General features: G+C 38.6%; 2 long non-coding RNA genes across 5 annotated transcripts; one reads left to right on the forward strand and one right to left on the reverse strand.

The window, feature by feature from the left end:
* Positions 1 to 39,322: 39,322 nt before the first annotated feature.
* On the reverse strand, positions 39,323 to 55,255 carry LOC140528688 (uncharacterized). 3 transcript variants are annotated; one of them, XR_011975264.1, is made up of 5 exons: positions 54,725 to 55,254; positions 54,502 to 54,581; positions 53,332 to 53,405; positions 48,906 to 50,569; positions 39,323 to 39,664 (listed from the first exon to the last, which is right to left on the reverse strand). It is a non-coding gene; the product is annotated as an uncharacterized lncRNA (long non-coding RNA). The 3 variants fall into 3 exon arrangements; XR_011975266.1 differs by lacking the exon at positions 53,332 to 53,405 and having other exon boundaries at positions 48,906 to 50,584; positions 54,725 to 55,255; XR_011975265.1 differs by lacking the exon at positions 53,332 to 53,405 and having other exon boundaries at positions 54,725 to 55,253.
* A 6,253-nt stretch (positions 55,256 to 61,508) lies between these two features.
* LOC140528689 (uncharacterized) lies at positions 61,509 to 109,871 on the forward strand. 2 transcript variants are annotated; one of them, XR_011975268.1, is made up of 4 exons: positions 61,509 to 62,175; positions 66,465 to 66,637; positions 69,900 to 69,998; positions 109,722 to 109,871. It is a non-coding gene; the product is annotated as an uncharacterized lncRNA (long non-coding RNA). The 2 variants fall into 2 exon arrangements; XR_011975267.1 differs by having other exon boundaries at positions 61,511 to 62,290.
* Positions 109,872 to 144,179: the final 34,308 nt, after the last annotated feature.

A 144,179-nucleotide genomic window follows, 5' to 3' on the forward strand; every position in this document is an offset into this window, starting at 1 on the left:
CATTGATTCACATTTTTATAGTTTCTCAAAAGTAGAAAGAGAAATAAATGGACTCAGATTGTTCTCTAGATAAATTAGTTTAGCTATGGTTGAGGAATGCTATGACTGGTAAGGGAGGTAGAACCATTGACCACTTCATCTTCTCATTATTCCTTTTCTGAAGCTAAGCTTAAAATGAAAATTGATCCATGCCCACTGAGTTGCAGAAAGAAATGCTTGGGGAGAGCTGTACTTGTGTATGGGGGAAAGCGAGTAATGAGTCCCTTCTTCATCAGTTTAATACCTTCAACACACCACTGCTAGGAGCATTAGGGAAGGATTTTAGTGGAGTTATACTATATTACATTCATTTAAAGTAGGCCCTTTATTAATGCAAAGGGAACTTCTTATTCGATTCTAGTCATCTCTAAGGGTTTGTCCATTCTTTTGTCATACTAGAACAAGCTTGTGATTAGCATATATTTTTTTGCTGGTGAAAACAGCATGGAACATACCCCACCCCAATCACTGTTTTAAGCTGGGGAAGACACAAGTAGGGAAGACCCTGGGAAACATGGAAGTAACTGCTTTGGAGGCTGCTGGAGCGGGGTGGTAGGCAACTGTAAGGGTTAGGGTATGTCTGAGTTTAGGCTATATCTCACTTGAGAAGAGACCGTTTGAAATAGGAAAATAATTATCTGAGGCTTTCTTTTTCCAACTAATTATTCTCTCTAATTAGATGCTTGAAATCAGGAAGTCCGGAGTTCAAGGCCACCTTTTGTAGATGCTGGCTGTGTAGTAACCTTGTGCAAATCACTTAGACTATTGGTATTCTAAGCATCTCTCAACGATTGTAAGTTGTTGAGCATGAGTTGATGTGATCACTGAGAGTTACACACCAAGAACTTCCTATACAGATGGAATTCCAGGTCTTGTGTCAACAACAACCACCACCAGATGATAAGCTAATTTGTTTCTAAATTTGACACCTCCCTGGGGGCAAAGCCTCAGCTTCCATACCTTAGTTAAAGTTTTACACTAGAAGTGTGGCATATAAAAGGAGAACAAGACTTCAAATCAGAAGGCCTGGGTTTGGGTTATGACCTTGCCATGTATCTGTAAGTCCTTGAGTAAATCACTTCAATTTTTTGAGTATCAATTCCTATAGCTAAAAAAATAAGAGGGTTAGATTATAAGTTCCTTGAGTGCAGGGATTGTCTTCTGACTTTTTTTTCTATCCCAAGTGCTTAGCACAGTTCCTGGCACACAATAGATGCTTAATAAATATTTACTGATCGGTCGTTCTACAAGACCTTTAAGATAGCTCCATCTCTGGCATTCTCTGATTTTCTGGCTTATCTGTTTTTGCCTGAATTAATGCCTTTGACCAGTGGCATCTCAGGAGAATTCCCACATGAAGATAGGAATCTGCAAGGCACACTCCAAACTAAGTACAAATACAAAATGTTCCAAGTGTCAGTGTCAGGTCTTATTACATTTCGTTTCATTCTGTTCTGGAAAGAAAGTGCCCTGCAAGTTTTTATTAACAGATGTGCTATTTGATTAGTTGTTTGGCAGATACTGATCTGATATCTCACAATACAGGTTGAATTTCATTATGACAGGCAACAAACAGTGGAAAATTATAGTGTATCAAGCTTCAGCTGTTTTTAAGCAATCCTTGAACTGCAGAATTTCATCTTCAGTGAAGATTTTGGACAGTTCTTAGGAGTTTCTCATAATGAACAACTAACTGATATTTAACTTTAAAATACCTGAAACCATTCAACATTTTTTTCCCCTAGAAGCACATGGAAATAAAATAAGAAAGCCAAATGAAATGTACAGACATGCTTTCCCCAATAACATAACAATAAGAACTCAATTTGAGATTAAATTTTATCTCTTTATGTACATTTCCAGAATACAGGAAATCCCATGCATATATAAGGGACTCAGTGATGTACTCCTATACATACATACACACATATACACACACATATATTTAGAAAACAACAATCATATGTGGACCTTTTCTTACTTTTGTGGAATGGAAAACAGTATGTAATAATTCTTCAATAGAGATATGATCTCTTTGATCGCTGGAAGATATTGCTTCTGTTGGTACAGATCTGATCAATATAACTGACTTGTAATATCAAAGAACTAATCAGCAATGGATAAGATCTATACACACACCAAGGTGCAGCTAATGGATCCCTGAATGGGGTTTGGACAGAGGTCAGAGAGCAGATTGGGATGATGGTAGCTTGGTATGTGGTGAGGCAGTGTGGTATGGTGAATAGAGTGATGGATTTGGAATCAGAAAGACCTGGATTTAAAGTCTGCTTCAGACGTTTATTACCTATATGGTCCTAGTGGTTGTTGTTTAATTTTCAGTTGTGTCTCACTCTTTTTGGGGTTTTCCTGACAAAGATACTGAAGTGATTTGTAATTTTCATTTCCAATTCATTTTTACAGATGAGGAAATTGAGGCAAACAGGGTTAAGTGACTTGCCCAGGGTCACACAACTAGTGTCTGTGGCCTAATTAGAACTCAGGTAGGTCTTCCTGACTTCAGGCCCAGTGCTCTATCCACTGTGCCACCTAGCTGTCTGTATGATCCTAGACAAGTTGCTTAGCCTCGCTGACCTGTTACCTCATCCATTAAATAATAGGGTGCAACCCAGTTATCTCTAATGTCCTTAACCAGCTCTAAATCTAGCATCCTATGATATTATGAAGAAAAGAAAAGTGAATGAGTTTGCTCATAGGGATATTTTGGGGAATACCAGGTGGAAAACCCCATACAAAAGGTATTTTATTCACCTCGGCATTTCCTTCTGTTGAACTATCTCTGAATTCTTCCCTCTGTGTTCCATGTCATTTTTTTCTTCCAGAGACTTTCCTCTTGCACCATCTAGTGGTCAAAGAGGAGAGCACTTAAAATCCTGAACAAAGAGAAAAAGTTGTTTGTAACGATTGAGGGGCATAGAAAATAAAAATTATGATGATGGTGGTGGTGGTGGTGGTGGGGATGACAGCGAGTTGTTGAGGGTAATGATGGTGCATAAAGTTGTTCAGTTCACTCACAATGCTGTTGAGAGATGAAATAAGTATTCTTATGGACATGATGGCAAAATCTGGGCAGGTAGGTGGATTTGTAACTGTGTGAGCAAGCACACCTGAAGTGCTGCTAATAATGATCAACTCTAAGCTAAAATCTCACCTTCTACAGGAAGTCTTTCTTGGTCCCACTTAATTTGAGTGCCTTCCTTCTCTTGATTATTTCCAGCCTATCCTGTATAAAGCTTATTGTACACTGTTGTTTGCTGTCTCCTCCATTAGACTGTAAGTGCCTTGAGAGCAGGAATTGTCTTTTGTCTTTCTTTGTATCTGCAGCACTTAGCATAGTGTCTGGCATATAGTAGATACTTAAGAAACGTTTATTGACCAATTTATGATTATGAGAGACATCATGGCATGTATTGTGGATAAAGAACTGCCTTTACATCTAGGAAGACCTGTGTTCAAATTCTGCCCTTTGACACTTATTGGCTGAGTGACTTAACAAGTCACTTACCCCTTATGGAATTCCCTAAGACCAGGTTTCAGAGAACGTATCAAGTTATATTGGAACTGGGAGTTTTTTCCACCTAGGAATTCCCTACACCAGTGAAATCAGAGGCAAAATCTCTACTCACTAACAATAGCTAACATTTATAGGTAACTTAAAGGTGTGCAAGATGCATGTCTCATTTTATCCCCACAGTAGACCAGTGAGTTAGTGGCTATTATTATTGCTTCCTAAATGATGAAACAAGAGTCTGAGAGGGTCTTGCCCGGGGTCATACACTTAGTGCCAGAGGCAAGATTTGAACTGTGATCTTACCAGCTTTATCTTCTTTGCTGCTGAGCTGCTTAGATTTCTATCTAGATATTATCTAGATGGTGTTGACTTGGAGTATCGCAGGGCTCAGCATTTGGATCTGTCCTCTTCAACATTTTAAAAAGTGACTTGATTGAAAACATGTGTCATTTATCAGAATTGCAAATGATACATGTTTAAGAGGGAAAGCTAATATACTGGATAATAGAATCAAAATTTAAAATGATTTTGACAGCGTAAAATACAGGCTCTAGTCTCAAACACAGATATTTTACAGGGATAAATATTAAATCCTATACTAAGGAGAAAAAAAACAACTCAAAAAGTAAGTACGGGATAGGGGAATCATGGTTCAGCGATAGGTCAGTCCTGTGAAAAATATTTAAGCGTTTTGATCGACTGCAAGTTCATATGAGGCAACATTATGGTATGGCTGCCAAAAATGCTAATGCAATCTGAGGTTGCATTAATGGCAAGATGATGTGCAGAACCAGGAATGCAGAGTGCCAAGGTATTTGTTAAGCCACATTTGGAGTATTGTATTCATTTCTGGAGGGAACATTTTAAGAGGGATATTGACAATATGCAGTGTGACCTAGTGAGGAGAATGGAAACCTTGTGATATGAAGAATTATTGGAGGAACTGGGATAGTTTAGCCTGGAAAAGTGAAAACTTAGGGGAGGGACATGATAATTTTATTAAAATATTTAAAGGGATACCCTATGGAAAAGACATTAAGTTTTTTTTTTGGAGGGGGTACTTGATCCCTGTTCTACCATGCTCTCTCCTTACCCCTATCTTATTCCTGTTTTGGAATGCCCCAGTACATCTCCAAGAAATTAGCTCTGAAATGAACCATTATCACCAGTTGTCTCTGCCCTTGGACATTGTATTCCAAAATATGTTTTTATCAAATTGCGATTTCTCTCTAAGAAGAAGGAGGGACACATGGGAGTCTGGAATCCGTTGGTGCCATTCTAATGAATTTTCCTTGAGAAAAGAACAAGGTGGAGCACACATTCCTTTGGGTATCTGGTTAATTTCAGTCAGGCCAACCTTTCCTAAACCAGATTCAATGGAATCCTGGTGATCAGTGTAATGAAAAGGCATCCCAGGAGAAAAACCTAAATATGTATTTCCTCTTCCCTTTGGGTTATTTATAATGTTAATTGTCCTGAGATCAAGATATTTCATGATTCATAGCCACATAGCATCCCTGGGATAGTATAGATATTAAAAAAATAGAGTTCTTAAAGAACATAATAGCTTGGAGATGCTTCACAGCACTAGATGGTGTCCCAAATGTGATCCAGCCTGATCCATGCTTCTCACTCAATTTTGGATCATCTGCTGTGCCCATTAAAGATTAGTTTTTCTACCATTAGTCTGTAGGTATTGTTTCTATTGCTATGGATTTCACTGAGGTTACTGCGTAATGTTCTGGAGCTTTATGTATATAGTGTGGTACCGTAACTTAGCGCAGGGAACAGGAACATTTATTGAACTTCACCACTGATAGGGAAGCCTTTTATTTGGACACTATGTAGGACTTCTCCTATGACATTGGTAAAAAGATTTGGTAAACATATGTCTTCTTGTTTTACACATAGCTCATGTAATGTCAATACTCAGTGGATGGTTGAAAAGGTTATGTCTGTAATTTAATGGATTGTAGATCTAAATCTGGAATAGTCATTTCGGTTCAACTCCTTCATTTTGTCAATAAGGGAACTGGGCCTAATGGAGATTAATTAACTTGCTCAAGGTCACGAAGGAAGAAAGGGTAAGAAGTAGAATTTGAATCCAGGTCCTTTGACTCCACTATCTCCAGTAGTGGCTTCTGTTATACAATCTTCTATAATTTTTAGTTGACATGGAAATACATTTTCCCCCAAGAATAGAGTTGCTCAACTGTGGTATGAAGTCCTGAGTTCCCCATCACACTGGACATATTCAAGTAGAAGATAACTGGCCATCTATCCCAGAAGGTGTAGAAAGACCCTTACTTAACTATAAGATTGGACCTCTAATATTCCTCTAATCACTCACTGTTTCAGGAGGTCGAAGCTGCAGTGCTTTCTTATCCCACCAAGACTTTCATATGCCAGCAGAGACCTGGTTCTTCAAACTAATCAGGAATGAAGATACCATCTTCTTCAAAGAAAAGCTCCTAGACTTCATTTTGTCCTGCAAAATCAAATCCTTTAAATCAGTCAAAAAGCATTTATTAAGTGCCTACTAGGTGCCAGGCACCATACGTTGGAGATAAAAAGAAAGGTACAAAAAAATAATCCTAGCTCTCAAAGAGCTCACAATCTATTGGCTTTAACTAATTGGCTAACTAAATACAAACATAGCTAACTGACTAACTAAATAGTATAGTAAAATCTTAATTCCTTTAAGACTCAGCAGAAAAACCATCACTGATGGCTTATTGTGGAAGATCTTTTTATGAAAACCTTTCTGTTTCTTCCTCAAATTTTAAGTAATGCACACGTAGTTTATTCTTATAAAGATTTTATTGAGATGGTAAAGCAGGCATATAGATCAATAGCTATTGATAATCTTAATTGCTGTGATCTTCTACTTTGTTTGGAAATCTCACCCTGTCAAGAAAATCAGTTTCTAAGTGCTTTAAAGCTATGAAGATTCTAGCATGTGTTTCTTTTGTTTGAGCTCAACAAGGATGCAAATTCTTGTACTATCATGACCACTGAGAATAACTCATGCTAAAAATACTTGCAGGTTCCATGCTGCCTTTCTTTGCTTGTTTAATCAGCCAGTGCTCTTAGAGTGAAATGATGTCTCTGGGTCTCCAGTTCATGTCTACTTACTTTCACTTTCTCTTCCTTTGCTTTTGTAGTTTTGTGAGGTGATACTGCTTGCCACTGATTATTTTTCTTCATAATATTTTGCATATGCGCTTGTACTTTTAACTGTTATCAGTTAGACTTGGCTGTCCTGTACTTTCCCATGCTAAGGAGAGTAATTGTTAGCTGTCTGATGTTGTTTCAAGGCTCTGTCAATTTTCTTGTTGAGTCAACTATTTTGCATGGGTTAAACATCTTTTACATAATTAATTTCTCATTGTAATGACGCCTAGCATGTGCCCTTCCTTGCAGGCATTATGGCTGTGAAATATCGCATAGGCTGATCACCTTTTCAGTGATTGTCAACTTCAGTTCTTAAGAGGCTAATTAATATTCCATGACTTGAAGACATACGACCCCACCAGAAGAATATTAGTGCTAAAAAGATGGGTCTTTGCTTCAGGCAAAAAGTTACCTCTTTTTCTCCATTCCTTCTCTCGTTCAACCTTTGTTCAATTAACTTAAGTATATCTAATTCTTTCTCTCTTTTTCTTTTCTCATTTTTATCTATCCTTTTCTCCCTCTTCCTCTTCTTCCTTCTTTTTTTTTCCCATATAGAAGTAAAAAGTGACTACAAGAGAAACATCCTCCATTTAAGTCCCCTTCCAATGCATTGTAGTATGGAGATGACCCTGCCAGTGAAAGATAATTTCTCTTAATTCTGACTATTTCACTCTTCATCAGTTCATCTAATTCTTCTTATACTTTTCATAATTGTTCATATACACTGCTTCTTATGGTGCAAGGAGATCCTAGAATTAATGCAACACGATTTTTTTGGACCTTTCCCAGTTAATGGACTTCTATTTTAATTCAATCGTGATTGATCATTGGGCTGATTGGAATTCATAGGTCTTTCAAGAATCACTTGTATATTACAATATTGATTTTGTGTTATAAGTCGTTCTCCTTGTTCTTGCTCACTTCACTTTGCATCAGTTCATTTAAGTCTTCCTAAGTTCCTCAGGGAATATCTTTTTCTTAATTTCCTATTGCACAATACAATTCCATTATTTTTAGTATACTATGTTATGTTTAGCCATTCTTCACTTGATGGGTACCCTTCTTGGTTTCCAATTCTTTGCCATTACAAAAAAATAGCTGTTATAATTTTTTTTGTATACACAGTCTTTTCTTTGATCTTTTTGCAGTATAAGCCTAATAGAGTTTTTGGTGAGTCAAAGGGCATCCATAGTTTAGTAACTTTTGGGGCGTAGTTTCAAATTACTTTCCCAAATGGTAAACTTTATATTCTAAGACAGTATTGACATTGGCTATCATTTTTTTTGCTACTTGGCAAGAAAATAAAATATTTGCTGGTTGAAGCCTTTTCTAGGATCTTTTTGATCTCACCGTGGTACTTGATTTACAATTGCTGAACTTCTAAAGGAAAAGGTGTTGAATTCATTACTACCTACATTAAAAAAAACAAAACGCTAACAAACCATCAACAGCTTGTTTAGAGAGCTTTGGGAAGCCAGATTTTCTAATTTTCATTCTTTCTTCTCATTTAGAGTTGACTTTTCTCTTTTTAATAGGTTGGTGTAATTATACACAGAGACAGCTGATTCAGAAATGATTCCCACATTTTTACTAGTCATTTTTATCTGTTCAGATAAAATCAATTTCAATTTTTGTGATGTTATGTACTTCTAGCCATGCCCCAGCATCCCTTGATTCCTTCTTGAAGAGAACATTTGTGATATGCATGCATATAAATAAATAAATATGTAATACATATATGCATATATTTATATATGTATAAATTTACATGTAAATATATTTGTAGGCATACATATACACATATATGTATATATTTATGTGTATGTATTTGATCTCAGTTATATTTTGCCCAGTAACCATGTTTTCTGCATAATATTTTTTCTAACCTTGCCTTTTCCCACCATTACATCAAGGAAACTGAATATTAAGGCCTCGGTTGATTTAATCCACAGGGTATTATCTTCCTTGTAGAATTTCTTTATCTCCTCACACTCTCCAAAAGATGTTGAGACATAAGATGCAATTATTTTAATCTTTGTTGTTGTTGAGTTTTTTCAGTCATGTCCAACTCTTCATGATCCCATTTGGGATTTTCTTGGCAAAGATACTAGAATACTTTACCATTTTCTTCTTCAGCTCATCTTACTGATGAGGAAATTGAGGCAAAGAGGGGTATATGACTTTCCCAGGGTCACAAAGTTAATAAGTGTTTGAGGCCAGATTTTGACCTTAGGTCCTCCTGACTCTAGGGTCAGTACCCTATACCATCTGTCTGCTCTATTTTCATATTTACATTTTTGCAAATTCTTATCATGAGCAATGCCACTGAGATGACCAGATTCCACTGAAATGATGCTTCTCGTTGCCCTTTGGCAAATGATAAATCTACCAACTCCTTTCCTTTTCTGTGGAGAAGCTTAGAGCCATCTTTTTATGGAGCAGCAGTTTCTTTCATTTTATGACTTCATTTATAGGTGAGAATATCAATAATGTTGAGATTCAATTGCTCTAATAAATAGTAAGTTTAATTGTTGGTCACTGGGCAAGGATCTCATATTTAGATAAGCTAATAGCTGAATTAGCTAAGCTAATGTTTATAGATAATCTATAAACTGATTTTTAGTACTTGCAGAGTTTTTATTTTTTAAATTTTTGCCATTATCACTACAAATATAGAAAGAGGCCACGTAGGACTCAAGGCTATTTTATGTTTGCTTTTGTTTCATGAATTTCCATGGTCAAAGAATGAATCTCCAAGAATCCACTAATTAATATTGATTCATAGATGCTTTTTGACTTGATTTCATTACCACTCTGTCAGGAAGTGCGTCACATGCTTCATCATCAGTCCTCTGGAATCATGGTTGATCACGGCATTGACTAGAATTCTTTGGTCTTTCAAAGTTGTCTTTACAATGTTGTTGCTATTGTAGAGATTATTGTCCTTTTTCTCCTTACTTCACTCCATATTAATTCATATAAATCTTTCCAGCTTTTTATCTTTCATCCTTTCTTGCAACACAATAGCATTCTATCACATTTATATGCCATATTTTGTTATTTTCTCAATTGATGGGTGTTCCTCTAGTTTTCTTTGCCACTACAAAAGTTGTTCTAAATATCTCTGTACATATGGTTCCTTTTCCTTTTTCTTTGATCTCTTGGGGGATAGGTCTAGTGGTATTATTGCTGGGTCAAAGGGCTTACCTAGTTTTGTAAGAGGGCTTAGTTCTAAATTGCTTTCCAGAATGACTAGACCAAGTCACAGCACCACCAATAATGTGTTAATATACCATTTTCTCACAGTCCCTCTGGCATTTGCCATTTTCTATTTTTTTTTGGGACAACCACAATAATTTGAGATAGTACCCAAGAGATATTTTAGCTTTCATTTTTCTAAAATATGAGTAACATTTCACATGGCTATTGATAGCTTAGATTTATCTCCATTGGAAAACTGCCATGTCATATCATTTAACCATTTATAGATTGGGAAATGGTTCTCGGACAAATTTTTAACCATTCCTAATGTGTCTTGGAAAAGAGACTTTTATCAGAGAAACTTGCTGCAAAGATTTTATTTTCCCATTTACCTACTTCTGATTTTAGCTGCATTGGATTTGTTTGTGCATGAACTTTTTAATATTATATAATCAAAAATTTTCATTTAGCCTAGTGCTATCTTCTGTATTCTTTGTTTTGGTCATAGACTATTCCCTTAATCATAAAGCTGAAAGATAATTTCTTTTTTGTTCTTTTAATTTGTTTATGATGTCACCCTTTATGGCTTAGTCATGGATCCATTTGGAGTTTATCTTGGTATGTGTTGTAAGATTGTGGTCTGTACTTAATTTCTGTTAGACTGTTCCCAAGTTTTCCCAGCAGTTTTTGTAAGTTCTTACTCTTAGTGGTTGGGATTTTTAGGTTTAGTAAACATTAGCCTCAGTTTACTTCTGTATATTGTATCTTGAATTTGTTCCACTGATTATGATATTCCTATTTCTGAAGTAGTACCAACTTATTTTAATTATTACTGCTTTGTGGTATAGTTTGATATCTACTACTGCTAGGCCCCTTTACTTCTTCACCCCTTCATTATTTCCCTTGGAATTCTTTACCTTTTCATTTTTCCAGATAGATTTTGTTATTATTTTTCTACCTCTATAAAACAATCCTTAGGCAGTTTGATTGGTATGGCATTGAATAAGCAAATTAAACATTGTCATTTTTATTATATCGGCTTAGTTTACCTGTATGAAATTAATATTTCTTCAGTTATTTAAGTTTATTTTACAAGTGAACTAAGGAGGAACAGGCAGTTCTCGAGCCAGTTCACACCAGCTTGGAGAACAGATTGTTTAATTTTCAATGTTAGCATTTTTTACCTAAGACATTGGCAAACACTGGAAATTGTGACTTGATTTATTGTTTTGTTGCTTGTCTTGGCTTAAGAAAGTGATGGATAAAATGTTAATAATTCAGATTAAGCTTAAAGGTGAATTGTGCATACATCTGCCCCTCCCCCAACCCCACCCCCACTCCCACCATCTTGAGGCATGGCTACTTTTCTGCATTACAAAATGGTAGCCCAAACAAACTGATGATGACATAGTGCCCATGGCTACTGAACTCAGCATACCTTGCCTTCTCCTGCCTTTCTGTTATTTCCCTGTAATTTGATTCCTGATTCCAAATTTAGTTTAAGGTCATCTCATGAGTAGTTTTTTGCCTCTTAAATAGCTTTCTGTTGGACAAACAGACACTTCTCTCATCTTCCTAAGGCTACCTCCATCCTCTTTAAAGCATTGGTTAGTACCTGGCTGTTTTGACCTTTGATCTGACTTATTTTGATCCTGTATTGACGAATCATATTTGTTTGCTCTCCTGATGTTGCTAACAAATTTCTACCTCTAATGCACATACCCTAAGGCTGAACCTATAATAGAAGCCAGTTAGGTTCCCTATCTAGAAGGCTCTTCTTTCTAGCTCCTCATTTAGTACGTGGGCAGCTAGGTGGTGCAATAGATAGAGCACCAGTGCAGGAGTCAGGAGGACCTGAGTTCAGATCTCACCTCAGACATTTGACACTCACTAGCTATGTGACCTTGGGCAAGTCACTTAACCCCAATTCCCTCATCCTGGGTCATCTCCAGTCATCTTGAGGAGTATCAGGTCACTGAATTCAGATGGCTCTGGAGGAGAAGTGAGACTGGTGACCTGCATAGCCCTTCCTCACTCAAAACAAAGTCAAGTGCCAGTCATGTCATCATTTCTCTGATGGTGTGGTCTTCTTCAGCAACGAAGGACAAACACAACAACAATAACATTTAGTACATGAAAGACTGTGAAGCTAGAACCCAAAAGTAGTGACTCCACAGTTATAATATCATTACTGAGAGAAATCTTTCTTACAGAAATCTTTATGTAGATCTTTTTCAGTTTTTTGGGGGGGAGGAGATTGTTTTTTGTTTTTCTTTTCACAGTTTACTCTTTAAATTCCCTTGGGACAGTTTGGCTTCATTTTTTTTTTTTTTTTGCCAAGTATTTTGTAAACATGTTTTTCAATTGAATAAACTATGCTGCCAAAAAGCAACAATTACTTAATTTCACACAAGACAATTTAGGACCAAAGCGTTTAATATTGTTTAGATGACACAATGAGTTTGAGATCTCCCTGAGCATTCATGTAATGATGAGGTTAGAGGTATTAGAATTGGTGGATCTAGCCTACGAAAGGAGAGAGAAAGAGGGAGAGGGAGGGGGAGAGGGAGAGGCAGAGGGGGAGAGGGGGAGAGAGGGAGGGAATGAAGAGAGAACTGAAAAGTAGAGGAGAGTGGATTTCACCCTATTTTCCTCTAAAGTGGAAATATAAGGGTTGTGGCTTAGAAGTAGCAAGCAAATATGGCTTGCTGAGCAAGAAGACTTTGAATCAGTATTTCTTATCTTTGACTTCTTTCTCTCTCTGTCTCTATCATCTCTGTCTCTGTCTGTCTCTGCCTCTCTGTCTCTGTCTCTGTATCTCTCTCTGTCTATCTCATCCAGAGAGGAGAGCTTACGCAGTGGACAAAGTAAGCCTTGAACACTGTCACTAGAGTAATCTTATTAAAATAATTCTATGTTTATTCTGCTTCATTGTTCAAAATTCTTCAATGCCTTCTTATTACTTACAGAATAAAGTTTCAAACTCTTTAACTCACATGGAAAACTCTCCATGATCTTCCTTCCCTGTCTTATTTCCCATTCTCCTTCTACATAAATCCTACACTCCAGTCAAGCTAATTTTTCTAGCATCTCAAAAACACAACTTGCACTCTTCCATGTATATAGTTGTGCTCACGATGTACCACCCACCTATTTAAATTTTACTTACCATTCAAACTTTATCTTAATTCCCATCTTCTAGCTAAAGATCCTCTTTTTAGCTCTTGAGCTTGAAGTATTCTTCCTCCTTTTTGAATTCATAGCAATTATTGCTTCTGTGTGTATATCTGTCTATGTTGTTGTTCAGTCTTTTCAGTCGTATCTGACACTTCATGACCCTGTTTGGGATTTTCTTGTGAAAGATACTGAAGTGATTTGCTATTTCTTTCTTTAGCGGACCCAGTAGATCCATTTTGTTAGGCAATCACAGGTTAAGTGACTTTCCCAGAGTCATACAGCTAGGATGTGTCTGAAGTTGGATTGGAACTCAGGTCTTCCTAACTCCAAGAAAAGAACTCCATCCAATGGGCCACCAGCTGCCTCCATTTGTAAAAAAAAAAATAATACACACATAAAACACATATGAACACATGCACACATGCATATATAATAGGCACATATACATATATAACATATACCTACATACACATATAATAAATACCTACATGCACACATATGATATACACATATACATATACACAAGTATACACACACGCACACATACATGTAGTTAAATAATTTAATCATGTGTGGTTTTGTGGAATTCTTTCTCAGTAATTTGAACTATTTTCTTAATCATCAATTATTATTTAATTTTTACATATGGGTTTTATTTATTATTAATTTATTATTTTATTTATATTCATTAATTTATTATTAATAAAACCCAATATATGTGGGTTTTATTTCTTCAATAACAATGCAAGGCTTATAGAGACTGGAAAGGACCTCATATCATCTAATTTCTCTGCCCCTCCCCATCATCATTTTACAAATAAGGAAACTGAGGCCAAATAACTTGCTCAAAAGCAACACAGTTATTCAAAGTTGGAGCAGGATTTGAAGAGTCTCTGACTCTAGGGCTGGAGGTCTTTCCACAGTATTAGCTGCTCCTTGAGATCTAAGGGCTGCTTTGGTTTCCAATTTTTGTGATCCAAAGGTGTCTGCCTCCCCCTCCCCTTCCTTCTCTTCTCCAAAGGAAGGTAAACTTAGATGGCCAAAAGATGCCCAGTTGACTTGGGTTTTACCTGTTTCCCTTTGGTGTCGTCTCCTCTCCTCTTCTCCCCTGCCCTCCCCTGCCTTCCCCTCCCCTCTTTCCTGTCCTGTCCCTTGTCCTATCCTCTCCCAAAACCTTAAACCTGCTGCACTCTGAAACTGGGACTCCACTGGGGCCCTGCCTCAGGGCTCCTCTGGACCCTCCTAACTTGACAGTGATTATCAATAGTAACTGCTGCTGCTGCTGCCCACCCAGCCTGATGTCTTTCTTTTTCTTGACCTCATTAAAGGGGCCATGCCCTACCTACCTCTTAAACAGGCCTATTCAATGAATAGGCATCGCCCCACCCTAAGTGAGTGCCTGCAAAGACCTTGGCCTAAAGACCCCAAAGTCTCCCAGTGCATCCTGGGTCATCTCCAGTCATCCTAATGAATATCTGCTCACTGGATTCAGGTGGCTCTGGAAGAGAAGTGAAGTTGGTGACCTTGCACAGCCCTCCCTCCTTCAAAACAAAGTCAAGTGCAAGTCGTGTCATCATTTCTCTGATGGCATGGTCTTCTTCGGTAATGAAGGATGAACACAATCCAAAGGTGTTCAATAAAAATCTTTATTTAATTAAAAGATAGAAGCATAGACAAAAGGAGGGAAAAATGAGAAAAGGGAATAAGAAAGAATTAGAAGCTTATTAGGGGATCAAAGTTTGTTTCTGGCAAACCTTTGGAGGAATATGAATTCTTAGAAGGTTGGCCCTTGAAGTGATTTTAGGGTTATTCTATTCCCACCCCCCTCATTTTACACATGAGAAAAATGAGGCCTACAGAGGGCAATTGAATTATTCTAGACCAGGGGTGGAGAACCTGTAGTCTTGAGGCTACATGTGGCCTTCTAGGTCCCTGGGTACAGTTTTTTGACTGAGTCCAAGTTTTACAGAACAAATCCTTCTATTAAGGGGATTTGTTCTGTGAAGTTTAGATTCAGTCAAAGGGATGCACTTGAGGACCTAGAGGGCCACATATGGCCTTGAGGCTGCAGGTTCCTCATCTCTGCCCTAGATTCTGCAGCTAGTTTTTGGTAGAACCTAGATCTTTTGACTGCTAAGTTAGTTTTCTGAGACTCAAGGCCAAAAGGGACACGAAGATTTGGAAACACTTCCTTTTGTATTTGTAAGCATCTGGGGGTTTGGCATTGCTTGGATGTATCTGAGGAAGGAAACATCTGATGATTGAATTAATCAAATCCTTTTAGGATGACTGAACATTTCACCTATAAATTTATGAACCCTCTCTCCCTGTTTAGGAGTTTCTTAAAGAATTTTGTGGTTCTTTGGCTATGATTGGGACTGGATATTCTTGGATAGTTAGGCTCAGTGCTTCCCAATTTAGAAGCTACCTTGGTTAGAAGAAAATCCTTCTTAATATTTTGGGTATGCCTTTTTTCTCCTCAGGAAGTCAGCTGCAATCTGATTCCATGTCAGGAGAGGGCAATCGAAGACCACATCCCTGTGGCAAGTCTAGGACTAACAGTCTTGTTTTTTCCTTCCTTTCCCAAGGGAGGAAACGAACCTGTGGATAAGGATGGAGCTCTCTTTTCTCTCTCTTCTTTCCTCTCTTCCCTCACCATTTTTATGTATTTTTTAAAAAAATCAATAATTAATTAAATTATTTAGTATTAAATTAAATCATTTAGTAATGATGAAAGAAAGAAACTGGTTTCCAGCATGTCTACTTTCAAGAGATCTTTCAAGGAATATTTCCTTCTTCATTATACAAATGATGGAATTATTCTTGGTGATGATCAATCTCCTACTGCTGCTCCTGGATATCAATGAACTTTGGGGCATTCTGCCTTTTTACTACCTACCCATCATTCTGTGTGTTCACTGTAGTGAACTTAGGTTTGTGGAAAACATTTTTTAGGAAGGTGAATATCCTTCCTGCCTCATATATAGTAGAATGAATCCCTAAATGAATGAATGAGTGAATGAATGGACAAATGCAAAAGCATTTATTAAGTCCTTACCATGTGCAAAGCACTGGGGATGAAACAGAGAAAAACAAAACAGTTTCCTTTCAAGGGGCTCCCATTCTAACAGGGGAGACAATATAAAGTAACAGAAATGAGTTTTCAATTATTTTCTGGTTTTGAATTATCCACACTGCTGCTCCCTTCTATAATGGCATAGTCAAGAGTTGTTTAGATATTACTAAACCTTCTTTCTAAGTGATAGATACCTTTAGAATTAATTCAATTTGTCTAGAAGAAGGTATAGTAGAAAACTGGATTTGGAGTAGGATATATAATGTGTCCTGATTACTTTTTTTTTAATCTTAGTAAGCCACCTACCGTCTCTCTGGTACTTGGTTTTCTCATCTGTAAATGAGCAGAAGGACTTGCTCTATATAACTATATAGCTTTAATGTCCCCAATAATTTCATATCTGTGATTTTCAAACAATCATCAAACTACTGAAGTTGCAAAACTGAACAACATAAGGAAACTGATTGAAAGTTGTCAGGAACTAAATGAAGTGCCTTCATTTGGGAAAAGGTGACAGCTTTAGAAATGGCTTCTCCACCTGCCACCTTTCAGATACTCTAGCCCCTTAGATCAGTGAACATCTGTCCAAGGAACTCAGTGATTACAGAATGTTTTAGCAAATCCCTGTGTTGTACAGTACCCATGCATTGGTAGATGTACTCTAGGACAGTGGTCTTCAAACTTTTTGATCATATATGCTTGGTTGTTGTTTCAGAGTTGTTTTCAGTCACAACCAACTCTCTGTGACCCCATTTGGGGTTTCTTCTCAGAGATATTAGAGTGATTTACCATTTCTTTCTCCAGCTTATTTTACAGATGAAGAAACTGAGGCAGACAGGGTTAAGTGACTTGTTCAAGGTCGCACAGCTTACTAGCTTAGGGTGCCACTTAGCTGCCCCAATGATTTTTGTTGTTACGTTGATTAGTTGTGTCCAACTCTTCATGACCCCATTTTGGATTTTCTTGGCAAAGATAATAATTTGCCATTTTCTTCTGCAGTTCATTTTACAGATGAGGAACAGAGGTAAGCAGAATTAAGTGACTTCTCCAGGTGTTTGAGGCTGGATTTGAATTCAGGTCCTCCTAACACCACCTAGCTGCCATCATACATCTTTATCTATTGTAAAAAAGAAAAGATCACATTTCTAATATGCATGTATTTATCTATTAATAAATTATGGACATGTAAAATTATGGTAACAATCATGTACATTACAATGCTTATAATATAAAAAGTAGAAATAAAAAAGATGAGATAAATATGAAAATATATTATTTTGTACTAGAGTCAATAGGGAGTCAACAAATAAGTTTGTTGAGCAAAGGAGTCAGACCTACACTTAAGGAAAGTCATGTTGGTAGGTGAGATAGATTGGAGTGGGGAGAGACTTGTGGCTAGGAGACCAATTAAGAGGTAATTGTAACAGTCTAGGAGAGAGGTGATGAAGGCTTGAACTAGGATGGTGGAGTCTTTGTGACTAAGAAGAAGGGAAAGACTTCAGAGAACTAGAGATAGAACTGACAAGATATGGCAACTGATTGGACATGTGGATGTGGGATGAGGGAGTGAGGGGTTGATGATAGCAATTTTGGTGTCTTTGACATTAACAGGGAAGCTTGGAAGAGAGATAGGCTTTGGAGGGAAAGATGATGTAATTATACCTGTGATTTAGACTATGGTCCAATCATGTTTGCTGATCTTATCTGTCTCACTCAAAAGGAAAAAGGGGAAGGCACGTTTCTTACTGATCTCTACCCCCAGGAATCAAGTCTGCTCACCAAAGTGCACCTGTGTAGCCACAAGGTGCTCTGGCTGTGGGAGGTAGAGACAGATTTTCCCAGTGTCAGGTGCTGTGGATAACTGTTTAGGTCTGCCCTAAAGGGCCAACAATGAGTACAGAAGTTGGGGAGGGCATATGAATGTGCATGGCAGAGAGTGTGGGAGTAGTGAGAGAAATAAGAGTAAGTTGTGTTGGAGATAATCCCCAGGATTGACTATAGCTGTGAACACAGGATGGGAGCTATCATCCCAATCTCTGACTGGCTGATCATATAGTCTTTGGAGTCAGGATGTGGCTCTTCTAGTGTGACTCCATGCCCTCTGTTCTTGGGACTCATGCCCTCATTTTGAAGTTTACTGCAATGGGGGATACCATTTTGTGAAATATTAGTAATTTGATGAATGCATAGTTTCCTTAGCACAAATACTATCTCCACCAATGTCTTGTTATTTTGCCTCTCAGCTTTAGCTTTTTCATCTGTAAAGTGAGGTGGTTGGAGCAGCTGACCTCCATGGTTCTTATCTGTTTAAAATATATTGCCTTGAGGCTAGATAATTTCCAGAGTTCCTTTCATATCTAAGTTTATGACCCTATGACCATCCTGTTAGCTGATGTTTCCCATAAGTCTTTCATAGAGGACATAAAAAAGAGTTAGAAAGCTATCTTTTTGTTCTTTATGATACTTCTAGCCCATGTAGGCTGTGATGTTCTTTTATTATCTCCATAGTACCAATATGTCATTCAGGCTGCCCATCTATTTTCTATCATTTTATCTACAGATAGGTCCTGATTAGTGCAAATAGTGAATATCCGAAGGAGGTTGTAAATATTCAAATTTACATTATCAAAGCTATAATTATGTAAAATATGGCCATTGGTTCCAGCCTAATGGAAATATGTACTGTGAATGTGGAGAATGCAGGGGATTTATTACTCACATAACTGGGACCTAGGAAAACTAGGTGGCACAGTGGATAGACTGCTGGACCTGGAGTTAGAAAGAATCTGGCCACAGACATTTACTATCTCTGTGAGCCTGGAGAAGTCACTTAACCCTGTTTACCTCAGTTTCATTTGTAAAATGAACTAGAGAGGGAATGGCAAACCACTTCAGGATCTTTGCCAAGAAAACCCAAATGGGGTCAAAAAGATTTGGATGTGACTGAAATGACTAAACAGTAATAATTTATGTGACTGACCCAGCTGCTTTTCTGACATTCTTGACCATGCTTTTCATCACACTTTTCAGTGCATATCTCATTATTAGTAACGCCAAACACAACCTCCTTGGACATTTGGTCTAAGTCTAAACTAGACAAAACTAGACAAAAGGATGGTGAAGGCTGGAAAAGAATGGCTCTAATAAGCCTCATGCTTGAAACCAGTTCCTCCTCTTGGCTTGCCATAAAAGAAGATGGGTCAGAACCAATTGCCACAGGTCACCTTGTGTTGAGAAGGGGCTTGGCCATATACTAGTTAGAAAATTTGGAGCCATAGCAGGAGACAGGGCTTATTGAACTACTAAGCATAAGAAAGGAGAGGACTATGCATAAGACTTGAGATGAGTATGACCTCCAACATGCCACTCAGTCATGGATTCAGCGATGGGGCCAACTCCTTATTGAGGATCATGAAAAGAGAAGAAAGAGACCAACTGAGACTCAAATCCAAAACAGACCATCTAAAGACAGAGAGAGAAACCAGGGTTTGGGGAAGAAGGTAGGACTTCTTGCCAGCTACCCCATCTGTACTGACAGTGGTAGTAGTAATAGCTTCCAATCTCAAGAGGGGACAATCAAATTATGCCTATGCGACCCTTGAACATGAAGTAGTATTAGAGAGGCTGACCAGAACACAAACTCTCTGTCCAAAAACTGAGGCAGATAATGAGTAAACAGAAGACATCAAGCACAGTGAAGAAATATGGGGTAAGGGGGGACCAAGAGATAAACTAGAAGAGAGTAACTCCATAGCAATTATAAGGACAGCTTAAGAGAAAAAAAAAGTGGCTTGGCTACAGGGATGATGAGAGTGCCTAAAAGAAATCAAATGAGCTAAAAAAGTGAAATATAAGTGATTAGATCTCTAACTGAAAAAAAAATTGAGAATGAATAGCTTAGAACAGAAGGTGGGGAGCCTTTCCCAAGTAGTAAATGCACTCAAAAATGAAATAGAGCAAATACAGCTCAGTGACTTTATAAGAAAACAACTATTAGAACAAAGTCAAAACATTGAAAGAAAAAGAAAATATATAAGAGCAACTTTGAGCAAATAAGTAATTTTGACCATTATAAATATGAATATACTATCTTTATCCAAAGAAAGAACTGAGAAATAGAAGCATATATAGAATGATCTTATGTACATACATACACACACACATATATACACATATAGATGTAGCCATCTCTGGGGGGCAGGGAAGAGGAAAAAAAGGAAAAACAAAGAAATTTACCTATTATACGTTTAAAAGGAATAGTAAGTCACACAAAATAGATATGTAGTTTCATGTACAATCATATTTTTTATTATACTTTTATGGAAATGCTTGTTTTATTCCATAAATTAAAAATGAAATAAATAGAAATGAGAAAAGACAAAATATGAGATATCTACTTTAAAAAAACAAAACGAGACAAAACCTGACCTTGAATATAAGCAGAAAGAATTTCAGAATCACTGAGTTTCAGAATCACATGTGACAGTTGTTGTGTTAAGCACTTGTAACAAATATTATCTCATTTGATCCTCTGAGAGGTAGATTCTTTTATTATCTCCATTTTATAATTGAGAAAACTAAGACAGGGAGAGGTTTAGGTGACTTGTCCATGTTCTTACAGCTACTAAGTGTCTTCGTAAGCACTTGAATCAAGGACTTCCCAATTCTAAGCCCATCACTCTCTCCACTGCACCACTAGCTGCCTCAAATACAGTCAGAGTAGAAACTGCCTATTGTGAAAAAGACTAGACCTGAAAAACCAAAATCTTTTCTGGACCATCAGCAACCTATTTTTTAAAAAAAATTATGCATAATTTGAATCCAATTTTCCATCCCTTCTCCCTGCCCTGACTAGTTTGCACATGTAGACATAAGCTTATTAGAATTGAATTAGTTCAATTAGAATTGAATTAGTCAAGCACAATCTTGATTGAGAAGTTGACCAGTCTGAGATTTAGCTTCAAAGAATACTCTGAAAGAAAGCCCCTATGGGAACATGGTGTTTAATCAAACATGGAGCACTGTGCTGAAAGCTGAGACCTTCTGTGATCCCCAGATGAGCAAAGAGAGACACAGGAGGAAAGTCCAGTTTGAAAGAAACAAATCTCAGAAAATCCCACAAGGATCTCTCTAAACTTCATTGAATACTGGCAAAAGGTCATTTGGCTGAGTTGAGCATAAAGAAATTAGGAACATACAATTTAGCTTTTCCTGGGATTACCTCAAAGTGCAAAGAACAGTGGGAAAGAAGAGAGTGGTCCAACAAGTTCATCTCACGTTTCCAGACACTGAAAAGATGTTTGGACTGCTCAGAGAACTCTGAGGGTGGAGATGTTTGGCAGCACTCTCTCCTCTTTCTGCCATTTTTAAGGCCTTCACAAGTCCTGGGCTCCTCTTTTGGCCATTGATGGAAGCCTCTGATAAAAGTCAGATACTTTTTATGCAATTCAATTGGGATGGATCCACAGGAGATCATGATTCTAATGAATGCACATTGCTTGGAGAGGCAGAAAAGAATTTGGAAAAGTGAAAAAGAACTGGCTTAGACTTTGAACTCTACATTTGGGAAGTTTTCAGGAGAAAAAAAGTGAAAGATTTGTTTTATAAAAAGCAAGTCCAATAATAGCTTTTAAAAATTAGATCTTGGGGATACGGAAATGTCTGTGGTGATGATAATGATGATGATAACAATAATCAAGTTAAAATATAATGAAATGTTTTATAAACTTCCCAGTTCAATATATATATAAGCTATTATTACTAGGTGACCATGAGTAATAGTAGCTTGCGTTTACATGGCACTTTAAGGCTTACAAATAGGATCATAGGATTTGGAACTGGAAGGGACCTAAGAGATCATGCAAGCTAACAATTCATTCCTTCTGAATAAACACCCATGCTCAACTACAATTTCCCTTAAACATGGAATGCCTAAGTAGATATGATCATTTGAGAAATGGAATGTAACCCTAACAATTAGCTAAGGACACACAATAGTCCGGAATGGAGACCAATTCCTAAACAAACAGCACAATAGCAAGATAAAGTCTAAGGCAAGGAGATAACATTCCTAAGGATGTTTGCTGCCATGTGAAAAGTACTATTTCTCTGACCCATCAGGAATAGATAACTCAGAGGAGCCAGGGATGGGTGGGGATGAGGGCATACCATAACATCCTGGGTACATGGGATACTAGGATGGGGATTATATAATATCTGGGCTGGAAAGGATCTTAGAGATCAACCCCTATAATGCTTTCATTTGACACAGGAGTAAACAGAGGCCTGGAGAGGGTATATAACTTGCCCAAGGTTACCTAGATGACATAGTAAATGACAGATCTGTGAGCCAAATTTGTTAGGTTCAGTCATTTTTCAGTCATATCTGATTCTTTGTGACCCCATTTGGGGTTTTCTTGGCAAAGATAGTGGTGTGATTTGCCATTTCCTTCTCCAGCTCATTTTGCAGATGAGGGAATTGAGGCACACAGGGTTAAGTAATTCACCCAGGGTCATACAGGTAGTAAATGTCTGAGGTCAGATATGAATGCATACCTTCCTGACTCCAAGCCCGGTGCTCTATCCACTGTGCCACCTAACTGCCCAATGAAATTCTACATTATTAAGAGAGGTACATTTGTCTTCTAGTTTTCTTCTAGTTTGCAGCCAATAAATGACTTTTTGTGCATTCCAATGAATATTCTAATTGTGGCTATTGATGTAAGGTATATTGAGGGGTAAGGTGGAGATGTGTGTATTTTTCACCACTGTGGTCCAATGAATGTAAGCTGGCAGGACATGAGGTCTTGAATTCTATTTCTACTATTAATTTTTGTGTTACCTTGGGCAAGTCACAACCTCCCTGGGCCTCACTGTTCTTACCTATAGAATAAGGAGCACTGAATCTACCTTGTTTTTACACTTTATGGAAAGATGAGAGAGGGTCCTCGAGATATGGTCTTTCATTCATTCTGGGTGAATCCATTTTTCACTTCTAACATGTTTCTAGTTCCCAAGTATTAAATACCTCATACATGAATACCTTTGATTGTGCTTTGCAGGACTTGCTATAGCACAGAAAAATATGCATTCTCTGACTTTCCTAAAACAGGCTCCTGAATTTACCCCTGAATGTATGAATGACGTTAGCTAGTTCTCCTCCCATCCTCCTATAGTCCATGTTACCATAAAGACTTCCCACCTCCCATACCCAATTCTTTCCTCCTTTCCTCTTTACATTGTTCCATACTAGGAACTTAGTCACGTCCATAGTCTTTCAACACGTTCTCAGCCTTCTGTTTCCTGGTGTTGCTATCGCCTGTTTTGTATTGATCGTAATCATTGTTTGAATTCAATTCAATTCAACTTCATTTCAACTTAACACATATTTATTAAACACCTATGTATACTTCATCATGCCTAGTTACAAAGATGAAAAATGACCTTGTCTAGGTCTTAGAACCATATTGTTTAATGAGGAATGGGGGAATAAGATAAATACACAGATAATCACAATGCAAGTCAATATAAGGGCATGAGAAAAGGTCAGAGACTGGTATGAATGATTAGAGAGGAGAAAGATCATTTATATCTAAATGGGGGAGGGATGGGGGTCAAAGAAGGCTTCTAAGTGTAAGTAGAAACTAGACTGAGCCTTGATCTCATTATTGGTGTCAGAGAGTAAAATTTGGTTCCTAGCAGTTCTAAGAATTTCCAGGATTTCCATTCATTCATTCATTCATTCATTCATTCATTCATTCCTTCAATTCATTCATCCTAAGTACTCCCCATTTCAGATTGTAGATTGGTTTATTTTGAAGAATGGTAAAATGAGGCTGGGGTAATAAATAACTCCAAGATAAAAATCTGTTGTTTCAATAGATGAAAAAGTAATGTCATCTCTTTCTGGAGGGCTCTGTTAAAGAGAGTCGGTGCGGGATAAAAATAAAATAAAATGAAACAAACAAATAAACAAACAAACCAATACTGGATTAGGAGAAAGGAGTTCTAGTCCCAGATCTGCCAATAATTATCTGGGTGATCTTGGGCAAGTCAGTCTCTGGGTCTCAGTTTATTGATTTATAAAGTGAGGTAACAGAATTGGACTGCTAATGTCTCTTCCAGATAAAAATCTGTATTCGTCCTAGGTCACATTTTTACTCTTCTCTCTTGGTTGTATCTCCATCAATGACTCTTCTTTCCTTAATGATTCACTGTTTCAGTTTTGAGACTTTATCGTTATTTTTCTAAACTTCAGAGCCAGCATACTTGAGAAAAGGTGATGAATTGTGCAGATCAGAGATTCTTAAACTGTTTAAAAATTTTTGATTGTGTTTTAATATAATTGGTTTACTTTGTAATCTTATATACTTTATTTTTAAGCATTTAAAAATTACTTTACACTTTCAGACTCTGAACCACTCCTGATATATTAGATCAGGATAGATATATACACACTACAGAAGGGTCACTGTGACTGCCTCAAGGAGGCAGGAGCCAAGGGAGAGAAAAGGTAGGATACCTAGATGCTGCTTAAAAAAAAGGCTTGTTTTCTTTTCCCCTTTTCCTTCTTATTCAAATTGTTTCTTTTCTTTTTTCCTTCTCCTCCTCCTCCTCCTTCTCTCCAAATAGAACAGATGAGTAATAAGCCATAAGGATAGTGAAATGGGGCTTGGGTCAGGGGATGAAAGCCCTAGAGGATCTTAAGGCTTCAGGATTTGAGCAGCCTGGCCTAGTGGAAAAAGTTCAGGATATAGAATGAGAAGACCCAAGTTCATGTTTCTGCCTGTAACAGTAACAATATAATACTAGAACCACTTACTTCATAGGTGTCCTGTAGATCAAATTGCATAATGTATGCACAACACTGTTACTATAGAGTGCTATATATCTGTATACAGAGTATCCCCAAAGGCTTGTGCTTTAATCACTTAGACCAACTCCAAGCCTTGGGGGATGCCCTGCACAGATTCAGTGGAAGTGTAGCACTACTGCTAGTAATAGCAAATAGAATGCTGGACTTGGAGTCAGAAAGACCTGAGTTTAAATACTGCCTCAGACACTTAATAGTAATGTGACCATAGGCAATCATCTCCTCTTTCTGGGTCTCATGCTTTATTATCTGTGAAATGGGGATAATACTAGCACCTATATCCTAGGATTGTTATGTTTCATATAACAAAATATGTATAAAGTGCTTTGCAAACTCTAAAGTGCTCAATCAATGTTAATTCCCCTTATTAGTAAGTTATTGTAATAATTACAGTGATAGACAATGAAGAACCATGATATTCTCTTGAGTACAAGAATCTTCCACTCTATAAGATCAGTGGTTTTTCTAGCCTTTGTTATCTCTGTTCATGGCACCAAGGGAGCTGTAGGAGAGTTGTCCTTTATGATGTTATCCACTCTGAACCAATTATTCGGGCTCTCTAGCCCAAATCACACTGGTCTGGAAGGTGAAATTTCCAGAAGGGAGTGATTACCTCCCTTCTGATGGAAAAGGCATGAAATAAAGGATAACTCCAAGAGTGCATCATGTTTGCATACTTGGGAAACAGGAGAATAGTTTGGAATAAGGTTTGGATTAAGGTTAACTGTCCATGCAAGAAAGATCCACTAAGCAGGTGTGATAGGTGATGTGAGCCAGATGTATAGTTGTTGTTAGTGGTGGTGCTGGTGCTACTGCTGTTGTGGAATCAACAATATTCTACACCTGGCTCATTTCTTTCCTTTGAATGAATCCAGTTCAATCTCATTCCATTGGATTCAAGGTATGACCTTGGCCTCTGCCACTTCAGAGAACCATTCTCAGATGGGGTCGTAGCCTCAGCACAAATGGCAGGAGACTTCTTCCTCAGAAGTTCCTAGTCTCAGAAGCTTCTCTGCTTTGGGGCTGAATAGAAAAAAAGGAAAAAATAAGTAATAATAATAACAATAATGCTTTAAGGTTTCCAAAGCACTTTACATAGATTATCTCATTTGGTTCTCATAATCCTCACTCACAGGATTCTGTGAGACTAGTGCTGTTACTACCCTCATTTTACATATGAGGAAACTGAGGTTAAAAGAGGTTCAGTGACTTGCTTTGGGTCACACATCTAGAGTCTAAGTCTCTGAATCAATACTCAAACTCAGGGCTCCCCAACTCTAAATACAACAATGGCAGCAGGAAGTTTTGTATCCCCATGACCTTCCTAATTTGTTTCCCCCAGCTAGTTTCTTGGATGCATTAGAAGTGCTTGTTATGCAGGAATAGGGATAGCTCTTTGAGAGTTGAGGATTCATTTATTCGATAGTTAAAATTCATTTATTCAACAGTTAAGTCATTCAAGAAATATTTATTGAATTGTGTATCAGCACTGTTTTAAGGACTTCAGGTTCATTCCAAGGGTAAAGCAGTAAATGATTCCTCAAATAATAGCTGCAGCTACAATATAAAATTAAGAAATACTTTGTACATGTGACAGAATGACAAAAATAGTTGATTTGTTTCTCCGTCTAGAGGTTCTTACGCTGGGGTAGAGACCCCTTAGAAGTCCATGATTAGATTTCAGGGGATCTGTGACTTTAGTTCATGTTGTAATTTTAATATAATTGTTTTCCTTTGGAATCCTGTATATTTTATGTATTGAATTTTTAAAATTATATTTTATATTTTTATATATTATGTAACTAATTATGTAACTATTGCTATTTAAAATATTATTTTCCCCAATTACATGTAAAAACAATTTTTAATATTTACTTTTGAGTTCCAAATTTTCTTCTTCCCTCTCTTGCCTCTCTATTTTATGTATTTAATAACATTTTTTTTTTCTGAGAACGCGTTCGCAGGCTTCACCAGACTGCCATAGGGATTCATGACACAAGGTTAAGAATTCCTGATCTAGTGCCTTTACAAGTCACCATTCATAGCTTTATGTTTGAATGGAGCAGACGGTGATACATGAATGATCAGCTGGTATTGGCTTGAAATGGTATGGATCTCTAGATCACAGATGGGAGCTACCTGTGAATTTTTCTTAGGTCACATGTTTATGACTCTGACCTTTGATGTAGGTTTCAAGGGAACTTTAGAAGGAATCCATCTTCTGCAAACTCTTTTTGTGTCCTTGTGGAAAAAAATTCTCAAGGACAACCGAGTCCGATCTAGGTTAGTACTATTTTTTCCTCCCAAATTTTGTTGCATCTGTCCCTTGTTAGAGTTCATGGGAAGTATAAAGAAGGTCTCTTAATTACCTAGCTCCACTCTTATCTTACTTATAATGGCTAGGTTCTGAAGGACTCGTTCTGAGAGAAATCTCCATGGTCAGGGAAGGAAAGATAATCCACATGTAGTTTAGTAAATTTTTTCCCTTCATTAAAAGAAAATGCTTCTTTTTAGTATAACTACTGCTAATACAAATAGTGTGAGGTCATTTTATATTTTACCTTTGTTAGCGTTGTTCACTTGTTTCAGTTGTGCCCAACTCTTTGGGACTACATTTGAGGTTTTCTTAGCAAAGATAATGGAGTGGTTTGCCATTTCCTTTTCCAGATATATTGCTTTGCCATTTACAATCATCTTTTATGAATACTTAAGATCCGAGGATACAAATATGAATGGCAACATTGTTCTTGCCCTCAAGAAGCTTCCAATTTAACTGAGTTTGCCTTGGTGGGCTCTCCTTCCCACAGGGCAGGCTAGAATTTAGATCTTAATCGTTACTTGTGAAATGCTCCCATTTTACAGATGAGGAAACTGAAACTTAGAGAAGTTAAATGACCCAGGATTTCACATGTAGAGTGAGTGGCAGGATTCAATATAAGCCCTCTTACTCTAAATCCAAAACTCTTCCCAGTATTTAGGGGTATTTAAGCTGGGGTCCAAGAACTTATTTTTAAAAAATGGTAACTATTTCAATATAATTGGCTTCTTTTGTAATCTTTACATTTAAAAACACTTTTTTTCTGAGATGGGGTTCCACAGGTTTTACCAGACTGCCAACACAAACAAGATTAAGAACCCTACATTGTACCAGGTTGGCTTTGTTTTACATCAGGGTTTAAGAGAAAAAAATAATACCCTATTAGTCTGACCATTGAAGTTTAACCCACTAATTCAGAATGATTGACTGGAAAAGCCTTTTTTTGATTGGTTGTATAGCTGGGGGAAATTTCAAAGGCCTGAGTCAACCTCAGCCTTGTCTCTTTCTCTATGTTCTCTTTGGCCATGTTTGTGACAGATCTTTAGAAATACTTGGCTGATGGCATATGGGGAGAGGTTCTGGTTCTTTCCTACCGAAGTCTGCATGTGGCCCTGTAAATACAAGCCTGAGTACTTCTTCTGCTTTAGTATTTGTTTTGTTTAGGTAAAGAGAGAATGGAGACTCTGGGTCCCAGTGAATGGGTTTTGCAGCCAATTCAATATCAATACCCTAAGGAACAAGGAATGACATTTAGGAATAACCTTCAGGCTTCTACCCAGGGTAGCTGAAACAAGGAGGACTTAGGCAGTAGTCATGATGCATCTAGATCTGAACTTGGTAGGCTAATGTCATATAGGACTTCTGCTAAGAGTTAACCTATTCTCTTCAGTGACTGAGGTGAGACGGGGAAGAATGTATCCCCTAAAATGTTGGGAGGGATGTTTATTCCTTCTTAAAATAACTTTGAAGTGAATATCCCTTTGTAAAAACTAATCGATGTTAAATAATTAAAAAGAAATAGGTCTCTAGTTATTGACACTTGCAGTAGAAAAGAGAGCCCTCCTCCTTACTCCTCAGATACCATAGAACCCTGAGGGACAGATACAGTTGTGGAGAGTAAGCCAGAGATGCTTCTGTCAAGATTTATGATTTTATTTGATTAGGGATCACTCTAGTGAGTAAGCTGTTATCAATGAAGGTATAGATCTGTATCTAAAAGTCTTTAAGAGAACTACCTGGGCCACAGAGAGTCTAAGTAATTAAAGGGAAGAAGTGTAGGGTGATGGATTGGACCTTGGATTCTAGAAGGCCTGAATTCAAGACTTGCCTTGGGCATACTGGCTATGTGATATTGGGCAAATTTAACCTCTCAGTCCTCCAAGTAACCCTCTAATGCTTTACAAACGTTATTTCATTTGGGCTTCATGATAGCTCTATGAGTAAAACTACAATGATTAGCTAGATGCAGTGGATTAAGTGCTAGGTTTGTAACAGAAAGACCTGAGTTCAAATGTTACCTTGGATACTGACTAGCTGTGTAACTTGGTTAATCTCAGATTCAGTTTCCTCATCTGCAACATAAGAAGGTTGGCCTGGAAGGCCTCTAAAGGTTTCTTCTAATTGTAAATTTATGGTTCCACTTTACAGATAAGAAAACCTGGGCTCTGAGAATTTGAGTAACAGCTATAACCACACAGCTAGTAAATTTCAGAGACAGGAGATAAATCCAAGTCTTTATAACAAGCAGGGTCCTGTGTCCTACCCCGCAACTCCCCTATTGCCTCTTAATGAAGGAAGGGGAAGGAAAAGAGAAGGAAGGCCAAAAGAAAAGATTTCTTGGATGGGAGATTATTCCCACAAAATAACAGCCTGCTGTGATAACGGTGAAGTAATAAAAACACATAAAGCTCAGGTTTCCCTGGAAGCTGAGAGACAAACAGCATTGACAATGCCTGGAACATTTATGTCAGAGTATGAGTCCCTCCCTGACTCCTGGTGTGTGTGTGTGTGTGTGTGTGTGTGTGTGTGTGTGTGTGTGTGTGTGTGTGTGTGTGTGTGTGTGTGTGTGGCTCAGAGGAATGAGGGAAGGATGCCATTGCTTAGGGGACACTACAGAATCCATGGCAAGAACTCAAAGCTTTGGAGGCAGAAGGGCCTCCTCCCTACACTTTAATTGCCCCAATCCCAAACCTCCTTGCCCCCTTCCCAGCAGGGACGATTTGGTTCTCAGCTCAGGCAGTTACTTTCCCTGAAACCCAACAACCCCAGGCCTTCTGGTACTCATCCTTTGGGCTGGAAAATATGCCTTCGTAAAACCTGAACTAAATAGATTGTGGTCTGGTGCTAAGAGGCTAGAGGTAAGCTGAAAATTCCATTTCAAAAGCCCTGTTCTGGACAGGTTCCATTTGATATCCTTCCTGTAAAAGACTCCGTGATTTGGTTTTGAATCAAATGATTATTCCTCATTCACCACTCCAACAGATTGGCTCAGCTTCGCACCAGACAGAATCCTAGAGCTTTCTACAGTTTGTAAAGCAACCTAGTGTGAGTTCTTGCATCATCAAAAGGCTAACTGAATTCCTGAAATCTGGCAAGAAAATCTCTGTCTTCTTTGCACTTGAGAAGAATGTGCTTGGGTGGGGGTGGGAAGGCTGTGTTTGAAGGGAGAGAGAGCAAAGGCACAGCAAAAGTGTTTGTGTGGGGGTGGGGGTGGAAGTTAGGACTAGAGATTGAAATGAGTTCCAGGCCAATAGCTCTGGACCTGGAGTCAGGATGACCTGAGTTCAAATCTTGTCTCAGACACTGACTAGTTGTGTGACCCTAAGTCACTTGACCTCTGACTCAGTTTCCTCATCTGTAAAAAGAGGATACTAAGCACCTATTTCTCTGACTCAAGTTCAAATTCCACCTCAGACACTTACTACTTATGTGACTTTGATCAAGTCACTTAACGTCTCTCAGGCTCAGTTTTCTCATCATAAAATGGGATAATAATAACACCTTCCTCTGAGACCTGAGTTTGAATCTACCTCAGACACTTACAACTTAATGATTCTGTGCAATTGTTGTCTGCCTCAGCTTCCTCATCTGTAAAATGGGGATAATAATACTACCTTCCAGGTTGTTTGTGAGGATAAGATGAGGTGATATTTTCAAAGCACTTTATGAACCTTAAATGATTACGTAAATGCTATTATTATTATTATCATTACTAAATAAGTCTGTAATAACCAAATATTCCTCCCACAAATGAATGCTGCTGTGGGGTCATCTGGGTGGGTTTTTTTGCCCTCTAGTTTTTACCCCTCTCTGTGCACTCCTGGATACTTTGTACCTTTTGAATTGAAGGCAGCCCCAAAATGAAATGTCATCCAGAGAACTTTTGCAGTAATTAAATGCACTTGTCCGTTATCAATACTGAAGCAACATTTGTTCTGGGATCCCTTTAAAGCCCAGCAATCACTGCCAGTGTTACTTCATGTTCAAATCTTCTGCTGAATATACAGAACATAAATGCAGATTCTACCCCAGAATCATCTTGGGGAAAAAGTAGAAAAAGTGTACGGCCTGGAATCAATATATGAGAGTGCTGCCCCACTGTCCTCAACCCCAACTCATGCAACTAACAAGATTCTCTCAGCCCAGATACCTTTGTGAAGTGAGAATTGTGTATATGACTGAATTATAAAAACAATCAAAGGTCAGTGAGGTGTGAACAGTTCCTGGATGGAAACCTGTATTGAATTCATGGTTGTTATCCTTCATCTTCAAAGAGGACCAAAATGACATCACCATGATAAAGTGAAATTTCAGTGTGTCCGAGTGTGGTTGATCAGACCAATATGAGCTTGGAATGCTGTACCACAGGTTGGGCACAGATAGTCAGTGTGAATATTTGGAGTGGATATCCCAAATTTGCACATCCTACGTTTACTTTGTGCTGTCTCAATTCTGCTTTGCTCAAAGAGCACAGCACCCTTTCTGATGTGAGCACGCCATGCTGAGTGGTCCTGCATCAGTGTCTCCCACGTTGCACAGTCAAATCCAAAGTTCTTGAGAGAGACCTTAAGAGTGTCCTTGTACCATTTCTTCTGGCCACCGTGTGATCACCTGTGCCATGTGAGTTTTCCATAAAATAGTCTTTTTGGCAAGTGTACATTTTGCATTCAAACAATGTGGCCAGCCCATCAGAGTTGAGCTCTATGAAGCATTGTTTGAATAATTTCCTGGAATGGTGCAGGTAGACTGTCCATGTTTCACAAGCATATAACAATGAGGTCAGCACAACAGCTCTGTAGACCTTCAGTTTGGTAGTCAGTCCAATATCTCTTCTCTCTCAGACTTTTCTTTGGAGCCTCCCAAACACTGAGTTAGCTCTGGCAATGTGTGCATCAACCTCATTGTCAATGTGTACATCCCTGGAAAGTACACTACCAAGGTAAGTAAACTTATCCACAGCATTCAGAACTTCTCCATTTGTTGTAACCCATGGTTCCATGTATGGATGGTGTGGTGGTGGTTGGTGGATCACCTGTGTTTTCTTGATGTTAATTATTAGGCCAAAATTAGCACAGGCAGCAGAGAATTGATCCATACTTTGTTGCATCTCAGCTTTAGAGGCTGCATTGAGCTCACAATCATCTGCAAATAGAAAATCATGCACCAACATTCCCTCCACTTGGTCTTGGCTTGTAGCTTTTTGTAGCCTTTTCCTCAGAACTATCTTTAGCCAATTGCCTTCAGGAGATCCAATCCATCAGTGCCTGTGAGGGTCGAGAGAGTGAGCTCAGAGAGAAATTCAGAGGCATTTCAAATGCCATTTTGTTGAATATTTTTTTTTCTCGCCATAGAATCAATATATACAATGTAGGCTGGGCTAGTGTTTCCTTAAAAGGTAGTTTCTTAAGTAGAAAAGGACAGTGTAGGAAGAGTTATCAGACTCTTAGGCTTCTGACTGGTGACCAATATGGCCAGCTGAGAGAAGTGATTATTTCTCTCTCAGATTAGTCGGCAATTTTTGAATTACATTAAATTGAGGGACTTTGCTGATGGATGAGATTGCCCAAAGCTAGCCACCCCCCCATGCTTTTCCATTTTGAATGGGAAACTCTACCCAACTAGAGAATCTTACAAATAATTTTATCTAAGGTGAATTCTGGTTCACTGTGTTCCATTCAGTCAGGTCTGAGTAGATAGCCCAGCACTGGAGGTGATCTGGGAGTGATCAAAGTGAAATTGAGAGTGATGCCCCACAGCCTCTCATTAAAATGGACCCACCTCTCATTATAATATTCATTCTTTTCATGAATTGTTAACCAATGAAAGTTGATTACCACCCGTAGGAGCATCCTTTCTTCCAAGGGCACATAAGTCTTTTTAGTTTACATAATATTTAATTCTATTTGTAATTAAATCTGATTTTATAATTAGTTTCAGCTCTTATTGTTTACATCATCTCCCAAGGAAAAAGAACTCATGAAATCACAAAGTGAGGTTACTTCACTGTCATTTGATTCATCAAAATGGCCACTCTCCCCCAACCACTTTGTAATTTACAGTTTTAGGCAGTTGCCTGGGGCTAGAGTGACTTGTTCAGGGTCACACAGCCAGGATGTGTTCAAGCAGGACTTGAGCCCAAGTCTTCCTCACTCTGAGGCCAAAGGATCACAACACCCCATAGGAGTTGTAAGATTTGGATGAGATGATATTCTGAAAGTTATTTCTAAATCTTTCCATGATATTTAAATGGCAGCTATCATTACAATCAGAAGCATTGTTTTTCAAGCACTCTGGGATAAACAAAGCATAAATGGTAGATAAAGAGCTGAAACTGAAACCACACAGGTGGGGTGGGCTTTCATTAGAGTATCCTTGAACCAACCCTTCCCACTCCTTTTTGAAGGCTAGTCAGCTTGGTTGTTAAGAACATCCAAGGATATCCTTGATGGTAGAGAGAGGAATCTAGCCCATTATGTGCAGTGGAAACTCTCATGTTTTTTACATGCATGAAACATGAACATGATCCAAAGAATCCTCTGTCTGCTATGTTTTGAACTCCTGTCCCATTTGATCTTGGATGTGAATTTGGGGTACCCCATTTTGGATTTGCTGCTCTAGCATTAGACCATAAAAGGGTATTGTATCTGTGGGTTGCTGGTAGAGTAGCACCTCTCTCCCAAATCCCCAGGGGTTTAACTCCTGGGTGTCTATCTGTAGCAGCAGGAAGGAATCAAGTAGTGACTTGAATGGATGATATAACTTGGGTGGTGATTGCAGACTGGATAGGAACTTAGGGTGAAGTGAGGGGGAATTGTTGTTGGTGAGAAATGACTCCAGACTAAGTGAACTCAGCTCTTATTTGGAAATGTGTCTCTGAAGAGCCCTTGGACTCCAGTCTCAAGGAACAATACATGGGAAAGAAGTCAATCCCTAAAAACTTCTGTCTTAAAGAAAACAAGCTAGAACCATGAAGATGATATGATACATTCTTGACATCATCTGGAGTTCCAGTATCACTTACCCATAAAAGATCCCTTATCACTCCTGCATCACTTAAGACTAAGACATTTTGTAAACTCGTTCATTATTGGGAGCTCACTTTTCAGTAGCACCACTGGTCATTTCCAAAGACTTAAGAGTTCATACCTGGAATCAACAGACTGGTAGGAACATGCTTGCTCATCTGTATTACTGAACTGTTTTATCTGTCTTGGAAATGAAAATTTGAGACTTTCTTATACAATGTGTTTGTGAAATTCTATGTCTGGCATTGGCAAAGGAGGATACCTATAGTGCCTTGTAACTGAACTAATCTGAGTATTTATAATGGTTCAAGATGAGGCCTTAGAGAGTGAGATTATTGCTGTATGTCACAAAAATGGAATGATCATCAATGCTCTCCATTATATGGAGGCAGGTAACTAGTGTCTGTGGGGTCAGTAGAACATAAGGAAATTCATTCTCTGCAATGATTGGTGGACCAGCTTGAACATAACAGCTCCTCTTCCAGAGTTAGATTGACTTTCTGCTTTCAGATTCAAGTGTCCATATTCTGCAAATGGAAAGACACCCTTGGGAAAGTTTGCCATTCAAAGCCAGGAGCTTTAATAGTATTTCATATTGATCTTGATTGTTTATATGTCAGTAAAATTTTGGATCATAGGGTCACTACTAGAATGGGAAGTCAGAAGTCATGTAGTCATTTTATAGATGAGAAAACAGACTGAGAATGGTTAAGTTACATACCCAATCTCTCTCTCTCTCTCTCTCTCTCTCTCTCTCTCTCTCTCTCTCTCTCTCTCTCTCTCTCTCTCTATATATATATATATATATATATACATACATACATACATACATACATACATACATATATATATATATATATATATATATATGTAGTAAATAGTCCCAATGCTCAAACCTTGAAATTAACGATTCACCTCCTACTTCTGTGCATCTGCATGAGTCATCCTTTATCCTGGAGATGTATTACCTCCTCATCTCTGCTTTTTAGAATCATCTTTCTTCAAGGTTCAGTGAAGATGTCATGTAATCTGCACAGTATATCAATTTTCCTGTTGTTAATGTTCTTTTCTCTGTTCAAATTGGCTCACATTTACTTACCTGAGCCCATGTTGTATATCCCCCAGTAGAATGTAAGTTTCGTTTTTCTGTCCCAAATGCCTATATTGGGGATAGAAACGATGGACGAACTGAACTAAATTGGAGAAGTGATAAAGGAGCTATGTTTTGGTTCCAGCCTAGATCTGCTTATCTGAATTTCACCAGCTAACATATTCCAAATTCCCTAACCCTAAAGTTGGCTAGGGCCCAGAGAAGACAGTATGACAGTGAATGCTGATACATGACAGGAGAAAGAGGTTTACAGAGAAACTTTCTGAGAGGTCCAAACCATTTAGTTTCATTTACATTGATCAGGAGTCCCCAAAAGACATCTTTTATCAGGAAATCTCATTGTTGACCTATCAGCTAATAATCGCATTACTTGCTCAGATAAGAAAGTAATAATTATATTATCGTGAACATCAGTAATTACTGACATGAAAACATTAAATGGAAGCTAGTTTCTTATGGCTTGAGATTGATTTTGATATTGAAAAGACTGTAGAGAAATACATTAGATTCCAGACTACTCATCATAACCTTCCAGAGGGCATCTCCTTTTCTAGGAGAAGTAACTAATAAACATTGGTCAAGAATCCCTATTTATATTCTTATTTCAAAGCAATGACTCTTCACTATGGCAGACTCCTTTTGGTTCCAACTCGAGCATTTGGAACAACAGCCATAGCATTGTCCCGCTTATCTGCAGTACACAGATTACAAGGCATGATTGATCATTCCTGAAAATGAGTCCGCATGGAGTTTAAGGAATTTGCAGACAGGAGTTTTATCCTAGCTGTCACCACCATCACGCTTCATTACTCTCAAGGAAGTGGTCCTGCTGAAAGTACAGAATAAACTACTAAGGATGCCCAAAGGGAATTGTTGAAGGAAAGTGGCCAAGAAAACTTGCTAAGATTCTCATTCTGTAGTATGTTACCCTATGTATGACAATAAAAGTTAGCCCAGGTGAATTGTTAACAGGGTGGGGATAGATGTAGAATTTTGTATTAATGGGAGCTTAGAAATAATTTTAAGGCACGTAAAAATGTAAATAAATGAGGAATATGTGTGAGAAGAGCTTGAAAAATGGGCAACACTGCTAAATATCTCATAATTATCTTGACACACATTTGGGTGGTGTCTCAAGGCTAGACTCATGATGTCTCATAAGCCAGAGGATTTGTCAGACAGTTAAGAAGGCATCCTAGATGTTGCTCTCTTTGCATCACTACTTTTCATTCATTTCAGCCAATCTTTTTAGGAGTTGTAGAGCTGGACCAATATGGATTCCTAGGACTGTTATTCAGACCTTGGGGTCTATGTCATAAAGTCTGTCAGCAGTAGGATTTGTGAAGCCTCCATGGGTCATCTCTGAAAACCATTCTCAGACCGGCTTGAAAGTATCAGAGCCATTAGCTGTGGGGATACTGCCAACCCGTCCTTGAATTGTGTTTGCAGCAGCCTTCTACCTGAAAATCAGTGCTCCTGGTTGACAGAAACTTAGATCTAACATCTTTAAACTTTAATTAGCTCTGCATGTCTCTGTGTGTATACATTTATAAATATATGGACAGACGGTAGAACCTCATTCTTCATGGATTCCGTATTCACAGATTCACCTACTTGCCAAAATTTACAAGTACGGGCAAACTTTGGAGATATTGCAAGTTCAGTTCCAGATTACCACAATAAAATGAATGTAACAACACTGAGTCATGCCATTCCTTTGGTTTCCCAGTACATATAAAAGTTATGTTTATATTATACTGTAGTCTATTAACTATGCAATAGTATTATGTCTAAAAAACAACGTACGTACCTTAATTAAAAATACTTTATTGCTAAAAAGTACTAGTTAGTAAGTTATAATCTTTTTTGCCAGTGGAGGGTCTTGCCTCAATGTTGATGGCTGCTGACTGATCAGGGTGGTGATTACTGAGGGTTGGGATGGTTGTTCCAATTCCTTAAAATAAGGCAAAAATGAAGTTTGCTGCTTGAATTGATTCTTCCTTTCACTTTGAACACTAAGAGGCCATCCTAGGGTTATTAAGTGACCTAATTTCAGTATTATTTTGTCTCAGGGATTACAGAGGCCTGAGGAGGAGGAGATGAGGGAACAGCTGGTTGGTGGAACAGAGAGAACACATATAACATTTATCCATTAAGTTCACTGTCTTTATGGGCATGGCTTATAGCACCCCAAAACAATTACAATAGTGACGTCAAAGATCACTGATCACAGATCACTGTAACAGATAGAATAATGAGAAAGTCTGAAATATTTTGAGAATGACCAAAATGTGACATAGTATGAGCACAAGCTGTTGGAAAAATGACTCCAACAGACTTCCTCAAAGCAGGGCTGCCACAAACCTTCAGTTTGTAAAAATGTAGTATCTGTGAAGCTGATAAAGTGAAATACAACAAAAGGAGGTATGCCTACACTTGTGGTATCTTTCTGATCATGTGAGGACATGGACAGAATGACAAAAAATTTGTCGCCCAATGTGAATGTTCTCAGCCAAGGTTGTAAAAGGTGACACTCTTTCATTCTGTTTCAGCTCTCATACTATAAACAAGTATTCTTTTCACTGCCTACTTAGTGCAACATTTTCTCCATTTTTCTTGGTGATTTTGCTGTTAAAATGGTCCCCAAGTGTAGTGTTGAAATGCTGTCCAGTGTTCCTAAGTGCAAGAAATCTGTGCTATGACTTATCAAGAAAATATGCATGTTAGACAAACTTTGTTTAGGCACGCGTTATGGTGCTGCTGGCTGTGAGTTCAGTGTTAATAAATCAGCAGTATGGTGTATTCAGAAAAAGGAAGAGGCAATTTGCTAATGTTCATATGAGTCCACTCTGGATAGCACTAAAGTAAATGTTGTGACCAGAGTGTCTCAGAAAGCTAACCTTGTATTTTCCCTAGGAGCAATGGTTCAGCTATGTGGTACAGTGGATAGAGCACAGGGCCTGCAGTCAGGAAGACCTGAATGCGAACGTAATGTCAGATACTCACTCGTCATGTGACCATGGACAAGTCACTTAACCCTGTTTGCCTCAGTTTTCTCATCTGTAAAATGAGCTGGAGAAGGAAATGGCAAATCACTCCAGTATTTTTGCCCAGAAAACCCCAGATTAGGGTCGTAAAGAATCAGATATGACCAAATAACAATTCGGTGTTTCTGATGGCTTTATAGAACTTGACTACTGTGTATGACAAGAATCACCCGTATGTATATTTTGTGCATATGTATACGTATGTGCATTTACATGTATACGTATAAACCAGGAGTGGGGAACCTGGAGCCTCAAGCCTACATGTGTCCCTCTAGGTCCTCAAATTTGGACCATTTGACTGAATCCAAGCTTCACAGAACAAATCCCCTTAATAAAATGATTTGTTCTATAAAACTTGGACTCAAAGGGCCATGCCCAAGGACCTAGAAGGCCACATATAGGCCTTGAGGTCACAGGCTCCCCGCCTCTGGTTTTTAGAAATGCATCTACAAATGTTTAATACATAATATATATATTTATGTACACATCTATGAAGATGTATCTGTGCATGTATAAGTATACACATACATATAAACATATGAGACTGTTAAAGCTTAAAACTTCACTGAGACTTTTGGGACACCGTGTATTTTGATATCTATTGTCATATCTATATCTTTGTCTTGTTCATGCCCATGTCTATATCTATTCTATATCTAGAGCTGTATAATCTATCTATGTCATCTCTGTCTCTATCCATATCCCTTTATTTCTCTACTCTTTTTGAGAATGGATCTGAAACAGGAGACAGAAGGGTGGTTCTCAGTTTAATTCAGTTCAGTTTAATCCAACAAGCATTTTTAAGTGCCTGCTTTGTGCAGACTCTGTACCAGTTCCTGGAGACACAAAGAAAAAATGAAAACAGTCTTTCCCTTCAAGAGACTAACATTATAATGGGGGAAGGGGGAGGGAGGGACAAAATGTTCACCAAAAATTAAACATACAATATAAACAGTCATTTTGTGAGGGTGGGCACTGGCATCTAGAGGAATCGGACTAGGTTTCTTGGAGCAGGTGACAGCAGCTGAGCTTTTCAGTTAGCTCTTCTGTGAGGACAAAGGCGAAGGGATAGAGCCTTCCCGGCAGGGCGGATATCCTATGAAAAGGCATGAGATGGCCAATGGAACGTCATATATGGGGAAGTATGAGTAGGTCAGTTCTACAGGAACATAGAGTACTTGAAGGGGAATAATAGTCAATAATCCTGGAAAAGTAGGTTGGAGCCAAGTTATAAAGGACTTTAATAGTCAAACAGAAGAATTTCTATTTTATCTTGGAAACAAGAGGGAGCTATCAGAGTTTCTTGATCAGGGAAGTGACGTGTCAGGGCTGTGATTTAGTGATATTACTCAGCTGTGAGAAGTATGGATGGGAACAGTCAGGGAAACCAAGTAGTCTATATGATGAGGGTCTGAACTAGGGTGGTGACTTTGTGGAGGGATGGGTATGAGATCTATTATGGAGGTAGAATTGAGACTTCAACTATCTCTACAGCCCTGAGAAATATGTGTATGTGCATGGAGGGAGGCGCAGAGCTCAGATGAAGAGATAGTAGGTAATATCAGAGTGTGGTGGTTCCTCAGCACCTACCTCCCAGAGTTGTAGTGAGGAGCAAATGAAATAATGTTTACAAAGCACTTAGCACAGTACCTAGGATATAGTAGGTGCTTAATAAACCCTTGTTCCCTCCCCTTCCCCCTTCCACACTTTTCCTTGTCAAATGTCAGATGAAAGTGAATCAAACCAATTCAGGTCATCCAAAATAGGAGAATGATATTGTTAAGGGAGTAAGGGGGGAAGAGCAGACAGGATCAGCTATATCGGAGACATGATTGCAAATGTTAAATAATAAGTTAAGGGATAGAGAGGGTTGGAGTTGTGAGGAAGAGTATTCTGAAGCTGAGTTTGTAAGACCTCACCAGTCTTAGCAGAGCATGAGAAGACATCTGGTTATTTCTGAGCAATCCCCCTAGGTGGGTCAGAGTGGTGGAGATTGGTGTTTCCAAACCATATGACATATGGGGAAAACATTGGAAATCTCTGTTGCAGACCCTCTGCCCTCTGTAGGCTTAACGAGGGGAGTCTCAGACACTTGGGAGGGACTGGTGTGATCAAAGAACTAGAAAGGAAAGAAGCTGGGGGCTGAATGACAAAGTCATAAAAGGAAGAAGTGAAGGAAAAATGACATTTTTAGGTTTATTGGTTTTAAGAAGTAAACATTTTAGACAGTAAAAGTTTTCTAGACTGGGAACATTTGGTGCAAGTCTGAAGAATGGGAAATATTGGGTTATGGGATACAGCTAAAGCAGTACACAGAAATCAATTTATATTCCTGAATGCTTATGTTAATGGGAGAGAATCACTAACATTTTTATAATTTTTTAAAACTGTGTTATATAGTCATTTTTTAGTCATGTTCAACTCTTCTTGATCCCATTTGAGGTTTTTTTTTTGGTAAAGATAATGGAATAGTTTGCCATTTCCTTCTCTAGTTCATTTTACAAATGAGGAAACTGAGGCAAACAGGATTGATTTGCCCAGAGTCACACAGTTAGGAAGTGTCTGAGGCTGGATTTGAACTAAAGAAGAGGAGTCTTACTGACTTCCCGCCTGGCAATCTCTTTCGTCTGCCATCTAGCTGACCCTATCAATAGGTTAGCTATTTTAAATAATCTTTATGAGAGTCTTTCTCAAAAATGAAATTAGAAATGTAGATCCTTCAAAGCAAGGGTGAGAAACCTGTGGCCTCAAGTCCACATGTGGCCCTTTAGGACCTCAAGTGCAACCTTTTGATTGAATCCAAACTTTGCAGACTTTTGTGGCCCAGAGGCAGCAGGTTCCCTAATCCTGTAGTAATGAAATATCTAATTCATTTCTCTGCCCCCCCCCCTCCCCCAGTCCTCGCCCATTTTGTTCTGGACACCACATGGCTCTAAGACTGGTTACTTTATAACTTAAGTTGAAAATTGAGAAGAACCAACTTTCTCTTTGTTTCCATCAGTGATTTTCTCTTTACTTTGGTCTTTTCATTTTGCCTAATTAACTAAATTTCTGTTTTGTTCAATTCTATTTTAAAAATTCTACCAACTTATGTGGATTTCATAGGAAACACAGAAAAAGTTGAATTGTTTCTAAGTAACAGTTGTGCTTACACTCAACTTATTAACTCAAGACCAAATTGTTGTTTTTAACATGCTTGTATTCCTAATATTTTGTAATGTACTTGGAGACTGCTCTATAAATTTCCTCAGCATTCTGAGGTGTGGAGGATTCCAGATATTTAAAGAGCTTTTTCTTCTATGTTAAAGATTTTTTGTTTAGTGGACTTACTTTTCTGTCGAAAAATAGAACTTTGAATTTTGTTCTCTATAATCCCATACTTTTGATTTTTCATTAATTTTTAATGGACTCTAGTCTAGTATTCCCATTGTTAAATTAAATAGTAATGGAGGAAGAGGGCATGACTGTCTGGTTCTTGCTTTTTAATGTAATTTTAAATCAATTTCCCCATTTGTTCATATCACAGACAAAATATTTTGTATGTTATTTTAATAAAATTCAGAAACAATACTATGTTTCTAGAACTTTGAATATAAATTTATGCTAGATTTTCAAATGCATTTCTGTTGTCTAGTGATACTTTATTTTATTTTTCTTATCATCAAGGAACCCATTACTGACTCCACACTAGTATAGAATGATAAAAAAACAAAACAAAACAAAATGAAAAACCAAAACCAAAAAGTTCAATGTCTTTTTCATCTCTGATATGAGGGTTGGGCATTTCACACTTAGAGAAATACTGTCCAAGGTCCAACAAAGCACCCTAATTGTTTTATAATTGACTCACCTAATGCAACTGAGTGGCATTATTTAAATAATCTAAGCTGTCAGTGACCTATATTAGTTACCAAATTGGGCAGATGTCTTTATTGGTACTATCTTAAGCTGGGACTGCATTTTTAATAATTCTTCGAGTTCTCATTCTCCTAAGGCAGTCTAGAGAAAGCAGAAAGAAAGGAAAGTCCTCCAACTGGATACGTAAATTAAAGGAGGATATTTGTTTTCCTATTTCCTATCTCAGAAATCTATCTCTATATACAGTTCATTTAATAACGGTTGCAAGTTATTCAGTTATGGAACACAAAGGAGCCATGCTAAGACGTAGCCCTGTTTTATACCATTAAAGACTGATATCGTACCTATCATGATACTCTCTTGGCCCATATTGATGTTGGCAGTAGTGTGTTTTTATCTGTAATATGGGTTCCAAAGAAACATTGATGGCTGAGGATCTACATGGAGGTCATACACTTTGTACCAAAGAGGATTCCTTTTATTGAACCAAAGGCTAACATGCTGAAAATAGCCTCAAGTTCTTCTAGGCTATTTTGGGATAAGTTAGCACATGGTACAATAGTGATTGGCAGTGGAAAAATTGTGTCCAGATTCTTCCATCTTCTCTTACTACTGTGTAAAAACCTTGTATTACAATTTGTTGAGGGAAAACTGGAATAGGGTGATTGCTGTTTTTAATGTTTCATTGATGCCTTGTATTTCACATCCAGAATACACACTCTCCTTTCACATACCAAAAATGACCTTCTCTTATGTAATTCAGGGCTCAAGTCTAGGTATTTGCATAAGACTTTCCTCATTAGTGGAGAGGATGCTGCCTGTCCATTCTGTACCTTCATGAGAGGTGGAGTTAATGAGAGCCAAGAACAGGGTAGTATGTCCTCTCTTGAAGCCAAATGCCAGAAGAGCAACTCTCATCTTCCAAGCTCTTTCCAATTCCACCCTTCTTGTAGGTTCAAAGTGATGAGTTATCATTCTCTCTAGCAATGAGGAAAGTCTTATGTAAAAACTTAGGCTCAAGTCCCGGGCCACATTTATAATGAAGAAAACCAGTGAAGCAAACCAATTGATAATGATGGCATCCAAGAGTGTAGGCAATATATTGTGTTCATAATCCCCTACCTCTCTATTGCAAGGAGTGAGATGCTTACACACATTTTCTCCAAAGTTCACTTTTATTCCAGTGCCTAATATATTTACTTCATTTTAGTCATTGTATGTTTTCCTTTCCTAATAGTGCTTAGTTCACTCTGTACCACTTCATGCCAGTCTTCTCAATATTCATTCATATGCCCATTTTCAAAACTGTTTACAATCTGATGGGCTTCTGCTTTGTTTCCCAATTTTTGTTACCAAAAAAAAATGTTTCTATGAATACTTTGGTGTATATGGTTCCTTTTCTGCTTTCTAGTAGAATGTCTGGCTTAAACATACTATAGAATGTTAAGGAAATGTTTTGATGGAATTTATCTTTCCACACCAATTGTATATTGCTTCCAGTCCCTAAATCTATTTTCTAGCCAATGTTGTTTTATTATACCTGATGTTTCATCTCCCAGCCTATGTCTTTGTATGGATTCTCTGGCATTCCTTAATAGCTCTGATACTGTCTTCTACAGAAACCTTTTTCTGATCACTCTAGTTGTTTAATGGTCTCCTCTACAAAATTAATTACTTTTATTTATTCTTGAATATATTTCATTGTTTTTTGGGGGGCGGGAGGTGTATGGATATGTGGATTGTTTGTAGAAGGTTCTGAATTTAAAACTCTGTGGGTAGCTTAAACTGATTTTCAATTGTGGAGCTTCCTTAATGACTTGGCTAGTTGTTTTACTGGGGTGTGTGTGTGTGTGTGTGTGTGTGTGTGTGTGTGTGTGTGTGTGTGTGTGTGTGTGTGTGTGTGTGTGTGTGTGTGTGCTCCTATCAAGCTAAAGGCTTGGCTTACCAGTACACTGCTTTCCCAGGTAAGCGACAGTCAAAGTTGCTTTTTTCTTATTATTGGCTATCATGTAACTGAAGGAGAAACTTTATGAAATAGATCAAATGAAGTGCTATTAGATCATTAGATCTTTGTCAGGGGTGGTTAATCAAGGAAGTGGGTAGATCCTCATTCTTGTATAAACTCTATCTCTAATCTCATTGTTTCAACTGTATGTGTTTTTTTTTTAGTAATATTGAAGAGCAAAATACATTCAAGATGGAAATGATCATTTTCAGTGCAATGGAGAATATTCAGCTCTAAGGTGAAGCTAAAGAATGATGGACCAGTTATTACAGAGTGAATAATTCTTATACTCCTTGTTTAGACATGTACTGTGTATGTATAAGTCCTCACCTTTTTCTCAGAGGCTACTGTTCCCATGAGGTTACAATAAGAAATATGTTTGGCCACATCTTTTGAGTTGGCATTTGGGAAGGGCTCAATCAGAACCCTTCATCATCCAGAACCTTGGACCGTCATAAGCTGCTAAATGAAAGCAATACAGTGAGACTAACCCTTCCAAGTTCTATCAAAATGTCATATTCTTCTGTCAGTCCTTTTCATCTTTTGTGGGCATGATAGAAATGCTTTTGGATTCCCCAAAATATTATTGTGAGGAATTATTCCTAAGGAGCTAAAGTCAATAGCTGTCAATTCTCTGGGATGTCCAATGAGGCAGAGATAAGGTAAATGATGGGGTCTATGGGATGGGCTATTTCTATGGAAGAGTACAATGGGCAGGTAGAACACATACCTATAAAGCAGGTCTCAGATGTAATTTACTGAACATATTGTTGAGTTTCTTTATCGGTGTATTCAGTATGCCCATTGTCTGTGAGTGTTAGGTTGTGAACAACCATGAAAGCTAAGTATGTGTGTGTGTGTGTGTGTGTGTGTGTGTGTGCATGCATGTTTTCAAAAGTGTCTTGAAGTTCTTCTTTTCACTTAAATCATTTTCAGTTTGAAGATTTTATGTTCCTAGTTCGAGGATGTCATCTTTCCCCTGTTTTCTTTGGAGAATGACTCAGAAGGTTTTTCTTTGTTATTCTTTGTTTTTGGTTTTACCTTTTCTAATGTTTCTGAGAGACAGTGTAGCATAGTGGGTAGAGTTGGTTTTAGAGCTTGGAATACCCGGGTTTAAGTTCAGTCTGTGACATCTCTAAACTATTTGACCCTGGGCAAGTCATTTAATTTCTGAGGCCCTAAGCAGCCCTCTAATACTATAATTTGGAGAGAAGATACTGACTTGTATTGGTAGGAGTTTTCTTATTCAGGAGTTCTCAGGATCAATGAACTAACTCCCAGTTCTGGTCCCTATCTTTTTCTTGGTGTTTCTACATATCTAGGCAGATTTACAAGGATTTTCATGGGAATTAGCTTTTATCTTTGTGTTTCTGCCTAATTTCTTCCCCTAAATCTAGAATTCTGTTTCCTGTTTTCTTCCATCCAGTTTGTCATAGATCTCAGTTTATTAATGATTCTTTCTTATGTTTTCCTTACCTCATTTCTTTTCTGAAAAAAGTTAACCTTTTGATTCTTTAAAACTTCTTACCAAAAAGAAACTTGACTTTTTCTGCCTCTGTTTTCTCTGCCCTGCTATGTTATCCATTTGCTGTTTCCCTGGTCATTTTTTTTTCCTATTTTCCTCTTTCTTATCATGGGAAGTACCAAAAATACTTTCCACAAGTCTCTTTTTGGCTTGGACATCTTTTTTTTTTAAGTCTTTCTTGACTTGTTTCCCAGTCTACTCTAGCATAGAGCATAGAGTTTTCTGCTTAGTGATCTTCACAAGATTCTGGTTTTTACTTAGCCACCATTCTTTGCCTGGGTTCATCTCTGGGGAAGTCTGATAAATTAAAAAAATACCTATTGACTACTCCAGAGACAATGTACTTTTGGATCTAAATTGTTATTTTAATGTGAAAAAGAGGATAACAAAAGAATTACTCAATGCACAATATGAATTAGGTATTTATTTCCACAAAGCAATGATAAGCATATAAGAATTACAGTGTGCATTAACAATACGATTTAGATGGGATTCAGTGTCTTAACTTGTTACTGGGAGGCTAATTAATATTCAAACCTTGTTGGGATATCAAAGAATTTTTGCAAGGCTTCAAATGAGTCATGTGGCATTTCACCTCTGCTGGCACTGTCCAATCAAACAGCCAAGCCTGATCTTTCTGGTGGTCTGTCTATGATACCGACTCTTCTGTTCTCATTTATTGCTTAGTCTCTCTCTCCCCATTGTTGTTCAGATGCTGGGGAAGGGGAAGATATCCGTTCCAAATCTTTAGATTTGGTTTAGATTTGGTTTAGCATCAACAAGGTTGATGCTAAAGGAGGTAGAAACACACTGGAGACAAAGGCAGCCAGGGGTCCCCTGATACAAGTCTAATTGAGTCCACCCTCCACATAGGGAGGAGCTGACCCCACTGCCATTATGTTAGGGTAGATCAGGGTTTTACTTTTCTACTCTGTTAAATCATTCGCCTATGGGGATTTCAGCCCATACCTATGTTGTCTTTTGTTTATTGTTTTCTTCAGTTCATTGTATTTGTCCTCAGTACCCAGCACAGTGTTCGGCATATAGCAGGTGATTAATAAACCTTTACTGACAGGTTGATGGCTGTGCCAGTTAGGACACTGGATGCCATCGTTTCTTTGGCTCAGTGACCAGTTGGGGATTCTCAGTGGATGATTTATACGTAACTGGAAGCTATTGCCCTCAGTTCCCTCTTTGTTGGCCAGTAATGGCAGCTGCTCATCTTTTGGGCAGGGAATAGAAGGGAAGCACCTATTTGCACCAATATTTCAAGTCCATTGTAGAAAGAGTAGGGAAATCACATAAAGCCATTCTACTTTCTCTGTCCCAGCTTGTAGTGAAGGCAGGGCTTATCTCTAGGCTTCTGACTGCCTTCCGGCTTCAGTAGACCCCTGTGGCCCAGGGCTGTCAGTTCTCAGCAGGAAATCTGAACCAAGGTGAAGGATAAGCAGCCTCTCACCTATGACAGAACTCATCAAGCCTGTCCTTTCCTCCAATGACACTCTTGCCAACTGTTAGTATTTCAATTCTAGACCTTGCCTTGCCTGCCTTTACCTATGGTACTTTCATGCTTCTCTTGGTCTTATTTAATATCCCAGATACAGTCCTTGCTTGCCTAGAAATCCATTAACTAACTGCCAGGACATTTTTGGCTTTTCTGGATTCTAGTTCTATGACCCCTACACACAAGACACAAACTATAGACAGATAAGGAAGTTAGAGTGTCACTTATACAAGTCTCTTGGTGTGAATTTATTCAGTTTCTTACAGATCTTCCCTGTTTGCCTAATCTTCCATTTGTATGACTTTCCTTCTGCCCACTCTGAAAATCACTCTCCTTGCTTCTCAATGTACCCAAATTCCACCTAGGCTCCTATAGAGTTATCCTTCTCAAGCTTTCTTGGTCATTAGAAAAATAGGGGTGTGTGTGTGTGTGTGTGTGTGTGTGTATGTGTGTGTTCGTGTTCGTGTGTGTGTCTGTATCTGGGCTCTGAGGCTTTTGCTGAGCTACGTGTTAAAGCTGTTCAACTTAAACCCTTACTCAGTGGCTTATCTCATATTCTGAACTCTAGAATTAGCTAACCTCTCGTCCTATCCAGGCACAGACCACCTTGAATGGAAATCTTGAGCTTCAAACAACTTTGAAAGATTTAGGAATGTTGATCAACACAGTGACCAACCACAATTCCAGGGGACTCCAAAGGAAACACTCTACCCACCTCTTGATAGAATGGTGATGGACTCAGAGTATAGACTAGGATATGTGTTATATACATACATGTATTAGTGTGTATATATTGGGCTGAGAAATATGTATGTATTTGTATATAGGTGTGTACATGCATGCATACATGTCCATGTACACATAGACCGAGACACAAATATGTATGCATGTATATATATGTATATTGTATATATATAGGTCAAGATACAAATGTGTACATATATACACGCACATGTATAGGAATAGATGATACATATATGTTGCATAAGGCACCACAAAGCACACATGCACATGCAATGTATATATCCATGTGCATAATACATCGAGAAGTACCTGGTTGTGTATAGACTAAGTCACATGTGTGTATATGAATGCATGTGTATGTATACAACACTCATACATGCATGTATATTTACATAAATGTATATAGATGTATGTATGTATATCTGGTGTAAGTGGGCATATATTTATATGTCAATATATATGTATTATAGACTGGGGGACATGTGTATATAGGCATGCATGTGTATGTGTATATATAATATACACAGCATACACATGCATATAGACTTTATAGGTACATGTATGTATTGTGTACATATAAAACATACATGTGTATATATAGACTGAGGAGTATTTATATATGCAATGTATACATGTATATAATACATATACATCTATGTATATTATATATACCATATATAATCTATATCTCACATACTTACACATGTCTTTATTGGGTTTTGTTGCACTGGTCTTCTCAATGGAGGTTGAGGGAAGAGGGAGGGAGAGTATGGATCTGAAAAGAAAAGAAAATGTAATTTAAAAAACCTCACATCTCTAGGACTGACTATCTGGGAAGTCAGAGTGGAAAAGAATGTTAACTTAGGAGTTGGAAGATCTGTGTTCAAATCCTGGCTCTTCCATTATTTTGCTATGTGACTTTGGGCAAGGCACTTCACCAATCTGGTCCTCAGTTCCTCATCTGAAGAAGAGGAAGTTGAACTCAATGGACTCAGTGGTACCTTCTAGATCTTAATCTATGATCCCCCAGTAAATAGTGACTTCATTTCTACTTACAACTCATTGGTGCCTGCCTTTAATACTTCTCTAACAGACTGATTAGCTCAGCCCTTTTGATCTCCAGCAACTCATCCATGTTCTCTTTCTCCATTGTTTTCTGCTCTTAAAGCCTTTGACTCCTTTGGGACTCTAATAGCTGTCCCAGACTCCCTTCTGAAATTTTCACAATTTTTCCCTTCCCTGAGAACTTAATGGTCAGAGTTAAATGCTTCTATTATCTCTTTTCAAACAACATTGGTCTTAAACAATTGCAGACCCCAAACTCAATAATTATACTCAATAATCCTACTGGCTCCAGCCAGACTAGGTATATCTCCCATATGCACATATAAAATCTGGGGAAGGTATTTGTTTTAACTAAAGGCAAAATTCATTGTCATCCTCTAACTTCGGCCTTCAAACTTGGAGTTGCTAGAGACTATGTTTGATTCCCCAGGCTAGCCGCCATTTTTCTTTGGCTCTTTGCCCTTACCTTGGAATAAACACACTCCAGGGAAATCTCAACAACAACAATAGCAAAAGCTTAATTATAGTTTATTTCTAGTGTCCCTAGCAGAAGTTATCTTCCCACAAAAGTACTCAATGTATTAAACCTCAATGACATTCAACAAATAATAAGAGTATCTCATTAGGGACAGTCTTTATTTCTTCTACTATGAAAAATGCATGACATTCAAAGGACACTTTGAGTCTAATGAGTAAATTCAGAAACACTCAAATAACTCATTAGAATAATTATATGTTCATAGCTTGATCAGAAAGACAATGAAAGGTCCAGCTTTCTTCTTACCAGAGTCTATCTCTTGAGTCTCAGTCAAGGGAACATCAGTAGCTCAAATCTCTGAAAGCCAATTTGTAAGGTGGAAGGGCAAATATTCCCCACCCCAAATACCTTTCAACTTCAATTGAGGGAGCATGTGAGGGATTTTGTTTCCCACCAGTTCCATTAACATAGTTTTGCATGAGGAGGTGTTAATGTATTAATAAGGCATTAATATTGCTCCTTTTATGAACTGGAAGGAGTATCCTATTGGTTAATGGAAAATGTCCATGTTCGCATAGTAGTTCTTAAAAGATAGTTTGAGAGTCAGTTTGAAGTTAGTTTTAACTGGAACCTGCAGTGGGGGAAGTACCTGGCACCCTGAGGGAACAGGTTAGGATGGAGAACTCTTACCATCAGCCACGATGTCTAGCTTGGAGATACTCATTCAAAAGGATATACCCTATTCAGCAGCTGGTGAGCCAGTTTGGAAGGAAAGTCTAAACTTCTGCTCTCTTTCTTCTTGCTTGAGTTTTGAAACTGGACCTAGAGGGAGAAGAGCTGAGAGATTTCAGTCAATCTCTGCACTTTATGAAAGATCACAGTAGTTACCTCTCAGATGATTCTATCTGAGCTTGAAGCTGGAGGAGAAAGCCTGAGATATCTAGAATAGCAAACTACCAAGTAAAAATGTCAGAAAATTTTTCTTATGAGAAAGAAAGTTTCTTATGAGAAGTAAGTCTCATCTAGCATTGACACAACCTGTCCAGCATACAGGCTATACTGAGTGGGAGTAGTGTATAAATCAGAAATAGAAAGACTTTGAAGCTCAGCTGTACTAGAGTTTTGAGTTGCTTTGGTCACATCAATTTCCCATATGTGTGCCTTTCCTCTACATGTGTCCAATTTACTATATGTGTTGTACTCCAAAATTACAACCAACATTCTCATAGATGCTGCATATATTTTGTAGGACAGTGTGTCTCAGGTTTCTGGGTCTGATTGTTTATAGCTAGTGTTCCTAATATGCTAAAGTATGCTTAGTATGCCAAAATAATGCCATTTTAGTAGATGCTTTTGGTAAGAGTTGATTATGATGCTTACTGATTACAGTTAATGGGAAGCACACTGATGGGGACTCATAAACCAAAGTCTTAGAAGAACAAACCCATAGGCTATTCCAGAACCTGTGGGGATTACCCTGGGAACTCCAACCACAAGTTGGGAGGAATGTGCTGGAGGGAATGTCTAGCAGCAAAGCTTTTTGCCCAGAAGATATCCATCTCGAATGGACACTCTACTGGCTTTATTAGGTGTCCTATTCTGTGTGAGTATTTCAGTACTAATGTAGGAGAGAGGAGGGGAAGAAAATCCACCTTCCTCTGTACCCCCCATCAATTTCTTCTCAGAGGGCAAGATTGCGCCTTTATTACAGATTCTACCAGATTCTACCAACCAAAGTTGAACTGTTTTCTCAAATTATCTTTTAAGGATCACTGGTGCATTGTCTCTTTCAGTTCACCCAGAGGAAGGAAGGTATTCACATTTCTTAAGGAATCTTTAGGTGTTAACACCTTGTCATCTGTGATTAATTGAGCTGAGGAGAAACCAAATCCCATGCTCCCTTGCAAAACAAAGGGCCACACTCAGTAAACTCATTGAATTTAACTTATCAAATTGATCTGGGAACTCTCCTGTCTGTTCCTACTTAGAAAGGTTCAGTCGAGTAGCTGTGTGCTATTTAAAGAATGCTTTCACAGGCACGCTGGATCCTTAAAACAACCCAAGTGAGGCAGGTAATGCCTGTATTATTACTAATTTTACATATCAAACTGAGGTTCCAAATGGCTAAATAACTCATTAAAAGTCACATGACTAATAAATCTGAATTCAGGATTTCTGACTGCTATTTCTGTAACATTGTATATGAGAATAAGCAAAGGATATAAGGCAACATCTGTATAGTTATTTCCTAAAGAGACTCATGTCTTTTGTGTACTTCTTTTTGCTTTTTATGTATTTTTTGGTGTACCTCTTGTATGTTATATATATAACACACATATAATACACAAATATATAAACATACATGTAGGTATGTGTGTGTATGTGTATGTATGTATGTATGTATGTATGTATGTATGTATAAAACAAACCTCTCTCCTAAAGAGAACCTTGTGTACCTTTTTTAGATTGCTAACCCAGTCATCTGTGACACATAAAAATCCCAAAGACAAGATACTCCAAAAAATTTTAGATTTGAGGACAGTTTGTTTTTCTGGCAGGTTAGCCTGCCTAATCTGTGCTTGGCCCAGCTTGGTATTAAAAAACATTTTTAAAACTGGACTCCTCCCTTCTTTACTCTCTTTCCCTTTCCAAGACTCAAGTTCCCTTAAAATTCTAGTCCCAAAATGACCCTAAGAGGCTGGGAAAAGGGGGAAGTACAGAAGTGAGTGTGGGAGTTGAAATTTGCTGTGCATCCAAGGAGAGTGCTCCTTTACTGTGAACTGCCTCATCCCCAACTTATTGCTGTGCTCCTGGTGACCTGTGCTATTCCAGGCTTGCCTGGAATAAAGAATGTAAGAACAAGCAGGTGGCCTTGTCCAAGCTATAGATTTTAATTTGGGATGAGGGACTAATGCAGAAAGGTCCTGAGCATATTCTCCTGTATCAATGATTTATAATTAATATAATTTAATTAATAATATAATTTATAGTTAATTATTAATTAATATAGTTAATTATTAATGAATAATGAATTAATGAATTATAGTTAATTATTAATTAATATAGTTAATTATTAATCTCTATTAATATATGTAAATGTATAATTTTATTTTTATGAAATCTATATGTAACTTTTATATATGATTTATTAATAATTTTAATGAATAAATTCAATACTACTTGAGGAGAAAAAAGAGACTAATATAGCTTTCCTTCCTTTGATGCCAAGTTATGTCTCTTTCTCATTCTGTTTGGATGACTAGCCATAGATGTGCTTGGAGAAAATTAGGGAAGATCTTTGGGGCTTGGGAGAGAAGTGAATGAAAACCCTGTTGGCTCTGGGTGTCTGTGACTGAAAGCATGTTGTGGAACATTAAAATGAAAGAAGGAAGGAAGCAAAGAAGGAAATAAATATTTATTAAGCTCCTACTTAGCCAGGTACTAAGCACTTTAGAAATACTATTTTATCTTCACAGCAATTCCGGATGGTAGGTGCTAATATAATTCCCATTCTACAGATAAGGAAACTGAATTAGACTGCAATTTTTTAAAAAGTGACTCATTTGGGGTCAGCTAGTAAGCACCTGAGGCTGTATTTGAACTCAGCTCTTCCATACTCCAGGCCCACTGCTCAGTCCACTGTGGTACCTAGCTGCCTCTAGGAGAACAAACAGGAGACAAGAGAAAACCAGTTACATGTGGAAGCAAGGGCATTAATATAGACTTCCAAAGACAGAACTATGTAGGGATAGCAAAGAAACATATAGATAGATGCAGAGAGACAGAAGAAGGTAGGCACACTGAATGAGATGCTGAAAGACATATCTAAAGAGGTACAGAGAGACAAATACACAAAGATCCAGAATGAGCTTCAGATTACAAAGAGACAGAGACATAAATACCAAGAAACAGGAGACATAAAGGGACACAGAACCAGAGACGCAGAGAGACTTTGAGTAAGCACATGATGAGACAGAATGAACCTGAGAGACCAGAAGCAGAGCCAGTTGTGTAGATCCAGGGAGTAATGAACATGAAAGACACAGAAAAATGGCTACTCAATGAGACAGAATAAGAAAGGGATACCCAGGAGACAATATCAGAGATGCTGAGAGACTCAGGGAGACAGATACACAAAAAACACTAGACAGACAGATACACAAACATATATACACACACAGAAAAGACATAGTTGTAGAGACAGTGAGAGACTTGCAGAGATAATTGGAGAGAAAGAAGAGAGACAGAAACAGAGAGAGTGAGAGACAGAGAGACACATAGTGACAGAGATAGAGACACAGAGACATAGAGAGACACACAGAAGCAGACAGAGAGACAAAGACAGACAGAGACACAGATAAACAGAGACAGAGAGACACACACAGAGACAGAGATAGAAACAGACACAGAGACAAGGAAACAGAGAGAGAGAGAGAGAGAGAGAGAGAGAGAGAGAGAGAGAGAGAGAGAGAGAGAGAGAGAGAGAGGGAGAGAGGGAGAGAGAAGGAGAGGCAGAGACAGAGAGGCTCCTGAAGAATAAACTACTCTCTACAGTGTTCATTTCACAATGAAGGGAGACTTCCTGGCCTTGCATTTTCCACATAAACACAGCAGTGCTGGATAACATTAATAGGTCCCTGACTGATACATGAGAGCAGAATCTGTCCAAACCCACCAGCCATTGACGTCACAGATGCAGTGGCTCAATGCACTCATTCTTGCTCCCCCTCCCCATTTATATGTTTGACCCTAACCTTTAACAGATGTTCAATTCTTCTTATTTCCAAAAGAGGAATTTCAGTCGTTGAGCTCTGTGTCCTCTCTGGATTGAATGCTGTAGCAAAAACAAAATTTGAAGTTACAGGACTTTGAAGTGGGACTCCTGCAATAAAGACTTTCTGGGCTGTTTTGGCAGTGTCTCTCACCATAAACTGCCCTTTTCCCCAAGAGAACAGATTTTAATAGACTTTGGCTTACCTGTCAGAGGCAACAATGAGTGCAGATCTGGGGATATCCTGGTTTACTTTATGACCCTTATTTTCAGGATTTCATGTAGACTCCACAGAAGCCCAATTGTCCTTTAGTACCAGACAAATTGTTTCATTAAATTTATTCACTCCTCTAGCAGTTTTACCTCGAGCTTTGGGTTTTTTCTTAGCCTCAGGCAATGTCTGTCTTTATCCTTCAGGATAGACTGGAGCCCCAGACAATGGGTGTGAACAATCCTAAACCAACCACAAACATTGCACGTCCGGTGTTATTGACAAATGGAATGCTTGGCATAGAAAAACAAAGATGCTCCAAGTTGCTTTTCAGGATGAAGAAGACCTCCTAGGATAGGGAGAGGATACAGACTGGACTGTGATTATATTAGGATAGGGAATTCCCAGAAAATCCCCTCAAACAATTTAAGATGCTAATGAATTTTTAAAAAAGCAGTGCGATAGCAGCTTTCTTTGTGGTGGTAAAAGAACTGGAAATTGCAGGGATGCCCATCAACTGGGGAATGGCTAAACAAGTTGTGGTATATGATTGTGATAGAATACTATGGTTTTATAAGAAATGATGAACTCAACGATTTTAGAAAAACATAGAAAGACTTGCATGAAATAATGGAGAGTGAAATGAGTAGAACCAAGAAAACATTGTATAGGTTAACAGCAATATTGTTTAAAGAATGACTCTCAGTGAATAAGTCATTTTAACCATTACGAATACCCAAATTCACTACAAAGGGCATATGAAGAAAGATGCCATCTGTATCCAGAGAAAGAACCGGTAAGTAGAAGTATGTAAAGAATAATTTTACCTATGCATACTTACATATATGTGTGTATATATATATATATATTTCTGTAAACACACACACACATACGCACACACACATATACACACACACATATACACACACCTATTTGTGTCTAATGGTGGCCATCTCTATGACAGGGTGGGAGAGGATAGAAAAAAAGAAATTTACATAATAATTTTGCTGCATATTTGAAAGGGATAGCAAGTTGTACAAAGTAGATTTGCAGTTTCATGCACAATCATATTTTTATTACACTGTTATGAAAATGCTTGCTTTATTCCATTAATTAAAAGTTCCATAGATTAAAAAAATTTAAAACAAAGCAGTGTCTGCCTTCAAGAGGTTTACATTCTACTAGGGGGATAGTTTACCACATATACACATTATTTTAAGAAAATAAGTAAGTACAAGACAATTTGAGGAGAGAGGGGAGTGAACACTAAAACTCTGGATAACTGGGAAGCGCTTCCTGGAAGAGGAGGTTCCTGAGACGATCCTTGAAAGGTGCTAAGGATTCTAAAAGGTAGAAGTGAGGAGGGAGGAAGTCCAGGCATAGGGGATCCATCTAAGCAAAGGCACAGATTCAGAGGTTGGCAGTTGGCCAGTATGACTAGAACATAGCCTATATGAAGATGAATCATGTGAATAGCTCTGGAAAGGTAGGCTGTAGGCAAATGTTGGAGGGCTTTAAAAATCAACCTGAGGAGTTTGCAGGTGGTATTTGAGTTGGAGGATTAATTAATCCTAGAGAAATATGGATTCCCCCAAAGGTTTTTTGACATTAGAGTAACTTGGTCAAACTTGTGGTTCAGGAAAAAAATTCAGTATTATTATCTTTACTATGCCTTTGAGTACAACTTTCCCTTCTTGATGAGTCAATAAATATTTATTTTATTTTTAGATTTAATTACTTTATTTTTAGTTTTCAATATTCACTCCCACAAGATTTTGAGTTCTGAATTTTCTTCCCATCTCTCAACCTCCCCCACCCAAGGACAGCATAAATTCTGATTACCCCTTCCCCCAATCTGCCTTCTCTTCTATTACACCCCCTCTCTTATCCCCTTCCCCTCTATTTTCTTGTAAATTTCTATACCCCATTGCTTGTATATCGTATCTCCCAGTTGCATGTAAAAACAATTTTTAACATTCATTTTTAAAACTTTGAGTTCCAAATTCTCTACCTTCCTCACTCCCCACCCACCCCCATTGAGAAGACAAGCAATTCAATATAGGCTATACATGTGTAGTCATGTAAAACGCTTCTATAACAGTTATGTTGTGAAAGACTAACTATATTTCCTTTCATCCTATCCTGCCTCCCATTTATTCTATTCTCTCTTTGACTGTGACCCTCCTCAAAAGTGTTTATTTCTAATTACTCTTCCTCCCATTTGCCCTCCCTTCAATCATTCCTCCCCCCCCATCCCCTTCTTCCCTACTTTCCTGTAGGGTAAGATACTCAATTGAGTGTTCATGTTATTCCCTCCTTAAGCCAAATCCAGTGGGAGTAAGAGTCAATCATTCTCTCTCACTTCTCCCCTCTTCCCCTCCATTGTAAAAGCTTTTCCTTGCCTCTTGCATGTGGGAGATAATTTATCCCATTCTATTTCTCCCTTTATCCTTCTTCCAATATATTCCTCTCTCATCCATTAATTTCTTTTTAGATATCATCCATTTATATTCAACTCACCCTGTGCCCCTCCTCCATCTATGTATATGTATATGTGTGTATGTGTGTATGCATAATATACAATCCCTCCAACTACCCTAATACTGAGAAAACTCAGTTACAAATATTATCTTTCCATGTAGTAATGTAAAAAGTTCAACATTAGTAAGTCCCTTATGATTTCTCTTTCCTATTTACCTTTTCGTGCTTCTCTTGATTATTGCATTTGAAAGTCAAATTTTCTATTCACCTCTGATCTTTTCTTCAAGAATGCTTGAAAATCCTCTATTTCGTTGAATGTCCATTTTCCCCCCTGAAGTATTATACTCAGTTTTGTTGGGTAGGTGATTTTTGTTTTTAATTCTAGCTCCTTAGAATATCGTATTCCAACCCCTTCTGTCCCTTAATGTAGAATCTGTTAGATCTTGTGTTACCATGATCATGTTTCCAAAATAGTAGAATTGTTTCTTTCAACCTGCTTGCAATATTTTCTTCTTGACCTGGGAACTTTGAATTTTGACTACAATATTCCTAGGAGTTTTTCTTTTGAAATCTCTTTCAGGAGGTGATGAGTGGATTCTTTCCATTTCTATTTTATCCTCTGGATCTAGAATATCAGGGCAGTTTTCCTTGATAGTAACTTGAAAGATAATGTCTATGTTCTTTTTTTTGATCATGGCTTTCAGGTAGTTCAATAATTTTTAAATTATCTCTCCTGGATCTTTTACAGGTCAGTGATTTTTCCAATGAGATATTTCATATCATCTTCTATTTTTTCATTCTTTTGGTTTTGTTTTATAATTTGTTGACTTCTTATAAAGTTATTAGCTTCCATCCGCTCCATTCTAATTTTTAAGGAATTATTTTCTTCAGTGAAATTTTTGACCTCCTTTTCCATTTGGCCAATTCTGCTTTTTAAGGCATTCTTCTCCTCATTGGCTTTTTGGACCTCTTTTGCTATTTGAATTAGTATATTTTTTAAAGTGTTACTTTCTTCAGCATTTTTGGGTCCCCGCTAGCAAGCAGTTGACTTGTTTTTCTTGATTTTCTTGCATCTCTCTCATTTCTCTTCCAAATTTTTCCTCCACTTCTCTTACTTGATTTTCAAAATCCTTTTTGATCTCTTCAAAGGCCTGAGACTAATCAATATTTTTCTTGGAGACTTTGGATGTAGGGGATTTGACTTTGTTGTCTTCTTCTTTTTGTATGTTTTGGTCCTCCTTTCACCAAAGTAAGATTACATAGTCTGATTGTTTTCCTGGAGTTTGCTTATTTCCCCAGCCAATTACTTGACTTTTGAGCTCTTTGTCAGGGTAGTTCTTTGCTTCCAGTGGGGGTGGCGGGATGTACTATCAGCTACTTGATCCCCCCACAATCTGTGGGCCTAAAGCTCCAGAAATAGCCACTACCATTGCTACTGCTGCTGTGGCTGCTGCAGGCTCCTCTGCTGCTCTGAGCCTGGGGCCTGACCACTCAACTCTCTCACACAGATCCAGCAGTCTTTTCCTATTGATTTTCCAAGTGATCCTTGGTGTTTTAGGATTGAGAAGTCTGGAAACTGCCCCAGTTGCCAGTGATTCAATCACCTGAGGCCAGCTCAGGCTCTGTCTGTGCCAGTGCAGCAGAAACTAGACTGTCCACCACTCCCAGCCCAGTGCTATAGACACTTCCCATTGACCTTCCAGACTATCTTGGGCTGGAGATTTGCTTCAATCCATCATTCTGTGGGTTCTGCAGCTCCAGAATTTGTTTAGAGTCATTTTTACAGGTATTTTGCAGGGTTTGAGAGAGAACTGAAGCAAGTTCCTATTTTTACTCTGCCATCTTGGTTCAGTGAGTTCAGGAAAATTTGTTTGACTGTTGGGTAATTAATAAATTCTCAGACTTCCCTTATAGTACAGCATCCCTTTTGGGTATTTGGGGTAGTAATTCTATGATCATTATGCTAAAATTTGTAGAAACAAGATTTTGTAATGCTCCCTCTTTTTTATTCTTTGTTTTAGAAACCCTTCAGAAGCTGTTCTCTGCTATAATTCTCTTGCTGTAATTCTTGTTTTTCAGTCATGTCCTGCACCTATCATCTTCATGACCTCTTTTGCAGTTTTCTTGACAAAAGTAGTAGAGTGGTTTGTCATTTTCTTCTCCAGCTCCTTTTATAGATGGGGAAACTGAGGCAAAAAGGTTAATTGACTTGCCCAGAGTCACTCAGCTAATAAATATCTGAGGTTGGATTTGAATTCATGGAGATGAGTCTTTCTGATTCCAGATTCCACACTCTTTCCACTGCGCTACCTAGCTGTCTTACTATAATTGTAGCTAGCATTTATATAGGGCTTTAAAGTTTTCAGACCATTTTATGTATATTATATCATTTAATCTTCACAACAACCCATTAGGGTAGATACAATTATTGTGCTCATTTGACAGATAAGGAAACTGAATCAGACTGAGGTTTAAATGATTTGCTTAGGTTCACACAGCTAGTAACGATCTAAAGCAGAATTTCAATGCAGGTCTTCCTGACTCCAAGCCCAGAGCTCACTCTGCTGTATCACTTTGCTGTTTCTATAGGTCAACAATGATAGTAATTTTTCAAATCATCATTTCCTATATCACGTTATTTGATCCTTACGCGACATGCCTGTAAGATGAGAGCAGACATTTATATGGCCACTTTGTTGTTCTGGTTCTGTAAAATGAGCTGGAAAAGGAAATGGCAAACCACTTCAGTATCTTTGCTAAGAAAACCCTAAAAGGGATCACAAAGAATTGAACATGACTGAAAATGACTGAACAACAAAGATCATATACCCATGGTATGTCCCTCATTAGACTATTGGAATGCAAGCTCCATCTGATCAAGGACTTATCCTTCTTCTTCTCTTTCTTCTTTTCCTCCTCCTCATCTTTCTTCTTCTTTTCTCCTTCTTCCTTTTCTCTTCTTCTTCTTCTTCATCTTCATCTTCATCATCATCATCTTCCCCCAGTTCTTGGCACTAGCGCCTGGCATATGCTTCATATTTAATAAATGTTTTTTGATTGAATGATTGATATGACATGGAGCTAAAAGCTTGGTTGACCTCCTATGGACACTCTCCAGCTTATCAATATCCTTCTTAAATTGTGGTACCCAGAATAAAACAAGACACTGCAGATGACATCTGACAAGGGCAAAGTACAGTGGGATGTATTGCTTTCCCTTTCCCAGAAAACATGCCTCTCAATGTAGCCCAAGCTTGCACTAGTTTTTTTGGCTGTCTTGTCCCATTGCTAACTCATACCTTTTCAAAATAACTACTATGCCTGGCCCATACTAAATGCTTAATAAATATTTGCTGATTGACTAACCATACCTCCCTCATTATTGCATTAGTGAAATTGATTATTTGTACCCAAGTGTAAAGTTTTGCATTTATCACTATTTTATTTTGTTATATTAGATTTAGCTCAATGCTCTATCCTGCCTAGATCCTTTCAGATTCTGATGTTCTTATTTACTAAGTTAACTATCCCTTTCAGCTCCATGTCATTGACAAGTCAGCTGAGCACATAGTCTATGACTGTACTACAGTCACTGATAAAAATCTTAAGTAAAACAGGGGCAAGTACAGACCCCTAAGATATTTCACTTGGGACCTCCTACTAGGATGTGAATCATTCACAGCTCTTGAATGAATCTGGCCATCCAATCTATGCTCAATCTAATTAGACTATCATCTAATCCATATCTCTCCACTCTTCTTCCTAAGAAGAGTAGGAGATACTTTACCAAAAATTTTGCTTAGAACAAGGTAAACAATATCCACAGAATTCCCCTAATCTACTAGTTTAATTAACTTTTCAATAAAGGAAATAAATCAGTGTGGTATGACCTGTTCTTGATGAAGTCATATACTAACTCTTTGTAATCCATGCTTTGTTTTGTAGATGTTAGCCAACCGTGAAACTAGGGCTGGGAGCAGTCAGAAAGGGACTTCTGGCAGAAGCATTGGAGAAGCAGAATACACAGCAATTGGCAATGTGAGAAGGCAAGGGAGAAGGAGGTGTCAAAACAACTCCCACATTTTGTGAGTGGATAACTGGAGATACATTGGTATCACTAAAATCAAGAAAAGGAGAAAGGAGAAGAAAAAGAATTTTTTTTTGAAGGGGAGGTGGAGGATGGGGAAAGAAGGGAAGAAAGCCATACATAAGAATATACCACAGTAGCACCACTCCCCTTTCAAAGCTTCAAAGTTCTTTTGTGAGCTTACGGGGAGGGGGGGGAGGATGATTTTCTCCTTTCCACATCTAGCTCCTTCATCTCCCTTTTGCCACTACCCTGCAGGTCACTCCCATGTCATGAGTGCTGTGAAGTGAGGCCAGTTCCTTGAACAGGCTGTCTAAGTCCACCAGCTGGACTTAATTAATGTAGCTTTTCCCAAGAGATAAGAATGTGTATTCATCAAGGAACTGCCCAGGTCGGGAAGAACACACACACAATTGGCCAGGCTCCCATTGAAATTGGTTCATTTTCCTTCCTAAAAGAAAAAAGGAAATTCAGGGTTATAAAACCCCTGAATGTGAAAGAAATGGGAAACCAGGGGCCAAGACAGTATCCTCACTTACCTAATTCTGTCCTGTCTTTTGGTCCAGAAATGTCACATCAAAGCCCATAGATTCTTCTCTTTCTCAAGTCAGTGAAGGTCAGTGCCTTGGGGGAAGCTGTGATGTGGTAGAAAGAGCACAGGACTGAGAAAAGACCTAGGTTGGAACTTAGATTCTGTCAAGTAATGTTTTATCTTCAACAAGTAATAATCCATCAACAAGTAATAATTAAGAAAGCATTAAATGCCAGGGACTAGGACAGGCAGAGGATACAAAGACAAAACCAAAGCTGTCCCTGCCCTTAAGGAGCTTCCATTCTAACAGAGGAGACAACATGGGTGTACATAAAGCATGAACAAGGTAATCATGGGGGAGGGGAGAAATACCAGAAGCTGAGAGAACCAGAAAAGACTTCAAGCAAATGATGGTGGTTGAGGTGAATTTGGAAGGAAACTGAGGATTCTAAGAGGAAAAGGTAAGGAAGTAAAGGCTTTCCGATTTGGAAGGTGGTTCATGCAGAAGCAAATTGCAGATGATGAATCAGGTGAATAAACATTTATTAAGCACCTACTATGTTCTAAGCTCGGTGCTATGGGTTATTTCAGCAACAAAGGACAAACACAACAACAATAGCTATGGGTTGAGAATATTAAGAAAGACAAAATAGTCCTTACCCTTGAAGAACTCAAAATTTATTTTAAAAAACCTATATACATTTAATAATTTTATTATTTTATTATAAAAGATACTTTTTCCTTGGAAAGAAAGCTATGGCGAATCTGGACAATATAATAGAAAGAAGAGATATCACCTTATCAACAAAGGTCCATATGGTCAAAGCTATGGCTTTTCTAGTAGCAGTGTTTGACTGTGAGAGTTGGACTATAAGGAAAGCTAAACACCTCAGAATCAATGCTTTTGAATTGTGGCACTGGAGAAGACTTTTGAGAGTCCCTTGGACAGCAAGGGGATCAAATCAATCAAATACTTAAAAGAAATTAATTCTGGTTATTCATCAGAAGGTCAAGTACTGTAGCTGATGCTTAAACACTTTGGCTACATAATGAAAAGATGGGACTCATTGGAAATGATTGATGTAAGAATAGATTGAAGGAAAAAGAAAAAGGGGACAACAGAAGATGAGATGGATAGATAGTGTCAAAGAGACAATGAACAAACTTTGAGAGATAGTGGAGGATAGAAGGGTATGGCATTCTTTAACGTCCATGGAGTCAGGAAGAGTTGGACACAAATGAATGACTGAACAACAAAATATTATCATATTTTAATATATATTTAACATTTTAATAAATAAGTTAGCTATAAACTCAGAATAAAGACATTAAAGAGGTCCAGGAAAAGTTTCTGGCAGAGGGCGGGATATTAGCCAAGACTTAAAAGAAGCCAGGGAAAATAGAAAATTCTAGGAATGGAGTAAAATCAGTGAAAATATCCAGAGTTGTGAAATGGAATGTCTTGTTTGAAAAATGAGTAGGTGGAGGGGGAGTAAGGTAAAAAAGAAGATTGAAAAGTTAGGAAGGGATCAGCCTATGAAGGGCTTTAAAAACCAAACAGAGGATTTTATATTTGATTCTAGAGGTGACAGGGAGTTATTGGAGTTTACCGGAGTTGGGGGTGACATGGTCACACCTGCACTTTAGGATGATCACATTGACATCTGAGTGGAGAACAGAGAGGAGGGGAAAGACTTGAAGCAAAGAGACCGACCAAGATGCTACTGCAGTAGCCCAACTTGTGTTGAAGGCTTGCCCCATGGTGTTGGCAGTATCATGTATTAAAGGAGGGAGAATGGCCAGGGGGTTGATAGACAGTAATCAACAGGATCTGTAAAGGCTGATAAATCTTAATAAATCCAATGAGATAATATATGTATGGTCTTTTTGAAGGACTGTATGAAAGCCAGTTATTATTATACAGTCCAGAACAACTTTACTAGAAAGATGCAAACATTTTGAAAATGGTTTGTCACATACACGTTGAGCAAAAGGAGTGAGGGAGACATAGAGAAAAGGAAGGAGGAACAACATTTTAGCTCTGCAATATAGGAAAACTCACTTCTTCTATCTCTGGGCCTTGTTTTCTTCTATGAAAAAAGATGAAGTTTGCATTAGAATAAATAGGTGGTCTGTAAGAATCCTTCCAGTTCTAACATTCTATTTTAAAAACCTTTTTTGTTTATTTAATACTCATATTTAACAATTTTGAGTTTCAAATTCTCTCCCTTTCTCCAGCCCCTCCTCCACCCACTGAAAAGGCAAACAATGTGATACTCATTATATTTGTGAAGTCATGCAAAGCACATTTTTATTTTAGCCATCTAACATTCTATTCTTCTATAATCTAAAGCACATCTTTCCTGACTAGAAGCTCAGTCATTAGCCCACAATAATAGAGTGTGATTGGTAGTTCCTTGCCTTCTCTAATGAATGAAAACTGATTTATTTTCTCTTCTCAACCAAATAGTGTGCCTAGAGTAGTGATGTCCAGTAGGATTTTTATCATTTTCTAAGAGCAGCCAGTTTTTAACCACTACTTATCAAAATGTGCACTACAGCAAAGGATTGGAGATGATTGGAGAAGCAGTATGGTGTAACGGAAAAAGTAGTATGATTTATAGTCACAAGACTTGAGTGTAAATGCTGATTCTGACACTTTCTGTGTGATCTTGGACAACTCTCTGGGCCTCAATTTCACCATTTGTCATGTGAAGAATTCATTCTAGGTCTTCTCTATAGCCACTTCTAACTCTAGGTCCAATGATCCTGTGCATAGTACATAGTACATTAATAAATGCTTGTTGATGGACGGATCTTAAATCTGCTGTCAATTACTGAAGGCAAAAGGAAGAACAATGTCCAGCAAAAGGGAAGCTTGCTTAACTAGCCATCCCCTACAGGAGGAAAACAGGCCATGCTCATGCTCTTCTATGGCGATATTAACCTTTGCTGTGTGTGTGAGGTGGATGTGGGAAGGAGGTGAGTGATATTCTTAGTACTGCCGTCCTCTTCCTTTCCAAGAATTGCTTAGCCCTCGCCCACTGGAAACTTCTTTTTGAGATCCAGACATTAAAAATCACTTATATTTCACATCATAGATAATTTTGCAAAACCAAGAAAATTTAATCAAAATAGCAAGCATTGAAATAGCAGTAAAATAAATCATAAGGAAATACTCTCAACCCACCTAGTGCTCCAAGAAAACCACAGCATCTCCTCCCTAACCCAGGCCAGTCTTTGTTCTGAAGCTTGGCCTCAGCCTGGAGGTCAGCCCAGAGACCCCAAAAATATTTTCCTAGAAATTGTCCCTTGAATGACCGCAGAACATGATACCTCTTTTATGCCTCAGTTGCCAGAGCTGATCACTTTGAGGACTGCTGAGAGAGACCAGAAATTAGTCACTTCTGTGGTCGCAGTCACGGGCACAGTTATGCACTGAGTTCTTTGCCAGGCATGGAAACAAGAGTCATACTTGGAAAAGGTTACTTGTTACTTAAATTAATTGATTCATTTGATTGTCAAGGGGAATAAAAGTCTCCTTGGTGTTGGTAAGCCACAGTGAAGGAGTCATGTTCCATGAACATTATTTATCCTTTGCTTGCTGTTACCTAAAGTCACCCTGTCTCTCTCCTTCAACTCCTGACTGGAGCCTTCTTGGTATAGAGATATCATAGGATTTCAATAATCCCAATGCATCTGACTCAGAAGGATGATACCACAACCTGAGAAGATGGATGTGGCTCCGGAGCATCCTAGACACATGAACCATTGTCTTTTTCCCCTCTCATTTTCATTTCTTTATTCTTTTCAAAACTTCCCATCACTATGTGTTAACTCATACCTCTAGTTCCTGAGGATACAACATCAGGTGTTATGACCCTTATATTTAGTTCCAAAATGGAGTATTGATTTGTCACAAATAATCACCAGTTTGTTACCTGTGGCATATGGTCTTTGGTAAGCATGTTGAAAAAAGTTTCTGAAGGACCAAGAACTTTGTTTTGTCAGGTTGAAGGGCCTTTTGGGAGTGACAAATTCTAGGAGTCACCGTCTATCCGTGAAAACCTTTAATTGACCCCCAAAGGTACTGCCCTGTATATGAAAGATGACTATAACTGGTCTGAGATTGATAACTCTTGTGAGTGAGCAATAAAACCCTTGGGCTTTGTACTTGTGGAGGATGTTTCTTGAGTCTGGTTTTTCTCAGGATTCTCTGCTTCCCCAAATTTTCTTAGAGCACATTATCTAGATTTCTGCTTTCTAGCTCCCACCTTCATATACCATGTTGAATGCTTAATTGGATATAAGCTATATTTCCTTCAGGAGAATATAGCACCTTGAGGGCAGAAACTATGTCATTAAAAATTAAATCTTTTTATCTCTGGTGTTTGGCATTGTGTTTTACATACAGTAAACAATCAGTAATTGATAACTAAACTGAGGTTCCTTAGTCCCAGATTGTTAAAAATTAAGAAATACTCTCTCCTTGTATAGTGAATGGGAGAAAGAAGCTCCTCAGAACTGGAGACTCCCTCTGCAAGTTGTGAACTTGTGGAAATGGGACCTTTTAGAAAGCTGTTCTTTATTTTTAAACAAATTTTCATTTATATCTTTTGTTTTCTTCATCATCAGAAGTTCTCCTGGTATCTCATCTCTCCCTCTCCCAGAAAGCCATTTCACATAACAGCATTTTAATGAAAAAGAAGAGGAAAATCCCAGCAAAATTGGTGCATAGAAGAAAGTCTGAAAACATATGCAATGAATAGTGCTCATGGACCTCCTACCTCTGCAAAGGAGTGGGATAGGTAATATTTTCCTCATTTCTCTTTTTTGGAAACTGTTGTCTTTAGACTATTTTATATCCAAAAGGAATGTTTTATGTTTCCCATATGATTCTTAGGGAAGTGAATATCAAAGTCTTTAACTTTTTGTAATAATTCTAGTAATGACATACTTGCAAAGTGCTTTATATATATAGCACCTCATTTGATTTCGTTTCACCTCTTTGTGTTTCTAATCCAATATCAGGGTGGCTACAGGCATTTGACGATGCATATTTTAAAGTTGTGATTTGAGCCAGCTGTTCACTTAAGTATTAGTCAACTGATGTTTCCAAGGAGACAGAGTTAGGAGGACTACGGGAAACAAGAGCATTGTCATAAAGCCAAATCAGATAGGGGGGCAAAGAGGAGGGGGGTGGTTGGTGAGGGGAAGAAAAAGAACAAAGACTAAAACTAACAGCAAAAAGGAGGGAGGAAACCTGGGAACGTTAAGCTAGGTGATTACTTCCCCAGTCAGGAAATTATTACTAAGTTAATTTAATGGGGACAAGGGGGGAACAATCAACAGACTATAGTTCTGATGATTGATTTAACCTAGATCTGCAAAACACCCATCCTCCTCTCCTGTAGGGTGGATGCTTGCACAAAAGTTAAGTTAGAGAACAATTCAATGGCCTGAGCCAGGAAGATCTAGATTCTAGTCCCACTCTACCATACTGTTAGTGTTATACTGGGACATATCCATTAACCTTTCTATTCTTTAGACAACTCTCTAAAACTATAAATTCAAGAGATGACGCCAATCTACACTGGCAGGGGGAGTTCTCTTTGTCACTGAGATCACAGGTCTGAACCCTATTGCCCTTCAGTTTATTAGTAATGGTTTAAGGGATACATTTGGGGCCAGGATGTTGCAGAACTTTCCAGGCTAAACAGAGAAGTTGATATTTAATTCCAGAGGCACCAGGAAGCCATTGGAGTTAACTGAGTAGGGCAGTCACATGGTGAGATCTATACTTTAGAAAAATTATTTTGGAAGTAGTTTGGAGGATGAACCAGAGGGAATGGGGAAAAAGTTTGAGGCATGGAGATCAGATAGAAGGCTGTTGCAATAATCTAGGAGAAAGGTGATGAGGGTCTGAATTGAGGTGGTAGCTATGTCAATGCAGAGAAGGGGTTGAACCCAAGAAGTGTGAAAGTAGAAATGGTAAGACTTGGCAACTTTGACAAGGCTTCTTTCACTTGTACCAAAATCTGGTAGGTAGGTGCTCTTTTTGTAAAATTATTCTGTATAATTGCATGGGATCCTTTAGGAAGGTGACAGTCATTTAACTGATTTCAAGCTTGAATCTGATGTTCTACTCCTGGATGATGATGCTCTGGGCATTGGAGAAGTCCATGACTGAGTGCTTACACTTATGGCTAGTAACATTATTCTGAGACACTTTCTGTTTCATGATTTCTTCATACTGCTAATAGGTCATCTTGGTGTCTTTGTCCTTGAGTTTCACCTTTCCCCAACTGAACTTCCCATTTCATGGTACTACAATGTTGCCAAGAATTTACTCAGAGCCATGTTGCTAGTGACCTTGGAATTGTAGCCCTTGACATATCTATCCAGCTTAATGGCATGGGTGGTAGTCAAAGTGGTGATACGCAGGCAGATCAGACTATAGTTACCGCAGCAGAGAGCATGTTAGGATTCAGGTCAATGGTTTGCTGGTAGAACCTGATTGAAATGCCATAATCCTTCCTTCCTATTAGAAGTACTACTTTGGCTTGCATCTTGAACATTTCAGATCAATTCAATTCAACCCAGTAAAATTCTGTTCCATAACCACTTATTAGGTATCTATTGAACATAACTAGGTATTTAATAGTAATAACTACCTAGGAGGTAGTTTGAATGCCAGATGTGTGTGTGTGTTTGTCCTTCGTTGCCGAAGAAGACCATGCCATCAGAGAAATAATGACATGACTTGCCCTTGACTTTGTTTTGAGTGAGGGAGTATGCTTGCCTACAAGAGTATTTTATGGAAAACTTACACAAAGCAAGTGCTCACATGGTGGTCAGAAGAAGCAATACAATGACATTCTCAAGGTCTCTCTAAAGAACTTTGGAACTGATTATATGACATGGGAGACACTGGCACAGGACCACCCAGCAAGGCATACCTTCATCAAAGAAGATGTGCTCTATGAGTAAAGCAGAATTGAAGTAGCTCAAAAGAAACAAGAAATGTGCAAATTTAGAGAATCCACCCCAAATGTTCACATGGACTACTTGTGTCCCATCCGTGGTAGGGCATTCTGAGCTTGTATTGGGCTTATCAGCTACAGCTGGATGCTTTGTACCTTGACTTTAACATAATGATGTCATTTTGGTCCTCTTTGAGAAGGAAGGACAACAAGCAACCAACTAAATACCTGAGAGGTAGTAGTTGGTACAGTATGCTGAAAGCCAGTCTGGGAAGTAGGAAGATCTGATCTCAGCTATATTCTCTGCCACAAACTGGTAGTCACTTTATTTATTTATTTTTTTCAGCCAAAGACAAATAAAGTTTATTAGAGATCTGCCTTATTGGATAGACTTAAGGAATCTGAACCTTTGTGATGCTTGTGTTGAAAAGTGGGCCAGAGTGAATCTGAGCACTGTCATGGAGCAAAGATGGATTTTATATACAGAAAAATTGAGGGAGGGATCTAGGGGTGACCAAGTAGTCTGGGTTGACTAGAGGAGGAGTTTAGGGAGGGTCTTGATGGGAGTGGCCAGTAACTGGGGAATCACTTAACTTTTCAGTGCCCTCAGTCTCTATAAAAGATCTTAACCTCAGGTACATGAATAGATTTCAGGGGAGTTAGTGAACTTGGATGGAAAAGCATACATCTTAATTATCACTAACTTCTAACTGAAATGTAGCATTTCCTTCAATTATTTAAAACCATTATTCCAAGGAGGGGGTCCATAGCATAAAAAAATTAAAAAATTAAGAATTTCTAAGAACATGATAGCTGGAGTGCTGACTCAGAGTCAAGAAGTATTGATTTCAGATTTCTGCTTTAGATGCTTTATTGGCTGTGTGACCCTAAGTCACTTATTCTCTCTCAGACTGCTTTCTTATCTGTAAAACAGAAACAATAGCACCTACCTCCCAGGGCTGTTTTGAGGACAAAATAGGATAATATTTGCAAACCTTGAAGTGCCATAAAAATGCTAGTTATTATTTGATTAGCTACTGTTATATACACTAACAGATGAAATTTCTTTATTGGTTGTTCCCTGTAGGCAATGAAATTATACATCAGATTTGAAAATATTACAGAATAGTCAAGGAATCTTGTAAAACACTGGAGATTCAAAAATGAAGCAACCTCTGCCCTCAAGGTACTTATATTTTACTGGGGAACAAATATATATCTATCTATATACATATATGTATGCATTTTTATAATACATATAAATATTTATAATATATATTTACTGGGGAACAACAGATACAAAAATGTGTATTTTATATACAGAATTAATGCTAAATAACTGGTGAGTGGGTGGTAAGGGAAGACCCTAAGAGCCAGGGAACAGGAAAGGCCCTCTGTAAGTATTAACACTTGATCTAATGTTTTATAGAAGCTAGGAATTTCTAGAGGCTGAGCTGAGGCTAGAAAGGATTTCAGGCCTGGAAGATAGACTTCAAGGCTACAATGGAAAGCAACTTGTCCTCTGGAGGTGAAGAAGGAGTGTAGGAAGCTAAGATCCTTCTTTTATCATATCATACCCCAAAGCCCTTGGGACAATGCAAAAAGTATAGTGCAGAGCATAACAGAGTGACAAGTCAGCAAATCAAAAAACATTTATTATGTCTTCTGTGTACCAGGAGGGCAGCTAAGTGGTTCAGCAGATAGAGTGCTGGGCCTGGAGTCAGAAAAACTCCTCTTCCTGAGTTCAAATCTGGCCTCAGACACCCACTGGTTGTGTGACTTTGGGCAAGTTACTTAACCCTGCATGCTTCAGTTCCCTCATCTATAAAATAAGCTGGAGAAGAAAATGGTACATTTGCCAAGAAAACCCCAAATGGGGTCACAAAAGAGTAGGATATGACTGATCTACCTGAACAACAATGTGTGCTAGGCACCAACTGTGCTAAGCATCATAGAACGTTACAGCTACAAAGGGTCTTCAGCCCAACCCCCTCATTATACAGAGGAAGAAAATGAAGCCAAAGAAATGAAATGATTTTCCTAAAGTCAAACAGCTGGCAAATGTGAGAGCTGGGAGGCGAATCTTGTTTTCCTGGTTTCAAGTCTAGAGCTCTTTCCATTACAGCAGCTTCCTCCTCACCACTCTCCCTCAGCAACTGTTATAAAAACAGGGCCTCCTGTAGCCTTATGATGTCATCTGGCCTCCTGCCCCTTACCCACTTCTCTTGTAAGTTCCCAGGTCCTCTGAGTACAGTGTGGAAAATCTGTTGATGACTTCCTATAGCTGGACTGCTTTAATGCTAACAGTGCCTTGGACAGCTAGTCAGAAGCAGAGCCTTGGCAGAAAATTTCTGTGCCACTCCTCAGGGGAGAAATGGAAGCTTCTCCATAAAGGAGTCAATTCAATAGAATTCAGGGCAATTCAACTGAATTCAGCAAATACTTATTGAGCACCTACGATGTGCCAAGCGCTGTGCTAAGCACTTTATAAATATTATCTTATTTGATCCTTGCAATAATCCTAGGAAGTAGAGGCTATTATTCTTGTTTGACAGAAGAGGAAAGAAACTGAGGCAGATAGACATTAAGCAACTTGATCAGGATCACAAATATAATGTGTCTGAGGCCAGATTTGAACTCAGATTTCAAACTTCCTGACTCCCACTCTATTTTCCTGTCCATTGTGACACCTAACTGCCTAATTGACATTAGAAGCCAATCCTTTCTTTTATACATAAGGAACTGAACGAATAAATGAAAAATATTTATTAAGCACCTAACTCTCCTCTGTACCTGGGGTGTGCCTACATCTCTACAGCCTGCTCACCTTGGAATATCCATCTGAAAGATCTGTCCCCTTCTCCCATTGGGGAATCTTTTTGGGATCCTCCATTGTGTGAAAGGGTCTAGACCAGCCTGCCTTCATTTCCCTTTTGGATTTCAAAATCATGCCTCTACTACTGTTTCATTCAGAAACTGCCCTCAACACCTGAGACTTCCTCATCTCAGATCATCCTGCTACTCCTGTGGCCTGCTCACCATGGGCTACCCCTCTTCAAAGCCTGTCCCAAGTCTATTAAATCATACCCCCATGTCGGGTACCTTTATCCACTCCTTTTCAACTCCCTATCCCCATTAGAATGCAAGCTTCTCTAGATGGTCTTTCTTTTTGCTTGAAGCAATAGCAAATGCTTAATAAGTCTGTTTCTTCCTTCCCTCCCTTCTTCCCTCCCTTCCTTCCTTCCTTCCTTCCTTCCTTCCTTCCTTCCTTCCTTCCTTCCTTCCTTCCTTCCTTTTTTCTTTCCTTCCTTTTTTCCTTTTACCCCTGGTACTAAGTACTGGTGATATAAACAGAAAAGCAGAGATGGTCCCTGTTCTTAAGGAGCTCAAATTCTAATGAAAGGAGACAGCATAAAGAAGAGGTTTCTGCTGCAAGTCAGATGGAGAAGTCTCACAGTTCTTAGCAAAGCAAGTGGCGATGCTTTTTCTTTAATGTCATCTGCACTGATAAAATCCTATCTGCTTCTGATTTTGAACCATTTAACAGGGCTAATAACTTCTTTCCTGGGTCTTCAAGGAGTCTGGGAGAGCAAACTACAGCAACCCCAGAAGTGGTTGCTAAGCTACATCTCGGCAAATTAAATCAACATACATTGTAATGCTAAATAAGTTCAGTGCTAAGGTGAGCATAGGAGAGAATGGTTGAAAATGTGTTGGAAGTCGCATACTGGTTAAAATAAAATTGAAAAGTTTGGGAATAGGTTTAATATGCATGTATATGTAGAACCTATATCTAATTGCACACTGTTTTTGGGGTGGGGAGAGTAGAGAGATGGGGAGAAAATTTGAAACTCAATCTTATGGAAGTGAATGTTGAGAACTAAAATAAATAAACAAACAAACAAACAAACAAATGAATAAATAAAAAGAAATAAAGTTTGGGAGTTAGAAGGTACAAAGTCAAATCCTTAAAGACTATGCAGTGACATGGCTGAAGGGACAGAGTCTAGCCAAGTGATCATAAGTAAATAATGTAACCTTTTGGCATCAGTTTCCTCACCTGTAAAATGAGGATAATAATGACACCAACTTCATAGGGTTGTTGTGAGGATGAAAGGAGATAACATGTAAAATGCTTTGCAAGCCTTAAAATACTATGTAATTGTTAGCTGTTACATACAGAAACTTCACACCTCAATATCATAGATAGTTTATTTGAGAAGAGGGTCAGAAATGTTGGACTTGCTGAATGCCCAGTGACATAACAAAAACCAAATTAATTATAATAGACAGGGAATGACTGATTATCAATGTGGGAATGATTTTGAATAGGTTCTTTGTATTAAAAATAACTTGCTAGAGCAAGGGTTCTAAACCTGAGGTCCCTGGAATCCAGTGGAGTCTGCAAATTTGGGTGGGAAAAAAATCATCTTTATTTTCACTAATCTTTTACAGAAATTTAGCAATTCTTTTTACTTATATACAGATTCTGAGAAGGCATCCATAGGCTTCATTAGACCAATATAGGGATTTATGACATAAAAAAAGTTAAGAATACCTGTACTAAAGCAAAGATAAAAGTAAAATCAAATATACATGTATGTATGCATATATATATATATATATACATGCACATACATATGTATATATGAATGGGAAGATATGGCATGCATTTAAAACAACTCCAGCTTGATCTGTCAAGGATCTTTGAAAAATCGTGAAGTACTAGAGAGTATGACAGGTCTGGAGAAGGTTAACATTCAGTGCATACAGCATTGCCTGATATGTAGGAGGTATTCCTTCCTTCTTTCTTTCCTTCCTTCCTTCCTTCCTTCCTTCCTTCCTTCCTTCCTTCCTTCCTTCCTTCCTTCCTTCCTTCCTTCCTTCCTTCCTTCTTTTTCTTTATCTATCTATCTATCTATCTATCTATCTGTCTGTCTGTCTGTCTGTCTGTCTGTCTGTCTGTCTGTCTATCTAATCTATCATTTTGAAGATCAGAAGCCAAATTGTGAGGGGTGAGAAATTGTTGCTTGTCCTTTGTTCACAAAGAGGACTATGACATCTGGAAGATGATGCAATGACTTGTAAGTAAATTTCATTTACGTAGGGGAGGGCTGTGCAAAGTTTCCAGTCTCACTTTCTGCTCCAGAGCCATCCGGGTCCAGTGGCGAGATATAGATCAGGAATGACTGGAGATGTTCCAGAGAAGTAAATAGGTGGTGGATCAATACAGGGGGCAAGTGTACATGAGTCTTTGTAAGGATTTGGATGTGAAAGGGAGGGGAGATGTATTTTGACTTTCTGCAAGATACTTTGGCCTTGGGAGAACACACCTTCCTGAATCTATCTATCTATCTATCTATCTATCTATCTATCTATCTATCTATCTATCTATCTATCTCTCTATCTATACACCCATATATAATGTATGTGTATATATACATACATGTATATATTATATACATGTATGTATGTATATGTATTAGATCAATATGCTTAATTTTGATTCCTGGTGAGATTACTGTGTGTACTGTTAAATATAGTTAGTAAACATTTAGGAAAGAAATGGGTAAGCACCAAGAACCAAAATAGCTTCCTTAAGAATAGTTTGTGACAGATTAACCCTATTTCCTTTATTGATTAGGTTACTATTAACACATATTACATTATTGAACAAGTTATTCAATTTATCTGAACCCCATTTTACTCAAATGTAAGCCTGGAAATGTTATAGAGTTTACCTAGAGTTCAGCAAGAAATTTTACAAAATTTCTCAAGTTATTCTTGTAAAAAAGAAGGTGAGGTGTGAGTAAGATGACAACACCATTAAGTAGATTCGGAACTGGTTGAATGGAAAAACTCAAAGAATCATGGTTAGGGATTCAAAGTCAGCTTGGAAGGCATCACTTTGTGGAGTGCCTCAGGAATCTATCTGTAGACCTGGACTGTTTAATATTTTTTAAAAAATCATTGACTTGCTGAAAGGCTTAGATGGTATGCTTATAAATTTTCAGTTGACATAAAACTGAGAGGAATAGTTTATTAGAATGAATGACAGAGATAGGATTCAAAAAGATTTTCACAAATTATAAAATATGAGGCTTAATCAAAGAAGTTGACATTTAGCAACAATAAATGTAAAGTCTTACATTTCCATGCAAAAAAAAAAATCCCAAGTACAAGATGGAAGAGGCACAACTAGACATTTGTCTGAAAAAGTAATCAAAGTTTTAGTGAAATGCAAACTGAATGGGAATCAACAGTGTGTTATGCAACCATGAAAGCTCTTGTCAGCCAAAGGGTTCTCTAACCCACAATTCTCTAACCCACAGTTCTCTAACCTTTGGGGCATAATTCCAAATTGTTCTCTAGAATGGTTGGACAGTGCCACCAACAGTAATGTATATAATATATTATATATAATATATATCATAATAGAGTTTACAATAGATGAAGCCCAAAAGGAAGCTGTTGCATTGGCATTAATGCTGAACTTGGAGTTGCTGGATCTGAATTCAAATCCTAGCTCTGCTGCTCACCCCCTGTGCAAAGGGGCTGAATAATTTACTGAACAAGCTATTCAGCTTCTCTGAACCCCATTTTCCTCAAATGTAAAGTGAGGGGATTGGCCTAGGTGACCTCTGAAGTCTGCATCAGTTTTTCACCCTCCAAGTATTACCAGTGAGCCACAAAATAAGAAGATATGTTCTCCCAAGGTCAAAGTCTTCTGCAGAAAGGCAAAATACATCTCCCCTCCCTTTCATATCCAAGCCCTTACAAAGAGTCATGTACCTTTGCTTCCTGCATTGATCCACCACTTATTTACTTCTCACCCCCAGGGCCATCTCTAGTCATTCCTGATCTGTATCTGGCCACTGGATCCAGATGGCTCTGGAGGAGAAAGTGAGGCTGGTGACTTTGCACAGCCCTGCCTCACTTAAATCCAATTCATTTGCAAGTCATGATATCATCTTCCTGATGTCATAGTCCTCTTTGAAAATGAAGGACAAGCAAAAACAATTTCTCATCCCTCACAATCTGGCTTCTGATCTCAACACTCAATTGAATTTACTCTTTCAAATATTACTAACTATCTCTTAAATACAAAATTTAGTAGTCTTTTCTTGGTCCCAGCACGCTGCTCTCTCCCCACAAAAGTTCACAGATACTCTTTCCTTTCTTGGCATCTTTGACTCTGATGTTTCCTGATTCTCCTGCTGTTCATCAGACCATTCCTCCTTTGCACGATCATCACCCATTGTCTACCCAGTTAGAATGGGTGATCCCCCCAGACTCTTCTCTCCTTTGAAGTTGTCACCTACTCCCCTAGATTCAATCATCATTTCTGTAGGGAGGATTTCCAAAATCTTGATATCTTAATTGACTTTTACACTTCCCCTTAATTCCTCCTAAGACTGTGTCATGATCTTCTCAACTCTGTCTCTTAGTTTCCCTGGATTCCTTCAAGACTTGGATCAAAGTCACATCTTCTACTTGCAGTTCCTCAAACATGACAATTCACCTCCCATATCTAGGTTTTTACAATGGCTGTACCCCATTCGTAGAATGCTCTGCCCCCTTCATTTCTACCGCTGAGGTTCTCTGGCTTCCTTTAAAATTCAATTCAAATCTTAACTTTCAGTAGCAGACCTTTCCTGGCTCCATTCCCATCCTTTCCTCAAACCCATGCCTTCCACTTTCAAATTACCTTCTTCTACTCTGTATATATCTTACACATATCTCATTTTTAGCATTTATACCTACATATATATGTATATATACATATATATATGTTTCTAATGATAGCCTACTCTAGGGAGGAGAGGAGGGATAAAAAAAGTGCACAACAGAGAACAAAAACTTAGAAGGCAGCACAGAAAAGCAGGGTAGCTTTAAAAATGATATATAGTATTTATTATATAGCTTTTCAAAAAAAGTAAACAGTGTGAGACAGACCTTCATGAGTTTACACTGAATCTTCTTTTATGTTGTACTGTGTACATGAAATTGTTCTTTTTTCCTTTTTACATTTAAGTTCAAAATGAATACAAAAACCAGAACTGAAGGAAACAAATTGTCTTTTGCAAATTTATCTCTTCATCTCCTTCTAGGAATAATTCAGAACTGTGTAATGAGGATCCTTTCTCACTTCTCCCTTTGTCCCCTGCTCATCTTCTATCATGAGAGGAGCATCCAACCTCTCTCTTTTCCCCATTACCTATGCCCCAATCTCCCCTCCTCCTATTCCTTCAGGGGTTTTCCTGGTAGGACTATACCAAAGAGGATAAAATGTCTTCTGCCCTCTTCATTTTTTCCCTTCCTCTCAGTTTCTGAAGATTGTCAGGTGACAACAGGGTTGTCCATAGTGATTATACTGCACTCATCACTATCCTCTTCTTTCCCCCCGGCCCCAGGGATTTTCATTCTGTTGCCAGAATTCCTAATTGGGAGCCTGTGCCTTGGAAAAGGAATTCTGCAGTTGTCCCTGGGCTAATCTGTGCTCTGTCCATAGCCACCAGGATGTCTTCATTAGGGGAGCTTGGAGCTGGTCCCCTTCCCAATGAATATGATGCTCTGAAGCTGTTCCTGTCAGTTACTGCCATTAAAATACAGCTGTTTATTGGCCCCTCCAGGGGAAGGAGGCGACTCCCTTCTGTTGCTTCTGAAAATAACAATCTTTCCATCCTGTCTTACAAAGGAAATGCAAGTACTGGCCTGAAAAGTGAGAAATGGGGAGTTTTCCCAGGGAAGGTCTACCCACAGGGCTCACAATCCTGAGCTTTTGGAGCTGAACTTGCCAGGACCCTCAGGTCACATCTGGAACCCAGCTGGAGTTTCCTCCTTTCTCACCATCTCCCCTACAGCTAGGACAGCTTTCAGTAGGGCTAAGAGGATTTGTTTGGCAGGTGAGATAAAGGATATTTTTTTCCTTCAAAGTCAAGGAAGCAAGAAGAGAAAAATAGAGAAAACTCCAGGCAGCAAAGGGCAGCCAGATGGCACAGTGGATAGAATGCCTGGCCTGGAGTCAGGAAGATGTGAGTTCAAATCTTATCTCAGACACTTTCTAGCTCTGTGACTCTGTGTCACTTAACGTTGTTTGCCTCAGTTTCATCATCTGTAAAATGAATCGGAGAAGTATTCACCTAATTACTCCCCTCTCTACTCTATCCTCTACACAGCTACTAAAGTGATATTCCTAAAGCACATCAGCCCAAAGTCTGATTCTGTCATTCCCTTGCTTAAGCAACTTTATTGGATCACTATTGCTTCTAAGATCAAGCTCATTTGTTTGGCATTTAAAGCCTTTTATCATTGGGTTCCTAACTCCCCTTGCAGTCTTATTAACCATGACTCTCCTTTATACAACACTAAGATCAAGTCAAATTGCCCTACTTGGGGTTCTTTTCACAGGACATTCTGTTTCTAAACCTTTGCACAGGCTGTTTCCCATGCCTGGAATGCCCTCCCTCTGCACCTCTTCTTTGGAGAATCCTTACTTTCTTTCAAAGCTCATGTCACCTCCTTCATCAGGGCTGTCCTAATGTCTTTAGCCGTTAGTGCCTTTTCCCATCCCCAAAGAAATTAGCTTGCATTTATTTTCTACACAGTTTATATTTATTTAGATGTGTCCATGTTTTTTGCACAGCATGTAAGCTCCTTGAGGACTGAAACTGTTGAATTTTTGTCTTTCCATTCCTTGCACATAGATTTTGTCGTTGTTCAATCATTTTAGTTGTGCTCAACTCTTTGTGACTCCATTGGGAGTTTTCTTGCCAAAGATACTGTTGACCTGAAAACTTGTTAAGAAAAGGCAACAGGCTAAATGCATACATTTTATGATTTAATTAATTAATTAATCAATTCCCCATAAAGAGAACGGTTACATAGCGCTATGGAGCCAGGATCAGAACTGGCTGCCTTAGTACAGAAATTGACTGTCTTAAGTACATTTTGCCATGAGGAAGGAGTTCTCTTAGATAAACACATTGCAAACAAAGTGGTATCAGTTGGGTTTTATGATCCCAAGCTATGGGCATCTTCCTTCTGCAGCATGTCTCTGCGATTCAAGATAAGGAAAAGGTCCCATCACCCAGATAACAGACAGGCCTTAACAGAGTTTGACAAAAGCTGAAGTTACAACCCCAGGTATCTGTGTTTTCCTCTAAACAAAGGAGACTATTAGGTCCAGGCTCTTCTTAATTCAAACTTTGACCCTTATTAAAGTCTAACATTTATATTAAATATTATCAATACTGAAGTAGTTTACTATTTCCTCCTCCAGTTCATGTTACAGATGAGGATATTGAGGCAAACAGGGTTAAGTGAGTTGCCAAGGGTCATACAACTAGGAAGTGTCAGATTTGAACTCAGAAAGATGAGTCTTCCTGACTCCAGGCTAGTCACTTTATTCACTGAGTTGCTCATGATGTAGATAGTAGGTACTTAATGAATGCTGGTGGATTGACTGATTAAATTGAATGTTGACAATGAGTGGCTAGAATTATAGAGATACCATCAAGAGAAATGGAGAAGTTGGGGGGGGGGGTCTTTTATTTTTTTTAAATGAATTCTGTTTTGAACAGTAGAGTTTGAGATACCTATGGAGCATACCAGTGGGGATGTCCGGAAGACAGCTGGGGCTCAGGAAAAAAAGATGAGACCTGGGAGTCATCTTGGTAGAGATGAAAATTGAGGCTACCCCACAAGGATCTTTACAATATGAGTTGTTATTATTGCCCACTAGGGTTCTGCTTTTTCCACTGTTTCCCACAAGGAGTTTGCTTGATCTCTTTTGCATGTCTTCCTATATGATTGAAGTCTTTCCCCGCCAATGTTACTGTTTTCTCTCTTCCCATTTATCTTGAATTTGTTTTGTGTATATTTATTCATTCTTGTTGTCTCCCCTCAATAGAATGTAAGGATCTTGAGGTCAATGACTATTTCATTTATGTCTTTGTAGTGTCATTAGCCCCCTCCTCTTGAGGTCAATGACTATTTCATTTATGTCTTTGTAGTGTCATTAGCCCCCTCCCACCCATCCAGCACCAAGCACCTGGTACCTAACACCTAGTACCATGCCTGAAACAGAATAGGTGCTTAATTAAATGCTTGATGCCTGGCAGCTGGATTTCCTGGTTGCTTTGGCTTCACCAATTCGTATCTCTTCCATCTTTTAAAAACTAGGGCAAGATTTACCTTCTCCAAGGAAATCTTACCCGATTAACCCTACCTCATCCCATTCTGATCACTCTTGTACTCTTTATTGTCCTGGATTCACATATTCAACGTGCACTAGAAAAATTCATAATACATTATTTTACAAGTGTCCTTTGTTTTTATTTTCATGGGTGATCTGTTCCTTCAATGAGATTTTAAACTCCTTGAGGATGGGTATCATTGTATATTTCTTTTTAGCCCCTGTTGATTCATTTCCATTCAAGGTTGGCAGACAAACTACAGCACTAACAGTTGCAGGCTAGAAAACAGCTTGAGTGGGGTTCTTTTGCTAATGCAATTTCCCCTCCTGGAAAAGTACAGGAATAATCAGTCTCTTGAGTGTTTTGCTTAAAGATGGCAATCAGCAGAGGCACCTGATTACTATGGTCACCCACTGAGAAATCAATTATCCCCTAAAGTGAGCTTTCCCAATTGGCTTCAGGCAGACCTGGTGACAATGTGCAGAGCCTTACGAGGCAGGTGACCCTCTTTACACCAGGCAGCTTGTTCCAATTAAGATTCAGTTCTGTTTCCAGGCCAGCCTTTGCAGCCCCCTCCCATACCAGCATGAAGAGAAGCAAGGAAAACAGAGCCAAAGGTCTGTCTTGCTTTCTCTGCTGTTTATTCCTCCTGATCTCTCCCCTTCCTCCCTCCCTATCTCTCTCTCTCCCTCTCTCCCTTCCTTCCTTCCTTCCTTCCTTCCTTCCTTCCTTCCTTCCTTCCTTCCTTCCTTCCTTCCTTCCTTCCTTCCTTCCTTCCTAAGTGGACCTATAGTTCTGGCAGCACTAATTCATGGCTTTTGTTTAGAAATCTTAGCCTTTGCTTTCCCCCAACAATTGTTCTTTGTGGATTTGGAAGGGAAGTTGGATGGAATAAAGGAAAATTTGCCCCATGAAAATAATTATAATATCTCTAAATCTCATCAGAATGGTCAGCTTTGCAGCACTGTCAGTGAAGATGCCAAGGGATTTAGATTTGACATGAAAAACTATAGTTGGTTTTTTTTTTTTTTTTTAGCATTCCCACTAAAACCAAAATAAAAAAGGAGTATATTCCCATTGTAGCAAGAGGGATTTGAGGACAGTCAGGAGGAAGGAAGGAACTCCCATCTCTTGAGAGTTTTGCAAAGTAAAATATCAGAATAAATGACAGAATGCTGTTGTGGAAATTCTTCCTTTGGCTATTGTAATGAAATGTTGCTTCCTTCACTCTTAGTAGAAATTATTTGTCTCTATTACTGTACTATGGCACTGTACAAATGTAAGTGGATTTGAGTGAAACTTTCTTGGCGGCTGTAGGGTGGGGGTAGGGTGTAGCCATACATGACATCAACGTGAGGCAGAGGAAATGGGTGGAGTTAACTGCTAGGCGAGGATGAATATGAAAATTTTAACTGAATCCAGCTGGTATCAGTCTCACCCAGCCTTGTGTAGCCTGGGTCTATCTAGGGTTGAAGGTATTTTCGGTTAGCAGAAACAGAGCTACTCCCTCTAGTTGGTCCCAAGTGTGTGACTTTCCCTTAGTCAACCCTCTCTCCCCCACCCAGCTGGTCAGAAAGCAATAAGGGGAGCAAACTTGCTTTAAGCTTCCTCTTACTTACCCAATCTGTTTCACAAGCCACTGTTTTAACTTGATTGTGACCTGGGAGAATTATGTGTTCGGACTATATGTGGATTGTTACCCTGCTTGGGGATAATATATATGATTATTTTAAATGTCATTGTCACTAAGATTCTCTGTCATTTAGCTCAAACCCTCAACCAGAGGAGTCCTTGAGATTTAGACAGAATCTTCTCCTTGTGCCTCCCCTCCAGTCAGAATTAATTGTAATCCCATCACTAGTAATGCCAACTATATGGATCTTCTGGAAATCCATTTAAGCTCTCTGGGCTTCAATTTTCTTATCTTTAAAATAGAGGGAATAGACTAGATGACCTCTGACATCCCTTTTAACTCGACCTATTTTTAGTCTTGCAAATGGACAATTGATCATAATTGATTATTAATAAGGATGCAAATCGTGTATAACCTACATCAGATTGCTTGCTGTCTTGTGGAAGGGGGAGGGGAGAGAGGGAAGGAGAAAAATTTGGAACTCAAAATCTTACAAAAATGAATGTTGAAAATGTTCTTTAAATGTAATTGGAAAAAAAATACTATTTACACAAAACCCCCCACAAAAAATAGGATGTAATATAACAAGTAAAAATCAAACCACAAAAAGATTCATCATCCATTTCCCCTGGTGTCAGTTGCCTAGCTTCTCAGGAAGTGAATAGAGTTTATGAAGAATCCTCTTTGCTCCACTTCCTATACTTACCTTATTGCTTTGATGCTGTAAGCTAGTGGGGTAAACGCCCCTTCTGCCAAAGCAGATCATAATCTCTCAGTGTCTTAGTCAATCTTTGTGAATGGCTCTAGGAGACCCAGGTGATGATTGATGTGATGTCACAAAGTAAGTGACCATAGAGAGCTTAATTTCCTACCATTAGAACTATCAATTAACATTCTCCTATGTGGGGTGCCTATCTATCTTGGGTACTTCCAGTCTCACCTCTGTTTATTGGGCTCAAACCCAAATAAGATTGCTTCGGGAAATGCTTCGTAAAACTTAAAATACTATAGAAATGAGTTGTAGCTGTTATTGTCATTATTAATTTGGATGGGTCTCATCTCACTAGAAAGGGATGGGTAGAGAAGTGTAACTACGACAGGTGATTAGGACTTTTTCCCAGAGAGTCAAAGTATAGAGTGTGCTGAAAACACTTTCCTTCAGCAGAGCAGAGACTATTGAACTTAGCAGTTAGCAACCCAGGGATCAAAGTCTTCACTAAATCCTGTATTCTGTCTTCACACTACTGAATTAGTATTTAAAAAGTTGATTAAAAAGCCCGATTCATGCTGCTTGCCCAGGGAACCCTGTAAAGCTGTCCTTAGGAGTCAAAATTGCTAGTTATGACTTTCAGTATGTAAGACAGCTGAAATATCAGAGCAAGGTTTTGAATGGGAAAAAGAAAAAGGAGAGGGATTCAGTCACTTGGAGTTTGAATGTTCTTTCCTTGGTGATGACCCACTATAATAGAGCAAACTATCTGCACAATTTTATTTTTATTTAGTTTGCCTCAGACACTTTAAGAGCTTTAATATCTTGGACTAGTAACCCCTATGAATTTCAATTCCTCATCTGTAAAATGGGGACAATGAAGTAGAACAGTTCTGGGAGAAGTGGAAACCTTAAAATACTACATCTATGTATTAATAGAAATAAATGATATATACATTTCTAAGTAATGTGTCAATCTACAAGAACTATTTTTTAAAAACATTTATCGAAATGGTAGCCATGCCCACAGTTCAACTTTTTGATTAACTCTAGTTACATACTCAGTCATTCAAAGAGAGCAACAGATTGGAGGCAGAATAGAGGCAGCTGAGGATTTTGGAAGGAGAACCTGCCCAGGAGTCAGAAGATCTGAACCGTAATCCCAGCTGTGGGAAGAATTAGCTGGGTGACTTTGGGCAAGTCACCTCCCTCTTCCAGGTCTCAGTGTCTGCCTCTGTGAACTAAAGGGTTAAATGAGTAGAAGGGTATATTCATAAATGTGTTCTGTTTTCACAATGCACTGAAGCAGCGATGTGGAATAGGCTGCTGGGCTTTGAGTCAGGAAGATCTGAGTTCAAATTCAACCTCATATACTAAATAACCCTGTGCCCTCTAGGGAAATCACTTAATATCAATTTCCTTCAGTTTTTTCATCTGTAAAGTGGAAATAATAGTAGCATCTGTCTCTTAGGGTCCTTGTGGTTCTTGTGCTGTGTAAATGAAAAGAAATAATATTTGGAAGTTGCTTAGCAGATCGCTGGCACATAGTAAGCATTTAATAAATATCTATTTCCTCCCTTCCATCTCCTTTCCTCCCTCCTTGCTGTTTTTCCCCCTTTTCCTTCCCTCCCTCTCTTCCTTTCCTTCCTTTTCTTTTTTTTTTAAACAAATACAATGAAGAAAAATGTGTGGTAGTTTAGGAGGGCAGTCATTAGTGGTTAGAGATATCAGGAAAAACTTCTTGTAGAAGGTGGTGATCCAGTTGTTTCTTGATAGGAGTTATTCAGTCATTTAGTTGCATCCCAACTCTTCACGACCCCATGGGTCATACTGTCTATGGGGCTTTCTTGGCAAAGATACTGGAGTGGTTTGCCATTTGTTCATCCAGTGGATTAAGGAAAACAGAGATTAAGTGTCTTGCCCAAGGTCACAGCAGCTTATAAGTGTCTGAGACTGGATTTGAATTCAGGTCTTTTTTTCTTCCTCCTTCCTTCCTTCCTTCCTTCCTTCCTTCCTTCCTTCCTTCCTTCCTTCCTTCCTTCCTTCCTTCCTTCTTCATTGATTGAAGCAGTCTGAATTACATTTCCAAGACTGTATATGAATATGAAGAGAGGTTATATCCCTTACCATTTGTTCTGATTGGGGAAGAACACTTCTAGTGTGTTCAATTTAAAAGAGCTTATGAAATTCCCCCCTTGAGTGGTGACAAGTTGTTGTGATAGTGTAGAGCTTCAGGTACCAAAATTGAAAAGAAAAAAAAGAAAGGAAGAAATGGCAGTTGTGTATAGGATATGCTGAAAACAGGCTCTGAGAATCAGACCTTTAAGATGTAGTTTGTGATGGCTGAGAACTCTGTGTGCAGACAGCAGGAGACCATCCTTGACATTCTAGAGTTCTGGCTCCCAGGAGGCCAATATTCACTATGTGCTGTGTCAAGATTCAGGGGAAGTAAGTAAATGTAGTTTGCTTTGAGCACCAGTTTCTAACACACTTATGTAATTGAGTTGATGGTACCCCCACTGTGTTGGGTAGATAGAGAAATTAGGAGAGTTAACCAGTACTCCTGGGAGACACCATAAGGTGAAAACTATCTGAAAGATGTGTTGAAAATACTTAAAATTGGATACAATTTCTTGTAATTTTCTTTGCTATTCAATTTTATTAATTGCCTTATATTTTGATTTCATGTGCTATCTGGCAGAGGTAAATGGGATAGGAGCTCAGACTTTGTGGTGTTATCAAAACAGTACCACGAGCCTGGGAACCCCTAATGAGGGGTGTCAGAGTCACTTGGGGACCTGAGTGGGGTATGCACACGGATGCAGTCAGCTTGAAGGAGACTCATAGTTCTAAAATGCAATGGTTTTGCATTTCACAGTTCTAGATTACTTTCAAGCTTCAATCTCAAGGCCTAGTCCACTGTAGGCTTCTCAGGCTGAAATTTTTTGACTTTCAAGTCCTGATCTGTAGAAAGTTTAAATCAGAAAGAGGAAATAGGTTAAATGCACCCAGTCATTTCCAGGGACCAACCCACTGAAGGCATGGAGGCAGATAGTGCTGGGTGTGTGTGAGAGGGAGTGTTAGGAGGGGTGCTTATTTTTATAAATGTAATTTGGAGTGCAGTCAGATGGGGCCTAAAAAATTCCCATTTGCAGAACTTCTAAGGCAAGTGTGTAGATAAGAGAGGACCTGATATCATTTCATTATTTGCTCATCCTTTCTCTTCTAGCATCTGAGAAAGAGTACACTGCTCATATTTCAGGTTTGCAGGTGTTACAGGAATGAGAGTGAGATTGATTTTATTAACTGGTAGCAATTTACAGTTTCTGGCTTTTTTTTTAAAGAAGATGCATCACTTTAAGATGCAAAGTAAACAACCATCTCATTAAAGCATGAAGTAGGGTGACCCTAGTTAGGGAGTTAAGATCACATCTACAACTGAGACTTTAAAAATCATCCAGTCCTCTTATCTTAATTGATCAGCTATTTAATTAATCAGAAAATTAATTTTAATTAATTAACTTAATTAATCTGATCCCCTCATTTTACAGAATAGGAAAATGAGACTTAGTGAGGTTGTGACATTTTTAGAGTCACACACCTAGTTAGTATGTGGCAATATTTGAAACCAGGTCTTCCTGATTCCAAGTTCAGCAATACTTAATGCTTTCTCTGCTTACAAGGAACCATTTCAAATCTTCTCTCTGTAGTCTTCAACCCTATCCAGCCTTGAAGGCCTGACTTTGGCTGGATTTCAGAGACAAGGTCACACAATCCCCAAGACTTTTCAGAGTTGGTTTTCAGAGCCAAAGATTTGGCATTTCAGCAGGAGCGATGAAATGCTTTGGGTTCAGAGCTTGAAAGCTTCTCCAGGGGAGGGATTAAGCTTTTAAGCTCACAGTTGAGCCCTCACTGTTTGGTTTGCCTTCCCTACACCATCTGTTACACAGTTCCAACCAGTGCTGCGCCTCACTCAGTCTTACTCTTGGCCTAGGTCATGCCTCCTTTGGGCACTTTTCTCTAAGTTGGCCCCAACATGAGAGATCTCATACACAATCCTTTGTGAAGGGGACGTAGAGATTTTCTAATCTGTTTCGTGACTTCTGACAGGACTGTGCTCACAGAATCCCCCAAAGGACAGTAACCTGCCCCTTCCTTCAAAATCTCCAGAGAAAACAATTTCATAGTCTTCCTTTATAACTCTTTAGGCTGTCAAAAATCTTGGAGCCAGGAAAGAGGCATAACTAGGAGTTTCTTCATCTTGTGGAAAAAAAGAATTGAACAGTTGTGAGTAGGGCTATCAGTCATGTCAGGGGAAGAGAAAAAGCCCTGACCCTTATCCCCACTGGATTTGAGAGGGCAAGAGTATGGACCTAGAGATGAACCTCGAGATAAGGGGTTGGTGGTCCATTGTGGGAGAAAATTGTGTCAGTCACCCATGTTGGTCCCCTTAGCAAAAAACCCATTTATCCTCTTAGTCAGGACTCTACCAACAAGCTTCTTCTAATGTCTAAATTAGAGTTCCTCACTTTCACTCCAATGATGTGCTCATTTATATCTCTCTTATCTAGAAGAGCAAAGCAAAAACAGATCTAGAGCCAAGAAGTATGGTATAGTGGAAAGCCCTCCCCACCCCCAACGCTTGAGTCAGAGAACTCTGGATTCCAAATCCTACATCCCATGGTTACTACCTTCATAAGCTTGGAGCGTCACCACTTTTGGGGACCTCAGTTTCCTCATTTGTTAAATGAGAGAGCTTGACAAGATACCTTCTAAGGCCACTTCTAGCTCTAGGGTTAGAATTCTCTTTGGGTGAATGAGGAAAAAGGAACCAAGAAATGTTTGTGTTTTTTTTTTTTTTTTTTTTTTGTGAAGTGAATTAGCATAATTAGGGGAAAGGAAACACTTAATATTTTTATTCTGAGGGTCTGTATCCTTTTCTACCTGTTAAATAAAAAAGCCATAGGGGAAGCTTAAATTCCCCAAGTTACCTTATCAAAGGAAGCCCTTAAATGAAAGCTAAAACCCTCCTCCCCCTTTTTTCGAGGACATTGATTATTCCCCAAACCTTCCTACCAATATCAGATAGCACCAGTCTCAAACTCTGACCTACATCCTAGGACCAGGCTCTTGCTGCTTTTCCCCATTGCTTTGTCTTGCTCAACCCAGATAAGAATGTCCCAACAGCCCATCGGATTTTACCAGTTTGGGCACAGTCAATTCCACCCAGAGCTTCTAGCAGACCTGTTTCCATCCTCCTTTACTACTTCTTCTTACTATGGGTACTTTTTTTCAATAAAGGCTTGCTTTACTTTCTCTCTACTGACTGTTTTGCTTTACTTGTACTGTACCTCAGAATCCCAAACCACCTCAAATAATATTGAGAAAGGGTCAGACTCCACAGAAGACAGTGTCCCAGCTTGGCCATTCATTTTGGCTCTGGTTGCTGTTGATGACTCCTGGAGAAGGAAGCAGTATCTGAGATTTTCAAATATGCTATGGAAAGGGAAGTGGTTGTATAGAAAGTCATATTGAATCTAGGTTCAAAAGAGTTGGATTTGAACCCAGCCCTGTCACTTACTTCCTGTGTGATGAGAGGCATGGCCTTTAACTTCTCTGGCATTCTCTTTCCTCAACTATGAAAGAGAGGATTGGATCAGAGGGCCTCTAAACTCTCTTACTACTCAAAATCCAGGATATTGTGAATTGAATAAAATTGAATATGCCATAATTCCCTCTCTTGAGGAGCTTACATTCCACTAGGGGAGTGGATCAGGAAAATCGGGACCTCTGGCCTAATTTAGACTTGAACAAGAATGCTTTCTATCACATACCTGACAGTGGTCATTCATCTGCCAGGGGCCAACTCTAAATTAACAGTGTAAGATAATACTGATAGAACCAAGGTATGATTGACTGACTGAATGATCCTTACAACTCTTACAGTATAGATGCTATTATTATCCCTATTTCAAAGTCAAAGAAATTGGGGTTTAGAGAATTTAAATTGCCTGGGTTCACAAATCTATTCGAGCTCCTTGAGACACAATCCTAACTATAATGTTCCTGATTCCAAAGCTCAGTCAGCTGCAATAATAAGTTATGATGACTGGCTGAGGGGGTAGTGTAGACAGAAGCAGAATTCAGGTGAAAGAAAGGTGGATCTTTGTAGGCTGGTAGCCACTAGGGGCAAGATCCACTCTCCAATTATGGGGCTTCTTTGAGGGGGTACAGTGGCTTTGTCACAGCAGTAGAGAAATCTTCTTAGTTCCTACCAGTTGCCTCCTCTTCCTCTTCTCCCTCTTCCCCACTACTCCTTTGGCATGCTGTTTGAGGGTGGGGGGTTTGTTTAGTTTCTCTGGATGTTTCTTTAAGGTCATTGAGAACAACCAGCCAATAACAATCTCAGACAGGATATCCTCTAGGGAAAGACACTCCACACTAAATATAAACAAGAGATTTCAAACTTTGGAACGACAGACGGTTGTAAAACAATACCAAAGCAAACACTCAAGTTCTTGTCTTCCCTCTCTTTGTTTCTTTCTTTCTATGAGTGTCTTCGTGTACGTGGGTGCGTATCTGTCCTTCTCTCAGTCTGTTTGTGCTTCCCCTAGTCTGTGTGGCTCTTTAGGACTGTAAACACATCCATCTGACCTGGTGGATACCCTTTTGGAAAAAATCTGCATAGACGTCTTTTTCTGCCTGTGTGTCTCTGCGCCTGGGTGTACGTGCACACATTTCTTTCTCGGTGTGTCATTCTCTGCATACATCTTTTCCAGACTGTCTCCTTTTGTCTTTTATTGCCTATCTTTAATGAGGTCATCCTTCTACTGAGATAGAGTGAATGAATGGTAATAACTTACATTTAAATGGTACCTTAAAGTTTGCAATGACATAAAATATATCTTCATCTCTGTTTTTTTTTTTTTTTTGTATTTGCCTAGCAGAGTGTCTGACAGGTATTTAGCACTTAACAAATTCTTGCTGACTGATCTTCACAATAGTTTTTTGATATGGATACTATTGTTGTCCCATTTTACAGACAAAGCAAATGAGGTTTAGAGAGGTTACTTTACCTGGCTCACCAAGCTAATTGAGATCCTTGAGGCATGATTCTAAACCACAAAGCTCCTGATTCCAAGACAATCAGTTGCAACAAGCTGCTTGTTTGATTGGAGAGGAGGTGTAGTTTAATGGAAATTACGTTGTGCTGGGAGTGAGGAGAACAAGGATCTCACCTCTGGGGCAAGTCTCACCTCCTGAGGATAGGGATAATGACTGATAGAAGTTAGTGAAAATTTAGAGCATAAGCTCCTTGTAAGCTTATACTTTACACATTCGTTGTACTTGTATCACTGGTTGTATGGGACCTGGTACACAATAGGTGCTTCATAAATACTTCTTGATAGACTTTGAGCAAGGTAATGATGAAAAATGATAATAACATGATGATATAAACTGTAATAACAGCTATCTTTTATATAGTGCTTACCATGTGCTGGTATTGGGCTAATCACTTTACAATTACTGTTTCATTTCATCTTCACAACAACCCTGGAAGGTAGATACTATCATTATCCCATTCTACTGTTCAGGACACTGAGACAAATGGAGGTTAAGTGATTTGCCCAAAGTCACTCAATAGTAAGTATCTGAGGTTGGATTTGAACCCAAATCTTCCTGTCTCCAGACCCCAGGGCTCTATTCATTGTACCACCCAGATGCTCCAATAACAGAAACAAAAACAGTGACAAAACTAGTACTAATAACTAACTTTTACACAATGCTTTAAGCTTTGCAAAGCACTATACAATTATTTGAGGCAGCTAGGTGGCTTAAGAGGCAGATGACTCAGTGGATAGAAAGCAGGACCTGGAGTCAGGATAGACCTGAGTGCAAATCCAGCCCTCACACACTCACTAACTGTGCAATCCTGGGCAAGTCACTCAACCCCTGTTTGCCTTAATCCGTTGGAGAAGGAAATGACAAACCACAAACCACTGCAGTATCTTTGCCAAAAAAACCCCTATACTCAGGATCGTGAAGATTTGGACACAACTAAATAGCCACAAATACAATTATTATCTTATTTTATCCTCATAACAAATCTGGGAGGTAAGTGCTATTGTTTTCTCCATTTTACATTTTACATTTACATTTTACATTGGGGAAACTGAGGTTGAGAGAGGTTATATGACTTGCCCAGGATCACGCAGCTACTAAGCATCTAAAGCAGAATTTGGATCCCGTACTTTTGGACTAAATCTAACACTAGCTACTAAACTATCTGGCTGCTTCTAAATAATAAATAACAAAAACTCTAAATAATAATCACTTTTGTGATATGCTGCTGTATGGTTTAGAAATCACTTTAAAGAGCTTTTCTCATGACATCCATGGAAGGTGAATAAGTCTGAAGTTCAGTGTTACTATTTCTACTATGCCAAGCTGCTTCCCCAGGGATAATAATGATAGCTCACATTTATGTCAAAATTTAAGGATTGCTAGTGTTTAGTTCATGCTATTTCATTCAGGATTAGCAACAGCCCTGTGAGGTAGGTGATGTTATCATGCACATTTTACAGATGAGGAGACAGAGGGTCAGAGAGATTAAGTGACAGTCTGGGAATCACACAGTGAGGAAATGCCAGGTCTTCCTGACTTCAAGCCTGGCGCTATCCACTTGACCATACTCCCACTCCTAAGACTTTGCTGGTCCACAGGATGGGATTAGATTCTTCCTTTGTTAGAGCTCTAACTTCTTCTTGGTCTATGGAAAATGGAACCTTATTCTTTTTGTTTCTTTATCAAGACACCTTCCAGGCCTTGGGAACTGTGTCCCAGCAGGAAGCCCATGGCTCCTGGAAGTGAGGGGGGGAGGAGCGGATGGATCCCTTAGGCCACTAAGTCACTGCCTCTGTCACCACTGCCTGCATCATCTGTGTTTGCAAATCCCTTCCTGCCCACCAAGTGCTCTTCTGAATACCCCATTGTAGTCTCGCATCACGGCTACTTAGGCCACGTAATAACTATAGAGAGTCTTTCTCTCCCTCCTTGGCCAGTCTGCAGACCGGGACCCCGGCCCTTATCTCAGCCCACGATCTTTCCCACCAAGAACCTGGTGCCAGTGTGTCCCACAAATCCCTTCCCCCAGTTAAAACTCACTTCAGAGTAAACAAATCGAAATACCAGGAGGATATTTACAGTTCCAGACCAAACTCTCAATTTCCTTGGCAAGCCCAGGAGACAATGCACTCCAGCATCGGTCTGAAATTGTACTGTCAGAAATTGATACGGCCCAAGATTGGGAAAATATTGTGTTTAGCTGAGCAATAGGCAAGCAAAACAAAGCCGGCCGAGTCTCTTTGGGGGAAGGTCCCTCTCTGGCTGTTTGTTCTCTCTGATATCTTCAGACAGCACAAACTCAGTTTCTTAAGTATCCTGGCTTGCGTCCAGCGGACTAGTGGGAGGCTGGCCCTGTCCCACGGGTCCCAGGAAGTGGACTCTCTCCACTCCCCATCGCCTTTCACTTTTTCACATTTCTCTGAGTTTGCTTTCCATGGACAACATGTTGCTAACAGCATTCATCACTTATTCAGACCGTGGACCTGGTTCAGTGAGAAACACTGGGGTCTTTTGTAGCGACTCATGAATGGTACTTGGCATGGACCATGTCTGTGTGGCCCTTGTCTCGCCCCCCAGGGCCTGGAACGGCACATCCTGCCTAGAAGGTGCTAAGGGCACATGTCCTGTGCTGAAATTAGACCCTTGGTTCTTCCTATTAGACACCTCTCTATAGTGCTTACGTAGCAAGGGCAATTTATGGGATCTGTCAGTTGCTTTTCAGATGATAATTCAGTTTCTCTGCATTTTGTTTAAGGGTTGTGAAGAGAAGGGCCAGGAGACTCACCCCGAGAGACAGAATCTGGAAAAATCGAGGTGGTATACTGGAGAAAGTGCGAGGATCAGGACAGGCCTTAGTTTCAATCCCAATTCAGACACTTTACTGACTTTAGGCAAATTTTCTGACCTCTCTGTGCCTCAGTGTCTTCCTCTGTAAAAATGAGTTTAATAATAATGATATCCAAATCATAAGGTTCCTGAGAAGATCAAATGAGCTAACATGTAAAGTGCTTTGTAAGCTTTAAAGCTTTGTTGGTATTAAGATTTATTGTTTAGCCATTTCGATCTTATCCAACTCTTTGTGACCTCATCTGAGGTTTTCTTGGCAAAGATGCTGGAGTGATTTGGCTTCTTGAGCTCATTTTACAGATGAGGAAACTGAGGCAAGCAGGGTTAAATGAACTTGCCCAAGGTCACACAGCTAATAAGTATCTGAGGCCAGATTTGAACTCAGGAAGAGGAAGAAGTTTTCCCGACTCCAAGTCCAGCGCTCTATTCATGATACAACTACCTGTCCATTGTTAATATACTAAGATATGAAATAGTCATGTCAGAAACATGTAGGAAGAAGCTGGTCTGGTTTAAAAGAAAACTAATTATTTTGATTATCTGAGGATAAGGGACTAGGTAGGTTTTCAAGGCCTTCCACAATCTCGCCCCACACTATGTTTCTCAGCTTTTTTTTTTTTTCTGGTAAGCTTCTTCCCAGGGAAACTTCTTCCCTTTTCTGCATTTTAGTTCAATTGAACAGCTTGATAGTAGAGATAGCACTGCATTTGCAGGGAGCTCTCTTTACAAATGCCAGAAAAATCCACACTCTCTGGCTCCACATATCATTATATCTCTGTTAGTAACAGTAACTGTGACCTTGGACAAAACATGTAACTTCTCGGTTTCCTCATCTGTAACATGAAGGATTAGACTAGATGATTTCTGAAATTCTGAAGTTATGGTCCTGTAATGTAAGTAGGTTTCCATATCTCTTCCTCCTCCTTTCAGGTGCTCAGTGCCTTCTCTTTCTCAGTCTACTTTCAGAAAAGTATGTGAAATGTACTTTATGCTTTGAGACTAAAAGTTTTTGTCCTTGGGGGAGAGGGGAAAGTGAATAAATTCCTACTGTTTGAGAAGTACTGTGCTAAGAACTTTTCACAGATATCGTCTTATTTGATCCTCACAACAGCTTTGGGAGCTAGGTACTATTATCATCCCCATTTCACAGTTGAGGAAACTGAGACAAACAGAGTTAAGTGAATTGCCCAGGGTCACACAGCAAATAAATATCTGTGGTCGCATTTGAACTCAGATCTGTCCTAGCTCCAGGACTAGCTCTCCATCCACTGTACTACTAGAAATTTCCTGACTGGGAAATATTAAATATCAGCTATTTGAGGATGGGGTTGGGGGTAAAGAGCCTTTCTGTAGGGTCCTTGAAAACATATTTAAAAGGGAGCAGCTTACTTGGTGTCTTCATAAAACCTGCTTTGAAAAGGTGCCTGATGATAATCATTAGAGAGAGTTAGAGGCCAAAGAGACTTCTTTTTGGAACGTCTCTCAATCTTGAGTAAACAACCTCATTCTCTTTAGAAGTTACCATGCTCCAGAGCAGAGGCTTGACTCAGTGGGTGGGCTCAGAAGTGTCTTCTAATTTGAAGCATAGCAAATCCATAAGGAGTTGTAGGGAAGGCTGGAAGCTTTCTGGGATTTCTGCCAGTAAAAGGATTAGATCTTATAAGAAAAGACAATGGTAGAATGAATTGAGCTGGCCTCTAAGCTAGGAAATGAGGGTTCAAGTTCCATCTCTGACGTATATCAGTATAACCTTGGCAAGTCACTTTCTCTCTGTATTCTTGGCAACTCTATAAATTGCAAGGTAGGTGCTGACCTGCATTGGCAGAGGGAGATTCCCCAGACAGGAACAAAATCACTAACTCAGACCCTATCCTTATAGTACGTATTGAGACACCACTAAGATTTCACTAAGAGACAGCTGGAGAGAGTTAACTCAACACTGGGAATGAGGCCAGAAAGATTGTGTGTGTGTGTGTGTGTGTGTGTGTGTGTGTGTGTGTGTGTACAAAATTTGGAGAAATTTGTGTTTAAAATACTTTTCCTCCCCACTGTGAGTTTATGTGTGTATATCTTTGTATACATATTTGTGTACAACATATGTGCATATCAAGGACATGTTTCATACGTTGATCAGGGGGGACATTTATCAGGTCTGGCTCATTGATAGTCTGTAGATATTGCTAAAAGTTCCTCTGAGTTGCTTGGACTATGTCCACAGGGACACCTTTGTTATGTTCTGAAAGCAGAACCATGTAAGTTTTTCTTTGGAGGGTCCCTCTACAGGATGGGAAAAGGGAAGGAAGACACCAGGACTTCCTCTGAGAAATCTCATCTTGTTAGAAGTAGTGTTTTGATTAAGGCAAAAATATCATCTGACACTGTCATTTTGATCCCATCTCTATGTCTCTGTCACTGTGTCTCTATCTCTGTGTCTCTGTCTCTATAACTGTTTCTTAGTCTCTTGTAGAGAAATAACGTGATGTAATGTGAGGTGGATGTTATCATTAACCCCATAATGTGATGGTCTTGGAGACAGAAGGAACTGGGTTCAAGACCTACCTCTGGTTCATCCTGGTAATGTTGATCCTAAGAAAAAGAAACTTAAGTTCACTTAACTCTCAGTGCCCTAGACCCCTCTCTAAAACTGTTGGTTAAATAGAAAGTGCCACCTACATTGGTAGAGGGTGCTTCTCACTTGAGATCCCTGTAATGAAATCATAGATGTAGTCGCTATCTCCTGTACTCATAGAATTATATAATAAACACCCTCTGTGGAAAACTAATAATTTCTTTTGAGATAGGAACAGTTTTTTTACGTTTGTCTCTAAAGATAACACAGACTTGCCCATGCAGTACCCACCTTGGCACCTCCTGCTCCAGATCCCCTGAATACAGCAATCTCTTCTCAGTCCATGTAGGTAAAGAGCAACAAAGATAACCAGCCCCTTTGGAAACTCTGCCATCCTGTGCTTCAGGGTGAGGGGAGCTGGGCATTCTACTTTCAGGTCCTCTGCCTACTCTCCAGGCAGGTATAGATCTAGGACAGCATTACCTGTGTGCTATCAGAAGGTGATTACTCTGAGTGGCCCATTGCATTTTTCTGGGAAATGTAAAACGGCCAGGAGACTATGGATGATACCATTGACTCTACTCAGAGGTCTCAAATTGACATCACTAAAAGAGGATCTAATGAAATAACATATGAAAAGTGTTTTAGAAACTTTAAAGATTATAGAAATGCTAGCTATTATTAATAAAGATGATTTTATTTATTCTCTACATGAATAGTCAGCTGAACTACAGGAAGGAAAGATATTTTCTGGGTCATGGAAAGCTGCAGATCAAAGGTATCTTCCAACAGACAAGTAAAAATTCATCTATTGTATTTAGAGAATAGAGAGACAATATGGTATAAGAGTACTAGTCTTAGACTTCTGCTGCTGGTGCTAGCTACAGTGACTACAACTAGTACCACCACTACCTCCACCACCACCACCACCACCACTACTACTACTACTACTACTACTACTACTACTACTACTACTACTACCACCACTACTACCATCACCACCACCAGTACTACTACAATGGAGTATTTATATAGCATTTTAACGTCTACAAAACTCTTTTTGCACACATACACATACACACACACTTATTTAATACTAACCACAACCCTGTGAGGTAGATGTTATTATTAACCCCATTTTGCAGTTGAGAAAACTGAGTCACTGAGAGATTCAATGACTTGCCCAGGATTATATAACTAGGTAATATCTGAGGTAGGATTAGGACTCAAGTCTTTCTAATTCATAATCCTGGGCTCCATAGTGCCATAGTCTTTTAACTTCTCTGATCCTCAGTTTTCTCTACAATGAAATGAGTATTATCTCCTTACCTACCATATTTTACTGCATAATCATTGTGTTCTGGTTTTTTTTTCAGTTCAAAAATTGGTTTATAACCTTTCATTGCATAATCATTGCATGATATAATTCACTTTGTCATACTGCTTAAAAGGTAAACAGAGAAGCAATGTATTCACCAGTGGCATATGGATATGCATTTATCTCTCGCACATTGGGAGAGCACATGCTCTAGAATTCTCAGCACATGCACATTGTTATTATATTTCCAAAAGCTGACTTCTGTGGTTTGGTTAGAGTACTGCAGTATTAACAGTCTTGTCACTCAATCCAATGAAGAGCCCTTGGCTCAAGAGGAATGGGCAGGCAGACGAAGCTGCCATGAGTAAGTCACATGATATGATAATACCAGCACAATTTTTTTAAAGCTTCACATGATGGTTGCATCCCACTTTTTTGCAAAAAAATTGGCATAAAATCTGTGATGATTATGTAGTGAAATATAGCACCTTACAAGGTTGTGGTGAGGGAAATTAATTGTAACTGAATAAATATGAACTATTATTACTATTATTATAAGTTAACATATTCCCATTGCACTCTCTCTAGAATAAGGGAGGTGATGGTATCATTTTACTTGAGGAGATGGGGATGGAAATAGACTACATTTGGAGATTTATCTTTAGTTTAAATGTAGAGGGTGTGTGGTGTTCTTTTTGGTTGTTTGTTTGGCTTTTTTGCGCATGTAAATTATGTATGTCTGCATGAATTAAAGATGGCACAATGGATAGATATTTCTGGAGTCCTTTCTCCAGTGAGAGATTTTGATTCCCATCAGGAAAGGAAGAGGTTGAGGCCAGAGGTAGATCACTTCAGTCTCCTCAGAGAGAGGGGATAGTGGTCTATACTTACAGCTATCTTCTTCATTAAATATTGTTAATCCAAGAGAAGTGATTTTTAGGCAAGCTGTATCCCTGATCTGTTGTCCTTTGATATGGAAATATGGTCTCAAGCTATATATCTAAGGTTTGACTCCTTTCTGAACAAATGCCAGTTCTACAATAAACGATACAGCAAATAAACCCATTTATCCACATAGATAGCAAACAGAAATTAGAGAAAGTATAATAGAGGAAAATATATGCCAGATAATACACAAAGGGGAATGAACTCTTCCATTGGAAATGAGGTCATTCAGCTCAACCAAGAGAGTGTCTCAAATCTCATCCAAGGGAAAGCTCCCTCAAGTTTCTAGTGTAGCAAACTGGGGATAGAAACCTGATGGAGACTGCCTACATCTCTGTATGTTGGCCTTTTCCCCAGTCTTTCTCTCCCTTCAGGGACACGAAGACAGGTTGAAACCATATGTCTTTTCTTTTGAAGTTAGAAGCCAGACCAAAATCTCTCTTCTCTCTAGTTCTCACCAATTTTGTTCCTCATTCAGGAACATTGAATATCATTGAATAGTCAATCTCCACTAATGAGGAGTCTTATACAAATGTCCCTTTGAAACATGGCTTACATAAAAAAGCTCAAAGAGCATTTATTAAGCCTGTACTATGTGCTAAGCATTGTGCTAGACCCTTGAGATACAAAAGGAAATTGGAACAATACCTGCCCTCAGGGCACTTACATTATATTGAAAGAAAACAACATGTTCGTAGAAAATTAAACAGAAGGTATAGACAAAGTGGGCAGCTTGGTGGCCCAGTGTACTGGTCCTGGAGTCAGGAGGACCTGAGTTGAACTCTGACCTTAGACACTTACTTAGCTGTGTGACTCTGGACAATTCACTGTTTGCCTCAGTTTCCTCATCTGAAAGTGAGCTGGAGAATTTCTCAGAAAAGGTAAGCCATTCTAGTATCTTTGCCAATAAAACACCAAATGGGGTCACAGATAGCTGGACATGACTAAAATGACTTAGCAACAACAGCAGCAATAGACAAAGTAATTTCCAGAATAAAGTAGTGGGAAGTGAGAAGGATCAGGTAGGCTTGGTGTAGGAAGTGGTACTAGTCTGTCAGAAATCTGAAGGACAATAGCGATTCTATGAGACAGAAGAAAGGAGGGAGTGCATGGAGTCCAGAGGGTAGAAGATGGTCTATACAAAAAAAAGAAGAGATGAAATATCATGTAAGAGAACAGCAGGCAGACCCATTCTGTTGGAATGTAGAGTGCATAAAGGAGAGTCATGTATAATAAACCTGGAAAGATAGGCAGGAGTCAGATTATGAAAGGCTCTAAAGGTCAAACAGGGTTAGGGTGAACTGATCTTTGCTCCATGGGTCCTCAAATTTAGAGGGTGCTGATAGCATTTATAGACATCCATTGTCAGAGAAAGAATTGAGCTTAGAACATGATTAGCAAGAATATGGACAGAGAGGAGGACTGAATCTGTGATTTAACAGGTGTAGGGGATTCTCTGGTGAGTTCTTTCCTGGCCTAGCTTCCTTATCCTTCTCCCACATTCTTAGAAGCATTTGAAAATGTGTTTTATCACACTTACCCCAAACACACACATTGTTAGTTACAAGCCTTGAGTCCTACCTTTGACATATGTGAGCTGTGTGACCTTGGACAAGTCTCTTCATCTTTCATTGCCCCAAACAATGCTGTAAGACTATATTAATAGCAGAAGAGTTGCTGCTTTGCTTTAGTGAGGTGGTTTCCATGCTGAGAGACCCCTATACCGAAGGAAAAAATGTCCAGAGAAAAATGTGCCTTTCCAAATTACCCCTCTTCCCTACAGTTTTCTTACTTGTCTTTGGTGGTTTCAGGCCTGTTTTAAGTAACTCAATGAATTAGAATCTCTTTGTAACCAACAGTGTTGAGGTTATCTCCTGATCCAGCTATGGTCCTAGTGATTTCAACTTGATACCACTAAAAGGATGGGGTTTGGGGGTAGAGAGAGGAGGGACAGAGAAGAAGAAACCTAGAATTACTAAAAACCAACAAGTGAAGAGCAAATCTCATTCCACCTCTCCCTCATCTTCTGCCAAAAACCAAAATCATAATGTCAGAATAGATCCAAATCAGACTCAATTATCATCATTCTCCTGAGTCTGAACTCCCACATAATTTAATTTATAGGCTTTACTTAATCCTGAACACAGCTGCTGGGCTTCCTGCCAAGATGCTTCAACTCTGACCTCAAGGAACCACCTCTGCATGGGAGGGAGTTAGTCCTTTCCCAAACCTTTCAGTTGCTAGCCTCTCCTTTCCTGAGTTCAGGAAGGTACTAATAATGTTTTGGCACAGAGATCTCCTTCTACCTACTCGGAATTGAATTGAGACCATAAACCAATTTCTAGATGACCACTGGACAGTCTGGCTTAACTTCTGGGTTTAGTTCTTCAGCTTCTCACCCCAGTACAATGAGACAGAAGGCTGAGAGTGAGTCAAATCCTTGGGAGCAACCTAAGGAGGTCAGTCAACTTGTCTTACCGATCTAAAAATGTTTCATCCAATTAACTTATCACCAAAGGTTTTCAAAAGTTTTTAGACCTGAATATATTTTCTCAGAGAAGGAAGTCCTTTCTCAGATGGATGGATCTGTCCCTTCTATAAGGATGGAAACAAGACAATAATATACTCTTAATCTTCAAAGAACTGTCCTCTGGGAAATGGCCAAACCAACTATGCTATATGAAAGTAACAGAATTTTATTGTGCAGAAAGAAATGAGGAATATGAGGAATTCAAAGAAACACAAAAAAGATTTCTATGAACTGACATAGATTAAAGGAAGCAGAAGAAAAGCAGAAACAATTACTAAAACAATGCAAATTGAAGAATCATTAAAAGAGGCCAAATTCTTAGTAGCTGAAAAACCAATAATTGTCCTATAGAACAAATAATGAAATATATCTTCCTCTTGGCAGAATGAGGAGATCTCTAGGACAGGTTATTATACTCATTGTCAGGCAAGACACTGTATCAGGCTTTTTTCTCAATCATTTTTCTTTTGAAAATTTATATCCTTTGTTTTTTACATAATATTAATTTCTAGATTTTTCTATTTCCCCTAGCCGGTGAGCTATCCTTTGTAACAAAGAATAAAAAAGAATAAGAATAACAAGTAATTCGGTAAAACAACACAACTTTGTTTAACAGCATGTACAGAATTCTACCTTCAGAGTCCTCTACCTCTGCAAAGAAGGGAGAAAAATTCAGTCTTATGTTTCCTGCTTGTATTTTGTTTCCCCTTGTATTTGTTCCCCTCCTCTCTCCCAGAATGCTATCCCATACAACAAAGTGGTGGCAGTATTTTCAATGATCCCAGGTCTGAGGGGAGGCCAGTCCTGGTTTATTTACTCTGTCACTTAGCCAGCTTCATGCTATTCTGCATGACTCACACTGTCCTCATCTCTCTGTAAGGGATGTCATAGAGATGGAATCAGGTTGGGCTTCCCCACAGGGTTAAGTCAGTCATGTTTCCTGGGTCTCGTGGAAGAGCCTGAGTTTGAGTAGGGAAGAGAAAAGTAGGAGTATCAATGGTTTGAGCCTCTGGGCATTGTGCTCTGTGATTTGGGAGGCGGGTGGGAATGGTTGGGGAGGGATAGAGAACGGGGGTGGGCCTCTCTACCACGTCAGTCTCACGATCCTTGTCTATGACAAGTACCTTTCAGGGAAACATCAAATCCTATAATTTAACCCCAGCCATCTGGAGTTTATATTATCATATCAATCATAAGTACTATAACTAAAAGGGATCTTTAAGGTCATCGTCTAGTAACACCTCCCTCCCTTGCCCATACCATTTTACAGAAGAGGAAACAGAGGTTAAGAAAAGTTAAGTGAGTTTCCTAAAGTTATGCAATTAGTAAATGAGAGAGCCAGGATCCAAATATAGTATATTTGACTCCCAGTCCAGATCTCTGTCTGCTTAAACACATTGCCTTCTTAATCGAACTCCGTGATTCTCGATGTTTTTGTTTCATGAACACATTTCAACAACAACAAAATATGTTTTGTAATCCCCCCAAGTAATTTAATATACTAGTCATAATATTCTGTAATTATTTACTGCTTAAGGCTCCATTAAGGAATATTTAGCATGAATCCCTTGGACATTATGTATAGAACCCCTAAAGGAGTCCCAAACCACTAAATGGGAACCACTAGTCTAATTCATTCTCTTCAGTCTATATCTACAAGGAGCAAGAAGAATTTGATCATTGTCTCCAAAAAACCTGACCAATCTCTTTCCAAGAAACTTTCTTCAGAATCCAAATAGCCACTCATGGAAACTGAACTTGTCTTTGATAGCAGGCATTTTTTTTTTTATCCTGAAAGGCTCCTATTGCTTCACCTTGTACCCACTTTACCTTTCACAAATGATGAGAGAGTCCCACTGAATAATTAGTAGAGAAAGTCCAAAATAAAACTTTTATCCCTTCCCTCCTCTTCCCAAGCCACACCTTTTCTCATTTTTTTGGTCCAAGTCACCACTATCCTTCCAGTCATTAGGTTTACCATCTTGATGTTATCTTGGTCACCTCACTCTCCCTTACTTTATATTTCCAATTAATTGACTAATTTTTGGCCTCTATCTTCTAATGTATCTACCTCTATATTTTTCCCAGTGCTTACTATAATTTCCTTTTGCATGGAATAATCATAATCATACTGATGGTAAGTTGCAACAATAAATAACTGACATTTACAGAGTGCTTTGCAAACATTTCATATTTAAGTTTCACAACAACTTGATGAGATAGATACTATTTTTACAGATAAAGAAACTGAGGCTTAGAGGAGCCTTCTCCATGCTCATATAGCTTGTAAGTCTCAGAGGTAAGATTTGAACCCATACATAAAGCCAGACTAATGGCAGCGGGACATGGAATAAAACTATTTCCAAAGACAGGAATAGGGATAGTGACTAGAACTGTAATTTCATTGGCATAGGAACCTCAGGGTGACAAAGCTGCCTACCAATGCAGGTTGGCTTAGAGAGTTGCATAAAGCACAGAGAGGTTAAGTGACTTGCCTGAAGTTTCCAAGAAATTAAAAATAAATACCATACAGAGGTTAATGGAGAAGCAAATGGGGGGTATGAGCAGGATACAACATGTCACCATGAAGAACCTGGAAGAATAAGAATATATGATGTCATCAAGGAATTCAATGACAGAGAAAGAAGGGTCATATGGTGAGGGCAATGGACAACAAGCAGACAACCAGATTGTTCCACTAGTCCTCTCAAAATGTTAATAAAAAATGAGGGAGTTCTCTGAAACATTGAATGGATTTCTTCAGATGAACTTATGGAAGGCCATAGAAAGAGTTTCACAGGATGGGCAATCATGGATGTCTTATAATCTACATCAGAGGAAGAAATTTCTGAATCAAAGAAGTCCTAGATCAAATTGAATATTTGAGCAAATCCGGACATGAATTTTGAGAAGGCATATTGACACTTTTTTTTGATGAGTATTGAGATGTATGTAATGTATACATAGAGGCACCATGACATTTTTGTTAGAATTCTGGGCTTGAAATCAAGAAGAACTGGCACTCAGAATCTTTTCTCTTGCATGAACTATGTGACTTTGGGCAAGTCATTTAACTTCTCATTTCATTGTGTGACTCTCTTGGATTCATCCACTAAATGACAGATGGATTGTAATCATTGGAGGGGGTTTCCAAACTGGGAGTTCCCTACACTGACAAAATCACAAATCCTTTGCATCACTGTGTTTATATTAACAAATCTACTAGAACTAGTACAGCCAAATGAATGCTGCATTTCCCAGCTGCCACCTTGGGATTTATTCCAGAGTTTCTTCTATTGCTCAAAACACATTTGAGAGTCCTCTTTTAGAACTGCTTTCAGAGCCAGATGATGAGGTACCAAAGAAAATTAGTCTTGCTATGGCTTCTTTTTGACCCAAAAGGGTATAAACCAGCTTGGACAACTACTTTATTCAATGGACTTAGTTCTGAAGAGCTTTGGTCTGTTTCCCCAAATCAAACCCATTCTCCAAAATAAAGATTTTCTATCACCAAAGATATTTTAAATCATGTGAGGAAAGCTCACAAGCTTAGTTCCCTTTATTAATTATCTCCTGTTTCTCCTATATATAGCTTGCTTTGAATATATTTGCACATTATCTATCTCTCCTGTTAGATTCTAAGCTCCTTGAGGGAAGGGGCTGTCTTTTGCCTCTTTGTGTATCTTCAGCATTTAGCATAGGGCCTGACACATAGTAGGTGCTTAATAAATGTTTGTTGATCAAAAGAGTATTCCAGGAATGTTGAGAGCAAAACCAAAGTTGAATAGCTATGTCCCAAAGTTAGAATATCTCTTGAATTCTTTATTTCATTCAAGAAGAGAAAAAACAGTCAGTTTTTGCTAGCTAACTTTACTTTAAAATTCTTCCAACCATCCCAGACCCTTTGTTACTTGTTTTTTGTTTCAAATAAATCTGGTTTCTCTTGTTGAGCTCAAATTTATTACCCTGAAATTTCTTACTTCCACTGATTTCAGTATTCAAACGTGTATACCTTGGGTTCATCCTAATTGTAATAAGTATCAGCAAATACTTTTTAGGTACCAGACATTGGGTTAAGTCATGTGAGGGACTTATGGGGGAAATATAAAGATCAATAAACCAGAGATTCACTATAGAATTTACAGACTAAGGGATTGACACAGAGTTACATATATAAGTAGCTTAAATAGTCACGACAAAAGTGAGAATGAATCAATTATAAAAGTTAAGCAAAGGCAAAGTTCTATGAGATCATTTTCTTGTGGGATAGGGAGGGACCAGGGAAGATGGTTTCATGGTCAGATGTGGTATTTGGACCCAGATCCTCTGATTCCAGAGGCTTTCTGTAGGAATGGAAGGTGGAATAAAGCTTTTTCCCAGTCTCTTGTATAGACAAAAAAGAAGGAAAACAAAAAGTAAATGATTCTACCCTCTCTCTTACATGTCATTGTCTTACTAAACACCCTAAACAAAAACTCTGCTCCTGTCTTGGTGTTCTTAACCATGAGAAAAATGTACAAAAAGTTCCTTGTTATGTTTAGAAGTAATCACCCTTTTATTTCCTTAAAGTATTTAGAGTATTTGTTGGCTTTTTTTTTTTTTTTTTTGCCAAAGCCTCCAAGTTAGCTTTCCTGGCACTATATCCATGGAATGCTGACACTGTATTGGTTTCCAGTTCCTACCTCTTACTGCCATATCTTGTTCCAGTCCTCTCAAAATCAACTTGACAGAATGGGAAAAGATCTGGATTTGACTTCAAGGGTCCTGGGTTTGAATCCCGTATCAACTGCTCACTACCTGTATGACCTTGAACACATTACTAGACTCCATAGATTTAAAGGCAGATGGCATGTGAAACATCATATAGTCCAGTTTCCTCCTTTCATTTTATAAAGGTTGCCTGTCATTAGTCTGGTTTTAAATAACGGGGTCAAAGCCCAATTTTGACACTAAGCTTTGGCAGATATTTATTACCTATTATGGAATGGAAACCCATCTAAAGTAATGGTAAAGGGTCTCATAAATGCTTTTGATGAGTTCAAGTTGAAGTAAATCCTTCTGACAAGGATTATTAGCAGAGGAGATCAGGGAATGGTATTTCATCATGAAACAATGATCCAAAATCTCTCTCAACATCCTTGTGTATACAATGGAGACATATGGATAGGATTAGATTGCAAATTAGATGGGCTAAAAAATGGTCGGTTTGCATGGTAGTGATGGGCTCTTCTGTGAGAGCAATGGAAACGCAAGCTGAAGGGATTTAGGAAGGAATTAAGGGGTAGGGCTGGCCTCACACAATCAGGCATAAAAATAAGAACATGCTTAGAGAAATAAGAGCATTGCACCTAATGAAATGGTTTCCTCTGGTACTTTTGCTTAGTAGAGCTGGAGCCAATCAAGAGCTATGACTAAGTCAAGTTTATGGTGCTGATTGAACGGTTCTTAATTTACAGCATAGCCAGAGACAGGGGTATAGTCAAGTTGTGGTTCAGTTTTTCCAATTGTGTCTGACTCTTCGTGACCCCATTTAGGGTTTTCTTGGCAAGGATACTGGAGAGATTTGCCATTTCTTTCTATAGTTCATTTTACAAATGAAGGAACTGAGGACAACAGGGTTAAGTGACTTGCCCAGGAGCACACAACTAGTAAGTGCCTGAGGCCAAACTTAGACTCACGAAGTCAAGAGAGTCAGAATTGTACTGGGAATAAGTCAGGATCAAGAAACAAGACTGAATTTGGAGTCAGAGCATCTGAATTCTTTCTAGGGGGAAGGATGTTATGCTTTGCTGGTTCCATTCTCTCCTTCATGTGAGGATTCCCTCCAAACAGTGCAGACTACAACCTATTCACATTCTCTCATATTTTGCAACAGTTATTCATATCCTGCCCATATATTCTCAGGGTATATATTCAATGTGCTGAGGACCTTCCTCTATATCCCTTGACATTGCATGGATATTAGGATCATTTAAAACAATGCCCAATTTCCCATAAATCACCTGGCCCACTCTTGTCCAGTTCAATTTCAGGCCCACTTCATTGTCCAGTGACAATGTTTCAGTGCATAGCCAAGATATTTATAGGATGGACCAGCTCTCTGGATTGTCCGTCCAAGTGCATATCATAATTGGCACATTGCAGAACTTGCTAAATGAAGTATTTACTTAAAAGATTTCAGGCTAACTATTCACACAGGAAAAACAAAACAAAACAAAAAATAAGTGGATGAAGAATTCCTGTTGTCTAGAAAGTTTTCATATGTAGGGGGGAAAAAATCTCAATTAATTCAAAGTCAAATGGAAGTGGATTTTGGATAAGCAACTTTTTTCTATTAACTAGATCAGTTGCCAGGGGTGGGAAACCAAATTGGATTCAGTCAAAGGGCCACACTAGAGGACCTAGAGGGCCACATGTGGCCTCAAGGTTACAGGTTCTCTCCCCTCCTTGAGTTAGGTTCTCTTACTATCTTCACTTTACAGATGAGAAAACTGAAGCTGAGAGTAATTGAATGACTTGTATAGACCCATGAAGCTAGGAGTGTTGGATGCTGGATTCCAGTTTGGGTTTTCCCAACTAGCTGTTGAGGGCACTTGCCCACTGTACCACCTGCCTGCCAAAAGAGACTCCCTAATCCCCATAAAGTCATATGCTTCTTGGTCTAAGGTATGGGGGAAGTCCCCTAGATTTTAAAATCTATAACTTTTATAGCTTTGTGCCACGAGGTTGTTTCATAAGAACACTAAGGAACCTTAGTGATCATCTGATAAAGAAAATAGGATCTCTCAGTCAACGAGCATTTTAAAGCACCTACTATATATGACCCCCTGTTCTAAGATCTGGCGATATAAAGAAAGGCAAATGATAGCCTTTGCTCACCAGGACCTCACAGTCTAAGAGGCTTGGGTGGCAATTGTAATGTCTAGAGCTGGAAGAGACCCTAGAGATTCCTCTAATCATTTTACAAATGAGGAAACTGAGGCTCAGAAAGGTTGAATGACTTGCTTGTGTTCACTCAGGTGTTAAGTAGCAGAGGCCAGGTTTGTTGACACTAAATCCAGTGTCCTTTGCAGTACAATGTACTGACTCTGAAGTCCAGAGACAGTAAATGACTTAAAACCAACATCATACAATTTGTTTGTGACTGAGCTGGGACTACATTTTGGGTTTTCTGACTCCAAGTCCTAGACTCTTCTTCCTATAAAAGAGGGGTCTCTTAAGGCATCTGATTGTACCTTCAAATCATATGCTTTAGGAGTTAATGGTTTTGGATTTCACTAGAAACCACCAGTGATATGAAGTTTGGACAAGGAATTGAAAGAAATACACTTGGAACCATTTCCTACCTTTATTTATTTGTTAGTTTGTTTTTACATCCCATCTACTGTTGGAGATCAGAAGGGCCAAAGGTTATTTGTGACCCCTGGGGGGGTCTTATCAGAATTTACATTAGTAATTAAAAATGGATTGCCGTAGTGCAGCTAAATACCTACAAGAGCACAATTTCAGGCAGGAAATTGCAGTAACTCCCATTCATTCCCATGCTGATTCAAACACATTAAAATACTCTGCCAGAAAGCTCCTCCTTCTCCTAACTCCTGCTGAGCCAGGAACTCCTTTCCTTGGGCATCCAAACTCGGAAGCCTTTTAACTTTCTCCTAGGAAATTGTCCCATTCATAGATATTTCTTTTAAGCACCAGGGTGGAGGACTTAAAAGCAGTATATGCAAGCCACCGATGTTGATTAATAAATGCAATTATGATAAAAACACAATATGATGTATTGACCTAGGACAAAAAATTGAGTGCTGTGTCTGCAGCTGACTTTTTTATAGTATGCATTGCAGTGAGTATGTTGGGTAGGTTGTAGGTTAGTGTTAGAAAATAGAAAGAAATGCTGGGATAACAAATGCTAGAGGGACTGTGAGAAAATAAGCACATTAACACATTTCTATTGGTAGAGCTGTGCCCTGGTTCAGCTATTATGGAAAACAATTAAGAACAATGTCCCCAAAGTTCCTAATTAGTGCATGTCCTTTGACCCAATGATACTACTATGAGGTGTATACCCCAAAGAGCTCAATGAAAAAGGAAAAGACCCCACATGTACTAAAATATTTATAGTTACTGTTTTGTGTGTGTGTGTGATGGTGAAGTATAGGAAACTAAAAGTGTCAATCAATTGGGATTGGCTGAACAAATAATACTAGATAAAAGTAATGGAACACTACATGTGATCTGATAAACCTGGGAAGACATGTATGAACTGATACAGAGTGAAGTGAGCAGAACCAGGAGAACAATTTTCACAGCAGCAGCAACATTGTAAAGATGAACAACTTTGAGACTTAAGAATTCTGACCGATTCAATGACCAACCACAATTCTAAAGGACCTAGAATGAAATATGCTACCCATCTCCTGAAAGGGAGGTGATGGTCTCAGGGTAAGGACTGGAACATGTATTTTTTTTGTCGTGGTCAATGAAGGGATTTAAAAAAAATGTATATTTGTTACGTTTTTCCTTTTCTTGTCCTTTTTAATGGGAGAGGAGTTGGGAGGGAGGGAAAATAGATTTTTTAAATAAAAAATAAATTAAATTAAAAATAAAGAAGTGGAGTCAATACCTTGGAGTTCAGTATCAGCTCTGATATTAGCAAGCTAGGGAATCTTGAGGGAATCACAACCTCTCTGAGCCTCACTTTGTTTCTCTGTCCAAAGGGGAGGAGGAGAGTCAGTTAAATGATTTTTTAAAGTTATTTACTTCTAAAGTCAATGAGCTCTTCTAGACATAACATTCTACAAGTCCAAACTTTAAGTGATTTCTATATTAGCTGGTCAGTCTTAATTATGAACAGAGGGATTTCTCTCAGGAGAAGAAACTCAGAAGTTTTCATGTATATTCTTGCAAATGTTCTGGCTAGATTTAATGAAATTTTTAAGTGTGGGTTATGCTTACTGCAGTCCAGTTAATGAGTAAACACTCTGTTGCTTAGATAAACCTCTCTGGTTATTGCTAAGATTAATCAGCTAAGGATGATATTCAATATCAGCATGAGACAGTAGCTATAAGACACAGACTCATAAAAAGTCACAGTTCATTAAAGTTGGAAGCGATCTAAGAGACCTTAATTGTTATAAATTCCAAACCAAATAGAAATGCAATGGCTCTTTCCATATTTTTAAAATTATCCTCTCTGGCTTCTAACAGTAATCTTGTACCCTGGCAGCATTCCAAGGTATTCCATATAGTAAAATCCTATGCTATAACATGCCAACAGGCTTTTGGGATTCTTCATAAGAATCAGGGAGAATTCATATGGTAGGTAATGCCTGACCCCTTAGCTTATTTTCTCTTCTTCATCTTTATTTTTATTGTCATTACCATCAGCATTTTAGAACACCTACAGTATGCAGGTTGGCACTGGGGATACCCACAGGAAAGGCATATGATCCCTGCCCTAAAGTACTGTGTCATTTAATTGAGAGACAAGACATAAACCTAAAAAAATATAGAAGGTTATGTATCATATAAGTAATAAGTGTTATAGGAACTCAGAGGAAGAAAGGGAAAACTATATGAGATTTAGCCATTCATTCATTCATTCATTCATTCACTCATTCATGAAAGTAAACACTCTACTAGGAGAGTTACAAAGTAAAATAGTATACAATCCCTACTCTTATGTAGCTTATAGTCTAGTAGGACAACAAGTCAGAGACACAAGTAGCTATAATACATAGTAATCTATGGAGGTAGAGTGAGATGATAGTTTGTAGTTGGGATGGCCTGGGTTCAAACTTTGCCTCATGCTTTTAGTAGTATGTTGACCCTGGGTATTTAACTTTTCTTTCCTAACTTCCTTTTTTGAAAAATAAGGATAAGGGCACCTGCTTAATATTATTATTAACTGTTAATTAATAGTAATTAATAATATAATTATGCTGTGTCGTTTCAGTAGTGTCTGACTCTGTAACTTCATTTGGGATCTTTTTTGGCAAAGATACTGGAGTAATTTGCCATTTTCTTCTCTAGGTTCATTTTACAGATGAGGAAACCGAGGCAAACAGGAGCAAGTGTTTTCCACAGCCTGTTCAGAAAAAAGCAGATGCCTTTACCATCTTCAGCCATCAGATCAAGAGAAGAAAAAAAATAAATCCTAGGAAAAAATATCTTTTCAACTTCTTTTTTTCTCTGTCTCATTTTTTTCCCTCTCTCAAGTTAAAATTTGACTGTGTCTTTTAGAGTTTTGATAAGGTCAGTCATTTTCCTTCCTAGAATGGTCTTTTCTGAATACACTATCCTTATATGTTTAGATCTTTACCTTCCTTCAAGGTTCAACTTAGATAATACCTACCTAGGCTGAGTACTCATAGTTTCTTTAACTAATAATCATATGCCATGAACTAAAGATTGTCCAGAATCCTGGTTACTCTTTTCTGAATCCACATTCCTGGCCATGAAAGTGTTTTTGCCTTGTGAAAAAATTCCTAGGCTTTCTCTGTCTTTATCTCTCTCCATCTCTATTTCTTCCTTTTTTCCTCTCTTTAGGTTACTGAAATCTCTTTTTCAACTGAAGGCATGTAGTTCAGAATAGAATATCCAGTTTTCATCTTCTTAGTGCTAGACAATGGCCAAACTCCAGTTCTGCAAGACATTTCTTAGTTCTTCTCTTTTGCTTGTCACTAGCTTCTCCCTAAAGGATTTTTCTTTTCCTACTTTGTTCTGTCTTTTCTTGGTTACCAGCCTGACCCAGGGCTGTGCTTACCCCAATTGCTCAAATGGGAAAAGGAAAAGATAGGGACAAATATTCTAGTACTCTAGTACATAACCATCTTTGATCAGAAGATAGGCTAAACACATCTCTTCTATTCTAGACTTCTCTTAGATTTCCTTCTTCCTTCACCCGACAATTTCTGTCTTATCCCTGCCTCCAACCCCCATGTATTCATTCCATCGATCATCACATCATGATGCCCCCTTCTTTCCAAGGAGGAATTATGGAAATCAGGAACACCATTATGCATGATGATCAGCACCAAATTACTCTGAGACTTACAAAGAACAATCATTTCTTTCCAGCTCTCAATGCACCTTGTTTCATAGTTAAACCAAACCAAAACCAAAGGAAAACCTGAGTCTCTTGGTCACAGATTTCTCAGTTCTTGGTACTCTGAAAAGGCCCATATTTCTTTCCCAGGAGAACCATTCCAGTGATAACTTGAGAGAATCTGAGGGAAGAGGACTTTTTTCTTTTCATTGGAAAAACCTTAGATTGAAAAACATTTCTTTTCAGGAAATTATTATGGAAACAAAAGCTAACCCAGGTACCTTAGCAATTTCAAGGTTGGTACAAATAATGAAACACCCTGTGAGCAGAGTGAACATTGGGCGTATTAGCAAAGTGCTTTTTCTTAACATTTAGTCCCCTACTGTGCCAACTCTGGTAGCTCTAGTAGTTGTAAAGGAATTATAAAGTTTCACTCATTTCCTTGCTCTGTATCAAGACCAAACCTAGGCTAACAATTCTCAGAATTGAAATCTACCTTCAATTTGTTTTTCATTTAAAGTGAAGGATGAAGACTTCCAGGTCATATGATAAAGAAGATGGAGGACTGGACATTATCTCAAATCTTCTTAATTTCAAACCTCCCCAAAACAGAAATTATAAAGATACTTCATCTATCTCCATGACTTAGGATGCCTAGAATTCAAAATAGGATAAAAACATACATGCACACATGCATGTTCATGCATGCACACCCACACCCACCCACCAGTGAACTGATTTATCTCTTCTGAGTTCATTCAGCATCCCTCCCTCATATCACATACTACAAGGAACAAGATTGCACCAGATGACCCACTTGAACTCACCAAACTCATACCCTGGTCTGCAGAAATCTGCTCAGTCCAGGACAGCCAGCCAGCATACCTCTATAGCATTCAAGATTATGGAAGCTCTCTGGGGCCACACGGTCAATGCCATGGAAGGCTGGTATTCTGTGCTACAAAAGATGCCTTTAAGAGGACAAGGAACAGAGTAAAAGGGACAGAACATGTGTATGGGCTGGAAATAGAATTCAGCATCACATCCCACATTTCCTCAGAGACCCAAACTACAAAAATCAACTTGGTTGTATGACAACTCTGAACTGCTAGTATTGAGACAGACAACTGTGGAATGGGACAGGATGCTGGGACAGGACCTAGTGTGTGTGTGTGTGTGTGCATGTGTGTGCGTGTGTGTGAGAAAAGGGAGAAGATGGTACCATGTGGCCATTCCATTAAGTCTGAGGGAAAAAACTCAGTAACCAGCTAACACCAGTTTTGTCCCCACAAAAGTCATTTGGAGCAGAGATATAGGCTGGTATACTATGAATTGCCTAGCATTATAAGAAATTGAGATGTTTTGAGAAGCAGCCCCCAAGGAAACCATCATCAGAAGGGAAGGAGTCAGAGTTATAAAGTGAGCAATAAGTGAAAGTAAAAGTGGAGGAAGACTGAAATTACCAAAGATCACAGGTAGAAGAAATCTCATAGAACTACAACATAAGCAGATAAAATAACAAGGGAAATATTAATAGAAGAAAAAGAAATTATGATCTTCAGATCTAGTAAATGAGATCAGGCACCTAAAGAAAACAATAATGCAAAATAAAGGAAAATGATCCATCACTTGATGAGACAGAAGACTCTATGAAATTTGAAAACATGGAATCACAAGTTCCTGAGTTATTTAAAAGAGAAATGAGCATTATGAGAACAGAATTCATGGCCTTTAGAGCAAAAATAATGGTCAGAAGAGAAAAGTTGAAATCTGAAATGGCAACTCTCCCCAAAGAAAAACAAAAGAGAACAATAGATTGGGAATGCAAATACATGGAAGTGAAGGGCAATCTAGAAGAAGAGTAGCAGAAAACAACATTAAAAGAAAATATGTTTACTAAGCAAGAAAAACATACTGATGTGGAAGACAGGATGTATGGTGACAATCTAAGGATCATAGTTCTCCCAGAATAGCATGACAGGACAAAAATCCTTAATGCAATAATGCAAAAAATAATATAAGAGAACTTCCCAGAACTTCTAAACATAGAAAATGAAATATCAATTGAAAGAATTAATGGATAGCCTCCAGAAAAAAATCCAAGGTTGCAAGCTCCAAGACACATAATGGATAAATTGATAATTCACTTCAGGAACCAGTTAGAGAACAAGGCAGTGGTAGAAACTGTCAAATGGGGAGAATGGATACTTTGGAAGTCATGATTCCATGAAGAATATAGAGAATAGAGAAACTGGATAATTATAGGGATCAGAAACCAGAGAATGAAGATCTAGAAGATAGAAAGAGAAAATGGATAATGAAGAAACTGAAAGAAACCTTCTCTGGAAAAGGATGTGAAAATGAAATAAAAAAAAAACAAATAAATCACTAACTAATGAATAGGACTACGTGAAGGAGAAGGGAAGAAGGGAGAATTTACTGATAGAAAGTAATAGAGGGAGGGGGGGAGCCAAGATGGTGGAGTAGAAAGATGCACATATACTAGCTTTTCCCCCACAGCCCATAAAATACCTGTAAAGAAAGACTTTCATCAAATCCTAGAGGAGCAGAAGCCACAGAACAACAGAGTGGAGGAGATTTCCAGCCCAGGGTGATCTGAAAGGCCAACGGGAAAGATCTGTCATGCTGGATGTGGAGTGGAGCCCAGCCCAGCCTTGGCCACGTGGCATGGTGCTGGGAGGAGGACCTGAGCAGGCTTTGGGAACAGAATCCTCAGCTACAGTAGTGGTGGTTTGCAGATCCCCCAAACCACAGGCACCAAAGGTCAGTGAGAGGGTTTTTTCAGCTGACCAAGAAGGGAGCAGGGTCTTCCCATAGCTCCAGCCTCAGATGGCTGTGGCAGAGGCTGCATCTGGTGGCACCAGCTCCCACAGCAGCCCTCGTTTATTGTTGGATCATAAAACCCCTGGAGGAATTGAGCAGCTGATCTTTATTTCACACTGAAAGGTGGCTCTGCCCCTGCTGAAAGCCCCTGGGAAAACTGAATAGCTTATCTGAATCTCAGCCCCCAGTGCTGGTTTGGTGGAACTGGAGGCCAGGTGGTTGTGGAGAGGAAACTACTACTCACAGATTCTGGGCACAAAAGTTTCTTGTTGCTCCCAGACCAGTGTACACACTTGATTGTGCCACCTTGGAGGAACTGAGATCTTACAGATCCCCAGAGTATACCCTACTCTTGACAAAGGATCCAAAAGTCAAGTAACTGGTTGGGAAAATGGCCAAAAAGGGGAAAAAAATAAGACTATAGAAGGTTACTTTCTTGGTGAACAGATATCTTCTCCCATCCTTTTGGATGAGGAAGAACAATGCTTACCATCAGGGAAAGACATAAAAGTCAAGACTTCTGTATCCCAAATTTACAAAATAAATATTCAATGGTCTCAGCCCATGGAAGAGCTCAAAAAGGATTTTGAAAATCAAGTAAGAGAGGTGGAGGAAAAATTTGGGAAGAGAAATGAGAGAGATCCAAGAAAATCATGAAAAGTGAGTCAACAACTTGCTGAAGAGATCCAAAAAATGCTGAAGAAAATAACACCTTTAAAAATAGGCTAACTCAATTGGCAAAAGAGGTTCAAAAAGCCGTTGAGGAGAAGAATGCTTTAAAAAGCAGAATTATCCAAGTGGAAAAGGAGGTTCAAAAGCTCACTGAAGAAAATAGTTCTTTAAAAATGAAAATGGAACAGATGGAGGCTAATGACTTTATGAGAAACCAAGAAATAATACAAAACAAAACCAAAAGAATGAAAAAATGAAAGACAATGTGAAATATCTCATTGGAAAAACAGCTGACCTGGAAAATAGATCTAGGAGAGACAATGTAAAAATTATGGGACTACCTGAAAGCCATGACCAAAAAAATAGCCTAGATATCATCTTCCATGAAATTATCAAGGAAAACTTCCCTGATATTCTAGAACCAGAGAGTAAAATAAATATTGAAAGAATCCACAGATCACCTCCTGAAAGGGATCCAAAAAGAGAAACTCCTAGGAACATTGTAGCCAAATTCCAGAGTTTCCATGTCAAGGAGAAAATTTTGCAAGCAACTAGAAAGAAATAATTCAAGTATTGTGGAAATACAATCAGGATAACAAGATCTAGCAGCTTCTACATTAAGGGATCAAAGGGCATGGAATATGATATTCCAGAAGTCAAAGGAACTAGAACTAAAACCAAGAATCACCTACTCAGCAAAACTGAGTATAATACTTCAGGGGAAGAAATGGTCTTTCAATGAAATTTTTGATGAAAATAGCAGAGCTGAAAAGAAAATTTGACTTTCAAACACAAAAATCAAGAGAAGCATGAAAAGGTAAACAGGAAAGAGAAATGATAAGGGACTTACTAAAGTTGAACTGTTTACATTTCTACATGGAAAGACAATATTTGTAACTCTTGAAACTTTTTTCAGGATCTGGGTAGTTGGTGAGATTTTACACACACACACACACACACACACACACACACACACACACACAAACACAGAGAGAGAGAGACAGCACAGAGTGAGTTGAATAGGAAGGGATCATATCTAAAAAATGAAATTAAGGGGTGAGAGAGGAATATATTGGGAGGAGAAAGGGAGAAATGGAATGGGGCAAATTATCTTTCATAAAAGAGGCAAGAAAAAGACTTTTCAATGGAGAGAAAAAGGGGAGAGGTGGGAGGGAAAACATGAAGCTTACTCTCATCACATTTGACTCAAGGAAGGAATAAAATGCCACTCATTTTGGTACGAAAACATATCTTACAATATAGGAAAGTGGGGGAGAAAGGAATAAGCAGGGTGGGGGGGAATGATGGAAAGGAGGACAATGGGAGGAGGGAGCAATTAGAAGTCAACACTCTTGGGGAAGGACAAAGTCAAAAGAGAGAATAGAAGAAATGGGGGGCAGCATAGGATGGAAGGAAATATAGTTAGTCTTACACAACATGACTATTATGGAAGTCATTTGCAAAACTACACATATATAGCCTATATTGAATTGCTTGCCTTCCCAATGGGGATGGGTGGGGAGGGAGGAAGGAGGAGAAGTTGGAACTCAAAGTTTTAGGAACAATTGTTGAGTATCGTTCCTGCATAGAAATTATCTTGCCCTACAGGGCAAAAGAGAAGATGGGGATAAGGGAAGTGAGGGATGTTAGACGGGAGGGCAGATTGGTGGCAGGGGTAATTAGAATGCTCAGCACTTTGGGGTGAGAGGAGGGGAGAGATGGGGAGAAAATGTGGAACTCAAAATTTTGTGGAAATGAATGTTGAAAACAAAATAAATAAATAAATGAAATAAAAAAGTAATAGAGGAAGAATTTAATAACTAGATAAAAGCAAGAGAGAAAAACTTGGAAGTAAGCAAAAACTTCTAAAGTCTTTGACAGAGTACATTATTATATGCTCAAAACACTACAAAATATAGACAAAATGCATCTTTTTAATATCGTAAAAAGCATCTGTCTAAAACTAAAAGAAAGTATGATGTGTAAAGGGTGTACAAGAGAGCCTTATGCTACTAATACAGGAGTGAAGCAAGGATGCCAACTTTCCCCATTATTATTTAATATAATTCACCTGTACTTACTATGTTCCAGGCTCTGAACTAAGCATAGTGATATAATGACAAAGCAGTCTGGGATCTCCAGGATTCTATTCTAAGGAAGATCACAATATCTATAGTTTTTTTTTTTTTTTGGAAGAAGCCTTTCAAGCTACTTTTGCATACAAATAAAAGAAAACATTATCTATTCCCCTGGCTTCTTCAGTTATCTTGAAATTAAATCACAAAGAAGTGGACAGTTCTCCTGGAAGACTTAAAAAGCCACTAATGAATGCTCACTTACTTTAAGGTCATTCAAGACGCTTATGTGGTCTAGCTTTCTCAGTATCACATAACTCATCAACATGCCTGAGAAAAATTTGTTAAGGTGTTTGACCCCAGTAGTAACAACTTAGCAAACAACTAAATAGACTTCTGGATATAAGACTGGATGCACCAAGGAGTACCAAAATGAAGGAGTTAGAATCAGAGCAGGGGAGGGGAATTGTAGATCTAAGAGTAGGTTAAAAGGGAAAAGATTTATTTGGTTCTACCATGGAAAAGGGCCTGAGAAATGAGGCAGAGACACTATCTTTCCTAGGAAACTAAACATCATAAGGATTGGGTGGTTATGTTATATACATAGGAGGATGGTGATCCCTATCACTAGGGGCCTTTTCATGGAAACTGAATAGCCATTGGACAACTAGTGGATAGATCATTGCCCCTGTAGTCAAGAAGACTCGTCTTCCTGAGTTCAAATCTGACTTCAGACACTTTACTAGCTGTGTGACCCTGGGCAAGTCATTAAATCTTGTTTTCCTTGTTTCCTCATCTATACTATGAACTGAAGAAGGAAATGACGAACCACTCCAGGGTTTTTGCCAAGAAAACCCTAAATGGGGTCACAAAGAGTCAGACATTATTGAAGAACAACTAAACAACTACATAGGCAGCCTTTAGGGCAGAGGGAATTCTTAGTTCTATGTTAGGTTAAATGGTCTTTGGGGTTACTTCCAGCTCCAAGAGTCTGCAATTTTATGATCTTATAGAAGTGATTTGGGTTCCCTCATTGGTATTGACATTAAATCCCAGTTGGCTCACAGTCACAGAATTTTAAAATTGGAAGATTCCTCAATGTCCTTCTAATTCCACCCATACCTGAAGAATGATATTTCTTATAACATACCTGACGTGGTTTTCCAATCTTTGTTTGAAAATCTCTAGTGAGAGTGGTCTACCACCTCTCCAGGCTACTCATTCCATCTTTGTATATCTCTAAATTTATGAAATGAGGATAATAATAGCACTTACTTCATAAGGTTGTTGTGAGGATCAAATGAGATAATAGATGTAAAGGACTTTGCAAACTTTAAAGTGCCATATTAGCTATTAATTTTATTAATAATAATTGTTAGGAAGATTTTCCTTACATCATGCCTAAATTTGCCTTTTGGTACACGCCACTGAACGTTAGAGATGGAATGGCTTTAAGAGATCATTTAGTGTGATCCTTGCATTTTACTGATGAGGAAACTGAGGCCCAGAACAGTTGAATGATTTACACATTGACGATAGCCAGAACTGGAAATGAAATTTTTGACTTCATGTCCAGTACTATTTCGTCAGATGTATTTTTACTTAAGCGTTTTCTATTTTTACTCAAGCATTTTCAGTTTTCTCAGTTAACCTGAAATGAACCTTGGGTTTGGAGGACCCTGACTAAATTTCCTTCTAATTATTCCATACAAAAACAAATGTTATTCTCCTATTAACGTTCAATTTAAACTAATTTTATAAAATCCGAAGATCATAGATTTAGAACTGGAAGAGACCTCAGAAGTCCTGTAGTCTCAACTGCTTATTTTAAATACAAGGAAACTGAGGACTAGTGAGGTTAAGTGACTTGCTCTAGGTCATACAGGTGGTAAGTATCTGAATCAGAATTCAAACCCAGATTTTCAGACTCCTAAGTCAGTGTTCTTTGCACTAAAATGCACTCTCAAGAAAATATAGAAGGACAGTCCACAGGGTAGTTTGCTCACCAGCTTTAGTCTTGCTAAAGGCTGGTCAGGAGGTATTGTGAGGCCCAACGGGGGATATGGTTGTAAATTATTTTGCAAACCTTTACAAAGGACTGTATAAATGCTAGTTATTCTAGAGATGACCTTGACAATGGTTTCTCACCCCTTCCTTCCCTGAAAAGAGAGAAGGCAAGCTCCCCCAAATGGGTCTCTCTCTCTCTAAGAAGTGCATGTCCTTGAACCAACACTTTCTTTCCTCCAGATATTATTTAGGAAAGTACTTACCATAAAATTAAAAGTATGGCAATGTACAATTGCATACTAGGGTAAAGGAGAGAGGGCTGGTTTTAAATTCATGAACACCTGCATTTAGTACCTGCCTTTGATGCATGCAAGCTCTATGGTCTTCATGGACAAATTGTTTAACCTCTCAGTGCTTCAGACAATTCTCTAAGACTAAAAGTTATTTTATTCATACAGATGGGATCCCATGGTGGTTTCCTCACTGGAAGATCCCAATACAGATTTCTTTCCCCAAAATGTAGCATAATGTTGGATGACCTTAAAAATGTAAAAATATATCTGTAGAAGGTGGATAAGACATTAGTGATAAGACTATAGTTTTCAATCATTTGTTAGATGAATAGCTGGTGTTTGTAAAGTGAACCATTATATCATGTGCAAAAGAGAAAATTTTATTCCTCCCTTGCTTGTTCTTATTCTCTCAATTTTTTTCTTGTCTCATTGCTGTAGTCAACATTTCTAGGATTATATCAAATAATAATTTTGACAATAAATACCCTCGCATTACCCATGCTCTTGTTGGAAAGGCAGCTCTCATTTCTCCATTACAAGACAATGCTAGCACTAGATTTTAGATAGATACTATTCACAATATTAAGGGAAAGCCTTTGTTATTATGATTTTCAATATGTTTAGATATAAATGGCTGTTATATTTTGTGAAAATACATTTATTGATAATGCCATGTATTCCCAAAAAGTATTTTTGTTATCAATATGGTCTGTTTGGAGTTTTCCTCATATTGAATCAATTCTGTATTTGAGATGTAAATGCAACCCAGTCATGGTGTATGGTTTAAATATGATGCTATAGCCTCTTTACGGATGTTTCATTAAATATTTTTTGCATTGATATTGATTAGTGATTTTGGTCTGTAGTATTCTTCTCTGCTTTATTTTTGCCTGGCTTAGGTATCAGGATTATTTTAATCTTGTATATAGGAATTTGGAATGATAGCTTCTTTCCCTATTTTTGTAAATAATTTAGGTAATATCGAAGTTAATTTTCAAAATATTTGGTATAATTCACTAATAAATCTATTTTTCTTTGTGAGTTTTTTTATGTCTTGTTCAATTTCTTTTTTCTGAAATCGAGTTATTTAGATTCTTTCTTTGGGTATTTTATATTTTTAAAAAATACATCCAGTTCATTTAAATTGTCCTTTTCATGGGTATATAATTAAGCAAAATATTTTCTAATAATTTCCTTTATTTTTTTTATTTCCCTTTGATTTCATTTTCATTTTTTATTTTACAATTGATTCTCCTCTTTAAGAAGCAAATTAATGAATTATTTTTTCTATTTTATTAATTTTTAAAGACATTAGTTTTAGTAATCATTTTAGGATTTTGTGTGCTTTAATTTTCACAATTTCTTTTTTTTAATATTTATCTGGTGCTTTTTGATTTGCTGCTTTTCTAGGTTTCAGTTCAGGGTTTCTTTTAGGAGATGATTGATAGATTCTTTATATATATATATGTGTGTGTATATATATATATGTATATATATATATACATATATATACACACACACACACACACACACACACACACAGACACACACACTTTTCCCTCTATCTTTAATAGATCTGGGCAGTTTTGTTTTGTGATTTCTTATAAATCAAGTTTTTCACTTGGTCATAGTTTTCAGGAAGTCTGGTAATGTAGTTACATGCTCAATTTATTATTCATGAAAATATTTACAGACATAAAATTTTCCCTAAGTACTGTTTTGACTGCATCCCCAAAAGGTTTATTATATTACCTTCTTTTTGTTATGTTCTTTGAAAAAATTATCAATTGTTTCTGATTTTTCTTTGACTCACATATTCTATCAGATTATATCATTTAATCTCTACTTATGCTTGATTACTTTCTTCAGTTTTCCTTTAGTGACTATAACTTTCCTTATGTTCAGTGAACAGAATGTATAGTATTTTTGTTCTTTTGCATTTGTGGTTTTATTTAGTGCCACAGGACATGGTTATTTTTTTTAAAGGTGATGGAAGATGAGAAATATGTATACTCCTTTAAATTTCCATTCATTAATTACCAGAGAATAAACACATTCAGAATTGTAGATCTAGAATTATAAAGGGCCTCAAAGGCCATTTTGTCTAAGGCCCAGGGACATTAAATGATTTGTCCAAGGTCCCACAAATAGAAAGTTTCAAAGGTAGGATATAAACCAAGGTCTTCTGATTTTAGAATTGGTCCCCTTTCTATTTTCTCATGATATCATGGTAACTTTTATGAAATTCTATTCAGATTCTTAACTTCTTGCTTGTCTATCTATTTGTTGATTTTGATTAGGTCTTAGAAAGACATATAGAAATCCCCACAATTTTGCTGTCTATTTCTAACTGTAATTTGATTAGTATTTAGGTGATATGCCATTTGGATGAAGCATTTATGTTATTCAATTTTCTATGATGAATAAGCACAATGTAGATTCTTTGTTTATCTCTTTTAACCAAGTGCATTTTTCCTATTGTTTATATTGCCTATGATTATGATTTGCAATTCTGCTTTTTAAAATTTACCTGATGTGTAATAAATTCTCCTCCAAACTTTCAATTTGAACTCTGTGTGAATCTTTATGTATAAATGTGTTGAAAAACTCTACTCTGTTTCTATTTCCCTCTTTACTTTAATGTATTCTACACCAACACTTTGTGTCTGGATATCCAACCCTTGTTTGATTGTTTCAGATAAGAGTGGCATTCATGAGATGCTTGGTTTCTCCACTCTCTCCTCCATATCTGTGTACTTGTCATGCCACCTAATTATGAGAAATGATCAGTTCCTCACCTTCTTTCTCATTATTCCCTAGCATATTCCTTTCTCTCACTCTTTTCTTAAAACCAACCAGATGGAAGAACATCCATCCCAAAGCCTTATTTTTTTCTCTACTCCCCCTTTACTCTTGAAGAGAGTAAAATACTAAAGAGATTCTTGCCTCTTCTCACTCTTAGAATATAAAGACAATCACTATTTAGCTTCTTATAATCATTTATATGCATTTATCATTCAAAGTTTCTCTTGTTTCTGGTGTTTGCATTTCAGAGATGCTCCTCAGCTATAATCTTTTATTATCACAGATAACTTTAAAGTCCCTTATTCTATTAAAGCCCATTTCTCTCCCACTGGGTCTTGGTTTTCTTCTCTACAAAATATAGAGGATATACAAATGATATTGAAGGTCCCTTCCAGCTTCCACACTCTATGGTCTTAAATAGTTGTGGCTATAATTCCACTAACCTTCTTTTGTTTTGTGTGACTTTTCCCCTACTCCAATGATCTCTTCTCCCAAAAAAGAACTAGAAGAAGCTCAGAAAACACAGGGTCTAGATGTATCTTAGAAAACATATGCTGTATATAAAACAAATACTGTAGAAAATAAATCTCAAAGGTTATTTTCATCGCTCTTTCTACTGGTATTTATGCTGCACACATAGGCTATGAGTACTAGGTCTCAGATACTAGGGGCAGCCTCTTCACACCCAACACCCATTATGCATCTGGGGCTTACTAGCTTTGCATTTGCTCAGGTCCCATTGACTCCTTCACTCCCATGTCACACTTCCAAGGAGCTCTCCATACCTTCAACTAACCATTCCAGTATAAGTAACATGTAGATAGCTATGTGGAATGGTGTGTAGAGCATTGGGCCTGGAGTTAGGAAGATCAGTGTTCAAATCCAACCTCAGATACTAAACCAGCTATATGACCCTCGTCAAGTCACTTAACTTCTGTTTGCCTCAGTTTTCTTATCTATAAAATGGGGAAAATAATAACACCTAACTCCCAGGATCGTAGTGAGGATTAATTGTGATAATATTTGTAGACCACTTAGTTCCTGGTCCATAGTTGGCACTTAATAAATGCTTATTCCCTTCCTTCCTCTTCCTACCTCCTCAGGCTCTTGCCTCAATCTCTTTTTTCTTTTAAAATATTCAATCATATTTGATTTTCATGAAAATTCGCATTTTCTCATTGTCACCTAATCTTCAATTTAGAAAATAACAAAGACAACCCCATGTTACATACATGTATTGTCAAGCAAAATAAATTCCTACATTTGCTATATCTCTCCCCCAAAACATCTCAACATACACTCTGAGATCATTACCTTTCCATCAAAGAATGGGTAGTATGGTTTATCATGAGTACTCTGAAATTGTAGTTGGTCACTTTTTCCTCTTACTTTCTAAATTCCATAGATAATTGATGAGTGAAGAGACAGACAGACAGATAGACAGACACACACACACACATACACATACATGGATGACAGAGAGACAGAAACTGAGAGAGAGAGAAAGAATTTATTAACTGCTCACTATGTTCCAGGCACTGCGTCAAGTGCTGTGGATACAGCTACAAGTAAATAATTTAGTCCCTTTTTTCAAAGTGCTTACATTCTAATGGAGACAGTGCCTAAAGAGGAGCTGAGAGCAGGATGACTGGCACATGATGTGGACTTAACCAGGAAATGGCATGGAGGTGAAAACACATCTCTGTGAGTGTGGGAGTGGAATAGGGACAGGGAACCAGGGACAGAGTCCAAAGTCGTGGTTGGAGAGATGAGGATGATGTCTGGAATGTGGATAGCATGCTGAGGAACTCACTGGAAGAGTGCTCTTGGGGTACAAATTCTAGTTTTGCACACACTAATTCTCCATTCATAAGATCTAGGTTTCAAACTCAGCTTTGCCCCTTACTACTTGTGTAAAAATGGGCATGTCACTTGACCTCTCATTTAAGGGCCTCAGTTTCCTCATCTGTTTAACCCAGGTCTGAAGTTCATTTACATAGGACTCTCTGATAGTAAGGTGGCAGTAGAGACCTGACTGGGTCACCTAAGTGGCACAGTGGATCGCAGAGGGCCTTGAGTCAAAAAGACTCATCTTCCTAAATTCAAATCTGACTTCAGACACCTAATAGCTATGTGAATCCAGACAAATCATTTAATCTCATTTGCCTCAATTTCCTCATCTGTAACATGAGTTGGAGAAGAAAATGGCAAACCACCCCAGTATCTTTCCCAAGAAAACCTCAAATGGGGCCAAGAAGAGTCAGATAGGACTCTATGTACTATTAAAGCAAGAGACCTGACTGAAGTGCCAGTTCTTGCATAATCAGCTACTTACTTCTCTGTATCTTTCTCTTCTTCTAGGGACCTCTCCCTGAGCAAAACCTGGAACTAAGTATCCCCTCTCAAAGCTAGAAACCAGAAGTGCAAGAATCTCTCTTCTCTCAAGCTCTTGGTAGCTCCACCCTTCATTCTGGCCCCAAACATTGAAAAATCATTCTCTACCAATGAGGATAGTTTCATGCAAATGACCTTGAACCTCAGATGGCATCTATCAAATGATGGGTTAGGATTAGATGACTTCTAAGGTCCCTTTCAGATTTGCATTTATGATACTATGATCCATACTCCATCACTTGAAGTAATGACTTCCAATGACAAACACCAGCCCTAGATGTGCGTTCTTTAATAGATCTAGGAAATAGAATGTTCCCACTTCCCTTCCCCATCCCCCCACTAGCCTTCTTTCCCTTTTAGCGCCACAGAGTCCCCAGCTTTGAACAATCCCATGGCAGAAGGCAGTGGGGAGGAAGACTGAAAACCTAAAAGGGGAAAGATAACCCAGGAAAGTTTTGTATGTGATAGATGTATAACTCAGAAATGTATGTCCAAAGTATGAACGTCTTTCAATAGAAAAAACTTATGAGAATCAAGTGAAAGTATCAAGTTGTTACTCCTACTCCCCAGGAGGTAATTAATATATGTTGAATGACAGGCAATAGACAGAGTCCAGATTCCTGTCTTCAGTGACACCAAGCAACAGGGATTCCACGTGTGTGGGGGCTGGTGGGAGGGGGAGTGTTTGTTTGTGTGTATGTGTACGTGTTTGTGCATGTGTGTATCTGCCCGAGTGCATGCGTGCAAATATGTGTATGAGTTTTAATGCCACGGTGAAAAACAGAGAGGAAGCCAGGTACAAAGGGCTTCATTAAAATAACATTAAGGTTCTGACTTAAACTGAAAGAGGAAGGAAATTCAGTGTTAAGATTGTCACACTTCAGCACAACAGGCCCTAGAGACATTGCAACCCACCCAGCTGAGGTCCTGAAGTCCTGCAGACTCCTCTATGAGAAAGCTAGGAGGGAGGGAAAAGGAAGGGGTGAGAATTCTGAAAGCATGGGGTTGAGCACCAGCAAGTCCCACTACAAATGCTTGGTGAATTGAATTGCTTTGGCTTGTACGTGGGTACTGGAGGTATCATTTTGAATTTCTGAACTCAGTTTTTACTGACTCCAGGGCCAGTGTTCGATCTACTGCACCACCTAGCTGTCCCTCAGTTTCCTCTTTTTAAAAAAAGGGGCTGATGTGGTATCTACTTTACAAGAGGGGTTTGAGGATCAGCTCAACTTAGGTAGATATAGGTGTATATAGACACACATATATTTTACAAAAAGTACCTTGCAAGATATGTGAAGTGCTATAGGAATTTTAGTTATTATCTCCCCTTTATTCCTAGTACTTTGTACCATGTATTTTACTTGTCCATGTGGATAACATACCACTTTTCTCTAGCTACCAGAGTCTAGTATAAGGTAAACTCTGTGAGGGCAGGGAGAGTTTCCATTTTTGTTTCTGTATTCCCAGTGCCTTATACGATTTTGTTGTTGTTCAGTCATGTCCAACTCTTTGTGATCCCATTTGGGGTTTTCTTGGCAAAGAGAATGGGGTTGGTTTGCCATTTCCTTCTCCAGCTCATTTTCCAGATGAGGAGACTAAGGCAAACAGGGTTAAGTGACTGGCCTTCAATTACACAACTTGTAAGTATCAGCGCCCAGATTTGAACCCAAGAAGAGTCATCTTGACTCCAGACCTGGGCAACTAGCTGCCTACCTTGCACAATGATTAATGCTTGATAGAATGCAATGGGTACAGGTACCACAACAGGAACCCAGAGGCTATGTTTATCCTTTCCATGGGGCTTTTGGGGAAATTAGAAATTGTTTGTGGTTCCAAACTGGAAGGCTCTTATTGATAAACAATTCCCCATCTTGGAAATAAGAAGTGTTGCATTAGATGATCTCTGAGATTCCTTGCAGGTCTAATTCTGCTATCTAGTACCCTAAACCCAGAAATAAGGCAGATGAATTCTCCCAAAAAACCTGAAATTTACTACTTCCCTTTCTCCCTTTCTTCTGGACCTAGTACTATGATTTAGGGATACAGTGAGGTGCTTGTGAAAGCCAGAATTGAGTTGGTTTTTTAACCCGTAAAAATCCTGCAGGAAAAAGAATTTGATTCGCTTCTTTACATTTCTCTTTGTACAATGCAAGAAAATGATTTTTTTTTTACCTCTGATAGTTAAAGTAATATAGCACAAGTTACACTCTGTGCAGTTTGCCCAAACTTCCCCACCCTGGAAAGAATTCCTGGGCAATATAACAAAGTAACTCAGTCTACCATTAGTTCTTGGTAGGATCCTAAGCTTTTCTTTTTTGTACAAAGCATATTTTCATTTTCCATATTTTTAAAAAGTATATAAAGCATTGAAGAGGTGGGTACAGATTTCAGATGGAAGAGGTCATGATTTTGCATTGGAAAAAAAAAACCCATGAAGAGTAGAAAACCCAGCACCACATCCTATAAGGTAGTTATAAAATGTATGACTTGTTCTGATGCCAATAGCAGGGAGGACACTCCTAAGTAAACTCTCTTCCCATCTAGAGTGAGAGAGGCATTAGAAAACAAAGCAAGCCAACTTCCCATGACATCACTGTGATCTACTCTGTGACCTTCTGTCAGACACACCTTTGTATTTCTGGCACAGCTACCCAGGCTTTTTTAATAAGCCATCTTTAGGGAATTAAAACAAAACAAAACAAGAAACCTGGCTGTATTGATAAAATATTGCTTGTAAGGCCAGTGCCAAGAATTCCCTTTGTACCACTATAGAAAAAGACCCCAGTTGTCCCCAATACTTTACATTTTCCTAGGGAGAATTGCTGATTTTTAAGGTTAGTTTCATTTCAGGGCTTACTAGACCCACAGCCCTTCTTGTAGATTACAGTTGAATAATATATATAATTCTCTCATTTCAAAGGTGGATCAATAATAAACTTGTGCTACCTAAAAAAGGGCATTGCTTTCCTTTCTATCTCCTCTCTTTAGTTCTTCCCTTGTAACCAGAACTTTACACAAAAGATCTCTTCAAACATGCATGCATTCTTTAGAGAGAAAGAACTGATAAATAGAAGTATGTCTGGAATGATTTTACATACATATACACACACGCACACACATATATATGCATATACACATATGTGTACATATTTGTGTCTAATGGTAGCTATCTCTAGGGTGGCAGAGGGAAGAAGAAAAGGGGGAAAAAGAAAGTTACATGAGAACTTTATTATATATTTAAAAAGAATAGCAAGTTGTATGTAACAGATTTGCAATTTCATGTGCAATCATCTTTTTTCTCTTATTCTACCATGTTATGGAAATGCTTTTTTTGTATCTTAAGCTCAGAATAAAACATATACAAATTCAAAAGGAAGACCCATGGGGTTAAATTTGAATAGAAATGGGGCCACTAAACAGTATATAAAGATACCTATGGGTTGCATATTGACTTGGAAAACCACATATTAACATTATCTACATTCTATTTTATTTTATTTATTTTGCTAAATATCTCCATATTCTGGTTAGGATCCCATTTGGAAATGTGTTTGTGTTTGAGACTAACACTGGAGATCCCAGGCTTGAATCACCAGATGTACTAGTGTTTGCCCACCATCTACTTAAATGCTAAAACAGATTGTTACAAAGGATAGGAACTCTTTGTGTTGTGATTTGAAGAATAAAGTTCCCGGTTTACATAAACATACCCATCAGGTTTCAAATAAATCCCTGACCAGGGGCCAAATTCTTTCTTCACCTAGAGTCCAGGGTCATTTGTCAAAAGAAAGATGTTGCTGCCCTTTTCTGGGAGCAGGGATTAGGTCTTCGAGGAGGAGAACTGACATAAAGCATGCCTGGGAACATCAGCTCTGGGAGCTGTCTACAAATGGCATTGTTTGCAAATTGTGATGCATTAGCCTGTTCACATTGGGAGGTCTCCAAGTGTGGTCCCAGAAGTAAGGATGGTTTGAGAGCACCCTCCAAGTAGCCTTTGGTAAGGTTCCCTGTTATACTAATAGATATGACACAGCATACTTTTTTTCCTGCAATCGATTAATTAATTTCTAAAGGTACTGGTCTATGAATCAGCATGGTGCAGTGGAAAGGGTATTGGATTTGGAGACAAAGGTCCTGAGTTCTGATCCTGTTTTGGTTACTTACTACTTGTATGACACTGGACAAGTTACTTCCCCACTTTGGGCCCCAGTTTCCTCATTCATAAAACAAAGGAATGAATCTAGATGATCCATAAGGTTCCATTTAGTTATAAAGCTTTGACTGTAGGTCCTAGTCCCCCATCTTCCCTTATTTGGTTAGGTGAATTTGGAAAGTCATTTAAATTCTCTGACCCTCAGTTGCATCATTTGTAAACTTGAAGGTATGGGACTAGAAAACCCTCTAATGCCTCTTCCAATTCCCACAGTCTATTATTTTCCAAATAGTTTTTTTCTCAAAAAAAAAAAAGGTCGTAACTTTAGCAGGTCAATGTTCCCATCCACCCATGCTGGTTACACACACATGCACACACACATATGTGTGTGTGTGCATGTGTGTGTTGTGATAATAAGAAAAGCATTTTAGACAAATCTGACTACTTTCCATTTCCCTGATTAGATCTTACATCTTCCTTCCTATCTTTGCTCATGGTGTTCCTTTTACCTGGCATGCTTTCTTCCCCATCTCCCCCCAGGTTGAAAACAAATCCTAAACATCATTACAAGCTCTGTTAAAATGGCCTCTTCTCCACTAGGAGTCACTGGATTCCACTAGCCAGGAATAACTTCCCCTTTTGCCATGTCCTTCTCACACCTTTTGTGTGGCACCTCTGCTATAGCTGCTGCCACGTGAAGAAGGACATGCCTTAGCAAGTATTGTAGAGAGGAAGCAAGGTCCAGGGGAAAAAACACTGGCCATGCTATCAGAACTTGGGTTCAAATCCTGCTTCTGATGCTTACAACTTGTGTGACCCTTAACCTTCCTGGGCTTCAGTTTCCCCATCTGAAAATTTGTCATTCTCCCAAATTCCCTAATGATTTCGCAGTCATTTTTCTGACACTAATAAAATCAGACTTAGAAATCCTGTACTGTCATCCCGCTTCTGACATAAATATTGATCAAGTAAGTGCCAATTATACGCCAGGTACTGGGTGTATAAATACAGAAAAGAGAGACAGTTCTAGACCCACGGAAGCTTATATTCTATAAGGAGTGTATAGTATGTTCATAGATAAATGATAGATAAATTCCAAAGGCAGAATTGGACCGGTGATTTCTTTGATTCCCTCAATTTCCATTTGATGGGTATTCTCTCTAATGATATAAGTAATAATGGAAGTCAACATCAGAAAATTACTTATAGTGTTAAGAGTTTCCTAGAGCATTGACTGAAATATGAAGTGACTTGCCCAGGGTCACACAGCCAGTATATAATTACTGGATGTGGGACTTGAACTCAGGGCTTTCTGGCCTATTTTCTGTCCACTATGCCATACTTCTTCTCAAAAGGAGTAAAATATTTTCAAATCATATCATTACTTTCCAAAAGGTAGCTAAGATAAGTTATTAATGTCTTCAACTCATTTTTTCCAGGGGCACATTGATTTTCTCTACTAAAATGGCTCTGGGACCATTGGAATCTAATAAATGATCACTTCTGGGGTAGTGGCCATCATCACCACCATCAAAACACATTTGTTAAATGTAACAAAATAATACTATGTTACAAGAAACAATGACTATGAAGGTTTCAGAGAAGCATGGGAAAATTATGTTAGCTGATGCTGATTTGGGAAAAACACATGTAAAATGACAACAATGTTCACAGAAAGATCAGCAACAAAAATTGAAACCAAATATTTTGTGATGATACTGACAAAACATGGCCATGATTTGGAGGCAATGTATCCCCCTCTCTTCTTTGCAGAGGTGGAGCACTTTGTATGCAGAATCCTGCATTTGTTGTCTGACTTGGTTGGTTTTGCTAAATTGCTTTCCCCCCTCTGTTTTAGTCTTTGTTACAAAAGATGGGTCACTGGGTGAGTACAGGTGAAAGAATATATTTAGAAGTTAAAGTAATATTTAAATATGTAAATAAAAATAAGCTTTTAAAATTCATTAGACATATAGTCCCTCGTGTTTTAGTAGGAGGGAGATTATCCTAATGTGGTTCCTGCCCTGTTAAGAGCTTATGGTCTGATGCAGATATGTGTATGCCAACACTGCTTTTATGGCAACTAGAGATTAAGACATTTTACTCATGACTTACTTTGAAATTAGTTGCCAGATATTGTCATTGGCCTTGTTTACTGGCAAAAGTTCACCACTTATTGGGGAAATAAGAAGTTTTGTATTTAGTATCCTTCCCCTCCAAACACATAAGAATTAGTTTCTTGGATAATGTTAACATAATCTGGTTAATGTTTTGGAAAAAAAATCCTCCGTTTTGTAAAAACTCAGGTATTTTGTTTACTTCAGTCATCTGTGTTGAAATGAATATTGATATCAATGGATATTGATACTGACATTACAGATGGATCACTGAAATGTTCATTTTATGAGAGCAGGGACAGGGCAAGTTCACAGTTTCTTTGTGAGACTGAGAGAGCAGCAATGGATGAGCAAACATCTATTAAATGTCTGCCGTTTTCCTGTCTGGACATCATTGCTTACAGTGTTCACACAAGGCCTGGAAATCATCTGAAGTTCAAAGGCACCCAGAGACTTAAATAAAGTTAAACCAGAGGCAACTCTCAGCTGGACAAAAATATTACCATACACATCTGTGTGAGGGGCTTGGAGGCCTCTTGGCAATTTTTTTGTTGGAGAGACTCTAAAGAAAATCAATCCCCAGGAAACCATTCTCAGAGACCAAACCCATTTTGGGGATCAAGCCTGCAGGAAACTGGCATGCCATGATTGGCACAGGGTATGATAGAGGGTCCCTGATGCTCAGGCATTGAGTTATATCTTTTCCACCTTTACCTTACCCTTATGACAGAAAAGCTATATCCCCATTAGGTTGCTTGTGAGTTTCTTAAAAGAGATGGACAAAACTTTTCGGCTCATCAGAGTGCCAAAGACCTTCTAGATAGCTGAGCTTTAAGGCTACCAAAACCACAATTACAGTAAAAATGTATTGAATTGTGTTTCTCATTTAACATCTCCTCTCTCTGACTTTCTCCCTCACCGTTTCCTCTTCTCTTTCCTTCTCTCTTCCTTTGCTTCTCTCCCTCCTTCCTTCTTTCTCCTTCTTTTCTTTACTCTCTTCTTTCCTTTCTGTCCATCCTTCCCATCTTCCCTCTTTCTTTCTCTTTGTTCCTCCTCCCCTCTGTCTTTTCTTCTCTCTGTCCTTATTTCCTCAATTTCTCTTTCTTTCCCTCACTCCTTCCTTCTTCTTCTTCTTCTCCTCCTCCTCTTTCCTTCTTCTTCTTCTTCTTCTTCTTCTTCTTCTTCTTCTTCTTCTTTCTCTCTCTCTCTCTCTCTCTCTCTCTCTCTCTCTCTCTCTCTCTCTCTCTCTCTCTCTCTCTCTCTCTCTCTCTCCCCCTCTCTCTCTCTCTCTCCTTAGTGAATACATGAATAAACATTTGATAGGACTGATACATATGACAGTCTAGCTGAATGGTAACCAATACTCCCATTGTATATAGAGCATTGGTTCATCATAGCCTCTATTTCCAGTATGGCAACTATGCTCATTTGGTTCAGCCATGTAGCCAGAGTTTATGGGATGCTAGGCCAACCTATTGAGAAGAAGACAGGAGTTTCCATTCAAGGGCCTGGGGTGGTGGTAGTGGATTCAGTCAACTTAGTGTTCTCCCAAAGGCTTATACCAAATATAAGTTGGGGAGGCAAATATCTTAACATGGTTACTCACCATAGTTGAAACAGCCCGGAATCCTGGTCCAGGATAGGTGGGGAGTGAAGAGGTGAGAGGCAGCATATTATAGCATACAAGGAACTGGATTTTCAATTTGGAGGACCTAGATTCAAATCCTGTCTTAGAAATTTATTACTTGTGTGACCCTGGGTAAATCACTTAACTTCTTTGTGCCTCAGTTTCCTAATTTGAAAAATGAGGGAGTTGAATTGATGGCCTCCAAGCTCCATTCCAGCTCAAAACCTGTGATCGTGGGGTTTAACTTAGGGATTTGGGAAAATTGAAGGTCAATCAGGTGTGGTCCTAAAGTGAGTGGAAATAGGGAGATTGTCCACTCCAAAACAATCCAGTCAAACCAAACAGCACCATTGCCAGGACCTGGGAAAAGTGCTAGATTTTTTTCAAGAATTGTCTCTTATCTTTATTATCTGTGTGTCCTTGGGCAAGTTATTTCACCTCTCTGGGTCTCAGTTCCCTCATCTGAAAAATAGGGGGGAAGATTGGATTAGGCACCTCTTAGGAACCTTTTAATTTTACATCCATGATGCCTATGATCTATGATGATGATCTTCTCTGAGCAGGTGTTGCTGCTGTTGTCACTGAGTCTTCATTTTTTAAGAGGACCAATGTTATGAGGTGATGTCTTGATTTGAACATGAATTAGATTGAAGTGAGGCAGTTGCACAAAGTTGTCAGCCTCACTCTGTCTTCCACAGTCATTGAAGTACATTGGTAAGACAAAAGTCAAGATGACTAGCAATGGCCAGAGTTTTAGTGGATGGCCTTCATGTCTTCAGTGCCTGACCAAGCTCTAAGTACTCCAAGGGCCTATTTCAGTCTCCTTTATGACCACTGGAACAAATTGTTCTTTTTCTTATATCTATATCTGTACACACACATATCCGTGTATATGCATATATGTACACCTATCCACACATATATACATACCCATATATGAACACACATGTAACATATGTATACATACATATGTGTATGTGTATATATATATATATATATATATATACACACACATACATTGTCTCCCCTATTAGATTGTTATCTCCATAAGGGGACTGTTTCACTTTTCTTTGTACCCACAGTGCTTACCAGGGTTCCTGGCATATAGTAATAATGCTTCTTAGGTGATTATATTTCAGAATCTGCTTTAAAAGGGACCCTAGCATTTCAGGCTAGATGGGATCTCAGAGATCATTTTAATCCAGATAGGGATATGTTGCAAATATTTAACAAGTGATTCTCCAGGGAAAATACACACAGAATCAGTTAACCTCCCTTCCCTTGGACTTTGGGACTCGGACTAGTATGGTAGAATTGATTTTAACTACCAATCCGCTCACAAAAATCCTTGAGGATGAGAGAAATAGGACTTGTTTCTCTTGAGGTTCTAATATTGTCAAACAATGATCTGAAGAATCTCCCTCATGGCCTTGGAAACCTTTGGAAGTTAAGAGACTTGGACTAAGAGGAGAACAAACTAGAATTCTTGCTGAATGAAATTGCTTACCTTAAAGATTTACAGAAATTGGCTCTAATGAACAACTGGTTGAATAATCTTCCAAGAGGAATTGGTCACCTTACACATCTTGGCCTTGGAGAGAACCTACTAGACCATCTTCCTGAGGAAATTGGTATAATGCAGAACCTAGAAGAGCTATATTTGTATGACAACCTTAACCTTCACAGTCTTCCTTTAGAGTTGACTCTCTGCTGCAAACTGTCAATCATGATTTTGGAGAACTGTCTACTCAGTTACCTTCCACTTCAGATCATTGCAGGAAGACCATTTTTCATCAATCAGTTTCTAAAGATGCAAGGTCCATATTGTGCCATGATCTGATACAAATCGGTTGGTTCCATACACTTTTCATGCTTTTCTTGATTCTTGTGTTTCAAAGTCAAATTTTCTTTTCAGGTCTGATCTTTTCATCAAAAGTATTTTGATGAAAGTCCTCTATATCATCAAATGACCATTTTTTCCCCCTGAAGTATTATACTCAGTTTTGCTGGGTAGGTGATTTTTGGTTTTAATCCTAGTTCCTTTGATTTCTGGAATATCCTATTCCAAGCCCTTTGATCCCTTAATGTAGAAGTTTCCAGATTCTGTGTTATCCTGATTGTATTTCCACAATATTTGAATTGTTTCTTTCTAGCTGCTTGCAATATTTTCTCCTTGACCTGGGAACTCTGGAATTTGGCTACAATATTCCTAGGAGTTTCTCTTTTTGGATCTCTTTCAGGTAGTGTTCTGTGGATTCCTTGAATACTTATTTTGCCCTCTGGTTCTAGAATCTCAGGGCAGTTTTCCTTGATAATTTCATGAAAGATGATGTCTGGGTCATTTTTTTAAATCATGGCTTTAAGGTAGTCCCATAATTTTTAAATTGTCTCTCCTGGATCTATTTTCCAGATCTGTTGTTTTTCCAATTAGATATTTCATATTATCTTCTATTTTTTTCATTCTTTTGATTTTGTTTTGTAATTTCTTGGTTTCTCATAAAGTCATTAGCTTCTATATATTCCATTCTAATTTTTAAAGAACTATTTTCTTCAGTGAGCTTTTGAACCTCCTTTTCCATTTGACTAATTCTGCTTTTTAAAGCATTCTTCTCCTCATTGGCTTTTTGGACTTCTTTTGCCATTTGAGTTAGTCTATTTTTCAAGGTGTTAATTTCTTCAGCATTTTTTTGGATCTCCTTTAGCAAGCTGTTGACTTGCTTTTTCATGGTTTTCTTACATCATTCTCATTTCTCTTCCCAGCTTTTCCTCCACCTCTCTTACTTGATTTTCAAAATCCTTTTTGAGCTCTCCATTGCTTGAGACAATTGTATATTTATTTTGGAGGTTTTGCCTGTAGAAGCCTTGACTTTTAGGTCTTCTCTAAAGACATAAATTGTTCCTCCTTATCCGAAAGGATGGAAGAAAATACCTGCTCACCAAGACAGTAACCTATTGTCTTATTCTTTTTCCCTTTTTTGGGCATTTTCCCAGCCAGTTACTTGACTTTTGAGTTCTTTGTCAGGGCCGAGCTCAGGGCTGAGATTCAGATCAGCTGCTCAATTCCTCCAGGGACTTTAGGTGAAGGTATCCCCAGGCTGCCACTCCAGACTGTGCTCCTGTCTCCTGTGTGAAGGGGCCCTCCCACTGACCTTTGAAACTATTTGTGGATTGAGAAATCTGGGAACTGGAGATGCTGGTAGCTCCCTGAAGTGTGTTCAGGGTCCTGTCCCTGCCACGTTGGGCTGCACTCCATGCTTCCTGGGCTGTGTTGCATGAGCCGGAACAAATTGTTCTTGTCCATCCATTCTGCCTGAGATCCTTACACATGTTTGTGGTGGACACCATGCCTAAGTCACTGGTAGGTTTGAGACCTGTTGGTTACTCTCACCCTGGTTTAGCCCATCTGCCGAGATGGTTTTACCAAGATGTCTTGGATGCAGAAATGAGAGTTGGGTGACAAATGGACACCAAAGATGAATGAGCAGCTCTAAAAAGAGCTTGGCAAACCCTCATACCAGAGGTGCTAGTCCTTCCTGAACATCCCACACATCCTCCCAGAGCAGATAGTTATAAAGAGAAACTGACTCTTGATAGGGTCAATCAATCAACTAAGCATTTATTAAGCATATCTTATATACCAGGCTTCATGATAAGTGTTGAGGATACAAAGAAAAAGTTAAATACAGGTCCAACTCTTAAGGAATTCATAGTCATGCAAATATGTGAACAACTAGGTACAAATAAATTATACACAGGATAAATTGGAGATAATCAACAGAGGGGAGGTTGATTGATGAGTGCTGTGTGAGAGCTTTCTGTCTCTGTGGAAGGTGAAAGATCTCATGGATTGAGTGGTCCTGGGGATAGCTGACATAACAATAGGAGGGGTGATATTTAAGTTGTTATGACTTGGTTGCCATCACCCCAGCAAAGAATGATGGGTTGGAAGATTGAGGAAGGACCCACTTAGGCAGCTCCTAAGGTCACTTGCAGATCCAGCACCAGCATAACCACCTAGTTTAAGGGATAAAGGGCCAAAATTTCCATGGGTGTTCCTAGACTTACAGGAAGTTTTCAACAAGAAGAACCTAGCAAATGCTTACAACTGTCCCACAGATCTCCTCCATAGTATTTTGTCGGTCTTAGGACAGAAAGTGCATTGAACAAGCAAGTACCACAGAACCAGAGAATTTGAGAGTGGCCATGACCTCAGCAGCCATATAGGTGAACCCAAACAGAGCAGGAAACTTACTTTAACACACTTGACACATGGTTATATGGAACCTTTAAGGATGGGTTTCCCCCCACCTGTTGAGGTAACCCTTTCCATTGTTTGGATGGTTAATTGTTAGGAAATTTCCCTCCACCCTGGCATCAGGTCCAAATTTGTCTCTTTGTAGCTTCTACTCACTGTTCCTGGTTCTGCCCTGTAAAGACAAACAGAATAAGCTTCATCCTTCTTCCCCATATAACATCACTTGGAATACACTTTCTGTACATCACCAGATCAGTGAAAATTCTACTCATCTGGGTCCAACTCAAGGGCATCAAAAAGCCTCCCTTGGTTTTCCCTGTCAGAAATAATCCTTTCTCGTACTAAATTTCTATAACACTGTCTTCAAATATCTCATTGAATTTATCAAATTCTGTCTTGGAATATTATGTATATGTATATGCTATGTAATAGCATATATAATAATGCTAATGAAAATATACACAACACTTTGAGATTTTCAAGGCACTTTTTTACATGCCATATCTCATTCCATCTTCTCAACAATTCTTTGTAATTGGTGCTATTATTATCCTCATTTTACAGATGAGGAAACTGAGACTAAGTTTAAGTGACATGAAGTCTTATGCAGCTAAGGAGTTCCAAGGAGAGAGTCAAACTCTAACCAAGTCCATCACATATTATTCCACACAGGATTCCTGACTTCACGAAATTAGAAGCTACTTGGGAAAAGGATATATACATACATACACACATATATGTATATATACATGCATATACACACAAACACATATATATGAAGAGAGAGAGAAGGAGATTTATTTTATTAAGTTTGTTTTTTTAGTATGTGGATAGCTAACTGATCTCTTCTGTGCTGCTCTGGATTTTGCTGAGGAGGTTTTGTAGTGTTTTGGGGTTTGATGTAATGAGTACAATGTCATTAGCGATTAGAGCTATTTGAAGAACCTTATGATCAACAAAGAATAATCCTTTGTTTGGACACCGTGTTGGACATTTTCCATGGTACTGGTAGACCTTAGGTAGTCATATGTCTTTCCCTCCTATGCCTTGGTTAACATTAGTAAATAGTGAATATATTGAATAAAATTATCTCCTTAGTTGCAACTTTCATAGAATTTTGTGTAATTTTAATATATGCATAAGAGACATTTTTTAGGGAGAATCTATGAAGCTTCCTTTTTTCACCTATTAAATCAAATGCTTAAAAAATGCCCAAGAATCCACAGACATAGGAGGGAGAAGAGTTCATATATTCTCTACACTTTTCAGTTTTCTTTGTGATTGTGAAGATGCAGTCATTTACAGTGGAGGTTTCACACTTGTAGGTCCCAGAATTTATGAGCACTTTCTGAATCAGATTGAAATATAATCGGGGAATATTTAACAAACTAATAAAAATATAATACAACACAGGTAGTGTTAATTTGTGGTTTTCTAAGTCAGTAAAAGACGACAGAAAGTCATTTCTATTTGAGTTTGACCCCTCTGTGAGATAGAGAATATCATTAAAAAAACTTCAACACATTTCCTTCTCAATTTAAGAAATAAATACACACGTAACAAAAACATTTGAAGTTCTGTCATAGATGCATGGAATTCCCCAGATATATGTGAGATCATTGGCCACTGGAGTCAGTTCCCAGAAGTCTGTTCTGCTTTCTCTCACCACCACCAAAAGGCCACTCTGACTTTGCTAACTGGTTTCCCTACTGCTCTTACCACTTGTTGGGCACTGGAGGTGCAGTGGCCCCCTGTTTTGATTTAAGTATTACAAAGTCCTCAAGAGACAAAGTAGATTGAAGGGGTAAGAATCTTTACTAGATAATAAGGTAGAGTAAAACAAAATGACCAAATTGCAAATTAGAAAAAATAAAATTTCTGAATTTGCCTGATTATGAAACAAAGATAAATTAAGCTCTGCTCCTAGGGTGACTTGGGACATTCAGATGTGATGTGATTCCCAGTCTGTTGGAGAAGACCCATTTACTTCAAGCAACTTCCGAGGCAATCATATTCTAATTAACCATTATTAGAGTTCAGACAGACATTTTGGACTGCACCATGAGAGTGATGTAACCTATTTTTATTTGACACAACGTGAATTAATCTAGTGTGGAAGCAGGAGATGAGGTTCTATCAGAGAAACTGCCTTCCTGTGGGAGGGTCCTTTCACCACCCATCCCTAGCCTTCAAACTGCAGCTCCATCTTCATCCCTCAGGTCTTTCATCAGAGTCAGCTGGAGTACTGCTTCTTTGTGGGCAGCTCAGCCCTGGAGAATGGAACAATAAATTCAGGAAGATATTGTGGGAAAGAATTTTGTTTTTTTCTTGCCTGTTATCAGACACTCTTCCTCCCCTCCCCACCTGTCACCATGTTTTGCACATCATAAACAGTTCCCATCATCCTGACAGAAGCAAGACCTAATAAGAAGTGTTTATAAATGTCCCTCTTTGCTCCACAAATGGCATTTGGACAAATAGAATTAATAGGAATATGAAATAAACTGCACTATAAAATTTCTGTGATTTTTGGGCCAATAGGAATTAATTCTATTAAGAAAGAAGTGAGGAAGAATGGAAAATGGATATGACTCCCATTTTAGCTCCAGAAATAGACAAATTAGGCTGATAAATGTGACTGTTGTTCCTGGAATCTTTTAGTCCCAAACCATGTAGATAATGATTTGCCAAAAGAACACTAGCATCAGTATGATCCAAATTCATGTACTTATAGTTAGTCAACAACCATGTATCAATTAGTACTATGTTTAAAGAAAGGAGAAGAAATGGTACCAAAGAGTCCTTGGTGCATTCACAAGTTAGGGAATGTGGCACTGATGATGATATAGCAAGGACAACTGAGAAAGAACGTTCAGAAAGGTAGCAGAACGAAGAGAGGGCAGGGTCAGACTCATAGAGCATCAAGTATCTAGGAAGAGAAGGAGATCAACAATGTTAAAGGCTACAAGGTGTTTAGAAAAGAGAATGATTGAGAAAAATCCATCAGATTTCGCAGTGAGACATCACTGGTAGTTTTGAAGAGAGCAATTCCAGTTGAATGATGTAGTTTGGAACCTAAGACCACAGAGTTAGAAGAGAACAAGCAAAGAGGTGGTGAGTGTAGAAAGCTTTTTCTAGGAATCTGGTTAAAAACTGAAGAGAGACTTAGGGCAATAGCTAAAGGCTACATTAAGGTCAAGTGATTTTTTTTTTTTTTTTTAGGATAAAGATGACTTGGATGCATTTGTAGGCAGACAAGAAAGAACCATGAGGTATGGAGAGGTTGAAAAGTAGAATGTTTGTGTGGGAAATCTACTGGAGAAGATAGCAGACAGAATGGGGTAGGATTGGGGAAATATTCATCAGGATTGACTCTGGCCTTGGTGAAAAGGGCTACCTTCTTCATTTGTCAAAATGGAGACAAGGAGGAGACAATGAAGATGATGTTACAGAGTATAAAGAGGAGAAGAGGGTTTTCATGTCAAATGACAGGCATTTTCTCTGTGAAGTATGAGGAAAGGTCCTGAGCAGAGAGAGTGGGGTAGTTGGAGTGATCTCACCCTCTCTCACATAATTTATCTAGTCTGTTATCAAATCTTGCCTTTTCTACCTCCACAATATTAATTAAGTTGAATTCTTTCTCTCTACTCACACAGCCACCATCCTAATTAAGGTCCTCATCATTTCTCATCTAGATTAGTGCAATAGCTGCCTAATTGATCCACTCACCTCAATTTTCTCCCCACTCCATTTCATACTCCACATAGCAGCAATGATTTTCCTAAAGTGCAGATCTGACCATATCACTTCCCTGCTCACTAATCCCTGTACATGTACATACCATTTACAAACTTCTCTGTTTGGCATTCAAAGCTCTTCACAACCTAGCCATAACTTGTTTTTCTACCCTTATACATTGCTTCTCTTCACAGATTCTACGGTTCAGCTATAATGGACTGTTTACATGCCTTTGTACAGGATATTCCTCATGCCTGGAATGCTGTCCCTTTTTACCTCTGCCACTTAGAATCCATAGGTTCCCTTAAAACTCAGTTCAAGAGCCATCTGTTACATGAGCTATTTCTTGATCCCTACAGTTGTTAGTATATTACCTCAAAAATATTTTTTTTAAATTAATTTATTTATTTAACTTTTAACATTCATTTTAACAAAATTTTGGGTTCCAAATTTTCTCTCCTTTTGTCCCCTCCCCCCCAAACACCAAGCATTCTAATTGCCCCTATGACCAATCTGCTCTCTCTTCTATCATCCCTCTCTGCCCTTGTCTCCATCTTCTCTTTTGTCCTGTAGGGCCAGATAACTTTCCATACCCCTTTACCTGTATTTCTTATTTCCTAGTGGCAAGAACATTACTCGACAGTTGTTCCTAACACTTTGAGCTCCAACTTCTTTACTTCCCTCCCTCCCCACCCTTTCCCTTTGGAAGGCAAGCAATTCAATATAGGCCAAATCTGTGTAGTTTTGCAAATGACTTCCATAATAGTTGTGTTGTATAGGACTAACTATATTTCCCTCCATCCTATCCTGTCCCCCATTACTTCTATTCTCTTTTGATCCTGTCCCTCCCCATGAGTGTCGACCTCAAATTGCTCCCTCCTCCCCATGTCCTCCCTTCCATCATCCCCCCCACCCTGCTTATCCCCTTATCCCCCACTTTCCTGTATTGTAAGATAGGTTTTCATACCAAAATGTGTGTGCATTTTATTCCTTCCTTTAGTGAAATGTGATGAGAGTAAGCTTCATGTTTTTCTCTTACCTCCTCTCTTTATCCCTCCACTAATAAGTCTTTTGCTTGCCTCTTTTATGAGAGATAATTTGCCCCATTCCATTTCTCCCTTTCTCCTTCCAATATATTTCTCTCTCACTGCTTGATTTCATTTTTTTAAGATATGAGCCCATCCTCTTCAATTCACTCTGTGCACTCTGTCTCTATGTGTGTGTGCGTGTGTGTGTGTGTGTGTGTGTGTGTGTGTGTGTGTAATCCCACCCAGTACCCAGATACTGAAAAGTTTCAAGAGTTACAAATATTGTCTTTCCATGTAGGAATGTAAACAGTTCAACTTTAGTAAGTCCCTTATGACTTCTCTTTGCTGTTCACCTTTTCATGGTTCTCTTCATTCTTGTGTTTGAAAGTCAAATTTTCTTTTCAGCTCTGGTCTTTTCATCAAGAATGCTTGAAAGTCCTCTATTTCATTGAAAGAACAATTTTTCCCCTGAAGTATTATACTCAGTTTTGCTGGGTAGGTGATTCTTGGTTTTAGTCCTAGTTCCTTTGACTTCTGGAATATCCTATTCCATGCCCTTCGATCCCTTAATGTAGAAGCTGCTAGATCTTGTGTTATCCTGATTGTATTTCCACAATACTTGAATTATTTCTTTCTAGCTGCTTGCAATATTTTCTCCTTGACCTGGGAACTCTGGAATTTGGCCACAATGTTCCTAGGAGTTTCTCTTTTTGGATCTCTTTCAGGTAGTGTTCTGTGGATTCCTTGAATACTTATTTTGCCCTCTGGTTCTAGAATCTCAGGGCAGTTTTCCTTGATAATTTCATGAAAGATGATGTCTAGGGTCTTTTTTGATCATGGCTTTCAGGTAGTCCCATAATTTTTAAATTGTCTCTCCTGGATCTATTTTCCAGGTCAGTTGTTTTTCCAATGAGATATTTCACATTATCTTCCATTTTTTCATTCTTTTGGTTTTGTTTTGTGATTTCTTGGTTTCTCATAAAGTCATTAGCCTCCATCTGTTCCATTCTCATTTTTAAAGAACTATTTTCTTCAGTGAGTTTTTGAATCTCCTTTTCCATTTGGCTAATTCTGCTTTTGAAAGTATTCTTCTCCTCATTGGCTTTTTGAACCTCTTTTGCCAATTGAGTTAGCCTATTTTTCAAGGTGTTATTTTCTTCAGCATTTTTTTGGGTCTCCTTTAGCAGGGTGCTGACCTGCTGTTCATGCTTTGACTGCATGTCTCTCATTTCTCTTCCCAGCTTTTCCTCCACCTCTCTAACTTGATTTTCAAAATCCTTTTTGAGCTCTTCCATGGCCTGAGCCCATTGAGTGGGCTGGGATATAGAAGCCTTGACTTCTGTGTCTTTGCCTGATGGTAAGCATTGTTCTTCCTCATCAGAAAGGAAGGGAGGAAATGCCTGTTCACCAAGAAAGTAACCTTCTATAGTCTTATTTCTTTTCCCTTTTCTGGGCATTTTCCCAGCCAGTGACTTGACTTCTGAATATTCTCTTCACACCCACTTTGCCTCCAGATCCTCCCAGCCAGCGCTTGGGGTCTGAGATTCAAATGCTGCTTCCCAGCCTCCGGGCTTTTGGCGGGGACAGGGCTGCTATTCAGTGTGAGCTTAAGTTCAGGTACTCAGGTAGGGGCAGGGCTGCCTCACGGGCTCAGTTCCCTCAGGGGGTTTATGCAGAGAACTTCAACAATGGATCTGGGCTCCTGCCTGCTTGGGGAGCCCCTGGTCTCCAGCTGCCTCAGCTGCTGCCTCCCGAGGGGGCCTGAGTTATGGGGGTACCCCACTCCCCTCTCGACCCACCAAAGAGACCCTCTCACCGACCCCCCTCACCTGTGGGTGGAGGGACCTGCGTGGCCACTGGAGATCCTGTCCCTGAAGCCTGCTCGGATCTGCTCCTCTTGGTGCCGTGGCTGCAGCAGGGCTGTGCTTGGCTCCCAGTCTGTGGCGCCCAGTCCACAGCACAAAGGACCTTTTGCGAGAGGTTTGCAGGTCCCTCTGGAACAGAAATCTCCTTTGCTCCAATGTTCTGTGGCCTCTGGTGCTGCAGAATTCGCAGTGAGTTGCTATTTACAGGTGTTTTATGGGTTGTGGGTTCGGAGCTATGTCAAAAATATTCTTATATCAATTATCTATCTATCTATCATCCATCTATTATCTATTTATTGTTTATCTATATCTATCATCTATCTATCATCATCGATATCTTTCTATAGCTACATCTATATTTTTCTGTCTACTTTCTCTCACTATCTATTCATCTATCCATACATTTATCCATCCATCCATCCATCCATCCATCCATCCATCCATCCATCCACATCCAGTGAAAATATTCTGGAAAATGTTCAACAACTGACTCTGGAAAAGCAAAACCAAACAACATTTGCCAGACACACACTTAAGTTTAATCTACATTACTAACATTTTCTCCATCACTTCATTAAGTCTAGACAATCAGCAAAACAATAAATCAAGTCCTGATATGTAATGCTTAATAATTTCTAAGGTGTAAGTACCCACACTGAAATTTAACAATCAGTTCCTGAAAGCTGCTTTGAACTGGCTCCAGAACACTCCTGCAAACAGCCCTATCTTCCTTATTGGAATATAAGCTCCTTAAGGACAAGGACTATTTCACTTTTGCCTTTGTACCCTCAGAGCTCAGCATGGTAATTGGCACATGGTAGGCTCTTAATCAGTGTTTTATGGCTGATGACTTCACTACCGTTTTTATTCTCATCCCCAGGAGGTATCAGGTTGACCACCACAGCATATATTTAAGATGAGAAAGGGCCTCTAACACATGGAGTTCTCTGGTTAGTTTCATTGTTGTTTAAACAACATTCTGCTGCTACCTTCTGGAGATCAGAGGTTTTTCTTTTCACAATACCTTTCCTTCACTATGTCCTTAGAATTATTGCACTTAAAGTCAGTTGTTTATAGCGTAAAATTGTTTTAATATAGGGACATTTTAGGAGACTAGTCATATGTGATAGCTGACTGTCTCATTACTTGCATTAGCTCAGATTCCTACTGGATCAGAGATTTTCCACATGATGCCATTTCTACTTCTTAGTTCATCCCTTCTTTCATTTTAAGATCCAGAATTTCCATTTATAGTTAGAGTCAGAACTAGGAATTTTTATGCCTGGGACAAGTATTACAAACCATACTTGGGGCAAGTGGACTTTCATTTGGGGTTTGGAGACATTGCTCCACTGGGGGAGACAATGATCCCAAAACACTGCCAGGAGACCACTGTTGGGGAAGCTGCTATACATGTACTGGCAGTGGGAAAGGGGGTAGATAGAGTATATGTGGAGCAGATGCAGGTGGGTGAGGAACTCACCTGAGTAGCCTTTTTAGTGGCTTCCATGTTAACTAAGCACTTAAATTCTCCAGCTGTTTTTGGAGGACTATGATGATTTCAGTGTCT

This window comes from Notamacropus eugenii, chromosome 2 (assembly GCF_028372415.1).
Source record: "Notamacropus eugenii isolate mMacEug1 chromosome 2, mMacEug1.pri_v2, whole genome shotgun sequence".
Lineage (NCBI taxonomy): Eukaryota > Metazoa > Chordata > Mammalia > Diprotodontia > Macropodidae > Notamacropus > Notamacropus eugenii.